Here is a 144179-nt window from a genome sequence, read left to right as displayed (position 1 = left end):
CAACCATAACTCACGCCGCCACCGTGCACTGCTAACAATAACACCCAGGACATCAAAGATGACATCACAAATGTCATTGATGACATCACTGATGACATCACATGTCTGACTCCCCCTTTTTTCCTTTCCTGACATATCTAGGCCACATGATTTTCTTCAGTAACAGTCAGGAACTAAAAATTGTAAATTACTATATTCGTAGACTTATCCTTCAAGTATGTTCTTAGAATAATTCCCTTATGGTCCAGCCATATCATATGAAACATATACATAGGAGAAGTCACAACCTTGAAAGACAGCAATCCTTTTTGTGCATTAAAATTGTCAGTAGATTTATCATCACTTTCTGATACTTTTGATGTTTTTTTATTACTGTACTTTCCCTGTATATGCTCATATTTTTATATGTTGTACTCACACTATTTTCCTTAGGGTCCAGACACATCATGTGATATATATAGATAGGGTAAGTAACAGCTTTGAAACAGAGCAATCATTTCTCTGCATAAAGGTAATCAGTTAGGTTATGAACACTTTCTGCTACTATTGCTGTTTCTTTTTCCTACATCAATTCCCTTGTATATATTCATATTTGTATGTGGTGTTGTCTCTTTGTGATTTGTGTATAATAATGCAATTATGTAGTGAGTGGGTTTTATTACCTACTTATCACAAGTTTCACTGTACGCAAAACGCTAATATGAAAACAGTTATCATTTCAATATTCAACATGGCAAGCTTATGAATATTGCACCTCCATCATGTATGCTGCAGACAATGCCTATGTTTCTACATGAGTACCTTAGTATACTGGATTGAAGTTAATAATAGAATGCTATTTATATCAATGCATAGCTTAATGCACTGATTAGCACTTGATATTTATTCCAATAATCTTTGACACATTTTTTATTAACATTACACTAAGAATCCCGTGTACAGACTTTTCATGAAAGGTAAATGCACATGTGATGTCATCAGTGATGTCATCAATGACATTTGTGATGTCATCTTTGATGTCCTGGGTGTTAGTGTTAGCAGTGCACGGTGGCGGCGCGAGTTATGGTTGCTTATCTTACCATAACGGCCGAATTTCAGGGGTTTTTCGGTTTTACTTTGAACCATAACTTCCCTTTAACAACGTTTTTTCACTGAATTTCATAGGTTTTTAGTAGTGCAACTTAACCATAACGTCCCTTTAACACATTTCTTTTACTGATATATATATATATACATATATATGTAGAAAAAAAGGACTGGGAACCAATCCGGATTACATCGGCACTCCGGCTGTGATCGAAGTGAAAGGCTGAATGTCTTCAATAAATCCACACGCAGATTTGTATTCCGTGCAGTCAAAGTGTCCTTTATTGTTTAAGATACATGGACAAAGGAGGCAGCAACGGTCCTAGGTGCAAGAAGGAACGACGTGTTTCGCCCTACTCGGGCTTCGTCAGGTAAGTGACATAGAGAGAGGACTCTGGTATTATATAGACAAGTATATGAGTCCTTTTTCAATGTTTTGCACTAAGATAAGGTAACAAGTAGTAGGCAAAAATGCAGCCATGTTGGAACCTACATAGCAACACAATTCAGTGCATTTAAAAGAGACACGGCATTTTCATAGAAAGTGTAGCGGTTTGAAACATGTTTGTTTAATCACACCGAATGTCCCAAGTGGGTAAGGGATGGACAGAAAGCCTGAGATTGCTGATATTGAATCACTGATATTAAATCATGTGGTTTCATCTAGGTATATGCCAATGTCAATAAAATTGTGTAAGACAATCGTACACCGTTTTCTATTGTGCTGGGTATGTTGAATTCGGCCCAAGTGGGCTGACACATTGTCTCAACATGAATTGAAGTGTGCTCTCAAAAGATTATATTCCAACATATATGTTGCAGATATCAAAATTGAGATATGCAGGTGTTGTATAGCTAATAAAGTGCTGCATGCTTTGTAAACATTGAAAAACGGTTGTTTGATAAAGTGCTGAGTGCTATCAATAAAGTGCATAGTATAAAGTGCATATTGCAAAATCGCAAGTGATAGGGAATTCAATCTAGAGGCGGTACTTAACCCTTGTGGGTGCCTCTAATATGTATTCTATCCTACTCTGATCTCTGTATATCATAAGTTTCAAAAAATGTTGGTATTAATGGGCAGTGTGTTACCCTCTCGGGCGCCCAGATGCTGTAACATGTGGCTGTATATAACCCTTGCGGGTGCCTCACATATTGGTCGAATCACTATGCATAACTATACATTGGAAGAGACATACAATCCATGGTATATATTATGAATGTTCTTAATGAAACATATAGGTGGTCTAATATGTACATATAGGCAGTGTGTTACCCTTGCGGGCGCCTATATGTTGTGACTATACCAACCTGTCTATTTAGCATGGTAGTAAAAAGTAATGTATGCAAATGCAAGAATAAATATTGCCTTCTAAAATTGTTGTACGAACATATTATGAAAAGAGTTTTGAAACATTTTTTTTTAAAAAAAGAGTTAAGTTGCTTGATGTTATATGTTAAAATTACTCCTTATAATTCAAGTGCAAACAATTTAAGGTGCATAGTGTAGGATGTCACATTCATGTGTTGGTGTTTTATGCTAGAAAGTTATTTTTAGTGGATGTGGGGCATGAGGCATAATATTTTTAACATTTAAATTATTGCCTTCTCCCATACTTGAAATCCATCGATTACATTTAAAACAATTCTATGATTAATGCACATTGTTTTGAGGGAACTCGCAATACATTTCACAACTAAATGATAAATGCACTTTACATATTGATAAAAACAGCACTAGATAGAACTAAAGATAAAACATCCTCTCCCTGAACTAAGTTGCTAATTTAAAATGATTGGTGATATGAAACAACACACAATCAAAGTGAAAAACTGCTTGCATAAAAGACCGTATAGGGATGCATAGGCGTCCAAATTAATCTCAATTTTCTAAGAACCTTTTTTTTCCCATTGTACATATCCACCAAATAGACAAGATATACAAAAAATGCAAATAATATATATCGAATTTTCAGAAATGCGAAAACGTGAGAAAAATTGGAAAAATTAGAAAAATTAGAAAAATTGCAAAAAATTTGGAAAAATTGAAAAAATGAAAAAATGAAAAAATGAAAAAATTTCGAAAAAATTCGGAAGGGCTTAGGTCTATAAGTGATCGAGATTTGAAGTCTTTAAATGTTTAGGATCCCAAAAATACATATAATTCCTCGTCACGATTGTGACCTCCCGGATACTTGGTGTTGAAATCTACTATATATCTGGATTCCATTTGTCTAAGTGTTCGTAGTCTGTCCCCTCCTCTTGGGTGGCTTGTGGCTGAGTCAATAACAAAATACTTGAAAGAACTGATGTCATTTTGATGTACTTCTTTAAAATGTTTAGCAAGTGGATAAGACATATCATGATTTTTGATTGCCAGTAAATGTTGCAATATTCTTAGCCTGGCTTCTAGTTTGGTGCTACCTACATACCATAAATTGCAGGAACAAATAATCACATAGATGGCAAATTGTGTAAAACATCTCAGATCTTGTTTGATTTTAACTTCTTTTTTGGTCCGAGGATGTAGGAATATTTTCATATTTATCCCATGACGACATGCTTTACATTTAGCACAAGTAAAAAAACCAGAAATTTCGGTGGGTAGCCAGGTGTTGGTACTTTGTTTGGGCGATCGGAACATACTCGGTGATAGTTTACTTTGTATCGAATGTGGTTTTCTGTATGTCATGGTGGCATGTGTTGGCAAATATGGAGTAATGTCCTGGTCTCTTTTCAAGAGATGCCAATGTTTCTTTAAAATTTGTTTGATTTCTTTTGCTCCAGAATTGAAAGTGGTAATGAATCTGAGTGCGCAATCTTCATGTGATTGATCCTTTATTGAATTTTTGATTGTATTTCTTTTGGCTAGAATCATCTCTCGGGTTTTCTTGCAGGTTTGATCGTAGGCTTTGTTGATAACTGTTTTCTTATAGCCTCGATTTAAGAATCTAGCCGCAGTTTTTTTGGCATTTTTTCCCATGTTTCATTCTCACTACAGTTTCTTTTTACCCGCAAGAACTCTCTTTATGGAATACTGTTTTTGAGACTTTGTGGATGCGCACTGGTTGCATGTAATAGTGTATTAGTACTTGTTTCTTTTCTGTGCAGTTCTGTACTTATGCTGTTTCCAAGAATTTTCACTTTAATATCTAAATACACTATTTCTTTTTTACTATGATGTTCTGTAAATTGTAGATTCTGCTGATTTTGATTCAGAGTATGAAAGAAAGTTATCCATTCAGTGTTCGTCCCGCTCCAAATAATAAAAAGATCATCAATGTATCTTTGCCACATGATTACTTTGTCTGTATGTTCTTTATAGTTGTCATTATGAAAAAGGTCTTCTTCCCATGCACCCATGTATAGATTAGCAAAGGTAGGAGCCACTGTTGTACCCATTGCCGTACCACAGATTTGTTTGTAATATTTGGAATCAAACATAAAGGTGTTGTGTGTTAAAATGAAAGAAAGCATATCCAAGAGCCTAATCGAGTGTTCTCGATAACTTAACGATCTGGTTGACAGGAATCTTTTAACTGCTTGCAAACCTTTTGAATGAGTGATGCATGTATAAAGGGAAACAACATCTAATGTGACCAAAAGGAATATGTGCAATTTGGTTCAGAAAAAATGTGGTATCCTTTGTATATGAAGGTAACGTTTCCACAAAGGGAAACAAGAAGTTGTCGACAAATTTGGAGGTATTTTCAAATAAGGAGTCTATTGATGCCACAATTGGTCTTCCAGGTGGTCTAATCAGAGATTTGTGAATTTTCGGTATAAAGTGTATGATTGGTGTTTTGGGATGGTCTTTGGTTAGATATTGTTTCTCTTTAGTAGTGATAAGTTCCAAACCATGCCATTGGTCCAACATATACATATATATATATATATTACATGGCCACGGTAGTGGCCATGTAGTTATGGTTAAGTTGGTGTTTCCATTGGAAGAGCACTTTTTGGGTGGCTTATAACTTCGCTCTCCCTCAACGAATACTCACCAAACTTTGCAAAAAAAGTATTTGGATCACTCTGAAAAGTTTGGTGAGGATTCGTCCAGAGGGGGCAAAGTTATAGGGGGGGTCACAAAACTTTTTTTTTCCCATAGACTGAATGGGAACATTTTTTTGCTTGCGTCTTCAGCCCAAACACCCACGGTGTCCTGAAATGTTCGCAAATACACAAAATGGGGGTGTTCTGAAGACGTTGTCGAACACTCGCTGTGTCCTGAAATGTTCGCAAATATGAATGGGGGTTGTGGCTGTCAAGTTGAATGTCTTCTAAGAACACTCACGTGTCCTGAAATGTTTGCAAATAAACAAAATGGGGGTGTTCTGAAGACGTTGTCCTGTGTCCTGAAATGTTCGCAAATATGAATGGGGGTTGTGGCTGGCAAGTTGAATGTGTTCTAAGAACACTCGCGGTGTCTGAAATGTTCGCAAATAAACAAAATGGGGGTGTTCTGAAGACGTTTCTAAGAACACTCGCGGAGTCCTGGAATGTTCGTAGGGGGTGTCCTGAAGGCATAGTCCGTATTGTTCATTGGCAAGTTGAATGTGTTCTAAGAACACTCGCGGTGTCCTGAAATGTTCGCAAATAAACAAAATGGGGGTGTCCTGAGGACGCTGTCCGTATTGTTCTCTGTCAAGTTGAATGTGTTCTAAGAACACTTGCGGTGTCCTGAAATGTTCGCAAATAAACAAGATGGTGGGGTTCTGAAGACGCTTCTAAGAACACTCGCGGTGTCCTGAAATGTTCGTAAATACACAAAATGGGGGTGTTCTGAAGACGTTGTTGAACACTCGCTGTGTCCTGAAATGTTCGCAAATATGAATGGGGGGTTGTGGCTGGCAAGTTGAATGTGTTCTAAGAACACTTGCGGTGTCTTGAAATGTTCGCAAATAAACAAAATGGGGTTGAACTGAAGTCGTTTCTAAGAACACTTGCGGTGTCCGGGGAATGTTCGTAGGGGGTCTCCTGAGGACGCTGTCCGTATTGTTCTCTGTCAAGTTGAATGTCTTCTAAGAACACTCGTGGTGTCCTGAAATGTTCGCAAATAAACAAAATGGGGGTGTTCTGAAGACGTTGTCGAACACTCGCTGTGTCCTGAAATGTTCGCAAATATGAATGGGGGTTGTGGCTAGCAAGTTGAATGTGTTCTAAGAACTCTCGCGGTGTCCTGAAATGTTCGCGAATAAACAAAATGGGGGTGTCCTGAGGACGCTGTCCGTGTTGTTCTCTGTCAAGTTGAATGTGTTCTAAGAACACTCGCGGTGTCCTGGAATGTTCGTAGGGGGTGTCCTGAAGGCGTAGTCCGTATTGTTCACTGGCAAGTTGAATGTGTTCTAAGAACACTCGCGGTGTCCTGAAATGTTCGCAAATAAACAAAATGGGGTTGTCCTGAAGACGTTTCTAAGAACACTCGCGGTGTCCTGAAATGTTTGTAGGGGGTGTCCTGAAGATGCTGTTCGTATTGTTCGATTGCAAGTTGAATGTGTTCTTAGAACACTCGCTGTGTTCTGAAATGTTCGCAAATAAACGAAATGGGGGTGTTCTGAGGACACTGTCCGTATTGTTCGTTGTCAAGTTGAAAGTGTTCTAAGAACTATCGCGTTGTTCTGAAATATTCGTAAGGGGTGTCCTGAAAACGCTGTCCGTATTGTTCGCTGGCAAGTTGAAAGTGTTCTAAGAACACTCATAATGTCCGCGGACATTAAAAGTTTCCATAGACCATAGTTGAAATGTTTGACTCTATGTATATGATATGCTGTGGTGGTTGTGGCCAGGGCATAGAGTCTTGGGTGCATGGCCATTTGGCCATGCACCCAAGACTCTATGCCCTGGCCACAACCACCGCAGCATATCACATTCATATTTGCTTATAACTTTTGGTGAAAAACAAATGTATAAGGAACAAAGGTATTAGATACTATGGATGTGATATGCTGCGATGGTTCTCCTTATTTTTGTATACTTACTGTTTGGTCTAGTAACCGGAGTACATGTATTTCTTGTTAATTTCTGTGATAAAAGAAAATAGCACCTCATATTTAGTAGATTACAAATCAGAGTACTGTGCAATTTGCTCAGTTTCTGTATTTGTTGCTAAAATCATTGGGTCTGTGGGAGAAAAAAAAATCCATGTTGGATTAAAAAAAAAAAAATGTTCTGTTATGCTACAGTTTATTTGTTTGTTTGTTTTCAGTGTTCACTTGTTGTTTCTGGCTAATGCTTTATACTTTGGCTTGTTGCATTTTTTTGGAACAGTAACAAATTACTTATTTGTTTGGATATTATAACATTTTGGAGCAGTTAGATACGAATTGGCATATTCTTACTGTACATTTCTTTGATATATTTTAGTGGTATTGATTTATCTATTTGGATATTGTTAAATTTTGGGACAGTTAGATACCAATTGTCGTATTCTAACTGTGTATTTTTTGGTCTACTTTAGTGGTATTCATTTATCTGATTAGTTGTTGTAGAATCTTTGAGCAGTTAGATAGCTTTTGGAGTATTCTAACAGTTTATCTTTTTTTTAACACAAGTTTACTTAGGGTTTAAATACAGTTTAGTTATCAAATGTTGGTTTCAAGAACATCAAATAAGCGTTTGTAAGATTTGCTGGTAATCTCTGCTTTAGAGTAATGGTACTATGATTACATTCAAACCATCCACATTTCTTTTTTATATATGCAGTGTAGTGCCCTGAATTGGTTGTGGCTCCTGCGTGGTAGATTATACCTATTGTTGTGAAGGTTTTCTTACCAAGTGATATTTGACCATGTGTGAATCCAGTCAGCTTGCAGTTGTTTTTGGTACCATCTGCATTGTAACGTAGAAGCATTAGTATTATGTATTTATTATGTGTTTGTATTACTAACGTGGAGCGATTATCTGAATTGCAGGTAGAGCATAATCTACCATGGTTTGTATTTTGTACAAGTCGCTGAAATGGAATAGATTCACAATTTGGTATTGATATACATAGGAAGCGTTCATTGGGGATTTCTTCTTGTGTCACATTGTTGCAGAGAGTGCATGTATGTTCCCACATGTATGAAATCTGAAAGATTTCAATTATAGGTATGTTTTTGTTTTCCAGTACTTGTAGTAAGTACATTAGAAATTCTTGTGGATCTTCCTGTGAGTTTATAGTGAACTTCACCATTCCAGCACAGTAGTCCAATTGTTGTCTTATTCCATAAACACTATACGTGTTGTCAGGATTGTTTGCTGCATTTTTGTGAAGTACTAACATTTGCAAACACAATGGGTCTGTACTGTGTAAGTAAATGTTGTCAACAATTGGTGGTAATTGAAACAGAATATTCATTGCTACATTTGCGTAGCAACTTACACCAACTATATTTGAGAATTTAAATGGTCCAGGTAGTTCTGTATCTAACTGCTTTTTTGGAGTTTGTCTTCCTTCTTTAAAGAAGTACCTGGTTTACTTTCCCTAATTGATTCTTTTTTGCTTGTGGTACTTGATGAAGTATTAGTTTCTTTTACTCTCTTTGGAGGATTTGCAGTGACATCCTGTTGCATTTCTGTTTGATTTATTTTTCTTTTATAACGTTTTACTTTTTGTGGAACAGAATATGTGTGGGGGGTGTATAGTGAGCCAAGTCTATTGTATTCTAAAATGCAAGGAATATCAGCGTTTATTTTACTTGCATCAAAGTTGATTAGAAATAGACCGTCAAGTGTATGTAAGCGTGATAGTGCTACGTAGCTCATGGCTTCTTTAAAGACTGTGTTACCAATATCTATCATTGCTTTGTCTAGGGTAAGACCTTGTGATTTATGAATCGTGACTGCGTATGCAAGAGTTAGAGAAAATTGTTCTCTGCGTACATACATGTCTTTGAAGAGAAGGAATCTAGCTGTTGAGCGTCCTATCCTTTTTACTTCTGAAAGTTTGTCAAAGAGTATATTGACAAACTGAATTTTGTTGTCGCGTGGGTATGTTTGAAAGCCAACAACTGTACCCAGTGCTCCATTAACTAGTCCTTGGTCCATGTCAAGGTTACGTTTAAGCATTACTCTGCAATTTAAGGATAATTTTAATATCTTTTCTAAGCCTGCTGTGTTTGAGATTGATTTTTCTGAACTATTTAGTCTTGTTGTGGCTTGGTCACACATGGGTAGTGTCATATCATGTACATCTAGTTTGTCTGTGGCGCTAATTTCCATGATTGGTTGCATTTCTTTACTTAGCATGATTTCATTGAATTTGAAACAGCTTGCAAGAGTTGGCATTAAGGCCATACAATTGACATTTTTGTGGGCTAATTGTTCCATAACATCTGTAGCACATGCATTATCGCCATGAAGTGCATTCATGTGCCGGGTTTTCAATATTGCTTCTGCTTCTTTAGAAAGTATACCAACTCTGATACTTTTGAAAATGTTGGCATAAGTGAGATCTGCAGATTGCTGCATGTTTTCTGTTAATTCTCTGTATTGGAAATGCTGCCAAAGGTTGACATTTCCAATGCTGCCAACAGTTTTACGGCAGAGTTTGTGTCCTAATGTTTTAAAAATAGGCTCACCTTTTACTGGTGTTAATTGAAGCAGATCTCCAAAAACAATAATGTGTTTTCATGCACAGAGCTCTTCATACTCTGTTTTAAGTACTTCTTGTAATCTGATGTGAATCAAAGCTAACATCAGGTTGGAGACCATGCTCACTTCATCTATTAGTAGCATTTTCATTTGTTTCTATACTCTGCATAGTTCGATTGCAGATTCTGCAGAAAGTTTGTAATAGTCAAATTTGTTCTGGTGTTCTACTGGTAATAGTAGTAATCTGTGTAATGTAACACCACCTAGCTTGTAGGCAGCTAAACCTGTGGGGGCAGTGACAACAGCTGAGAGTTTGTTGTTTGTCAATTGTTGAAGGAACTTACTAATGATTTTGATTAGGAATGTTTTGGCAGAACCAGCTTCACCACTGACATACAGTAGTATAGGTTTATAATTAAGGCAGGAACATTCTTTATTTTCATGTTTTACACCATGTGCAATTTGTTTTGTTACTTCTTGAAAAATGCTATGTTGCTCATTGTTTAGTTTTTATTGTAGTATAGTTAAGTCTTCTTTATCTTCATACTGATACATGGTGTTTTCTACTTCTATCATAGCTAATTCTGCCTCATTTATTATCAGTGGTTCTCCCAGTGGTTCTTGGCTTCCTGTTACAGAAGGTTGACTACTGTCAGGAGTGTCCTTATCTAGTTGGACTTGGAGTTCTTCTTCGTGTTGCTGTTCATTGTGCAACATTGTTTTGTACTGTTTAAAGTTTACATCAGTTATAGTGCTTTCATTTGCTTTGAAAGCATCCTCATATGAGTCATGGTTATCTAGTATGTGTTCTTCTTTTCTCCATGGTTTGAAGAGTTGTAGCAGGGACATGTAATATACTTCTTTATGTTGAGGAGTCTTTAATGACAATTTTATATGATTAATTAAATTTGGTTTAGTGAGTTTAACTAAGCTGCCTTCACAGTTTGTCACTCTATATTTACCTTTTTTTTCATCAGGTTTCATATTATTTTTGTATGTGTAGTTTTGGGCTATGTGGTATAGAAACATGTTTTCCAAAGTAACACTTCTGTTTGGGCAGTATGTGTCCAATACATTGTTTTTAAAATGTCTTGGCTGTTGGGATCATGTTTGGCTATTGTTTCTATATCTTCATATGATTTTAGAACTCTTTTTCTAGATTTAGCTGGACCAAGACTTAGCCATACTATATTTTCAGATTTACCATACAATGCAGTACCAGTTAAACGATCAGCTGCTTCATATGATCCACATTCTCTATGGGTGAGCATTTTTATGCATAAGCTGTATAATTTCTGAGACACTGTTTTATCTCATGACAGGTCATTCCAGAAGTCTTGGAGCTCTGTCTTTTCTGCTTCAGTTCAGTATGCTGTGACATATCGTGCAACTGCAGTAGAATTGTCTGCAATGTACTGCACATCTATGTTTGCATTCCATAAGTGGGCAATGATTGCATTATGCTCATTAATATATTTTTCTTCTTCTTTTCTTTTTATGTAATATGTATTTTTAGGTGACTTACCTTTAACACTATGTCTAACTGAAGACATGAGGTTGTTCACTTGACCGGTATTTGTAACTGGTCTAGGGAAACCAAATCGGCATTTGGTGTAGTATTTCCCTTTGTTTTTGTATTTGCGACGACAATATTTTCCACATTTGTGTCTTTGAAATTGTAAAATTTGTGCATGAAGATCACTATTTGTGGCTTTTGATGGAATTTCACAAGTGACATATTTTTCAATAAACTGTAAAACAGTGGCATCACTGTCTTGACCAAATTTAGGAGCATCTTTAATCCATAAAAACATGTGGATATGTGGTGCTCCTCTGGCTTGGTATTCTTTTCTCCAAAAGAAGTGTTGCACTTCTCCAAGGGGAGGAACAGTTTTATTACAAATAAAATGTAGCATAGCAATGAAGCGATGGTGAAAATATCTTGAAACATTAACAGGATCCAAAGAACAAAGTTCTCCAGGTGTTAGTATATCTATGTTTGTTTTGATTTTATTTGATATGCGTAGGAAATCATGTAAATCTTCCCATGCATATTCTGCACAACTTAATGTAACAAACCAAGTGGGTGGGCCAAGGTTTCTGATCATACAACATACATCTCCATGACGTCGAAACCAGTACTCTTTTGTACAACGCATATTTGCTAATAGATTTGTAATATTTGATTGAAAAACCTCATCTTTTTGTTGCACTTTTTCTAATAATTGTGTAGCTGTCATATTTTGAAAGTGTGATCCTGATTTTAATATGTGTGCAACTCCGTAACATAAAGTTGCTAGTTCACTTTCAAAGAGTAGGTGGAATATGTATTCCACATTTTGTCTAAATCTGGGATCTTCAGAATACATCCGTAATGAGCGGTATTCTGAAGCTGATATTTGAAAAGGTCTATCATCATACCTTCCTCCTTTGCCAGTAGGAAAGAGTAGAGGAAAAGCACATGCTTCTATACTTTTTTCCCATATGCTGATTGGCGATCCTTTTGTTTGACACATTTGGTACGTTTCCAGTACATCTTCTATGGTGTCATTAGAGTGCAAAGGATGCATTGTATAATGGTCTAAAGTATTTGATATTGTAGCAGGATCTAGTAGCTCAAATTGACCAACTTCTTGTGTTTCTTGAATTATTTCAGTTGTATCTTTCAAATTGTCTTCAATATTAATTTCTTTGTAATATTCATTATTCTCTTTAAGATATTGGAAGGCTTGTCTAACTTTATGTAAATCTACCAGCTATTGCCATATATTTTTGTCTTTTGTAGGTACTCCATTTACTAAGATAATTAAAGATTGCTGCATTGGACGTTGCACTCCTAGAGTATGCACATTTTCTTTTAGATCTAATGGTAAATAAACTACTTTTCCACGAATGCATTTTACCAATTCAGAGGGAGGTAATTTTGCTGTTTTTGGTTGAAGGCGTATTATTGCTTGAAATGGGTGTACTGTTTGAATTATGATGCTCTCATATAAATTAAGTTGTTGTAGGGGTTTTGGTACTGGGTATAATTCCAAATTATTTGTGATAGCACGTGAAGGAGTTTGGTTGTTGTCAAGTTTTGTAGTGCAGTAACTGCAAAGTATTAAGGGCTCAGTTATTTCGTATTTGTTTTCTGCTACAAGGTAGAGAGCTAATTCAAACCATTTAGAATCTTCATTGTCTTCTTTTGTATGATAGGTCTACAGTTTTTGTGCTCCTTTTATAAAAAGTTCTATGGCAACATACACATACATGGTTTGGTACTTCAGCCGATGTACTTTTAAATTTTAGTATTTCTTTTTTGTATGTGTTTAGCAAAAGGTTGCCATGTGTAGAATTGTTGCTTAATTGGTTTGAAGCTATTTCATTCTGTAAATGGCTTTCACTTCCAAAATATTTTTTCTGGATATAGTCAATTTCTTCAAGTAGGTCTTTTGCTGTACCATGTAGATGGATGTTATTTAAATTTGCTAGTGCTAAAGCAGGACTTTTAGCATAGTACAGTTTATAGACTAGATTTCTTATAGTTGAATGATGTGTTGATATTCTTTTGATATCATGGAATGTGGTTTTACAAGTTGGTCCTGTAATGCAGGCCAATGAATGTCCTTGTAGTCCTGTGTACTTGTGCACTGGACAGGTATCCATATTTTGCAGTAATTTAATTTTGATTTTGTCTTTGCTTTTTACATATTTATTGAGGAATTGGCGTAAAGATTTTAAACATTGTTTGGGAATGTTACACATTGACGTGCATGGCCATTTGTACACTAGATGTTCTGATTCAGTTGAATGGAGGGGTAATTCTAAGTTTTCAGGGCATATTTTTGTAAGGAGTACTTCTTGTTCCATTATGGTATAATTCACTTTTTCATAACCTCGACCACTGCTATGTATGGCAATTGTATTTGTTTGCTTTTGTTTGTACGCTTCTTCATTAAAATATGCTTCTGTGCTTGTAGTGTGATTCCATTCACCTCCGCAGATACTTAAGAAGTTCTTTCTGTTGACATTTCGCTTATAGAGAAGTCTTTTTTGTAATTTAGTTATTAGTTTTGTTAGTGGTTTCATTTTGTTTAACAGTAAAATAAATAACTTTCTTTTGAGAAGAATTGCACTGTCCATCAACGCTTCTAAGATTAATTTCCTACGATAGGTTTTAAGCATTGAACCTGATTTCTCTCCTGTTTTTATAAGATTTTGAAGGACGTTGTGACGGTACATTTTGGCTAAAATACTTTTCTTGGTCTGCTTACTTTGCATTATATTAAAGTTTAAAGAAGTAGTTTTATCTGTAGTGATAGCTGATTTTCTGTTAATTGTTTTTTGGTTTGTTTTACATTTTGATAGAGGAGGCAAAGTTTTTGTACTTGAAACTTCTTGTGTTTCACTAAATGACTGTATTAGCTGTTTTGTTTCAACTTTTTTTTACACATTCTGCTAGAGATGGATGCTTATGTTGGACACTTTTATTTTCATTTGCTTTACTTCTGCGTTGCTTTCTATGGACTTGACTTTTGGTAGGCATTCTTTAGGGTCTGTTGAAAAAAATAAAGAAGGTATGGGTTGGGGTGTTCTGCAATGTATGTGTGCTGTGTGCATGAGTGTTTGAGTAAGATGATAAAGATGTATGTAATGGTGTGTGATTGTGCATTGAGAACTACAACTAGTAGGGATAGGTATTCTTGAATTTATGTGTTACTAAACTGGGGTTCAGATGACAAAAAAAAAGTAAGCTAGTGGTGTGGAAAAGTACAAATAGTAAATCTAATGTATACAATTAAAACAGTTGTTTGTTTTATAATATGAAAATTGTAGCGGTTCAGTTGGGTAATTTGTGTGTCCAAAAATAGGAATTTGTGGGCCATTCTGGCTGTAAATCGTTGTTTAAGACATGGAGATTTTTGGACAAAATGGTATACAATCTCTATTTTTAGGCACAGAAATAGTTTGTATTAACTTTACAGTATGTTTGAGTAATAATACAAATATTATGGTGATATTCTACTTACTTTTTTTCTTAAATTAACAGGTAACTTCTTAGTTCTTCTTTGTTCTTCGAATTCGGCTGCTTCTTTTCAGGAGACTGGTCTTCACTGCAATTGTAAAAGATTCAAATTAGTAACTTTGTTTGTATATAGCGCTGTTTTTAATTTAGATATTGATTTTTTGAATTAAAATCCTCAGCGCCTTCTTCAAAACCATTAAACTAATTTATTTACATAAGATACATTGCATCAGTTCAGTACATATGATATGTTCTTAATGAACAAATTGTATTGAATGACTAACTGTAGCAAAAAAAATATCTTTACTATGTCTTGTGAAATTTATAATATACCAGTGAATACCACTATTTCTGTAACTAAGCTATTCTAGGTAATAGCGCCTCAATGTCATGTCTAAATTAAAGTAATTAAGTAAATAAATTAAAAAAAACAAAAAAATATGAAATTGCATAAATATTTTTTTTAAAGATTTAAACATAGATTGTGCTTGCATGCAGTTTTGTTTGAATATATGTAGTCTATATATTTCATTTAAAAATGTTAGTTTAACATGATTTGAGTGTGTGTGTATAAAGAAAGTAAATAGTATAAAGGTTTATAAGTGATAGTTGATATTAGGAAATTGAAAAAAATACAGTAAATTCATTTTACAGATTACACAATCTAAAAGTCTGTTTGAAAAGGTGTTCATCTACTGTACAGAAAAATATGCATACCTGAGGTTTGTGTTCATGCATATGGATATGCATGGAGCTGCAAGTAGAAATCTTGGAGACTTGTACAGTATTTCTGGTAGATGGTGCTCGCCAATGATATGACACTCAGAGAGATTCACAGTACATTTGCAGTGCTGATCTATGATGATGCATTTAGATGTAGAGGTCTTGAATGTGATTGGTGCATGGTCATGTGACTTCTTAGCTACATCCAATGAGGCAATGTCAGAGAGAGTGAAGTGGAAATGGTAGAAGGGCTGTTCATGTTACGATATGTCCACGCACATGGCGGTAGTTCGCGGGCATCGGGAGTTACATCCGGGGATTTTTGGGTTCAGAAGTCATGCAAATGAGAATGAGTATTGAAAGGGATTGGTCAGAAAAGTTTAGTGGGTGTGTTGTGCCAGAAGAGAGTTTCTCATATACTGTTTTTGCTGAGAGAACAACAGATAGCTATGTCTGTGTGTTTTAGGAAAATGATTGTATGGATTTTGGGAGATTCATGGATATATTGGTTGAAGGTGCATGCAGAAAGCTGTGGAGTAGCTGTAGATCTTGGATTCCCACATGTGGAAGTACACTAGCATGGAGTACATGGAATGAAGTGGTTGGACTTGCTACCTCTCTGTGCTACTTTGGAGACAGAGCAACATCCAGACATAATTGTAATTCATTGTGGAGGGAACAGTTTAGGACATGTGACTGGCATTTTTTTGCAATTTGCTATGAAAGAAGGACTTGGGAAGGTTATTGACATGTTTCCTAATTCTCAAGTGATATTTTCACGGATTGCGCAGAGACAAATGTGGCTTCGTTCTTCTTCATTTGGTCCACAAATGGAAAAAGCAAGGCGCAATGTTAATAAAACTTTTTGTGCCTTTCTAAACGATTTTGGCATGTCTTCTTTTCACAATGAAAATATTCTGTTTTGTAGTACAAACATTTTTCGCAGAGATGGAGTCCATCTTACTTATGGTGGCAATCAGATTTTTCTGAGAAATGTACAAAATGCATTGCGACCTTTTTTGGAATTACAACATCCATTTTGAAGTAGGTGTTAAGCATTTATAATTTTTGACTTACAAACACCTCCCAAAGGCTCTTTTCAGAGCCAACACTTCCTCCCAGAGAAAATTGCAATGTTTGTGATAGGGTAGCAACCCAATTGTTTAAATGTTCGCGAACTGTCCGCGGACTTCTAAAAAATACAAAGGGCCCTGCTTCATTTATTTTCACTTCTATTTTTTAACTGTGAAAGGCGGCTCTGAAAAGAGCCTTATTTCTTTTTTGATTTTTGATATTTTGTATTTTTTTTGTTTTTTATACACAACACACTAGGAGAGGAGAGGAAAGGAAGGTAAAGGGGGGGACACCAACCAAAGGGATAAGAAAGGGCGAGCTGAGAGAGGAAGATGTAGAGTGGGTTTTATTTGGGTAGTGAGCAGATCTTCTCGTGCTCTAAGACGATAATCTCAAAAGCACTATGAAGTCGCTCCCCCCTACAGAGTACTGTGTCACTGTACATACAACTGTGACTCTCGAAAGGTAAGGGTCATCAGCATTCTGTATGGCCTGTGAGGCAGCTTGAGGAAGACGCTGTCCCACAGAGGTGGTCCTTGTGGTGACAGGATCAGAAACAGAGGATGAAGTAGAGGAAATCAACCTGCTTCGTTCTTCGCAAGGTACAACCCTGCGAATAGCCCCAGAGTGAAATGACCTCAGCTGTCGCTTCATAGGTCCCAAAGCTGTACTTACCGTGCTTCCAGTGACTGAGTATCATTTTGCACTCATTGTAGGTAACACGGTTCACATGAGTATTAGGACCATTCCCATGAATGGTAAAAAACCGCCACACCCAAGACTCACGCCTAGTGCGGGTAGTAGGGATTTCCTCTACCTCATTCTCATCATCCTCTTCTTCCTCCTCTGCATCCTCACTCCTGTTCCCCTCTTCAGGCCCTTGGGCAGGTGGTGGTGGTGGAGGGCGTGGGGGTGGTGCTGAAGCAGGTGCAGCACCAGGTGGCAGTAGTTCAGCCATGGATGCCATCTCGATGATGGTGTAATCTGCAGGTGGCAGCAAAAATCGCTGTGTTCTGAAGAATAGCCAGAAACACAATGAGAATAAGCTCTAGGGTGTGGTCTTTTACAAGGGTGCTTGTGCGCGGTTCGCGGACATGCTCGCTGTCCGCGGACAGATAGAACACAAAAAAAAGTTCAAAAAGTTTCAAAAGGTATGTAGAAACTCAGGATTACTATGTGGGACTTGTGCAATGGTGAGATTTTATTGAAAAATATTATGGATTAATTGAAAATGTACTTTTAAATTGTTCGGGGACACGAACAGTGTCTGCATTCAGAACACGCGATCAGCGTGGGCGCGGTCATATGATCCGTTCGCGAACAAGTCCGCAAAGGAAGCGCATGTCCGCAGGACACCAAAGGCACGGAGATTGGTTAGCGCATGCGCGTTGATGTTCTACGGACACTGTTCGGGTCCTGAAGTAATTAAAAATGCGTCACACGTGAAACGAACATTTCAGGACACTGCGTGTGTTCTTAGAACAGTTTAAACTTGCTAGCGAACAGTAAGGACAGATATAGTGTTCTTCAGGACACGTCCAATTTCGTTTATGTACGAACATTTCAGGACACCAATTGTGTTGTTAGAAGAGTTTCAACTTGCTAGCGAACAGTACGGACAGGTATAGTGTTCTTTAAGACACCTACATTTTCGTTTAATTACCAACAATTCAGGACACCGCGTGTGTTCTTAGAACAGTTTGAACTTGCTAGCGAACACTACGAACAGGTATAGTGTTCTTCAGGACAACTCCATTTTCATTTACGTATGAACATTTCAGGACACCAATTGTGTTCTTAGAACAGTTTAAACTTGATAGCGAACACTACGGACAGATATAGTGTTCTTTAGGACACTTTAATTTTTTTTTTTACGAACATTTCAGGACACCGGGTGTGTTCTTAGAACAGTTTGAACTTGCTAGCGAACAGTACGAACAGGTATAGTGTTCTTCAGGACACTTCCATTTTCGTTTATTTACGAACATTTAAGAACACCTGCACTGTCCGCGGACACCTACATTGTTTTAAAAAAAAAAAAAAAGAAACTATTTACAACACAATATAAAAATTAAACTTTATTTAACATATATTAATAGGGGGAAAGTGGCAGAGAAGGGGCCGGCAGGGTACAGCGCATGGACGGCAACTTCTGTGGCTGTGGAAGGGCTGCGGCTGAGAGCTAGAGTGGGAACCTGCCAATTACCCACTGGAAAAAGGAATTAAGAGAAGAATGGGTTTGCTCTCAAACTGCGCACACACATAAAATAGCAAGCATATTGCAGATTAATTAAGTGGTTTTAATCAGTGCCGTTGCAGCCTGACACGTGTTTCGAGCTTCCAGCTCTTCTACTGAGGCTGCTTTTACAAAATTATAAGGCGTATTTGTAAACTAAAAACATATATCGAGCGTAATTCAATAATAAAACAGACAAGAACCCAGACCCAGGGCAAGTAAGGCAGTTAGGGTGTACCAAACAGAAGTATAAGTTAAGAATAGACAAATACACAGAATGCACATTTCAATTCAACCCAGTTCAGAGAAGAGAAATAAAATTAACATAAGATGCGCAATTCGGTGGGAGAGAACACAACACATTAGAGAAACAGGGGGGGGGAGAAAAGAAACAAAATTATTAAGTAAAAGAAGGGGGGATGCTCATGGTGATCAGCCAGAGATACATGTGTGAAGACTAGTATAATTTTACCTTAATCTTGGATTGTATAAAGTTTAGGTACTAGAGAAAAGGCAAAAATAAAATGGTTGTACTAGGAGATAAGTTGGAAATAATTCACACAAACCCTTTTTCACAAAGTTTTTTCACTGAATTTGAAAGGTTTTTAGTAGCGCAACTTAACCATAACGTCCCTTTAAAAAAGTTTTTTCACTGAAATTGAAAGGTTTTTAGCAGCGCAACTTAACCATAACGTCCCTTTAACAAAGTTGTTTCACTGAATATATATATATTACATGGCCATGGTAGTGGCCATGTAGTTATGGTTAAGTTGGTGTTTCCATAGGAAGAGCACTTTTTGGACGGCTTATAGCTTCACTCTCCCTGGACGAATCCTCACCAAACTTTGCAAAAAAAGTATTTGGGTCACTCTGAATTTTTTTGCAAAGTTTGGTGAGGATTCGTCCAGGGGGGGCAAAGTTATAGGGGGGTCCCAAAACTTTTTTTTTTTCCCATAGACATAATGGGAAAAAACTTTGCTCACGCCTACAGCCCAAACCGCTGGACGGATTTACACCGAATTTGCCGCAGGAGCGGCGGCTTGGTCCCAAAAGCGTGCGTTGCTTTATTTGGTGTAAATCCGTCCAGTAATTTTTTAAAAAATGACAAAAATGAAAGTGAAAAAAATGTGTGATATCTGTGTTTGCTTCGCGGACACACTTCCCTGTTCGCTCCGCGGACAGGACGGTGATTGGGCAAGCAGCTTGCGTGATGTCCGCGGACATCTGACGTGCTCTCTCATTGGATGCGGTGAAAGCGTGCAGTGCGTCTGGCTTCAGAGACGCCCGCCATCTTTGTTCCTCGCCGCCTGCACAGTAAGTCTTGTGTCTGTCTCCTGTTCCTCCCACCCCCGCTCATGCCCCATGTGTCCTTCTTGTCCCCCCCACCCCCACTCATGCTCCGTGTCTCCCCTGTTCCTCCAGCCCCCCGCTCACGCCATCGGCACACGGTGGCCAGCGGAGGGCCGAGGAGCGGGATCTGCCACCTGCACACGAACGCTGTGTGTCTCTCTCCCTCCCCCCACACCCCGCTCATGCCCCATGTGTCTCTCTCCCCTTCCCCCACCCCTGTCATGCCCGTGTGTCTCTCTCCCTCCCTCCCCACCACCCCCGCTCATGCCCTGTGTGTCTCTCTCCCTCCCCCCACCCCCAATCATGCCCCCTGTGTCTCTCTCCCTCCCCCCACCTCCCGCTCATGCCCCGTGTGTCTCTATCCACTTCCCCCCACCCCCCGCTCATGCCCCGTGTGTCTCTCTCCCTCCCCCCCACCCCCGCTCATGCCCCGTGTGTCTCTCTCCCTCCCCCCCATGCCCCGCTTATGCCTCATGTGTCTCTCTCCCTTCCCTCCACCCTGCTCATGCCCTGTGTGTCTCTCTCCCTCCCCCCCACCCCCGCTCATGCCCCGTGTGTCTCTCCCCCTCCCGTCCAACCCCCGCTCATGCCCTGTGTCTCTCTCCCCTTCCCCCCACCCCCGCTCATGCCCCGTGTGTCTCCCACCCTCCCCCCCACCCCCACTTATGCCCCGTATGTCTCTCTCCCCCCACCCCTCGCTCATGCCCCGTGTGTCGCTCTCCCCCCCACCCCCGCTCATGCCCCATGTGTCTCTCTCCCTCCCCTCCATCCCCGCTCATGCCCCGTGTCTCTCTCCCCTTCCCCCCACCCCCCGCTCATGCCCCGTGTGTCTCTCTCCCTCCCCCCCACCCCCGCTCATGCCCAGTGTCTCTCTCCCCTTCGCCCCACCCCCCGCTCATGCCCTGTGTGTCTCTCTCTCTCCCCTCCACCCCCGCTCATGCCCCGTGTGTTTCTCCCCCTCCCGCCCACCCCCCGCTCATGCCCCGTGTGTCTCTCTCCCTCCGGCCCACCCCCCGCTCATGCCCCGTGTGTCTCTCTCCCTCCCCCCACCCCCGCTCATGCCCCGTGTGTCTCTCCCCCTCCCGCCCACACCCACTCTTGCCCCGTGTGTCTCTCCCCCTCCCGCCAACCCCCGCTCATGCCACGTGTGTCTCTCTCCCTCCCCCCCTTCCCCGCTCATGCCCCTTGTGTCTCTCTCCCTCCCCCCACCCCCGCTCATGCCCCGTGTGTCTCTCCCCCTCCTGCCCACCCCCTGCTCATGCCCTGTGTGTCTCTCACCCTCCCGCCCATCCCCCGCTCATGCCCCGTGTGTCCCTCTCCCCTTCCCCCACCCCCGCTCATGCCCTGTGTGTCTCTCTCCCTCCCCCTCACCCCCGCTCATGCCCCGTGTGTCTCTTTCCCTCCCCCTGACCCCCGCTCATGCCCATGTGTCTCTCCCCCTCCCGCCCACCCCCCGCTCATGCCCCGTGTGTCTCTCCCCCTCCCGCCCACCCCCCGCTCATGCCCCTTGTGTCTCTCTCCCTCCCCTCCATCCCTGCTCATGCCCCGTGTCTCTCTCCCCTTCCCCCCACCCCCCGCTCATGCCTCGTGTGTCTCTCTCCCTTCCCCCCACCCCCGCTCATGCCCCGTGTGTCTCTCTCCCTCCCCCCCACCCCTGCTAATGCCCCGTGTGTCTCTCCCCCTCCCGCCTACACCCACTCTTGCCCCATGTGTCTCTCCCCCTCCCGCCAACCCCCGCTCATGCCCCTTGTGTCTCTCTCCCTCCCCCCACCCCCGCTCATGCCCCGTTTGTCTCTCTCCCTCCCCTCTACCCCCGCTCATGCCCTGTGTCTCTCTCCCCTTCCCCCCACCCCCCGCTCATGCCCCGTGTGTCTCTCCCCCTCCCGCCCACCCCACGCTCATGCCCCGTGTGTCTCTCTCCCCTTCCCCCCACCCCCCGCTCATGCCCCGTGTGTCTCTCTCCCTCCACCCACCCCCGCTCATGCCCTGTGTGTCTCTCTCCCTCCCCCCACTCCCGCGCATGCCCCGTGTGTCTCTCCCCCTCCCGCCCACCCCCCGCTCATGCCCTGTGTGTCTCTCCCCCTCCCACCCACCCCCCGCTCATGCCCCGTGTGTCTCTCTCCCCTTCCTCCCACCCCCCGCTCATGCCCCGTGTGTCTCTCTCCCTCCCCCACCCCTGCTCATGCCCCGTGAGTCTCTCTCCCTCCCCCCCACCCCCACTCATGCCCCGTGTGTCTCTCCTCCTCCCGCCCACCCCCTGCTCATGCCCGGTGTGTCTCTCCCCCTCCCGCCCCACGCTCATGCCCCGTGTGTCTCTCTCCCTCCCCCCACCCCCACTCATGCCCTGTGTGTCTCTCTCCCTCCCCCCACCCCCACTCATGCCCCGTGTGTCTCTCTCCCTCCGCCCACCTCCCGCTCATGCCCCGTGTGTCTCTCCCCCTCCCGCCCACCCCGCGCTCACGCCCCGTGTATCTCTCTCCCCTTCCTCCCACTCCCACCCCCTGCTCATGCCCTGTGTGTCTCTCTCCCTCCCCCCAACCCCGCTCATGCCCCGTGTGTCTCTCTCCCTCCCCCCCACCCTCGCTCATGCCCCGTGTGTATCTCCCCCTCCCGCCCACCACCCGCTCATGCCCCGTGTGTCTCTCCCCCTCCCGCCCACCCCCGCTCATGCCCCGTGTGTCTCTTTCTCTCCCCTCAACCCCCGCTCATGCCCCGTATCTCTCTCCCCTTCCCCCACCCCCCGCTCATGCCTCGTGTGTCTCTCTCCCCTTCCCCCACCCCCTGATCATGCCCCTTGTGTCTCTCTCCCTCCACCCAAACCCCGCTCATGCCCCGTGTGTCTCTCTCCCTCCCCCCCCACCCCCACTCATGCCCCGTGTGTCTCTCTCCCTCCACCCCACCCCCGCTCATGCCCCGTGTGTCTATCCCCCTCCCGCCCACCCCCGCTCATGCCCCGTGTGTCTCTCACCCTCCCGCCGACCCCCCGCTCATGCCCCGTGTGTCTCTCTCCCCTTCCCCCCACTCTCCGCTCATGCCCGGTGTGTCTCTCTACCTCCCCCCCAAGCCCGCTCATTCCCCGTGTGTCTCTCTCCCTCCCCCCCACCCCCGCTCATGCCCCGTGTGCCTCTCCCCCAAACCGCCAACCCCCCGCTCATGCCCCGTATGTCTCTCCTCCTCCCGCCCACCCCCTGTGTGTCTCTCTCCCTCCCCTACATCCCCGCTCATGCCCCGTGTCTCTCTCCCCTTCCCGCCACCCCCGCTCATGCCTCATGTGTCTCTCTCCCTTCCCCCCACCCCCGCTCATGCCTCGTGTCTTTCTCCCTCCTCCCCACCCCCGCTCATGCCCCGTGTGTCTCTCCCCCTCCCGCCCACCCCCACTCTTGCCCCGTGTGTCTCTCCCCCTCCCGCGCACCCCCGCTCATGCCCCGTGTGTCTCTCTCCCTCCCCCCACCCCCGCTCATGCCCCGTGTGTCTCTCTCCCTCCCCTCCACCCCTGCTCATGGCCTGTGTCTCTCTCCCCTTCCCCCACCCCCCGCTTATGCCCCGTGTGTCTCTCTCCCTCCCCCCACCCCTGCTCATGCCCCGTGTGTCTCTCCCCCTCCCGTCCACCCCACGCTCATGCCCCGTGTGTCTCTCTCCCCTTCCCTCCACCCCCGCTCATGCCCCGTGTGTCTCTCTCCCTCCCTCCCACCCCTGCTCATGCCCCATGTGTCTCTCCCCCCCACCCCCGCTCATGCTCCGTGTGTCTCTCACCCTCCCACCCACCCCCCGCTCATGCCCCGTGTGCCTCTCCCCCTCCCGCCCACCCGCCGCTCATGCCCCGTGTGTCTCTCTCCCCTTCCTCCCACCCCCCGTTCATGCCCCGTGTATCTTTCTCCCTCCCCCCACCCCAGCTCATGCCCTGTGTGTCTCTCTCCCCCCCACCCCCGCTCACGCCCCGTGTGTCTCTACCCCTCCTGCCCACCCCCCGCTCATGCCCCGTGTGTCTCTCCCGCTCCCGCCCACCCCCCGCTCATGCCCCGTGTGTCTCTCTCCTGGCCCTCCACCCCCGCTCATGCCCCGTGTCTCTCTCCCCTTCCCCCCACCCCCCGCTCATGCCTCGTGTGTCTCTATCCTTCCCCCCCACCCCTGCTCATGCCCCGTGTGGTTCTCCCCCTCCCGCCCACCCCCGCTCTTGCCCCGTGTGTCTTTCCCCCTCCCGCCCATCCCCGCTCATGCCTCGTGTGTCTCTCCCCCTCCCGCCCACCCCCCGCTCATGCCCCGTGTGTCTCTCCCCTTCCCCCCACCCCCGCTCATGCCCGTGTGTCTCTCTTCCTCCCCCCCACCCCTGCTCATGCCCCGTGTGTCTCTCCCCTTCCCCCCACCCCCCGCTCATGCCCCGTGTGTCTCTCTCCCTCCCCCCTCCCCCGCTCATGCCCCCTGTGTCTCTCTCCCTCCCCCCGACCCCCGCTCATGCCCGTGTGTCTCTCCCCTTCCCGCCCACCCCCTGCTCATGCCCCGTGTGTCTCTCCCTCTCCCGCCCACCCCCCGCTCATGCCCCGTGTGTCTCTCTCCGTCCCCTCCATCCCCGCTCATGCCCCGTGTCTCTCTACCCTTCCCCCCACCCCCCGCTCATGCCTCGTGTATATCTCTCCCTTCCCCCCACCCCCGCTCATGCCCAGTGTGTCTCTCTCCCTCCCCCCACCCCCGCTCATGCGCCGTGTGTCTCTCCCCCTCCCGCCCACACCCACTCTTGCCCCGTGTGTCTCTCCCCCTCCCGCCCACCCCCGCTCATGCCCGTGTGTCTCTCTCCCTCCCCTCCACCCCCGCTCATGCCCCGTGTCTCTCTCCCCTTCCCCCCACCCCCCGCTCATGCCCCGTGTGTATCTCTCCCTCCCCCCACCCCCGCTCATGCCCAATGTCTCTCCCCCTCCCGCCCACCCCATGCTCATGCCCCGTGTGTCTCTCTCCCCTTCCCCCCACCCCCCGCTCATGCCCCGAGTGTCTCTCTCCCTCCCCCCACCCCCGCTCATGCCCCGTGTGTCTCTCTCCCTCCCCCCCACCCCCGCTCATGCCCAGTGTGTCTCTCCCCCTCCCGCCCAACCCCCGCTCATGCCCCGTGTCTCTCTCCCTCCCGCCCACCCCCAGCTCATGCCCCGTGTGTCTCTCTCCCCTTCCTCCCACCCCCCGCTCATGCCCCGTGTGTCTCTCTCCCTCCCCCCACCCCCGCTCATGCCCCGTGTGTCTCTCTCCCTCCCCCCCACCCCCACTCATGCCCCGTGTGTCTCTCCCCCTCCTGCCCACCCCCCGCTCATGCCCGGTGTGTCTCTCCCATTCCCGCCCACCCCACGCTCATGCCCCGTGTGTCTCTCTCCCCTTCCCCCCACCCCCCGCTCATGCCCCGTGTGTCTCTATCTCCCCCCATCCTCGCTCATGCCCCATGTGTCTCTCTCACTCCCCCCACCCCGCTCATGCCCCGTGTGTCTCTCCCCCTCCCGCCCACCCCCCGCTCATGCCCCGTGTGTCTCTCCCCCTCCCGCCCACCCCGCGCTCATGCCCCGTGTGTCTCTCTCCCCTTCCTCCAACTCCTACCCCCTGCTCATGCCCCGTGTCTCTCTCCCTCCCCCCACCCCTGCTCATACCCCATGTGTCTCTCTCCCTCCCGCCCACCCTCGCTCATGCCCCGTGTGTCTCTCTCCCCTTCCCCCCACCCCCGCTCATGCCCCGTGTGTCTCTCTCCCTCCCCCCCTCCCCCACTCATGCCCCATGTGTCTCTCTCACTCCCCCGCACCCCCGCTCATGCCCCGTGTGTCTCTCTCCCTCCCCCCACCACCGCTCATGCCCCATGTGTCGCTCTCCCTCCCCTCCACCCCCGCTCATGCCCTGTGTCTCTCTCCCCTTCCCCCCACCCCCGCTCATGCCCGTGTGTCTCTCTCCCTCCCCCACACCCCTGCTCATGCCCCGTGTCTCTCTCCCCTTCCCCCCACCCCCCACTCTTGCCCCGTGTGTCTCTCTCTCCCCTCCACCCCCGCTCATGCCCTGTGTGTCTCTCCCCCTCCCGCCCACCCTCCGCTCATGCCCCGTCATTCTCTCTCCCTCCCGCCCACCCCCTCTCATGCCCCGTGTGTCTCTCTCCCCTTCCCCCACCCCCGCTCATGCGCCGTGTGTCTTTCTCCCTCCCCCCCAACCCCGCTCATGCCCCGTGTGTCTCTCTCCCTCCCCCCTCCCCCGCTCATGTCCCTTGTGTCTCTCTCCCTCCCCCCACCCCCGCTCATGCCCCTTGTGTCTATCCCCCTCCCGCCCACACCCCGCTCATGCCCTATGTGTCTCTCCCCCTCCCGCCCACCCCCCGCTCATGCCCCGTGTGTTCCTCTCCCCTTCCCCCCACCCCCCGCTCATGCCCTGTGTGTCTCTCTACCTCCCCACAGCCACGCTCATGCCCCGTGTGTCTCTCTCCCTCCCCCCGACCCCCGCTCATGCCCGTGTGTCTCTCCCCCTCCCGCCCACCCCCTGCTCATGCCCCGTGTGTCTCTCCCTCTCCCGCCCACCCCCGCTCATGCCCCGTGTGTCTCTCTCTGTCCCCTCCATCCCCGCTCATGCCCCGTGTCTCTCTCCCCTTCCCCCCACCCCCGCTCATACCCCGTGTGTCTCTCTACCTCCCCCCCACCCCCGCTCTTGCCCCATGTGTCTTTCCCCCTCCCGCCCATCCCCGCTCATGCCCCGTGTGTCTCTCCCCCTCCCGCCCACACCCACTCTTGCCCCGTGTGTCTCTCCCCCTCCCGCCCACCCCTGCTCATGCCCTGTGTGTCTCTTTCCCTCCCCCCCACCCCTGCTCATGCCCCGTGTGTCTCTCTCCCTCCCCTCCACCCCCGCTCATGCCCCGTGTCTCTCTCCCCTTCCCCCCACCCCCCGCTCATGCCCCGTGTGTCTCTCTCCCTCCCCCCCGCACCCGCTCATGCCCCATGTGTCTCTCTCCCTCCCCCCACCCCCGCTCCTGCCCCGTGTGTCTCTCCCCCTCCTGCCCACCCCCCGCTCATGCCCCGTGTGTCTCTCCCCCTCCCGCCCACCCCCCGCTCATGCCCCGTGTGTCTCTCCCCCTCCTTCCCACCCCTCGCTCATGCTCCATGTGTCTCTCCCCCTCCCTCCCACCCCCCGCTCATGCCCCGTGTGTCTCTCCCCCTCCCGCCCACCCCCGCTCATGCCCCGTGTGTCTCTCTCCCCTTCCCCACACCCCTCGCTCATGCCCCGTGTCTGTCTCCTGTTCTCCTCACCCCCCGCTCATGCCCCATATCTGTCTCCTGTTTCCCTCATGTGCCGTGTATGTCTCCTATTGCCCCCCACACCCCCGCTCATGCCCCGTGTCTGTCTCCTGATCTCCCCACATCCCGCTCATGCCCCGTGTCTCTGTCCTGTTCCCCCCACCCCCCTACTCATGCCCCGTGTCTGTCTTCTGTTCCCTCCACCCCCCGCTTATGCCCCGTGTCTGTCTCCTGTTCCCCCCACTCCCCGCTCATGCCCCGTAACTGTCTCCTGTTGCCCCCACCCATGCCCCGTGTCTCTCTCCCCTTCCCCCCACCCCCCGCTCATGCCTCGTGTGTCTCTCTCCCTTCCCCCCACCCCCGCTCATGCCCAGTGTGTCTCTCTCCCTCCCCCCACCCCCGCTCATGCGCCGTGTGTCTCTCCCCCTCCCGCCCACACCCACTCTTGCCCCGTGTGTCTCTCCCCCTCCCGCCCACCCCCGCTCATGCCCGTGTGTCTCTCTCCCTCCCCCCACCCCCGCTCATGCCCCGTGTGTCTCTTTCCCTCCCCTCCACCCCCGCTCATGCCCCGTGTCTCTCTCCCCTTCCCCCCACCCCCCGCTCATGCCCCGTGTGTATCTCTCCCTCCCCCCACCCCCGCTCATGCCCAATGTCTCTCCCCCTCCCGCCCACCCCATGCTCATGCCCCGTGTGTCTCTCTCCCCTTCCCCCCACCCCCCGCTCATGCCCCGAGTGTCTCTCTCCCTCCCCCCACCCCCGCTCATGCCCCGTGTGTCTCTCTCCCTCCCCCCCACCCCCGCTCATGCCCAGTGTGTCTCTCCCCCTCCCGCCCAACCCCCGCTCATGCCCCATGTGTCTCTCCCCCTCCCGCCCACCCCCAGCTCATGCCCCGTGTGTCTCTCTCCCCTTCCTCCCACCCCCCGCTCATGCCCCGTGTGTCTCTCTCCCTCCCCCCACCCCCGCTCATGCCCCGTGTGTCTCTCTCCCTCCGCCCCACCCCCACTCATGCCCCGTGTGTCTCTCCCCCTCCTGCCCACCCCCCGCTCATGCCCGGTGTGTCTCTCCCATTCCCGCCCACCCCACGCTCATGCCCCGTGTGTCTCTCTCCCCTTCCCCCCACCCCCCGCTCATGCCCCGTGTGTCTCTATCTCCCCCCATCCTCGCTCATGCCCCATGTGTCTTTCTCACTCCCCCCACCCCGCTCATGCCCCGTGTGTCTCTCCCCCTCCCGCCCACCCCCCGCTCATGCCCCGTGTGTCTCTCCCCCTCCCGCCCACCCCGCGCTCATGCCCCGTGTGTCTCTCTCCCCTTCTTCCAACTCCTACCCCCCGCTCATGCCCCGTGTCTCTCTCCCTCCCCCCACCCCTGCTCATACCCCGTGTGTCTCTCTCCCTCCCGCCCACCCTCGCTCATGCCCCGTGTGTCTCTCTCCCCTTCCCCCCACCCCCGCTCATGCCCCGTGTGTCTCTCTCCCTCCCCCCCTCCCCCGCTCATGCCCCATGTGTCTCTCTCACTCCCCCGCACCCCCGCTCATGCCCCGTGTGTCTCTCTCCCTCCCCCCACCACCGCTCATGCCCCATGTGTCGCTCTCCCTCCCCTCCACCCCCGCTCATGCCCTGTGTCTCTCTCCCCTTCCCCACACCCCCGCTCATGCCCCATGTGTCTCTCTCCCTCCCCCACACCCCTGCTCATGCCCCATGTCTCTCTCCCCTTCCCCCCACCCCCCACTCTTGCCCCGTGTGTCTCTCTCTCCCCTCCACCCCCGCTCATGCCCTGTGTGTCTCTCCCCCTCCCGCCCACCCTCCGCTCATGCCCCGTCATTCTCTCTCCCTCCCGCCCACCCCCTCTCATGCCCCGTGTGTCTCTCTCCCCTTCCCCCACCCCCCGCTCATGCGCCGTGTGTCTTTCTCCCTCCCCCCCAACCCCGCTAATGCCCCGTGTGTCTCTCTCCCTCCCCCCCTCCCCCGCTCATGTCCCTTGTGTCTCTCTCCCTCCCCCCACCCCCGCTCATGCCCCTTGTGTCTCTCCCCCTCCCGCCCACACCCCGCTCATGCCCTATGTGTCTCTCCCCCTCCCGCCCACCCCCCGCTCATGCCCCGTGTGTTCCTCTCCCCTTCCCCCCACCCCCCGCTCATGCCCTGTGTGTCTCTCTACCTCCCCACAGCCACGCTCATGCCCCGTGTGTCTCTCTCCCTCCCCCCGACCCCCGCTCATGCCCGTGTGTCTCTCCCCCTCCCGCCTACCCCCTGCTCATGCCCCGTGTGTCTCTCCCTCTCCCGCCCACCCCCGCTCATGCCCCGTGTGTCTCTCTCTGTCCCCTCCATCCCCGCTCATGCCCCGTGTCTCTCTCCCCTTCCCCCCACCCCCGCTCATACCCCGTGTGTCTCTCTACCTCCCCCCCACCCCCGCTCTTGCCCCGTGTGTCTTTCCCCCTCCCGCCCATCCCCGCTCATGCCCCGTGTGTCTCTCCCCCTCCCGCCCACACCCACTCTTGCCCCGTGTGTCTCTCCCCCTCCCGCCCACCCCCGCTCATGCCCTGTGTGTCTCTCTCCCTCCCCCCACCCCTGCTCATGCCCCGTGTGTCTCTCTTCCTCCCCTCCACCCCCGCTCATGCCCTGTGTCTCTCTCCCCTTCCCCCCACCCCCCGCTCATGCCCCGTGTGTCTCTCTCCCTCCCCCCCGCACCCGCTCATGCCCCATGTGTCTCTCTCCCTCCCCCCACCCCCGCTCCTGCCCCGTGTGTCTCTCCCCCTCCTGCCCACCCCCCGCTCATGCCCCGTGTGTCTCTCCCCCTCCCGCCCACCCCCCGCTCATGCCCCGTGTGTCTCTCCCCCTCCTGCCCACCCCTCGCTCATGCTCCATGTGTCTCTCCCCCTCCCTCCCACCCCCCGCTCATGCCCCGTGTGTCTCTCCCCCTCCCGCCCACCCCCGCTCATGCCCCGTGTGTCTCTCTCCCCTTCCCCCCACCCCTCGCTCATGCCCCGTGTCTGTCTCCTGTTCTCCTCACCCCCGCTCATGCCCCATATCTGTCTCCTGTTTCCCTCATGTGCCGTGTATGTCTCCTATTGCCCCCCACACCCCCGCTCATGCCCCGTGTCTGTCTCCTGATCTCCCCACATCCCGCTCATGCCCCGTGTCTGTGTCCTGTTCCCCCCACCCCCCTACTCATGCCCCGTGTCTGTCTTCTGTTCCCTCCACCCCCCGCTTATGCCCCCTGTCTGTCTCCTGTACCCCCCCACTCTGCGCTCATGCCCCGTGTCTCTCTCCTGTTGCCCCCCACCCCCTGCTCATGCCCCATGTCTGTCTCCTGTTGCCCCCCACACCTCCGCTCATGCCCCGTGTCTGTCTCCTGTTCTCCCCACCCTGGCTCATGCCCCGTATCTGTCTCCTGTTCCCCCATCCCCCGCTCATGACCCGTGTCTGTCTCCTGTTCTCCCCACCCCCCGCTGATGCCCTGTGTCTCGCTCCTGTTGGCCCCACCCCCCCCTCATGCCCCGTGTCTGTCTCCTGTTGCCCCCCACCCCCCGCTCATGCCCCGTGTCTCCCTCGTGTTCCCCCCACCCTCCGCTCATGCCCCGTGTTTCCCTCGCGTTACCCCCCACACCTCCCGCTCATGCCCCGTGTCTCCCTCGTGTTACCCCAACCCCCGCTCCTGCCCCTTGTCTCTCTCCTTCCCCCCACCCCCGCTCATGCCCCGTGTCTCCCTCGTGTTCCTCTCCACCCCCCGCTCATACCCCGTGTCTCCCTCGTGTTCCTCTCCACCCCCCGCTCATGCCCATGTGTCTCCCCTGTTCTCCCACACCCCCCGCTCATGCCCTGTTGTGTTCTTTATACACCCCGCCTTCCCTTTCCATGGTGGCCATCTTGGTAAAAGATTTTCCTTCCTACACCGGGACGCCGCAGGCGTCCCGGTGTAGGAAGGAAAATGTTTTTGTTTTTTTTACCACCCGGCGTTCCCACTTTGAGTTCATAAAATGTTAGTGGTCTTCATCTATTGAAAAGGATGTTATGGTGACGTTGCACTAATAAAAACCTTTAAAATTTAGTTAAAAATAAATGTTACAGGGACGTTATGGTTAAGTTGCACTAATAAAAACCTATGAAATTCAATGAAAAAACTTTGTTAAAGGGACGTTATGGTTAAGTTGCGCTACTAAAAACCTATGAAATTCAGTGAAAAAAGTTTGTCAAAGGGACGTTATGGTTCCAAGTAAAACCGAAAAACACTTGAAATTTGCCAGTTATGGTAAGCTAAGCAAGCATAACTCGCGCCACCACCGTGCACTGCTAAGACTAACACCCAGGACATCAAAGATGACATGGGTAAATCATTAAAATCATTAAAAAAAAATAGAAAATCCAACAGTCAACTATATACAGATAAACAATCCAGGGTCCATGATCCCAACTGAAGAAATGAAACCTATCTAATAACACTACCTAATAAAAAAAACTATATACAAAAATGTGGCCCATTGTCCAAAAGGTACAAAAAAAATGCAAAACCAAAGGAAACCTAACACTAACTACAGAACTATTTACAAGGGCAGCGGGCCAGTCCGACGGCTCACTTCGGGATGTTCCGGTCCAGGGCATCATCGAACTCCTGCTCAATGTCCTGGAGGCGGTCCTCCTCCATGGCCCTGAGGGTCCGCAGGGCTGTCGACGTGTTCACCTCCAACTCCCTGCGGATTGCCTCGAGGCACTCGGCCCGCCTCAGGGCCCTCCGCATGGAGTTCTCCGCCCCGACCATCGTGAGCCGTGCATCTTCCGCCCGCTGCCGCTCCGCATCTATGGCATGGCCCAACCGCTGCCACACGGAAGACACTTCCCATCCTGGGTCCTCCTGCCCTCCGGCCGATGCCTGCCCCTCCGATGTCGAAGGCCCCGAGCCATCATGGCTCCCACCTTGTTGCTGCTGCTGCTGTGCCTGTGCCCGTGCCCTGGCTCCTGCTGCCTGCACATCCTCCACCATCTGGGGTGCAGTTGTTGATGTGGCCACCCCTGCTTGGACGTCCGACTCCCGACTGTGGCAGGGATGCCTCCTCCACCAGCCTGGCCGCACAGTCAGAGGCAGCTCCACAGGGCACCCAGGTGACTAATGGGTGGGGAGATGGCACGGAGGACGACTGGCGCATAGGGGGTTCAGTTGAGGAGGGGGTCGGAGCAAGCCCCATCAAACAGAGAAATCCGGCCTGGGTGACCTGTCCCAGTAGGCCGACGCGGTCAACGAGCCATTCGAGATGATATGCAGTCTCCTCATGAAAAGACTGCAGGTCACCTCGCATGGCCCGTTGACGCAACGCCACACCAGTCAGGACAGGCTCAACCGGGACCCGGATAGCCACGTCCGCAGGCAGAGGAAGGCAAGTTGTTGTGAGCTCATCCCCTGCCTGAAAACGGGTCTGGACGTAGGCATCCCTGCTGGTGCAAGATGATGCAGTGACAGGATCAGGGACAGGATTGCACACAGGCACCTCCGCGGCGGCCTGTGCTGCCTCCTGTCCCTGGTCCTGCACTGCACCACTAGCACCAGTGGAATCCCCACCTCCAGACCCCGTCTCTGTTGCTTGCACGGCCTCCTCCTCCACCAAACCCCCCACCAACTTGGATGACTCCGTGCCATCTTCCCCCGTTGGACCCTGTGGGGTCCCAGCTGCCCCTTCTGCTGCCGAGGAGTCCAACTCCGACCTCCGCCTCTTGACCACCCCCCGGCAGCTGCGGCCTGGGACGCGGCACCGGACTCCTCACTCCCCGACGAGATCACAACCTGGGAGGGGAGCCGGGCCTTGCGTTTCCGGCTGGCGGTGCGATCCCCGCCACTGTGCTCCACAGCACCTTCTCCGCCCTCTTCATCAGTTGACGCTGCAGACAGGGAGAAATAAAACACAGGCATCAGGGCACTTTACAATGGACACATACACACATGACAGTTGTACATGAGTGGCATTGGCAAACCTCAGACATGGCATCACAATCGCCAACACACATGTCATTTCAACTTGCACACATGAGCCATTCCACAGCCATATCGCAACTGCCAGCACCATCCATACACATACAACAGCATGAGCAGGCAAAGGTGAGCCAGACATCACATGCAACACAGGGAGTGCACTACACATGTACACACACCACCACACTTGCATGCATGTGTACACCTCTGCCAACTGTCGCAGTGTTCAGATCGACATCCATGTCACATCTGCCAATCAGGCTTCCACATCCCGCTGTCACATGGATCCATGTTGCATCATTGTTGCACCCTTGTCAAACACACACACATGCACATGTACACAGTGCTGATACATGCAGCTGAAAACAACATACATGTGTGACATCACGAACATGCCTACTTACATATACATTCATCCAAACATGTGTGCCCACACAACTGCATTTGGCATGCAAGCCTACACACACAAGCACCATCCATGTCTCACACATGACAGCCCTCGCATGTGTTAGCCTCACGGCCCTGTACACCCCCACCCATACTTGGCCCCATACAAACACATGTGCAACCTGCACACTACTGGCACATCACCACATGCACAGCTTACAATCATGATGCATGTACACTTACCGCTCGACTCCAGACGGGTCTGCCTCTCAAGCACCTGTACGTGTAGCGCTGGGGATATGCGTTCCAGGACCCTCATCTGATCATCCAACAAGTGGCCCCGGCGCCCCTTAGCATCCGCTACCTTCAAGAGGCGCCGGGCCTTGTTGAGGGTCCTGGACCTGAAGTCCTCCCAGTGCTTCCTGACATGTTGGAAGTCGCGGACTGCCACCCCCTCTGCGTTGATGGCAGTCACGATGTCCGTCCAGATCCCAGTCCGTCCTTCCTTGTCGGCGCGCAAACTTCCGAAGAGGGCATCATACTGCCCCCGGACTTGCTCCACCAGGACACCAACTTCGGTGGCAGTGAAGCTGGTGCCCCTCTGCCTCTCTGGCCGGGGGTTGTCAGTGGTGCTAGATGTTGCAGTGCCCAACATGACAACCCCAGAGGCAGGAGTGGGTGGGCAACTGGGTCCTGGGGCTGGGCTGTGGAGCGATGGAATCCCAGTCGGGAGTCTTCGGTTCCAGCAGGGGTGGTCACAGCAACAGCACCCCTGGCTGATGTGCAGGCAGCAAATGGCAGGGCACGTGGGCAGCAGTCAATCAGGCAGCAGCCGATGGCAGGTGGGAGCGTGCTCGGGGCTCTGGGGGGCAGTAATTCGGCCTTCTGGGTAGGAGCGTGGTCTTCCGTGTGCTTACGTGTGGCCAGCTTGATACGGAGTGATTTGGCACGTGAAAATCCAGCACGTCTGCGTGTAATTCGAGGAAAGGGCCTTAGCACATAAGCGCGTCAGCACACGTACGCAAATTCATTGGCCCAAAGGCCTCCAGCATGTATGCGCATCTGTGACGTGCGTGCGTGGGCGTTTCCCTGTACATGGGTGCATGTTACACGTCCAATGACTGCACCTCAGTGTCAGCTTGTGTACTTGGAGGATGGGGCCTTAGCGTGTACACGCGGAAGTGACGCTGGACGTGTGGGCATGTTTAAAAGTTACGTGTAGAACGCCATTTCCTTGTACGTGCTTTTCGAGGAGTGCGAGTGGGTGAAATCTGTACTTCTTGTTGGTTCACACGCGATTTACTTCACGGCGTTCCAAGTTCGTACTCCCTGTTACCTCTGACAGCTTTTTGTCTTCTTGTCTTTTTCCTGGGCCTGTTTCCTCAAACAGCGTTCACTTCTCCTGTTGTCCTGTCTCCTCAGACAGCGTACAATTCTTCTTTTGGCGGGGGTGTTGCCAACGCGCACACGCGCGTATTTTTCACGTGATTTTTCCTGGCAGACGGTGAGTCGCGCACGTATTTGACATATGTGCTTGCCCCGTGTGTTGCCTACCCCTTCAGAGGTCAGTCTAGGCTGCGTGTGACACGCATACGTTCATTTTTGTGTTTCTGGGTGCCACAGCGTAGTGCAGGTTTTTTTTTCCACGCACGTGGTCTAGGAGGGGTTGCGTGCACATTATCTCCCTTTTTCGGGGTGCCTGTGCGTTGCGTGACCTGTCATCTTCCCCCAGGGGTCACATACAGCCTTGCTAGAGCACTAGGGTACAAATTCCATCTAGTACCCTACCCCTTTGACCCCCAATTGCCCAGGACAATAGTTTACTGCAACTCCCATACGCCCAACAACATCAGTGCCATGGTTGGGAGGCGAGCACGCGGTAAGGGTGGCAAAGGTGGGTGAGCCACAAGAGGTGGCCGTGGTGGATACGGTAGGGGACGTGGCCAGGACTTGCAGGGTGCCCCTAGCCCCCCATGTGTGGGTGACCAGTCAGGGACACCCATGCCCCCCCCTGGTTGAGGGTAACGTGGCTGACACCATCCCTGCTCAGCCCTTGTTGGACCAGCCCATTGTGGCACCAGACCTGGCACTGGGTGACTCCATGGCTGACTTCCAGGTCAGCAGGTCTAGGCCAAGTGTGGCGGTGCGCGTTGGTGTCACCAGCCCACGTGGATCAGGGGCAGCTATGTCATCTGCTGCCCCGAGTAGGCAGGGTGGGGAGGCTGCAGGGGCAGCTGCGGCTCCATCCACCCCAGCTCTGAGTGTCCCAGCCAGGACAGTGTTGGTCCTAGTCCATCCTGCTGATGTTCCCCCTGACTACATCACACTTCAGCTAATGCCTGCACCAAGTCCCATGGTGAGTGTTCATTCCCACACTCCTAGTCCACAGTCCACCGGGGCTCCTGCCCCTAGTGTCCAGAGCGGCGTAGGACACTCAGTATCACCACCACATTCCAAGCGGAAGAGGAAGAGTGCTCGTCCAGTACAGGCTGATGCCCCAGACACGGCTACACAGTCCGGCCCACCAAGGAAGCCCAGCTTCAATCAGGTCGAACTTGATGCACTTGTGGAGTATGTGTCCGCACATGACAGGGAAATGGTGATTACTGCAGGATGCAAGACCACACCTGCACAACGTCAGGCACACTGGCAGACCATTGCGGAACTCATAAGTGCCCTTGGAATCGTGAGGCGCACAGCTAATGATTGCTACAAGCGCTGGAATGACCTTAAGCGCAGGGCAAAGAAAAAGCTGGCCTCAAGTCATGCCGCAACTCTAGTGACTGGAGGTGGGTCTCCGGCAGAGGACATAGAACTCACTCCACATGAGTATGTTGCTGGGACCTACGTCACGGAGGAACAGATCCAAGGCGTGGGAGACCTGCCAGATTACGAGGCATTGTCCGGTGAGTGCACATGCATGTGTGTGTCATCCATGTGCATGGTGTGTGTGTGAGTGCTTCTGATTGAGTGCCAGGTGAGGGGGTGTGTGCCTGAGTGGCTTGGGTCACCCATGTGCTTCATCCAATACATTCTGCGCACCAGGATTTGGGTGTTGAAGTATCCCTTCTGGCAACAGTAGACATTCAGCCCAACCTCACGCCAGTTGCCCTTGAATTGTCATCTTGCCACAACATAGTTGCATGTTATTCTGTGTTCATTCAGGCTGATTGTCTGCATTCCACCACTTTCACTAGGCATTTCTCAGTCCTATTGTCACATGTGTGACATGGCTAGGGTACATGCCATCTGTGTGATGTCATGTATGTGTATTGGACATGCCAATCACAGGCCAATGTGTGATGGCACTGCTAGGCAGCATGCAGCAAATGTGTTGGTCTTCCATCTTGGTGTCATCAATGTGTGCCATTTGCCTCCCCTTCATACGCAGTGACAGTGCATGCATGGGAGGGTTATAATCATGTGGTACATGTGTCAATGAAGTACTGTTTCTGTTGCTTCTCAGCCCTAATTGTGTTACATGTTGCTAATGCCTGTTCCCATTTCTTTTCTTTCATGTCTTTGCAGGGGATGACGCACTTGATACTGTTGGGGTTGTGGAGATGGTGCAGTCCCAGGAGGGGTCTCAGGCCCGAGCGGGCAACAGTGAGGGACGTGGTGTGGTGGTGGGTGAGAACCCACACTTGCTGCAGGCCGTCATCTCAAGGGGTGTCTCTGGGTGCACCTCCCCCGAGCTCTATTCAGGTGTCGATTCGGATGATGAGACCTATGTGCCGTCGCAGGTAAGTGTTTCTGGGAGGGATTCTGTACCGTCCAACCCACCTGCACCAGGGGTAGAACCCTCAATGGGGATGTCAGTGTTGGTAGGTCCGCCTTTGGTGGTTACGGATGCAGGGTCACACTCTGCTACATCTGATCCTGTTCCTGGGCCAGCAGATCAGAGGGGGAATGCAGTCCTGCAGCCTCAGGCAGTGCCGGCACAGCAAGGCGCAGTTCGCCTTGCCCCAGACAGGTGTGGTGCCCGCCGACGCCACCTGGCAATACCGCATGGGAGCAATCCATATACGGTATGGCAAACCAACAGGCAGCATCAACTGAGATGATAGCTCAGGCCATGGATGGGGTGGCCACTTTCATTGTCCCCCAAGAAAGGCTAATTGAACAACTACAGCAGGCAGCAGACTCCATTAGCCAGTCACACAGGGAGGACATGTTGGCGTCCAACAGGGACAGGCGGGCAGCACTGGAGACTCTGCGGGAAGCCATTTCTATTGAGTCCCAGGGCCACAGGGAAGCCGTGAGGGTGGAACTCCGTCAGCTCAGGGCAACTCTGGTTGAGCTTGAGGCTTCAGCTAACACGAGGACAGAACAGCACCTGGAGCGGCTCACACGTACGCTCTCAGCTGAGATGCAGGCAACTAGGGCGGAGGTCCGGGCATCCCGTGAGTTATTGCATGGGATGGGGACCTACGCACAATTATCCTCCAGAACCTGGCCTTCCACACCCGCATGCTTGCTGCCATGGAGGACCAAACTAGGGCTTTGTGTGGGCTGCCTCCCATAGTGCCACCACCTCCTGATGCAGCTGCAGAGGGTGAGGAGAGCGACAGCAGCGATTCTCCCACAATAGGGTAGCCGTGCAGGCCATGAGCCCATGGAGGTGTTATTTTTTCCGCAAGATCCACACAGGTGGGTTTTGGTGTGCACCCTGTCCTCGGACCTCCTGGGTGGCCTCCCCCACTCTCCCAGGCCCATTCAAGGCCATTTTTGATTTTTGTTTTTTTTTTTGATTTTTTTTTTTTTGATTTTTGAATCTTGTTTTTTTGACAGTGTGTTGCCTTGTGTGGCTCCCGTGGGCATACGCTGTATTGTGGCTGGGCACATGCAGGCTTGTCCTGTATTTGGGTCAGATGCTTGGGTTTGTGTGACACACACCCCTCCTGCTTCCCGTTTCCATGGGCTTGCAAAGGGTGTGCCCAAGTGACATTGACTTACACGGTGACGTTGGACTCCCATATGATGTGTGGGGAGTCTGTAGTCAATACTGTGTATACATTCCTAGTGCATATTGTGGTTGTATTGTACACTGCATGGTGTATTGATATGTGCCTCTGCATCCGTCTCATCCTCCTAATTTGCAGGTCCATTTTTCATTTCTTCACAAGGCGGTCTACTTTGGAACTGGAGTCCATGTTGTAAGCAGTGCACCTACACTCTTGCGTGGCGCTAACACTGTATAGTTGGAAGTGTTCGAAGTGCTGCCATTATCAGGTAGTGAGTCTACCAATGTTTTAAGTCTGTACTGTCATGTTTATGGTAGGTTGGAGGTTGTGTAGGTGATTGGTATTATTGGTAAGTATTTGGTAATGTGTGTTGTTGGTCCAGCATTACTGTGAGCATTTCATGTGTGGCCAGTTTCCATTGGGGACACTGTAGTTGGTGACACTTGGGGCATGTTGTGGGGATTAATTTGTTTGCTCTCACATTGCATGACATGCCATGGTGTGTTGTGTGGCTGTGCCGGGGAGGGGTTGGGTGACATGGCACTGTTCTCATGTTGTATTTTGCAAGTGGGTATTCATTTTTGCTGCATGGAAGTGTGTCTTTTGATGACACTGCATTGGTGGTGTTTGTGTAGGTAGGGATGCACACATTGTGACACTCCCAGATGAACAATCTCAGGCTGCTATGGTTCTGACAGTTGACTGTCCCTTCATTCATCAGAATTGTCAGATTGAGTCATCATTGATTGTCAGATGGTATGTGCCAGGGCTGTGTGCACTCCACAGGGGTGTGCTTTCTATGTGGAGTAATTAGCCACCAGCTGCGTACGGGCTGCCTCACCCCGTGCACTTTCCCCTCCCATGCACAGCGGGCGTGCATGTGGTTGGGGATGTGGGGGCACCACCATGTCCACAGCCAGGCCCCGGCGTGTTGCAACATTGTGCAGGACACATGCTGCCACTATGATCCTGCACACTACTGGGGGAGCGTATAACAGCTGCCCACCAGAACGGTCAAGGGAGCGAAACCGTGACTTGAGCACTCCGAATGTGCGCTCCACTATGCCCCGTGTTGCAATATGGGCTGTGTTGTATCTTACCTCGGGAGGCGTGATGGGGTTCCGAATTGGCGTCATCATGTGTGTGCTCAGAGGGTAGGCACTGTCCCCTGGGGAGGTGGTGATGGGGATAATAAGTGGGGTATTGGCATTACTCTGTATCTGTCATGCATGCGTGTGCTGTGGCATTTCTACTCACCAAGCAGCCATGCATCGCCATGCTGCCCAGCTTCCATGTCCCAGTTTAGGGTTGACATCCTGTAAATGAAGCTGTCGTGGGTGGACCCTGGATAGTTGGCATATACTGTGGTGATGATTCCCTTGGCATCACATACTACCTGGACGTTGATGGAATGCCAGTGCTTGCGGTTTCTATAGATGTGCTCAGATGCCCTGGGGGGACGTAGAGCCACATGGGTGCAATCAATGGCACCTAGCACTTTGGGGAATTGTGCCACCCTGTAGAAATCCTGGCTAACAGCCTGCTTCTCTGCAGGTGTTCTGGGCAGGTATATGTGCCTGCGGACTGATGGGCATGCAGTGATGATGACCAACACCTGGTGTAGGCACCGTGACTGCGTGGCCTGTGACACCCCCCCCCACTATGGCACTATTCCGCTGAAATTATCCGGTAGCCAAGAAGTGCAGTACATTGAGGACCTTCTCCAGGGGGCTGAGTGCTTGGGAGCACAGGGTGGGTGATATGAGGTCATCCTCCCACTCACTGACCAGGTCGAGTATTATGTGTGGTGGAAACCTGTACCTCCCATACACCTGGTCATCAGGCATACCAAATAGGCTTGTTCTGGGTGTGAAGATTCTGGCCCTGACTATCCTTCTCCTCCTCTTGCTGTATCCCACGGCCACTGCTGCTAGGAACGGTATATTCATCCTGGCGTCTGAGCTTGTTTGTTGTTTGCGCACTCTTTTATGCTGCGCGGGACGTGCGCCTGCTTCATGCTGGCGTACGTGTTTCAGGATTGGACCTTTTATTTTTTGGCGCTTTGTAGGTGACAGTGTAAATCTTCCCGCCCACCCCAGGAATACACGTAACACGCTCTCCCAGGCCCAGTCGCGTGTGGAACTTCACGCGCACACCGAAATACATGTACCCTGAAAATCTGCGTGTGGAACTTCCCGCGCACCCCGAAATACACGTACCCTGCTGGTATCGCGTGTGGAAGATCACGCGGACCCATAATACACGTACCCTGATGGAATTGCGTGTGAGACTACCCGCGCACCACTGGAATACACGTACCCAGGCAAATCGCACGGCTGGGGGGTGAGGGTGCAGGGGGACAGGAGTGGGGGCCTGGTGGAGGGTGCCCCTGGATGCAGGGGGGTGGGGGTGCAGGGGGACAGGAGTGGGGCCCTGGTGGAGGGTGCCCCACAGTGCTGGGGGGTGGGGGTGCAGGGGGACAGGAGTGGGGGCCTGGTGGAGGGTGCCCCTGGATGCAGGGGGGTGGGGGTGCAGGGAAACAGGAATGGGGGCCTGGTGGAGGGTGCCCCACAGTGCTGGGGGGTGGGGGTGCAGGGGGACAGGAGTGGGGGCCTAGTGGAGGGTGCCCCTGGATGCAGGGGGGTGGGGGTGTGGGGGACAGGAGTGGTGGCCTGGTGGAGGGTGCCCTACAGTGCTGAGGGGTGGGGGTGCTGGGAGACAGGAGTGGGGGCCTGGTGGAGGGTGCCCTACAGTGCTGGGGGGTGGGGGTCGAGGGGGACAGGAGTGGGGGCCTGGTGGAGGGTGCCCCACAGTGCTGGGGGGTGGGGGTGCAGGGGGACAGGAGTGGGGGCCTGGCGGAGGGTGCCCCTGGATGCAGGGGGGTGGGGGTGCAGGGGGACAGGAGTGGGAGCCTGGTGGAGGGTGCCCCTGGATGCTGGGGGGTGAGGGTGCAGGGAGACATGCGTTAGTGGGCAGTAGTGCAAGGTGACATGTGGGTTGGCTGGGGGGCATGGCCATGGTGGATGGGCTGCCTGCAGGACATGTGCAAGGGTGCAGGGTAGTCGCCTGTGGTGTGGGCCGCCTGCAGGGGCCGCGGAGGGTGTAGAGGGAACATCTGGGAGGACCCACACAGACAATTCACGTGTGGGACTCCCTGGCACCCCCGAAATACACGTATGCTGCTGGATTTGCGTGTGGAATTTGCCGCGCACCAGGAGTACACGTACTCTGCTGAAATTGCGTGTGGAACTTCACGCGCACACCGAAATACATGTACCCTGCTAATTCGCGTGGGAAACTTCACGCGCACCCCGGAATACACGTGCCCAGGCCAATCGCGTGTGGAACTTCCCGCGAACCCTGTAATACACGCACACGCTATTTTTCACACAGGGGGTGTCCGTGTTTGTCGGTACCCCTTTGCACCTCATTTGTCCTAGAGGGCCACTGTATGGACCATTCATCATAGCTGTACATGGGTGTTTTTTGTTAGCGCACATTTTGGCGCACATTTATTTCAGACGCAGGGATGCTACCGCCTGCTTTCTTGTGGCGTACTTGTTTGGCCCTGTGCGCGTCTTTCACCGTGCGCTGGTTTGCCCTATTCGATTCCATGAATACAAGTTGTAGGCGAGCATGTGGGCGTTCCGCGCACTTGCCTCCTGTACTTCCCCAGTGACGCCCATATTTTCACGCGTTGTTCCCCATTCCGAGTGTTACGCCCCGTGTTACGCCTACTTTTGTAATGTGCGCCGCGCTATGTGCGATTTCGCAGCGGCCGTGGCGCACGCCGTTGGATGACCCGTGCGCTGGCGTGCGCCGTGCACTTTTCCAGCACACATCCAACATTTTTCTTGCGTACGGACTTCCATGAATCGATGTGCGCTGGTTTCCCTGCGATTTTCACAGTTGCACTGCGAATTTCGCACTTTTACTGCCATTAGCACGTTTTGGCACCTCTGCGCCGGAATTTTCGGCGCACATTAATTCCATGAATCGGCCTGTTTAAGTACAATATGAAGAGTTAACATACTCAAACAAAATTGAATGCACACAGTATGTTAAAAAATCAAACAACAATACTTGTACAAAAATGTAAACATTTATTTACTTATATTTATATACTGCGCAAGCAGCCCATGGCATTGAGGAGCTGTTACTTACAAGAGCTTAGTTACAGAAATAGTGGTATTCAGTGGTACATTATGAATTCCACAAGGCATACAAATGATATTTTGGTTGGTGCAGTTAGTCATTACAATACAGTTTATGCATTAAGAACATATTATATGTATTCAACTGGTGCGACACATCTTATGTGAATATGATAGTTTTCATGATTTGGAGGAAGGCGCTGAGGGTCAATGTCAATTAAAAAAATCAATGTCTAAATTAAAAACAATGCAATATACAAGCAAAATTTCTTATTTGTTTCCTTTACAATTGCAGTGAAGACCATTCTCCTAAAAAGAAGCAGCCGAATTTGAAGTACAAAGAACAACTAAGAAGAAACCTGCTCATTTCAGAAAAAAAGTAAGTTGAATACCACCATATTATTTGTACTATTATTCAAACATACTGTAAGGTTAATTCATGCTATTTGTGTGTCTAAAAATAGAGATTGTGCACCATTCTGTTTATAAATCTCCATTTCTTAAACAGAGATTTACAGGCAGAATGACACACAATTTCTTAGTTTTCGACACACAAATAACCCAACTCAACCCCTAGAATTTTGATATTATAGAACAAACAACTGTTTTAATTGTATACCATTAGATTTACTATTTCTATTTCTCCACACCACCAGCTTACTTTCTACTATCATGTGAACCCCAGTTTAGTAGCACATACATTCAAGAATAGCCATCCCAACTAGTTGTAGTTGCCCAATGCACAATCACACACCATTACATACATCTTTATTATCTTACTCACACACTCATGCAAACAGCATACATAAATTAAGAACACCCCAACCCATACCTTCTTTATTTTTTTCAACAGACCCTAAAGAATGCCTACCAAAAATCAAGTCCGTAGAAAGCAACGCAGAAACAGAGCAAATTAAAATAGAAGTGTCCAAAACAAGCATCCATTTGTAGCAGAATTTGTAAAAAAAGTTAAAACAAAACAGCTAATACAATCATTTAGCGAAACAAAACAAGCTTCAAGAACAGAAATTTTGCCTCCTCTATTAAAATGTAAAACAAACCACAAAACAATTAACAAAAAATCAGCTACCACTACAGATAAAACTGCTCCTATAAATCTTGATATAGTGCAAACTAAGCATACCAAAAAAAGTATTTTACCAAAAATGTTCCGTCACAGAGTCCTGCAAAATCTTATAAAAACAGGAGAGAAATCAAACTCAACCCTTAAAACCTATCGTAGGAAATGAATCTTAGAAGCGTTGAGAGACAGTGCAATCCTTCTCAAAAGAAAGTTATTTATTTTAGTGTTAAACAAAATGAAACCACTAACAAAACTAATGACTAAATTACAAAAAAGACTTCTCAATAAACTAAATGTCAACAGAAATAACTTCTTAAGTATCTGTGGAGGTGAATGGAGTCACACTACGAGCACAGAACCGTTCTTTAATGAAGAAGCATACAAACAAAAGCAAACAAATACAATTGCCATACATAGCAGTGGACGAGGTTATGAAAAAGTTAATAATAACATAATGGAACAAGAAATACTGCTTACAAAAATATCCCCAGAAAACATAGAATTACCTCACCATTCAACTGAATCAGAACGTGTAGTATACGAATGGCCATGCACGTCAATGTGTAACATTCCCAAAGAATCTTTCAAGTCTTTACGCCAATTCCTCCATCAATATGTGAAAGGCAAAGACAAAATCAAAATTAAACTACTGCAAAATATGGATACCTGTCCAGTGCGCAAGTACACAGGACTACAAGGACATTCATTGGCCTGCATTTCAGGACCTAATTGCAAAACCACCTTCCATTATATCAAAATGATATCAACACATCATTCAACTATAAGAAAACTAGTCTATAAACTGCACTATGCTAAAAGTCCTTCTTTAGCACTAGCCAATTTAAATAGCATTCTTCTACATGGTACAGCAAAAGACCTACTTGAAGAAATCGACTATATCCAGAAAAAATATTTTGCAAGTGAAAGCCACTTACAGAATGAAATAGCTTTAAAGCAAATTAGCAACAATTCTATGCATGGCAACCCTCTACTACACACATACAAAAAAGAAATAATGAAATTTAAAAGTACATCTGCTGAAATACCAAACCATGTGTGTGTATGTTGCCGTAGAACTTTCTATAAAAGTAACACACAAACTGTAGACCTAACATATAAAATAGAAAACAATGAAGATTCTAAATGGTTTGAATTAGCTCTATACCTTATAACAGAAAACAAATACGAAATAACTGACCCCTTAATACGTTGCAGTTACTGCACTACAAGACTTGACAACAACCAAACTCCTTCACGTGCTATCACAAATAATTTGGAATTATTTCCAATACCAAAACCCCTACAACAACTCAATTTATATGAGAGCATCATAATTCAAACAGAGCACCTCTTTCAAGCAATAATACGCCTTCAACCAAAAACAGCAAAATTACCTCCCTCTGAATTAGTGAAAGGTATTCGTGGAAAAGTTGTGTATTTACCATTAGATCTAAAAGAAAATGTGCACACTCTAGGAGTGCAACTTCCAATGGAGCAATCTTTAATTATCTTAGTAAATGGTGTACCTTCAAAAGACAAAAGAAATTGGCAACAACTGGTAGATTTACATAAAGTTAGACAAGCTTTGCAATATCTAAAAGACAATAATGAATACTACAAAGAAATTAATATTGAAGAAAACTTGAAGGATACCACTGAAATAATTCAAGAGACACAGAAGCTGGTCAATTTGAGCTCCTAGATCCTGCTACAATATCCAATACTTTAGACCATTATACAATGCACCCATTGCATTCTAATGACACCGTAGAAGATGCACTAGAAATGTACCAAATGCGTCAAACAAAAGGATCACCAATCAGCATATGGGAAAAAAGTATAGAAGCACGTGCTTTTCCTCTACTTTTTCCTACTGGCAAAGGAGGAAGGTACGATGATAGACCTATTCAAATAACAGCATCATAATATCGCTCATTACAGATGTATTCTGAAGATCCCAGATTTAGACAAAATGTGGAATACATATTCCACCTACTCTTTGAAAGTGAACAAGCAACTTTATGTTACGGAGTTGCACACACATTAAAATCAGGATCCCACTTTCATAATATGACAGCTAAACAATTATTACAAAAAGTTCAACAAAAAGATGAGGTTTTACAATCAAATATTACAAATCTATTAGCAAATATGCGTGGTACTAAAGAATACTGGTTTCGACGTCACAGAGATGTACGTTGTATGATAAGAAACCTTGGCCCACCCACTTGGTTTGTTACATTAAGTTGTGCAGAATATGCATGGGAATATTTACATGATGTCCTACACATATCAAACAAAAACAAAACAAACATAGATGTATTAACACCTGGAGAACTTTGTTCTCTAGATCCTGTTAATGTTTCAAGATATTTTCACCATCGCTTCATTGCTATGCTACACTTTATTTGTAATAAAACTGCTCCTCCCCTTGGAGAAGTGCAACACTTCTTTTGGAGAAAAGAATACCAAGCCAGAGGAGCACCACATATCCACATGTTTTTATGGATTAAAGATTCTCCTAAATTTGGTCAAGACAGTGACACCACTGTTTTACAGTTTATTGACAAATATGTCACTTGTCAAATTCCATCAGAAGCAACAAATAGTGATCTTCAAGCACACATTTTACAATTTCAAAGACACAAATGTGGCAAATATTGTCGTCGCAAATACAAAAACAAAGGGAAATACTACACCAAATGCCGCTTTTATTTTCCCTAGACCAGTTAAAAAAACAGGTCAAGTGAACAACTTCATGTCTTCAGTTAGACATAGTGTTAAAGGCAAATCACCTAAAAATACATATTACATAAAAAGAACAGAAGAAGAAAAATATATCAATGATTACAATGCAATCATTGCCCACTTATGGAATGCAAACATAGATTTGCAGTACATTGCAGACAATTCCACTGCAGTTGCACGATATGTTACAGCATACTTAACCAAAGAAGAAAAAACAGAGCTACAAAACCTATGGAATGACCTGTCATCAGACAAAACACTGTCTCAAAAATTATACAGCTTTGGCATAAAAATGCTCTCCCATGGAGAATGTGGCTCCTATGAAGCAGCAGATCGTTTAACTGGTACTGCTTTGTATGGAAAATCTGAAATTATAATATGGCTAAGTCTTGGTCCTGCTAAATCTAGAAAAAGAGTTCTAAAATCATATGAATATATAGAAACAATAGCCAAACATGATCCCAACAGCCAAGACATTTTAAAAAAAACAATTTGCTGGACACATACTACCCAAACAGAAGTACCACTTTGGAAACCATGTGTCTATACCACATAGCCCAAAACTTCACATACTAAAATAATATAAAACCTGATGAAAAAAAAAGGTAGATACAGAGTGACAAATTGTGAAGGCAGCTTAGTAAAACTCAACAAACCAAATTTAATTAATCATATCAAATTGTCATTAAAGACTCCTCAACACAAAGAACTATATTACATGTCCCTGCTACAACTTTTTAAACCATGGAGAAAAGAAGAAGAAATACTAGATAACTATGACTCCTATGAAGACACTTTCAAAGCAAATCAAAGCACTATAACTGATGTAAACTTTACACAGTACAAAACAATGTTGCCCAATGACCAGCAACACGAAGAAGAACTGCAGGCCCAACTAGATAAGCAAACTCCTGACAGTAGTCAACCTTCTGTAACAGGAAGCCAAGAACCACTGAGAGAGGCACTAATAACAAATGAGGCAGAATTAGCTATGACAGAAGTAGAAAACACCATGTGTCAGTATGAAGATAAAGAAGACTTAACTATACTACAATCAAAATTAAACAATGAACAACGTAGCATTTTTGATGAATTAACAAAAGAAATTGAACATGGTGTACAACATGAAAACAAAGAATGCACCTGCCAAAATTACAAACCTATACTACTGTACGTCAGTGGTGAAGCTGGTTCTGGCAAAACATTCTTAATCAAAATCATCACTGAATTCCTTCAACAATTGACAAACAACAAACTGTCAGCTGTTGTCACTGCCCCCACAGGTTTAGCTGCCTACAACATAGGCGGTGTCACTTTACACTGATTAATACTCCTGCCAGTAGAACACCAAAACAAATTAGACTATTTCAAACTTTCTACAGATGCTGCAATGGAACTACGCAGAGTATTAAAACAAATGAAAATGCTACTAATAGATGAAGTGAGCATGGTCTCCAACCTAATGTTGGCCTTTATTCACCTCAGATTGCAAGAAGTACTCAAAACAAACTTCAAAGAGCTCCTTGGAGGAAAACACATTATTGTTTTCAGAGATCTACTTCAATTGATACCAGTGAAAGATGAGCCTATTTTTAAAACCTTAGGACACAAACTCTGGCGTAAAACTGTTGGCAGCATTGGAAATGTCAACCTTTGGCAACATTTCCAATATGGAGAATTAACAGAAAACATGCGGCAATCTGCAGATCTCATTTATGCCAACATTTTAAAAAGTATTAGAGTTGGTATATTATCTCAAGAAGCAAAAGCAATATTGAAAACCCGGCACATTCATGCACTTTAGGGCCATAATGCATGTGCTACGGATGTTATGGAACAATTAGCCCACAAAAATGTCATTGTTATGGCCTTAATGCCAACTCTTGCAAGCTGTTTCAAATTCAATGAAACAATGTTAAAAAAAGAAATGCAACCAATAATTGAAATTAGCGCCACAGACAAACTAGACATACATGGTATGACACTACCCATGTGTGAACAAGCCACAACGAGACTAAATAGTTTAGAAAATTCAATCTCCAACACAGCTGGATTGGAAAAAAATATTAAAATAATCCTTAAATTGTAGAGTAATTGTTAAAACGTAACCTTTACGTGGATCAAGGACTAGTTAATGGAACACTGGGTACAGTTGTTGGCTTTCAAACATAGCCACGTGACAACAACATTCAGTTTGACAATATTCTCTTTGACAAACTTTCTGAAGTGAAAAGGATATGACACTCAACAGCTCTATTCCTTCTCTTCAAAGACATGTATATACGAAGAGAACAATTTTCTCTAAATCTTGCATACGCAGTCATCATTCATAAATCACAAGGTCTTACCCTAGACAAAGCATTGATAGACATTGGTAACACAGTCTTTAAAGTAGGCATGAGCTACATAGCACTATCACGCTTACGTACACTTGACGGTCTATTTCTAATCAACTTTGATGCAAGTAAAGTAAACGCTGATATTCCTGCATTTCAGAATATAATAGACCTTGTTCACTATACAACCCCCATCTAAAAACATATCCTATTCCACAAAAAGTAAAATGTTCTAAAAGAAAACTAAATCAAACAGAAATGCAACAGAATGTCACTGCAAATCCTCCAAAGAGATTAAAAGAAACTAATACTTCATCAAGTATCAAAATCAAAAAAGAACCTATTAGGGAAAGTAAATCAGGTACTTCTTCAAAGAAGGAAGACAAACTCCAAAAAAGCACTCAGATACAGAACTACCTGGTCCATTTAAACTTCCAAATGTAAATGGTGTAAGTTGCTAGGCAAATGTAGCAATGAATATTCTATTTCAATTACCACCAATAGTTGACAACATTTACTTACACAGTACAGACCAATTGTGCTTGCAAATGTTAGTACTTCATAGAAACGCAACAAACAATCCTGACAACACGTATAGTGTTTATGGAATAAGACAACAATTGGACTACTGTGCTGGAATGGTGAAATTCACTATAAACTCACAGGAAGATCCACACGAATTTCTAATGTACTTACTACAAGTACTGGAAAACAAAAACATACGTATAAATGAAATCTTCCAGATTTCATACATGCGGAAACATACATGCACTCTGTGCAACAATGTAACACAAGAACAAATCCCCAATGAGCGCTTTGTGTAGGTATCAATACCTAATTGTGAATCTGTTCCATTTCAGCAACTTGTACAAAATGCAAACCATGGTAGATTATGTAATTCCTGCAATTCGGATAATCGCTCCACCTTACTAATACAAACACATAGTTCATACGTAATACTAATGCTTCTACGTTACAGTGCAGATGGTACCAAAAACAACTGCAAGCTGACTGGATTCACACATGGTCAAGTATCACTTGGTAAAAAAACCTTCACAACAATAGGTATAATCTACCACACAGGAGCCACAACTAATGCAGGTCACTATACTGCATATATAAAAAAAGAATTGTGGATGGTTCGAATGTAATGATAGTACCATTACTCTAAAGCAGAGATTACCAGCAAATCTTACAAACGCTTATTTAATATTCTTAAAACCAACATTTATTAACTAAACTGTACTTAAACATTAACTAAACATTTATTAGAAAACTATAAACTGTTACAATATGCTAACAGCAATATAAATGCCCCAAGATTCTACAACAACTAAACAGATAAATGAATACCACTAAATTATATCAAAGAATGAACAGTTACAATACACCAACTGGTATCTAACTACCCCAAGATTTTCAATAACCAAACAGATAAATCAATACCACTACATTATAACAAAAAATAGACAGTAAGAATACGCCAAATGGTATCTAACTACCCCAAAACTTTACAATATCCGAACAGATAAATCAATCCCACTTCATTACAATTTCTTAAAACCAAAATGTATTAACTAAACTGTACTTACACATTAACTAAACTTCTATTAGAAAACTATAAACTATTACAATATGCCAACAGCTATATAACTGCCCCTAGATTCTACAACAACTAAACAGATAAATGAATACCACTAAATTATATAAAAAAATAAACAGTTAGAATAGGCTAAATGGTATCTAACTAACCCAAAATTTTACAATATTCAAATAGATAAATCAATACCACTTCATTATAACAAAACATAGACTGTTAGAATATGTCAACAGGTATCTAACTGCTTCAAAAATCTGCAACAAGCCAATATATAGAGCATTAGACAGAAACAACAAGTGAACACTGAAAACAAACATACAAATAGACTGTAGCATAAAAAAAAAGTTTTTTTTTAATCCAACATGGATTTTTTTTTCTCCCACGATACCCAATGGATTTAGCAATAAACACAGAAACTGAGCAAATTGCACAGTACACTGGTTTGTAATCTACTAAATATGAGGGTAAAAAAAAATGTTGATTATTCAATGTTATAAATTGTTACAAAATACCAATACTAACATGATCTTTTCTTTTATTACAGAAATAAACAAGAAATACATGTACTCCAGTTACTAAACCAAACAGTAAGTATATTAAATTAAGTGCAACCATCACAGAAAATCATACCCATAGTGACTTATAACTTTGCTGCCTATAAATTTGATCTTGTCCATGCACCCAAGACTATAGACCCTGCCCACAACCACCACAGCATATCACACCCATAGTGGCTTATAACTTTGTTGCTTATAAATTTGTTCTTGGATCCAAAAGTTATAAGCCACTATGGGTATGATATGCTGCAGTGGTTGTGGCCAGGGCATAGAGTCTTGGGCGCATGGCCATATGGCCATGCGCCCAAGACTCTATGCCCTGGCCACAACCACTGCAGCATATCACACCCATAGAGTCAAACATTTTAACTATGCCATATGGACACTTTTAATGTCTGCGGACATGATGAGTGTTCTTAGAACAGTTTCAACTTTGCTGCCTATAAATTTGATCTTGTCCATGCACCCAAGACTATAGGCCCTGCCCACAACCACCACAGCATATCACACCCATAGTGGCTTATAACGTTGTTGCTTATAAATTTGTTCTTGGATCCCAAAGTTATAAACCACTATGGGTGTGATATGCTGCGGTAGTTGTGGCCAGGGCATAAAGTCTTGGGTGCATGGCCATATGCCCATGCTCCCAAGACTCTATTCCCTAGCCACAACCATCGCAGCATATCACACCCATAGAGTCAAACATTTCAACTATACCATTTGGACACTTTTAATGTCCGCGGACATCATGAGTGTCCTTAGAACAGTTTCAACTTGCCTACGAACAGTACAGACAGACATAGCGTCCTCAGGACACCCCCATTTTATTTATTGACGAACATCCCGGGACACATGATGTGTTCTTAGAACAGATTCAACTTGCCTGCGAACAAAACAAACAGGCTTACCGTCCTCAGAACACACCCATTTCGTTTATTTACGAACATCCCAGGACACATAATATGTTCTAAAACACGTTGAACGTGCTTACGAGCATGTGTTCTTAGAACAATTTGAAATTGCTTGCGAACAGAATGGACAGGCATACCGTCCTCAGGACACCCCCATTTTATTTATTGACGAACATCCCAGGACACATGATGTGTTCTTAGAACAGATTCAACTTGCCTGCGAACAAAACAAACAGGCTTACCGTCCTCAGAACACACCCATTTCATTTATTTTCGAACATTTCAGGACACCGCCAGTGTTCTTAGAACACTTTCAGCTTGCTTGCGAACAATACGGACAGGCGTAGTGTCCTCAGGACACCCCCCATTTTGTTTATTTAGAACATTTTAGAACATCCATGTTGTCCGCGGACAAAGCGAACACAACAGGGGGGTCTACCACCTAAATAAATAAAACATTTAACCCATCTCTTACTCCTCCACCCTCCCCAAACACTATCACACAACAGCACACTCTACTAAATAGTATTTTTCAACAAAGTTTCACCATGCTGTCCGTGGACATCCGCGAATCAAAGATGGCGGGCAGTCCCAAAAATCTGATGCGATTCACGCTCTTCACCGTCCAGTCAACGAACACATTGCATGTCCGCAGACATGACGCAAGCCGATTGGCCAATCAGGACACTGTCCACGGAGCGAACAGGGAAGTGTGTCCGCGGACCGAACATAGATATCACTAATTTTTTTTTACCTATTTTTTGCTCATTTTATAAAAAACTACTGGACGGATTTTCACCAAATTTGCAAAAGCACGCTTTCGGGACCAAGCCGCTGCTCCTGGTCCAAATTTGGTGAAAATCCGTCCAGTGGTTTGGGCTGTAGACGTGAGCAAAGTTTTTTCCCCATTCAGTCTATGGGAAAAAAATAAGTTGTGGGACCCCCCTTATAACTTCCCCCCCTGAACCAAACCTCACCAAACTTTGCAAAGTTTGGTGAGGATTCGTCCAGGGAGAGAGAAGTTATAAGCCACCCAAAAAGGGCTCTTCCTATGGAAACAGCAACTTAACCATAACTACACAGCCACTACCGTGGCTGTGTAATATATGTTAAGTGTACATAACGTAATGCTTATTAATTTGGTTATATAGAGAAGTGTCTACCATTAGTATCACTATCTTCAGACATTTCATCACGTGGGAAATTCTCTTCAAGCCACACCAAAGTACTGGACATTTCTGTGAAAATAAATATCTTACTTTTATTGTATGCAATACAGAAATTTTAGAAATATATAAGAAAAATGAAGTACACATACTAGTTTCTGGTAAGTTGTGTTCTTACTGGTCTGTAGACCTGCAGTTTCTGTGAGGTAATTATGTTGAAGGCTATCTTTTTTTTATTTTGGTATATTCCATTTAGTACATATGGTATTTAAATTGATGGTTGATGTGTTAGATATATAGGTTCTATTTTTATTTATTACTACATGTAATGTGTTTGTGTGCTGGTTTTTGAACTTGTGCACTGTTCATATGGCACAATATAACAATTTAAGATACCCCCTGAGTTTTTGGGTAGTGTTGCTGTTGGCTGCGTCCATCCGCGGACATACGCACAGTCCGCGGACATCAAAATCACTAGCTGGGGGTTCATTATGTTCTATGCTACATGTATATAAAGTCAGGGATATTATGGTTAAGTTGTGCTACTAAAAACCTATTAAATTCAGTAAAAAAACATTGTTAAAGGGACGCTATGGTTCCAAGTAAAACCGAAAATCCCCTGAAATTCCTAAATTATGGTAAGCTAAGCAACCATAACTCGCGCTACCACTGTGCACTGCTAAGACTAACACCCAGGACATCAAAGATGACATCACAAATGTCATTGATGACATCACTGATGCCATCACATGTTCATTTACTTTTCATGAAAAGGTTCTACAAGGGATTCTTATTATAATGTTGACAAAAAAGTGTCAAGGATCATTGGAATAAATATCATGAGCTTCTTAGTGCATTAAGCAAAGCATTGATAAAAATAACATTCTATTATGAAGTTCTATCCAGTATACTAAGCTACTCATGTAGAAACATAGGCATTGTGTGCAAAATACATGATGGAGGTGCAATATTCATAATCTTGGCATATTGAATAGTGAAATGATAACTGCTTTCTTATTAGAGTTTTGTGTACTGTGAAACATGTAATAAGTAGCTAATAAAACACACTTACTACATACTTGCATTATTACAGACAAAACACAAAGAGACAACAACACATACAAATACGAGTATATACAGGGAAAGTGAAGTAAGCAAAAAAAGCAGCAGTAGTAGCAGAAAGTGTTCATAAACTGATTATCTTTAAGCAGAAATGATTGCTCTGTTTCAAAGCTGCTACTTACCCTATGTATATGTATAACATGATCTGACTGGACCCTAACGAAAGTAGTGTGAGTACAATGTATACAAATATGAGCATATACAAGGAAAGTACAGTAATAAAAAAAACAACAGAACTATCAGAAAGTGCTGATAACTCTACTGATTATCTTCATGCACAGAAATGATTGCTGTCTTTCAAGCCTGTGTCTTCCCCTATGTATATATTTCATATGATGTGACTGGACCCTAAGGGAATTTAAGTAAGAACATATTTGAAGGATAAGTGTACAATTATAGTACCTTTTCAATTTTCAGTTCCTGACTGTTACTGAAGAAAACCATGTGGCCTACATATGTCAGTAAATGAAAAAAGGGTGAGGCAGACATGTGATGTCATCAGTGATGTCATCAATGATATTTGTGATGTCATCTTTGATGTCCTGGGTGTTAGTCTTAGCAGTGCACGGTGGTGGCGCGAGTTATGGTTGCTTAGCTTACCATAACCTATGAATGTCAGGGGTTTTTCGGTTTTACTTTGAACCATAACGTCCCTTTAACCAAGTTTTTTTTACTGAATTTCATAGGTTTTTAGTAGCGCAACTTAACCATAACGTCCCTTTAACAAAGTTCTTTTACTGAATATACAAATAGCAAATAACCAAGGTAAACATGGGTCCCTTCTCACATCTCCAACTGCAGCTCAGTTTGTGATAACAGTTGTGATAATGTCCATCAAACACAATCAAGTACAACCTTCTTGCAGTACACCATTTCCAACCCATACATCACTGAGCAAGGTCAGTTGCTGGATTTTTAACTGCTTTCCTGTGAATATAGGACAGGTACAATTTGAGCTGCAAGATCATTCTTTCATCATCACTTCAGAGTAGAGAGTCAATGATATGCACATTAAAGGAGAGTAAAATATAATCTTAGTTTACATAACCATGCACGACATTGAACTTCTGCTAATACATGTGCAGTTTACAGTACCATTCAACACCCTCACCTCTTACAGTATATTGTACAACATCTCACAGCATCCCCTAAAGCAATTAATTATCATATGTTTAGGATGTGTCCCCTGAAGTTGTAGCAGATGACAACCCAGGTGAGTGACTGCCTGACATTTATGTGCCAATTCTTGTTTTCTTAAAAGGTGCATGCAGGAGCTAATAAACATCCTTCAGATATGTGCTCACCTCAGGGCCCAGGGTTTAGTCACTGATTGGTACCACAAAAATGGAAAGTAAAATAGGTCAACATTTTCAATGCACAAAGAAATAAATAAAGTATTCTTTCTAAGTGGCCAGTTAAAGCTAGGGTGGATTAAGACAAGAGGTTACAAAGTCTATAGTGTAATGTTTTCCTGGTGTACCAGGATAACTGGAGCAAGTAAAGTGTGGCACCAATTGGCATTTGTATATTAAAAGGGCAACAATGGTCCATTTAAAATGTGCAAATCCACATCTGCCACAATGCAGAGGAAAGTAAAACCCAACGCAGTACTGTGCACTTTTCAGGATGTTAAAAGATGAATACAGATCAGCGGGTCAATCCAGTCAGTAATGGAATAATATGTGAGATAGTCATCATATCAGGAACACCCAGCCCTGAGAGAACTCACGACAGAAACCCATTATATACAACATAAGGCTCAGGCATCTGAAAAAGTAAAAGAATAAAGCACCGGACTGGCCGTGTCGGGTACTTTCAAGTCCCTTAGTTGTTCCACTTTGGTTCTTCACTTTAAATAGACCCCTTATTTTATATTTTTCATTCTAATTTAATCTGAAAATAGTTTACTTTAAAACAATAAATCATTAAAAAAAAATAATCCCCAACGCCAGCTGAGTTGTTAAGTTCAAAACCAAATATTTTGGACATCACTTCATATTATCATTTTAGGTCATACCAGTTGACTGAAGCAAACATGCATTCATGCACGGGCTTGTACAACTAATCATATTTATATTATGTTCTTTTCAAGCACAGACATTATAAGAATTTGAAGCCACAGTATAAATAAATATATAAAACCTAGCTCTAATCCCTCCACACTTTTTCAAGTTTAATGTTCAAACCTCTACACTAACAATGTTTTGTTCATGAAGCACACACAGGAATATACAACTATAATCTCAGCACAACATCTCGTTTTGAATCCTGCACCATTGATCAAGCAATGTGGTGGGAAGGGGGAAATAACTGCACATGGACAGTGTGGATTTAGTGGTGTTCCACGCCGTGGAGAGAGTGTTGACGTGAAATTACATGTTCTTCATGTGCTAATACCTTTATGTGTATTATTGACAGGGAAAAATAAGAATGTGTGTCTGTGGCTACTGACTGAGGTTCAGCATATGTAGCATGGCAAATGGTGCATTGGATATATTGCAAATGTTAATGGCAACTGCTGTAGACAGGACCCTGTGATACGTGAAATGTGCTCCAGCCTCTCAAACAAACAAAACTCTGCCGTCACGTCTCTTTTGATAGAACGTACTTCAGCAAGACTGCATTTTTAATAATACCTAGAACCAAAAAGAAGAGTTCTTCAGGAAGGACCTCAACAAAGAAAAAAAGTAAAGAATATTGTCAGAATTGTTATCTTTTACCTTGTGGAAAAAGTTGCTGCACCTTTACGTTTTTTTTTATTTTGATTTTTTATTGTGATATTAGTCAAAATTTTGACTTGTTACACAGACATACATTTTACATATATAGAGAAAAAGCAATAATAAAAACTTTTTATCGATACCAGAATATAGCAAATTAAATATATAATTACAATCAGCATAATTTGATCAATTGCTAAAAGAAAGACAAAAAAAGGAAAGGGAAGATCTTCTAAATCACATTTCCAATTAATTACAGATCTTTTACAAAAACAAGTTAATTTGTGAGTTAAGAAAGTTTAATGGCCTTGCGCTAGTCTTTGCCAGAACAATTTTGATTTCAGAGTTTTCTAATCATGAAAAAATATTTTAAATCTTTTCATTCTGAGAGGCCATGTCCCCATAAATTCTGCTAACAAATGGACCACCGTTTGTTTCACTCCCTCTTCACACTTGTCAGAGATATTATAGGGGAACACTATTGGATCTCTGATATGTTGTAATTCCAAGGAGGGAAACAGGTTTAACCTGAATCTCAGGAAGTCTGATCTGGCACTTGGATTTAATGATGTTTTCAAGTATGCCGGCAGATAACCAATTGGTTCATCGATTAGCGTCCAAGATGCCGATAGTTTGGCAGTTCTCATCTTAGATATAGTTCTAATCGAGTCCATTCACTTAACAGATTCTTTTACTTTTAATGGATTCTGGATTAGAATATCGATTGAGGAATCTGCTGCATCTAGTATGCTGTTACAGTGGAGTCTCAAGGTATTTAGGAAGGCGTTATCATTCACTTTCAACTGCTAAGCAACTTCCTCATATAGAGACGCCTTCTGGGGGTATAGAATCAGTCTATGTAACTCAGCCACTTCCATTCCATTACTGATAATAGTGAGCCAAGAGCTATCTCATAGCGTATACATGAAGTTGTTATAGAGTTTGGTAGACCTAACACAAAACCTGGCCCTCTATCTTATCCCAGTTTACATCACCGTCCTGGGGGTAAGAATACAGACCACAGGTAATGGAAGGAAGAACCTTCCCCACATAATATTGAATAAGTGGGACCAGGGACAATCTACAATGTTTTGAGTATACTCTCTTCATTTGCGCTCCTAGCTTTCTTTGTTTAGGATCAATAGATGTTAGAAGATGAGACAAAGTTATAGTAGATGTGTTCAGATGCCATACATAGTTTTTAGTTATTTTAAGAGGATGTTTAAAGATAACATTTTTTGACTTATTTGGATTAATGGATAGGTCATTCAAAAACGCATATTCTGCTAGGGCTGTGAGTAAACGTTGTAGGCCCACTTGGGTGTGATCCATTACCACAATATCATCGGCGTAGGCCAGACATGAGATTTTGCTTGTTCCAATGTTAGGAGCGACCAGACTCTTTTCCAAAAACCATTGGAATAGGTCCACCATGAACAGAATAAACAAAAAAGGTGCCAATAAACAGCCTTGACGGATCCCCTTTCTGTCTTAATAGCAGTAGATAGGAGACCGGATTTTGTAAGCCTTACTCTGAGTGCAGAATCTTGATGGAGATAGATAAGAATATTCAGAAGGCCGTCAAGCAGAGCCAATTTTTTAAATTTGTACTATAACATATTCCTATTTATGGTATGAAAGGCCTGAGAGAGATCCACCCAGTCCGCAAAGGGAGGGGTACCAGCTTTGGCCAATGGGGATGAAGTAATACAGGTAAGAATCAAAGTATTCAAGGACGTTGATAGACCTCTTCTGAAACCTGTCTGTTCTCTAGGGATAATACCCTTAGACTCTGCCCAGCTCTCCAATTCCATCAAGATTAGCCCACTAAAAATGTTTCCATCTGCATTGACTAAAGAAATAGGGCGATAATTGGTCATCAAGGTACGGTCACCTTTTTTATATATTAGAATGACAATAGCCTCTCTCCATGATTGTGGAGTTGTTTTTGACAGAAGGATATTATCAAACAGAGTCTTCAGTATTGTGGCCCACATAGCAGGATTTTATTTTAGAACTGAATTTGACAGACTATTCAGACCCGGGGCCCTTGAGCTAGAAGATTTCTTTATTAGGTGCTCGATATCATCTATCTCGAATTGAAGGGACAAGTTTGCCTCTTGGTGGGAATAGATGAGCTAGGAAGTAGCAGGGGCATAAACCTTCAAAAAGTGATCCACCCATGTTTTTTCCTTGATCAAAGATGTGTGAGAAGTATCATTAGTACTGTCTATCGAGTTGACAATTGTCCAAAAATTCTTGGAATTTCGCAGGGAAAGAGCTTTCAACATTTCCTCGCCATCTTTATGAGATAGCATAAACCTATGACTTTTAATCCAGTTATTATATTGGTTATTGATTTGTTTAAGTTGATCAAAATAATCTTTATCATCTTTTACTGTTCTTTTGATTATATGTTTATTGGCTCTTAAATGCCTCTTTTTTTCATAGATTTGATTATTGAAAGAGTATTTATGTTTTTTTTAGGCTTGCCATTACCTGTCTTGGGGGGATTCAGAGACCACAAAAAGCGGGTGAAGTTAGTTGGTTTGCATTTCTCTATCAGTTGACTGACAGATGAGTGATTAACAGGTCTTTCCAGATTGTCATTGAGGGTTTCACCCCCTTTTTCAAACTTCACAACTCGCTTTCCTGCAGTATTTACTTCGAGAGGGTAGGAATACTGAAGATTCAAAGAGGTATCCTCTATTTTTATAACAAACACCAACATAGCATGATCGCTATCTTGGGTATGTGTCAGCTTAAAAGTTAAACATTTGTCAAATATATTCTTAGAGACAAACACATAATCAATAGTTGAGAAGGCATTACTTCTTTCCCAAGTTGGTGCACATGGGATATCTCCCTTCACATTCACATTAAGCATAGTTAAATTCCATTCTGCCATGAACTCATCCCAAACATACCCATTACTAGACTTATTTTTTGGAGGAAAAGGTCCTAAATTGGTGGTAATACATTGCATATTCAAATCACCCAAAATTATCAATTCATCACATGGAAATTGATATATAGCTTACACCAGTGTGTTAGATAAGGAGTTTAAAAAAAGTCTGAGAGTGGAAGCTATAGGGTTCCAGTAAACTGTAATTAGCAACCAATAGAAGACGGTCGTATTTTCTTTAATCTGCACTCTAACCACCAAGAGTCCCCTGATTATATTTTATATCAAGGTGCATTTGTTAAAGACCTCTCTTCTGCAAGCCAAGAGTAAGCCTCCACTTGGACATCCAACACCTTTATGTTCAGCAAATTGTTGAAAAACAGAGAAACCTTCAATACCCAGAGCCTCCTTCAACCAGGTTTATTGTAATAAAATCAGGTCAACGTTCTGAAAAATGAGACGTCGCTGATTATCCCTGGAAAAAGAGTTATATCCTCTAGAGTTCCAGGATAGACATTTAAATTCCTGGTTGGCTAGAGTTTCTGTTCAGGAAAACCCATCTTCTGGAAGACTTGACCTATTATTTCTGGTACCATTTCCCAGAAATTCTGAGACCCTCCTGGATTCACCACTTCCCTCCTAGGTAGGATATTTTTAAGAGTACTGGGAAGGGTTTTAGAGATAATATATCCTCTTTTCTACCATTCCTCTCTAGACTTTAGCATTGTCTCAGATGCTAGTCTTGATTTCATTCGAATTTCAGTTGAACGTGTATTTGGATAGTTTGGGAAGCTTATTCGATCTATATCACTCGATGTCAGGTATTTTAGTAAGTTCATAGTCTTCATCTTTTCCAAAATAACTGGACGATTGATAGGGGTTTGTGACCTTTTATCTTGGGATTTGGACAAGAAGATTCTCTCAGTTTAGAAGTTACCAACACCATTTTTAGAGGATGAAGAAACCACTGAGATCCTTGGCATCAATGAGGGTCGCAATGGAAGAGAGGTCTTAAGTGTTCTGGAATCGACCTTCTCCATCTGAGGTTTATCCTTCTGACCATCTTCAGACTGCCTGCTCTCTTTCACAATTTCCTGACCTTTAAGTGAATCCATTTTTGTAGGGTCTCACCATTTATTCACCCGTTTTGACTTTTTTGCCCCATCAATATATTCAGGTTTTTTTGTTTGAGAAAAATTGGGAGCAATTTTCTTGGGAGGCGCCAAAAAGTCTGACTGACTGCTGACTGTCACTTTGGTGATCGCCGGAAAGCCCTCAATCAGATTCTTGTTTGGTTCAGGGTCTACTAAATTACATTTAGGATTTTTAGTCGACCCTGGCCTAGGGCCTTTCAAATTCCCTTTGTTTGTGATCAGTATGGGCAGTTTTTTCAATTTTCTGACAGACTATTTGGAGCTCTCCAGACGATGTTCACTTTTCCTAATCTTCCTGAAGGCTTGTTGCTTTTTTCAGCCATGTTTGACTCTTCAATCTCACTTTTCCTCTTTTTTTGTCTTTCCATTTGGTTTCTTTGACACTTTATCCAAATTCCCCTGGTCTCCGAGGTTCTTACTTGGCTGATTAGCTTCCTCATTTATCTCATCTTTAGGAGTCGGGCGGCATCTTCATCAGCCAGTTGGGCTAGGAGCATGAATTCTTCCATGACAGATGCCGATAGAGGCGTATCATCCCACTCATTGGGTGTTTTGCCTATTTCCAGACTCGTTGGTGTAACTGGGAAATCATGGCTTCTTGAACTTGATTCCCATTTTTTTATCAGTACGGTTAAGTCCTGTTTTAAATCCACTCCTTGCAATAACATAAGATCCATTTTACTTAATTGGATTTCATGGAAGGATTTCAAGAGATTCATAGATGTAGTTCTCTCCACGTTTAGTGCTGATTTTAGTGCAACCATATTTATTTCAACTGACTCCATGTCCTTTGTTAGTTCCAACAAAATCCCTGAATGTTGTTCCACTTCTGATTCAATATTTTCAAACACTTTCACCAGAGAAGTCAATACAAAGTTTAAGGCTACTATAATTGGAGGTTCCAAAACTTCCCCATCCATGGCTACCTGTTTAGAATCTTTTTTCCGATGTTCAGAGGCCAAAGGAGAAGTTTGTTCTTCCATCGCACACTCTCCTTCTGGTACAGGCCATAATTCCAATACTGGATTTTGGTCTGTAGAGAAGTCGATATCTAGGACATAAAAGACTTCAGCATGGGATTGCCTGCTTTGAGGACTTCGATTATGTGATTCTTCCAATGGTTGCTTGCAATCTGAAATTTTGTCTGTTACACAATACAGTCTTTTGTTGCCGGCACAATGGCTAAGGGGAAGTGATCTTCAATAGTATTTTTCATAGTAGCTGCCGTCACCGTCTAGTTCAGTTTTGATAATAATATGGTCTTAGCTGCCATATTCTGTGGGGTACAATAAGTTGTATCCTTAAGTTAGTCTATCTTGCAAGGAGATAAACCAGAGCTTGTAGGGACTTCCAAGTCATCGGGGAAAGTACTCTTTGGTGGCAAAAAACGACCCCTCCCCATTTTATAGTAGTATGTTAAAGGGTTTTCCGACATATTTAGCCGATCCATTGGGGTAGAGTTACTCTGTGGATCAGATAATACAGTTTTATCTCCCAAGAGACCACTTTGCAGATTGTAGATATTCGGCATTGCCTCTTCCCCCTCGGTAACCAATCAGAAAAGGGAGGAGTGGGATTAGATAGGACACTAGATGCTGTACTAAACACTGCACCGCTGAGCAAGCTCAAAATATTTGACCCACAATCTTCAGCAAACTCCCAAATAGAGGTCCAATGAGGCCAGAACCCGAGTTCACACCCGGTAGAGCCAGGCGAGCGAGATCAAAGGAGATATCTCCTGCAATCTCCCGCTAGGCCTCAGCTGATCAAATTCAATAGATGTTGAGATAAGGGTCCTTGACTTGACGGAGTTTACACAGTTCAGAATCAGGAAGGAGATCAGCCGGAGTGGGGCCCCCAACTCCACCCACCTCTAGCACATTAACAGTATAGTGTTGCAAATAACATATGTTGTTTTCTTTCTTTTCAGAATTGTTCAGGTTGCTAGGCGCACACAGTCCAATAAGGTGACCAGTGAGATAAAAGAGGACTTGCCTCTACAGTCTCCCACTTTGTGTCATAAACGGCGCTTTCAGACTCTTACCCGGTATCGCTCTGTGAGCAGGTTGTGCAGATCCCCTTTTCTTCCTACGGCTTTCTAGTTCCGTCTCTTCATTCACAGATGGATCACTGGTAGCACATATATGTACACTTGCTCTCTGCTTAGGGATAGGGGCCTTCGTTCAGCGCACAGCGAGCAGCAAACAGCGAAACAGCATTGAAAAGCGCACCCTTAACTCGCGCTGGGTTCACACCGCAAGGGCGTTGATGCTGTGTTTATATCCTTGTCGCTTCCTGGGAGGACAAATGGGCGGAGCTACGCAGACCGTAGCTTTTAAGGCAACAGTGCCTCATTTCCTTCAAAGTTCAGTTCCAGAATAAAATTGAATTATCACCCACAGTGCAGCCGCGCTGAACACAAAGCACACGTTCCGTTTTGTGCCACCGTGCCGAGAAGAGGGCTCAGGAGTCTTGACAGGGGACAGAGAAGCCTCAGTAGCAGAAGTAGCCGGTAATCACAGCAGCGCAGCACAGCCAAACAGCATTGAAAAGCCGGCCCTTAACTCGCACAGGCTTCACCTTTGTCTTTACCTTTCTGTTATGTTTACTGAAACTTTGCAAATGGAAAAAAAAAAATATGAGTGTACAGTCCAATACCAGCAGCGCATACTGAAGCACACCCCTCGTCAATTTGAATAAGTGAGATTTATATACGTGAACCAATAATTTTCCCGAGCTCTATCAAGTCTACTATGTCAAATATTGCACTAAATTACTTTGGGTCAGATGAGCACCCTTGGGACATGCGAGTTCTTCTGCGAAAAGTATATATCGTTCTTTCATAAGAACTTCATGTAAATAAATCACATATAGAGAGAATCTTGATGAAATCACACATTACTTCTGCTGACCTCATTTGAAACGATTCCAAGTGTAACCAGAAGATGCTTTTTTATGTATGTATTGAAATATGTGTGATCTCTTTTTATGGATGTACTCATTATATCACCCGTGTTTAGTCTTAAATCATGGAGCTGGTGGTAAGCTATCTGTTATGTCTATGCTCCTGCATTTTGATTTAAAGCGTCCATATCTGCCTGCATAACGAGATGCCTGAAAAGCTGAAAAGGAATGGAGCTAATTGCAACCATTCAGTTGGTCCTTGCCTAAATGTGTGTCACTGTTGAGCTAGAAAAAACGTTTTTGCCTGCAGAAGCATTTGCCGGAAAGGTGATGGTCAGTGGCGTCGCCAGGAGTCAAATTTAGGAGGGGCACAGAGGGGGCCAAAGACAAAGGTAGGGGGGGGCACAGACAAATGTAGGGGGAGAACATGGGCACTGCTCGTCTTAGGTAGGGGGGTCACAAAGGGGGGTACAGGGTTTCACATGGGGGGCCCGGCCCCCCTAGCTTCCCCCCAGCGACGCCACTGGTGATGGTCGAATACAGTGATCAATGAGTTCCATGTGTAGTAAAATAATATAACCAAGTGTGCCTTCATGCACTTGACTTCTTAGCAATACATCACAAGAAACTAAGTACTTTTTACCTGAGGCATCGCGAGAATAAATACTGCCCTACACTACACCTGAGATCCTCTTGTGCTAAATGTCTTGCTGCTACTGCATTCAAGTAATATACATGTGGCAGCTGATGCTTAGGAGCTGCCAGGGCTATCCTTTGGAACAAACTGCCCATGGCCAGCGGAGAAGTTGGGAACCACTCAGCCTTCCGTACAAGATTTAAGACTTTTATTTTCAGGAAATCCTACGTTCACAAGAGTTGACCTATACAAGGGCCAGCCTGCTTGCTTGGTGTACCTCCTTGATTTCTTCTCGCTGACCTTTCTTTTTAACGGATTGCCCTTTCATCCTTCTGATTTGATGTCCATGTTTTGCATTTGTAATTTACCTACTATCGTGTACTAAGCTCTTGAAACGTGCATTGTCCTAAGATATTTGAAATGTATGCTGATGGATTATCACTTTGTATAAGCCACTTTGCCTCTAATGTCTTAGGTTGTCATGTTCTCTACCCTTTGTACTTTACCAATCGGAATGTTCTTTGTGACCATGACATCCTGTTTTCATTTACCTTTCCCTTTGCTCATGGGTCATACTAAATCGCTCTGTCCATAATAGGTGCTTCACAAAAGCACAAATAACTAAATAAATTGCAGAACACAGTCCTCAATTGAATTATTCATCATTGACATGTTTAGCTCTCATTCATTATATTATATAACACATTACTATTGGTAAAATGTTATATCGTTTTGAAAGGTAAAGTCCAGTTGTGTTAATATGTATTAGGCTGGTTCATAGAAAATTCCCATATATACATCATGTAACATTAAATATGTGCAAATACGCAGAACATTCTTGAATATAAATAACTCAAAACAGTTGGCTTTGTCATGGCGTGTTATGGACTGCAGTATACGTAGCCTGTGCTTACCCTACTTATCTGTTTGTCAGTAATTATTGCTTTTAATTCTCTTGCTTAATTCCAAGAAATACTTCTCTAGATGTTTGATCCATCATCACAGATATGAAACCTGAATCGAAACATTGTATTGCGAACCAATGTAAAATATGTAGTTGATTAAATGTGCATATATGCCACTTGTGAGCTGCAATGCTTTTGCACAGCAACAATTTAAAAAAGGAGCTTGGACAATGGGTCAGTCTCTGAATACGTTTGGACAAATATGCGAATGGGCGAACATGTGAGTCAAACTGAGTCCGATATCAGATTGTTTGGGGTTATGTCATCAGTGTCCAAGTTTGGGGAGGGAGAGGCAAATTAGATTCAATGTGTCTACCTTTAATCACTAGAGAGATGTGGTGGCTCTTTAGAAGACCACTGGATTCTCTTTCCTGTTGTAGCCTTAGTGTATCTCATAAATGGTTTAAAAATGCATGAACAAAGGTTGTAATATGTCTATTTCCCATGTTTGTTTTCCCTGTTGTTTCTTCATAAGTCCTATACAGATCTGAAAGTTGGTCCACCCTTTTATTTGTTTATCCCCAACAATTGAAAAATACATTTGTATTTTTCCTAATATTTGGCTGTGTAACTTCTTCAATTTGTTTCACTTAATTTGGCCTTTAATACGTTTACAACTTTCAAAACTCTTCCCTTTTGAAATAACACTTGTTTTTGAAAGCTGAAATACCTTCCTGTCTGTGGTGTGTTTATGTGTGAGTGTGTAATTCTCTGTGTGATTACATTAACCTCTTTTGACGTTTAGGTTCCGAGAACCCTTTCCAATTGTTTATGTCAGTCGTATGTGAATTTGTGTATGTGTCCACGTCACTGAGCTTTGTAGTATTTGTATTGTTTGATTCCTTAGAAATCATGAAGTAGGAGTGGGCACTGTAATTGAAGGGAGAGGTAGAGGAAGAAGAGGAGCTCCACTTCTCAGAGTCTTTTGCCAGGACTTGGAGGAGTACTTTATGTCTTTTGTGTATGTTGGGTACCTCATACTGGCAGTTCTTCATGGTAGGTTTTGTCTGAATTGTGGAAGCAATTGGTGGATGACTCGGGAAGGTAAAATGAGCATGGCTGACAAAAGAGAGTTGGTAATGCCAGAGGAGGAGAGGAAGTAGGAGGTAAAGAAGGCAGTACTGTTGAAGGGGGCTGTGCTGGTGCAAGGAGTCCTTAGTCCAGTGATGGTAGAATGGGATGCAAAGGTGTCTTGGGGGGTGCTAGCTATAGAAACAATGAAGGAGAAGGTTGTAATTCTGTGAATACACTCAGGACATCCTGGAAAATATCTCTGAATGGTTTGATCTTCGAGGTATCTGGTGGGAATGCATCAGGAAAGGATGTAGCAGTGGTGTGGGAGGAGAGTGCCATGCAGAAGAAGTGTGCCTTGCTGAAGAAGGTCAAACAGGTTTGGAGGTGGTTGTGCAGAAGGAGACTGTAGAGCTAAACAGGAGGAGGCAGTAATGCTACCCCCAGCAGATGTATCATGCAAAGCAAGAGAGTGAGGCTTGAACACCTATGCCTTCCCTTTCATAGCGTGCAAGACCAGCACAGGTGTCTCATGTCAAGTTGTAATAAGGACAAGTGACATCCCCACCCATGACATCGACCACCTTTCGATGGGGCTAAAAGTATTTTAGCTTGCTTAATGTGATGACTGGTGAGCAGAGAAATGAACTTTGAAGTGCAATGTCTGCCATAGACTAGAAAAGTTCAATGCCATTGTACTATAGAACCCATATTTCAACTGGTCACTCTTCCTCAGTAGCCTCCACCATTAGTGCCACCAGCGAGGCAGAGCCAGTAGGTTTCTGGTGGGAGAAAACACGTGTTCTTTCCTAGACATACATCACAACCATTTCGAGTATCCCACTCTATTAGCCTGCCAGAGCACTTCTTCCATATATGCACAGCAGATCCTAGCCTGCACCAGTGGCATCATACACAAGCAGAGTTGGGTGACTACCAACAACACGACGACAACCGCTTTTTGTTGATAGCAGCACAGTGGGTCTGGTACTATGTCACCAGTCAAGGAGTGGCCAACCGATGATTCATGCAGGCAGGTAATGCTTGTATTGCCAGAGGATCATCATTTGAGGACAGCTGACCCATGTGACCCATGGCAATTGAGAATGGCGTGGGAAGCAACATGATCCAGCATCATCCTTCCCTTTTTAGGTGAATGTGAACGTGGATTGTAAAAGGGGATACACTGAGTCTTTGCCCTGTTTGGGAGAATCCCTCACAACTGTGGTAACTTCAGTCTATCCATAACCTACTTACCCACAGAGGGTGCAACTCTTTGAATCTCGTATGCATCTTCAGCTCTCTCCAGCTCTCTCTCAGCGACTAATACCACTGTCACACCATCCATATCTGAACACTCAATTATTTCCACCACCATATCCTTCCACCCTCTGCTCAATACTAGCTTCACCTATTACTAAAAGCACATTTGTACCTTCTGCCAGTCCCACGTTTCTCTCTGACCTACAGTTCTCTCTCTCCTCCTTCACACCCGATGCCAACACTGCCTTCTCGAGCTTCCAATCCCTACAATATGACTCCTTCTCCTCTCACGTCCTACTGCTTACTTTCACCGCTAAGTCTCAGCTTCCTCAACACTGTTTCGCCCTATTCATACACTCTCTCTGCACAGTCATTCTGGTTACTCCCTACCCCAGGGTAAATGAGAGAAAAATAAACAATCATACATGTCTGATAAGAACATTTAAAGTGTTAATTCAACAGAGATGCCTGGTTTTATTAAATCTGCATGTTCTGCATGGCAAGTTATCAACAAAGTCACCTGAACAGTTTGGGAGCGTTGGGTGGGGATTTAGGCATGGACATCCTGGCCTCCACATATACATACTAGTTGGATGTACCTCTATAAATAAATATTCGTTGTCTCATCTAGTCCATCTAGAAGATGAAGAACAATCCTGTCATGCTAAATGGACGCATTTAGGAAAAATATATTTCTATCCCTGACAATGGCATATACACACAATTTGAAGAAAAAAAACTGCCCATGCTGCTGCTGCTTTATTGTACAACATGGATAAAATTGATTGAAATAAGCCTGAAAAGCAAGGTGGTCAATAGTATCACGCAAGGAAAGGGGTAGAATATTCCAGGCTTGAGTAGCGGCCCTGGAAAAGGCGCAACCTCCCTTGCAAACAAACTTGAAGCAGGGTAAGGCCACCCGCCGGGTAGTTTGGGAGCGTAGAGTGGGAGCAGGTTGATAAGGGGGGAACTTAACTTGCAGATATTCAGCTCCAACACCCTAGAAGGCCCGATGGACAATGCACATGGATTTAAACAGATCCCATATAAGGGAATGTAGGGCATTTCCTTACACTTTAGTCCACGTCCCATTGTTGAGGGCAACATAAATACTTGGGGGCACACTTCCAGTCCAGAATTGTGCACTGAAAAGTGAATGAAAACTTGGCATATGAATGGGCACATCTTGAATTTGCACATTCAGAACACCAAGGTGATAACCCCGCATTTTCCCCTTGCACCCACAAAACATGTTTTGTGAATCCTGATATGTGCACTTTCGTGTGCTATCGAATTTTAAAAAAGGTTTCCAGTTTAGCAGCGTTTTAAAGACCTTAATTATTTTTCAAGTAACACCTTATGTATGATCAATATAGTTTTCCTTAGTTCTCTACTCCTGAACTACATATTAGGAATACAGAATAGCTTACGTCTAGAGCGATGACCCGCAGCAGGACGCAAAGGGACTGCAGATTGGCAGAAATGGAGGTATGCATTCATGTCACAACACTACTTCGGCACTGTCGAGTCTTGCATACACGATGAGATCCTGTCCTCATGCCAGTTATGATTTCGAAAGTTTCCATGCATAAGATCATCCTTATTCTAGGCATCATGCATCATCAAAAAATCAGTGCAAATAAAGACAATTTTCCTGATGACCATTCATTTTATTTTTAATGAGATGCAATATGATACACTATATCCGTCTTCTAATTATATATTGTTTTAAAATTGTTTTTTTTCCTTCCTCCTATTTTCACGGATGCATGTTGTCACTACTTTTCTATTAATTGTACTAAAGAGTATCCCCTGGTGCATTATGTTTTAGTTTATATTAAGCAACTTATAAACATGAAGAAAGTTTAAATAATGTTTGACACCAGAATTTTTTATTATCACACATGCACACAAGTGGCTGCCTGTCAGACTATTGTTATAAATCGTAAAAGAGAGAGGCAGGCGGAGATGATACTATATTTAAGTACCAGAATATCTGCCTTCTATCGCACGACCCTCGTATCCCTTAGAAATGCAGGGGGTCATTCCGAGGTTGGAGGTAAGTATTATTTCTTACCGGCATGGCGGAAAGAACGAGTCCGATCGGGTACCATGCCGCTATTTACAGGCTATTCCGACCTCGCGGGCACAAGCTTTCCGCCATGGCGGTAAATCCCCTAGCGGCATACCGCTAAAGGGCCCGTTAAACCCCTTACCGGCATGAAGCGAGACGTACTTAACAACACCGCCGTAGAAGCTTTGCCGACCGTAATTAGCGGTGACCGTAATTTACGGTATCCGTAAATTACGGTCACCGCTAAATAACGGATACGGAAATTACGTCATCGCACAGGAACGGGAAGGAGCGCGGTGGCCATCTTTAAAAACACAATCCATTGCCATCCTCTCCAGGTAGCACCCTTGGGACGAACCTGAACCTCGGAAAAGGCCTACACAACCGCCAGCTATGCCCAAAGCACCCAAGAAGTCAGCGGACCGCCTCTGCACGCAGCGCTTTAGCCCCGAGGAGCTGCAGGCCCTGGTGGGCCACCTGGAGGATCACGCAGATGTCGTGTTCAGCAGCGACATGCGCAGAGAGGCAGTGGCCCGCAAAAAAACATATGGGTAGAACTTGCCCAAAGGGTGAGCGCGGTAGGCACCACCCCTCGCACCCCCAGGGACTGCCGCAAGAGGTGGGACGACTTCAGTTCAGGGTGCGGAGCATCCTCTCAGCCAATCGCAGCCAGGCACTGCAAACTGGAGGTGGACCAAGTTCACCAGTGAAACTAGAGCCATGGGAGGAGACATGCGCTGCATTGATTGGCACAGAAGCAATCGAGGGCGTCGGCGAAATGGAGTGTGGGGCTCCGTCGTCTGCTGATGGAGGTGAGTGTCCAAAGTCAACACCGCCAATGGCAAATACATGCAGAATACACCTTCATGACACGTCCAATGCACCTTGTCATACTGCCCTCCACCCATCCTGATAATGGCAAGACAACTGCCACTAAGGGACAAGTGCCACCACAGAATGCCCACCAACCACAGTGCAGTAAGTAGCACATCCCAATAAGCACACTGTGCAGCAGGCTTGGCAGTGTGCGAGTCAGACTGCACATGACCTGGCCAGGATAAGTGACTCCAACACCTGCGTACATATCCAACACATGCGTAGAATCCAGTGATGTAGTAACGGCCAAAATGCCACCAACCCAAAATGACTGAAATGTGAATGCTGCCATTAATTACATTAGCGTCTCACACAACCACTCATGTTGTACCTTCGTTCTACACCCACAGGCAGTGAGCATGAGGGCGATGAGCCTGAGAAAAGCCGTCCCACCACATCGAGTGCCAAAGGCAGGGACCACCGCGTACCGGCCAGGAAGGACCGAACCACCACAGCTCATCCAAGGCCCATTGAGGTTGCACAACCCCCATCCCTTACTGCATCTGCGCCTGCTAATATCGCCACACCAAGGTCAGAGGTTTCCAGCATCTCTGGGGAGGTGGCAGCCACGGCCCCTCTGCAAATTGTGGACAGCCCCTTGTCAATTTGTGGTGCATCTGAGGAGGAGTACTACCCCACTGTACACAAACCCGAGCCCTACAATGTCCCCCAGGTGACATGCAGTGACTCAGGGGAGGGTGACACACCAGTCCGAAGTGCACGTGGCGATGCACCGGGAGACGCAGATCCTGTGCCCAGTACCCCATTTGAGGCCCTGTCAGGGCATGTTGCTCCAATCCCCTGCAGGGATGATACGCCATTCCAGGATGCACTACGTGCAGGACAGCTCACTGCCCTCATTACTGACTTCAATGAGGAGAACCGCCAGGGCAGGTTGGAGTTACTGGAGGAGCTCAGGCAAATGCGTCAGGTGTTCACGGAATGCACCAACTGTGTGTGTGAGGTACTTGGACGCATTGCAGACGCCCTTGTGGCAGCACATCCCACCCATGTGACTCAGCAGGAGGACACCCCCTCTACCAGTCGCCCCACCCCGGCAAGCCTGGTGCGCCGCTCGTTGCGTTCTCAGCAGAGCAGGAACATGCCCCCCCCGGGCCCTGGGAGCATGGATGAATAGGCAATGCTGGAACATGTGGACTCAATGTGCTACACGGGACTAGTGTTGCGGAGTTGGGGGGAGGGTGTGAGGGTGTGTATGGGAGTTGGGGGGAGGGGGGTGAGGGTGTGTATGGGAGTTGGGGGTAGGGGGTGAGGGTGGAGGTTTTGTTGTTCATGTTGGAACCTACAAATACAATACACCAGTTGTGCATCAAAATATCAGAGTGGACGTTGTTCAATGTGCATGCGTCTTCTAATGACTCACAGTGCATGGTGTACATGTATCCCCACAACCAGTGCCCAATGCCCTGTCATCCTGACACCCTCAGCTGACTTGAGTGTCAGAAATATTGTCCAATCAATGATTGCCACACGGCACATCCCTCCTGTGCACCTGCACCGTGATGCTGTCCTGCCATTTCTTCCTCCACCCCCTCATCATCATCTGGTGTTAGCAGTTCCAGGTCAGGGGGCAGTGGCACGTTCCGACAGATGCACGCATTGTGCAGCTTTACACATGCCATGGTGATCCTGGCCACCTTCTCGTGGCTGTTGATGAGTGCTCCACCCGAACGGCTGTGGCTTCAACAGGCCAAATGTCTGCTCTATAGCCACCCGTGTACGGATATGGGCTCGATTGTAGTCCTCCTCATGCCTGTTCTGTGGGTTGCGGATAGGGGTCATGAGCCATGGCTTCCAAGGGTAGCCACCATCACCTGCATGGAAGGGGAATGAAGGTAAGTGTTTGTACATTGATGGTGGGGCACTGTAGCAGTCTTGCATGGCAGCTGGTGATTCCTGGCCATACACACATGTCCCTGGTTGCATCAACCCCATTACTGGCCCGGCTATATGTCCTGTGCCATGGAATGATGGAGGGGGTAGCTTCTTCAAGGTGGCTTATGGTGTGCACTCACATCTTGTTGCACGTGCACCGTATATGCGTGCAGCAGTGTTGGCCTGAATTCATTGATGTGTTGGGTTCTGTGTGATTTGGTGGCAGGGGGTGTTGACTGTAGTCAGTAGCATACTCGTCTTGCTGCACTGATCTGTACCATGGTGACTTGCACTACTATTATGGGTGTGCGGAACCAGGGACACGCTGCGGTATCCCTGTTGGGCTCACTTCTATGCACTCCCAGGGACGTCTGTCTTGTGTGGTGGGATGCAGGAGACTGCGAGATGCATATGCAGTGCATGGTGCAGGATGCCCTTACGGTGTGTGTGGTGCACTGATGAGTGGTGCTTGTGTTGTGTTATTGGGCCAGGTTACCTGTCGGACGAGTAGTGTTGTGTTTTGTACATTCTGGCATTGCTGTGAGGTTAGGCAGTCATGTGCCATGTCGATTGCCTTGGGGCACTGTGTTCTGTGGGGTGCACATCGTGCACTGGCGTCAACATTCCCACACAGTTGTGGTATGCACCCTCACCCTTTCCCACCAAGTTGGGGTATTCATCCACCCCAATCATGGCACCAATGCGCTGCCATGGCCCAATCAGATGACTCACCAAGCAGCCAGGCACGTTGTCCAGCATGTAGCTCCATCTAGCGTGGTAGCGTGGGCTTTCGCAGGACCAGGGGGTCATGTCTTGTTCGGGGGTATTGGGCACCGCAATGTGTGATGTCTTTATTGGCATTTCATACCATCTGGGCGTCAATGGAGCGGTATTGCTTGCAGTTGCGATACACCACCTCCATTGCATGTGGACAGTTCAATTCCATGTGGGTGCAGTCGAGGGCACCCATGCAATTTGGCATGCCTGCCAGTGCATGGTAGGCAACTCATGTATCCAATATCTCCTGGGGTGTCCGGGGTAGGGATATGTAGTCCCTTGTGTGTTTCAGGAGGGCATCCAGCACTTGTTTGAGTATCTGTGAAGATATGGCCTGTGGTATGCCATGCATGTGCCCCACTGTATGCTGCTACGTGCATGTGGCAAGGAAGTTGAGTACAGACACTACCTTGAGTCGAGGGGGGATTGCGGGGTGGATTTCTATGTGGCTCACTATGTCGTCATGTGTCAGGTCCACTATGGTGGTGATGGTGTCCCGGTCAAGCCGGTACAGGGTGTGGATCTGCTCTGGCGTGAGGTTGAAGGGGGAGGCCCTGATGCGAGTTATTGGGGGCTGCCGGCGTGGTAATGGTGGCTGCACCGGTAGGGCATGCCGGGCCTGTCGCACCCTCCTTCTCCTCCTGTGTATCCTCTGTGGTGGTGGCTGTGGTGGTTGTTGTTGTTGCTGTTGTTGTGGTAGCTGCCTTGCATGCAGGGCCTCCGGCTCCAGTAATGCTGCTACTATTGGTGTCATCTTGGTGTGGGAGGGGGTGTGGTGGGTGGGTGGGCTCCTTTTATGCTGTGTCAGACTGCATTGAGTCCACCTGTGCTGATTGTGTGCACCTGTGGCTCTAGGAACCACTGCTCAGAGTTCTTCACTCCTTCTCTGAGATGCCTGTATGTACTCCATGCCGGTAAGGTACTTTACGGCCTTGGGGATGCTGTAATTTATGTGTGCTGGAATCAGCTCCGGTTTACGCCATGCCGTTAATTACGGCATGGTGTTTCGCGCGCGCGACCCAAGACCGTAAATTACGGCATAGTAGTTTACGGTGCCATAATTTACGGTCTGAGGGGTCGGAATAGCGTGGAGCGGAAAACCATGCCGGTAAAGCATTACCGGCATGGTTTGGACCTTACCTCCAACCTCGGAATGACCCCCAGTATCTGTTGTCAAAATACATCCGAAAACTCCTCGACATCATCATTGCAGTCGTTGGAAATTCGCTTAGTTTCAGTAAGTGTTGTTTTTGAGAAGATAACACAAACATGTGCATGGGTAAAGGCTAGTGATACCACTGCTAGCATGTTGGTTCCAATATATTAATGAAAGTAGCCAATAACATTCCGCAAGACAAAATTTCTGCATACTCTATGGGTTAATTTCAAATGGAACAAAATGAGGATGATTACAAAAAAAAAAGTGGCCATGTAACTGTTTGTGACGCAGTTTAAGCATTCAATTTTCAGCAAGTTCCGAGCAAGGGTGCTCATGGCCTTGAAACGTCTTTATGGGATGTTGAATAGGTGCCCCTCCTCGCTACCATTGTACAGATTTTCACCTTTCATTTGGGAATACATTGATCACATAAAATAGCCAACGTTGAGATAGGTATTAATATGTTTTAATGCCACAATGGTTAAGAAGATAGGCCAGTGTGTTAATCACCTGTTGCAGCGATCTGCGTTCATATGTCAGATCGCAGTTCCAAATCGTGACAAGGCAGATTTAGCCTTTCCTTTTTTGAGGTTGTATATAAACGTGTGTACGAGTAACACCTACTGTGCTACAAAACAACCTAGTGTCACCTAAAAAACAAGTCTAGGGCTGGGTATATCCAAATGTGGGGTGTAAGTACCGGGGAGAAAACTCAAAATGAAAAGTGTGAGGCACTGAGATGCTATAGGCAGCCACTTTGAAGCTTATGCACCAATGTGATGAGGTTACTAGGCCACGTTTGCCACCTGACCATACTGTGTTCCTGGGCAAATCATCGTCTTTCCCTATGTATGTTGTCTTTAGTGAAAAGGTCTGCTTCATCATATTCTGGTGACATTGCTTAGCCTCTTACCTGCTCTTTGTTTTCATGAAGGCCGTTTGAGTGGAAGGGGTTCTAGATAGGAATGATCATACTAAATGACACACAGTCGGCAGGAAAGCTTACTTCCAGGACTCCTTACTGGGCACAGGACACACTTTGCTTTTATGTACAACTATCAAAAAGTATCCATACTCAGCACAGGTTCTGTAGACAGACGTGAAAACACTATCATCAATTGTTGAAAATCATTGATCCTGTAGGTAGCTGTACAAGTTGCTTATCGCTGGATGTACTTTGCACTGTGAAGTGAGCTGTCCTGAAAATGGGCATGTGTGGCTGCCTTGCATACCCTGGAGCATACATGGAGGGGAGGCATGTTGCAGTTCTGTTGGACGTTATGTATGCTCTCCCCACCTGTCCCCTCACTCTAGCACGGTGCAGTGTGTTGTGGTGCATTGAGGTGCAAATATCTCAGAAACGGTGCGTCCTATGGAGCCATGGGTGATCCAATAGGTGCATTCCTATGAAGCCATGGTTTCAAGGCCTTTCAGTGTTGTCCCCGTGTCAAGATCCTTAAAATGAGGTTTGTCTGGTGTTTCCATGACCACATTAATGTTTCGCTGATTTGAGGCAACCATCTCATGCGTGAATGAACTGAAATCAGGGGAAATGGCCGGGGTGTCCAAATGTCATGTGGCTGGTAATGTCCAGAGAGTCCTAGCAGGAAGCTATGCACAATTTGGTGCAGATAAGTGGAACAGTGTGGAATTGTATAAAAACAAGCTAAGAGGTCTTCTGCTTTTTATAAACAGAGACAAAGATAGAGATTTCAAACGTTCTTCTTCACATCATGAATAAGAATCTGCAACTATGTGTTAAACATTGAGAATGCAGACATGGTCACTATTTTTTCGAAGGGTGCATGTAAACTTTGCAATACAACATTAAACGCCAGAAGAGATTTAACTTCATATCAATTAGTGTCCTGTTACGTGTATACCCCAGTTGATGAATGAGAAAATAAAACTAAGGTTTGATCATTCTCCTTTTGCATAACATGTTTCTATTAAGAATCTTTTTAAAAAGATATATTCCCATTTTGATCTTGTAATGTTTGTACTTTCCAAATGAGATCTAAAAAGCAGAGTATGATTTTAGCTCATCAAAGTCCAACGTTCACAGATAATTCCACTTTGCTTTAAGAATAACTCTGGGAAGCCATGCGCTTAATTGCAAAAATTGCAAACCCAAATCATAACCCAGCTGCACAATTTAACCAAGATATATCGTTTAGAGTGATTTCCTTTTCAGGGTACAATCTTCAAAAAGCCTCAGTTACGTTTAACTGGCCATAGTTTTGCTTCATAAGTACTGATAAGTGTCATTAACACATTGCACACCACTGACATGTATTTCTCTGCTCACTCATGGAAACACTACTTGTAAAACCAGGTCAGGTTTCTAGTGCAACGATACCTACTTCAAGGTTCAGAATTGAGCTTGCAGATAATCTGCATGTGGATTCATTCAGACATTGTCTATCAGGCAGGTAATCCATGGCGGGAAATGCCTGGATGAATTGATGCAGTTCAAAGGAATCCTGGCACTATGAAGACAAACTATGCTAGATCTAGCTTTTCTCAAAAGGCAGGAATTAATACATGGCACAGTTCATGCTGATATATTTTCAATTTCTTTAACAAAGGATGGCATAAGAGGCAAACTCTGCTGACCTTCTGTAAGATATATAACTACAGATCCAGTTAAAGTCAAATGCATTGATGGAGGTCATTGCAGATGCATCACTGACAAGAAGAGCAGAAGGAGTGGCCAGATACAATGTTTACATAGGAAACTAGAAGATTGATACAAAACAGAAGAGCATGCATATGCCATTCCCCAGTATCGAACTGTTTGCTCCAAAGCGGTAAGCCATATTAAAAAGAAGACGAAAAGAACAGCATTCGAGAATTGACAATATGCTTATTCCTTGTAGGGTAAACCATTTGCCGTGTTTAAAATGCATACTGTATGTCACGGATAATTAGGTATGTTAGGAATCCCTGTGAGGATCCCAACCTCAGGGTGAAAGGGGAGCGTAAATGAACAGAGCCGATCAAAATTCCACTCAGGAATTACAATGCAGTAGCCCTGAATATGAAGACACACACATAATACAAAGTGGTCAACTGTGGTTTTATTGAAGATATTCATCTACAAGTGGAAAAAGGGATAACGACAGTGATGACGACAGGGTTCATTTTAAAAAGGAAGTGGAGCGTAAAAGGGAAGCATGGAAGCAGTGTATGCTTTCCATCTATGCTACACTTCTACACGTCATTGTACAGCTGTCCTGAGGCTTAAGAGGCCAGCATCTCTGCTTTGCTTTCCTTGCCGTCTCAGGAGAGCACTTGGTTTTAGGCCTGCACGAGATTATCCTGCAGGTGGAAAACCAACAGATTCCAATGGAATATGCCTCTCATTAAAACTTTGGAATGAGCAGGCAGATTCTGTTGGAGTCCATTATAAAACACTGTCTGCAACGAATATTTGCAGACTCTGCCTTATTTCCCCCAAAGCAGAGAGAAAAGGTAAGCATTAAAGGCGATTTCTCCTTCATTTACTCTTTGCAATTACACTCCACTTCGGAATGTTTAAAATTGCATGAAAGGGACCACCAACACATAAGTGTGAGTGTTGGTGGTCTTATGTATGAAATGAAACTGTTATTTAATATGACCCAAACTGTGTTTCAGATTCCGGAGCATGTATACTATATCAAATTATTGTATTTTCCTGCAGCATCTGTGCTGCAAACTATACCAAAGAATCTAATTTGTGCACGATTATTGATCCCAAATGTGGATCCTCTGATGCTGAAAAATGTAATTGATCCAGTAGTTCAGAAGGAAATAGAGAAAGATTTAGATCAGTTGTGTTCAAGTGATCAGAGGATTCAGGGGGATCCATTTGGCACTAGATGTACATAAACTCAACAAATCAATTCTGACAATCTGATTCAAGGAAGTGACATTGCAACTCATTATACCATTGCAGCATTCTTGTCACCACATTCACATATCTCACGTGTGTCAGAAATGTACCTTGTTTGTTCTCTAACGAAATTGTTAACTGTTTTGAGTTGTAGTATTTGGTCTTAAGATGCACCCACAACGTTCATGAAAGTGGCAGCCCCATTGATTATCCTATTTTACATGGAGGCAATAAAGGGTCAAAATTATCTTGATGACTAGTTGGTTGCATCAAAATATGGCGGCTTGACAAACAGCGATGGACATCCAGTCGTGTAGGTAATGCATCATGCTCTATTAGACAGGGTTTTGCACGCAACTCTAAAAGTTTCCTTTGTGTTCATGTCAAGGATTGGTTTGCATATCAGGGACGACTTGCACAGAGTGTCCCGCCTATAAAGAAAGTGAGGCAGAAGATTGCCTCCTATCTCTGCAACAGGCATTTGCCAGAAAATTGTGAACAGTTTACAGGGACGAGACTGCTATTATTTGGATCATGGATTGAAGTCAATTCTAATTGAAGTGCCCACTTCCTCATTTCCCTTATTATTGACAAACAGCATCATCAAACTTCAGGGAAGAATTCCAGTAACATCATAGGTCAGGAAACATCGGGAATGGAGGAATCACCCAGAAAATTTGGACATGGAATGATGTTAGATCCTTTGGCACCAGACCTGATAAACACTGCCAACATAGGATGTTAGTAGTCCGGGTTGATGTGCAACATAGTAAGTTTAGTACAAGGAACAGGGTTGCCAATTCATCATCAAAGGTCATCAACTAAAAGGAATGGTGAGCTACCTTTAACAAATTGAAGGTCTTCTTCAGATAGAGAGGGAATGCTTTCTGTATTGAAATGGAATACATAATTTCAAAACATTATGCAAACCGTCGAGGAGGCAATCGTGGATCCCTCTTTGCAATTTGATGAAATAGTTGCCTCGACAAAGAGAAAATGGGAGCATCGACAGTGTTGATAGGAATTCAGGAGGGTCTTCCCATCATTACTCTAGTTCATTCTGAGGTGAGAAATGGTCAATGATGTTCGAATGATAGACCTAATTGTTAGAAGAAACCAGCATATTCTTTTTTTTTATATTTCTAAGAGTGAGATCAATTGATTTGGGGCACATATGCTCTTTGTCAAAGGGCCATCCCATATGTGTTTGCTCTGGATTCTTTGATCATCAAAGTGTTATTTTAATTCAGGAGAATGGGATAGTTTCTATTATTTTCTTTTATTTTTTAATGTATTTATTTATTTAATGTGATACGGTTTTATAAACAAATAAAACTTTACACATTCAATCTAACAATAATATCAATCAAACTTAAGATACAGAAAAAATACATATAGACTTACAAAATAAATTAAAAAGAACATATATGACTTAATCATCGGAAAAAGCCTAACTTCAATTCATGCATCGCATCAATCATATTACAATCCATATCAAAAGGAGAAAGGAATCCATATCCCCAAAATCAATAGCAACCAACAATATACCATCATCAAGACCTAATACATCATTAAGAGCTGATCTAATCAAATCCATGATACACAGCCTCTCCCAACCAAATAACCGGATAGAGAGCTTATTTGTTTGATGGATATCCGGTTTTGGCACTCTCAGGCAATGTGGTGGGTAACCTAACTGACCCTTTGATGGTAATTACTTTTTCCGATTCAGACCAAATTCTGAAAAGGGCTAAGTTCAATCTAGGGTTAAGGGTATTAACACATTGATACCAGAACTCAATATCCCTTATATGTTCAAGACAATTTACAAATTCAGCAAGGTTTTTGCTGTGACTAATACTCATCATCTGCATAAAGTTAATGTATTTTTTTAATTTATTTGTGTATTATATACAGGAGGAACAGTGTTATGTTCATCACAAAAGAATGTACAATAGACTGAGCAGTGTTGAGTAATATGTGGGATTCAAGATGGAGTTTGGTGCTCATGTTGATGTGAGGTTGGAACTGTATGTTCCTATTTCTTTGTACTCATCCCATTTATTTTTTACCATAAGGTGTCTTTTCTGGGGGTATCATTATAGCCTCACCTATGTTTGGTGGATAGAAAGCAGAGGTCCTAATTTCTGTATTCCTTCTGGTCTGAAGTGAGGAAAACAGGGTTCTGCTTTTCAGAGTCTGCTTTTTCATTATGGACTTCCAAACAAGGGACACTGTGAGAGCATTGTAGAAGCAGAGATTGATCCAGGATCATATGACCTGCAAGAAACCAATCAAGCTATGGAGAGGGATATTGAAAGAAATTCTCTGAGTTGAAAGCAGCAGTATGTTGTACATTTTTCGGTTGTTCAGCAGGAATGGTGATTCCTCTTTCAAGCTCCAGAAAGTAAGTGGGATTAGGAAATCAGTGGGGATTGGCCAGGCAATAAACTCCTAACTACTAAAATGCAAACAAGAAAAAACAGGCTGAGCAGGAGGAAATACAAGATTTCTCTCAACAGACATTACAGTAGAACAAAGTGGTCCGCATAAGGACGAAGATCCATGATTATCAATGGGCAGTCAGACCATCAGACACATTGGTCAGCACCTTGCCTTCCTATTCTGCAGTTTCATCAATCACAGGATCATGCCCCAATTTATGTTTGTCCTTGAAGTCGGTACTAGAGGAGAATGGGCAAATACCTCAGAACAAAGCACAGAAATTGACACTCTTTGCATGGATCCCCACTCTGGCATCCACCATGTCTTCCGATATGAAACAAGTGGAATATATGCCTGGTTCACAGCAAACAACATAAGAATTAATGATTTCCCGAACGATATTATTGTGTTGGTTTATGAGGATCAGGAGCCCGAATTGCAGAGGGTGTTTGACCTTGCTTATAGACACCTGTCCAAACACAAGGCCACATACATAAACACAAAGAGCAGGACAATTCCCTTTTAAGGGAAAAAACAGATTTGGATGATAACTTCGAAATGTGTGACTTAATGATCACATGTTTGAGCTGGACCCACGAATGCAGGATCAGCTTTAATGACCCCTGTGGCGACAATGCGAGGCAAGGTGAAGTAGATAACTGCATATGGTTAACAGCATCTTACAAGGAATCGCTGTGGCTGGACAATGAAAAAAGATTGTGTGTTTGCAAACGCTCTCCACCAGACTATTCATTCGAAACATATATTAAAATCTAATAACTCTTCAAATTTGAAATAGTAATATTGCAAGAGGTTTGGCACCTCATTCCTCCCATTAAAAACAGGCTTTATGTTTGCCTTAAAGGAGACAATGAAGTGAAAAAAGTGGTTGGCAATCTGAGAACCTATTAATTGCATCCAAAAGCAATCTCTGAACCAATCTGTTAGAGGATATTTCACCTTTGTACAATCCTCAATGGGTGTAACAACTCCTAGGAGCTACTTTGTACTGTGAGGACATTCTACTGGTAAACATGTATTGTACTCCTAAAATGGGGCGTGATGATCAATTAACGGCAAAGCTGACGGATATACTTAACTGGAGGGTTGACTTGAGGGGAAGGCCAGACAACAATAGATGTGCAGGTCATTTTAACTGCACATGCACATACTTGATAACAATTTGTAGAAAGAAAAATGTCTGTTGAAACACCTTTTAACACAAATAGGAAAGCCGCTAGAGTCAGTTTTAAGTCAAAGGGTCAAGATTGTTTTGCAAACAGGAATCATTTTGTAAAAAATACCTGGAATTTAAATGCAGGTAAACCTTGACATCCATCTTGGTTCCATCTGAACCTTCACTCTATTATTTATTTATTTATTTATTTATGTATTTACTTACTTACTTACTTACTTATTTATTTATATTGCTCCATAGCCCGCAGGCATCAGGGCGCGTGACATGAACACAAAGACCCAAGAGACATACAGCTACGATAAAACACTTAACAAGAATATTCAGGTCATGGCAAACTAGTCTAGGTCGGGTTAGTCTTTATTGAAAGAGTAGTGTTTTGACCTTCTTTCGAAATAAGCTATAGGAAGTTTCTCAAGTCTGACGGTCTGTGGAAGATTGTTCCAAATTCTGGCTGCTAACGTATGGAAGGCAGAGCCAAGACCGTTTGCTATTTTGTGTTTGGTAATATTTAGCTGGCCCTGTGATAGGGATCTTAGGGACCATTTTGGTGTACACAGGGTCAGTTTGGATTTGAGGTATGCCGTTGCTGAGCCGTAAATACAGCGGTTGGACAGAGTCAGTGCTTTGAATTTTATTCTGTCCTCGATTGTTAACCAATGTAGTTTTTTCTATCCTTGCTGATGTGTTCTGATTTCTTGTTGCCTTTTATGATTCTGACTGCATCGCTCTGTATTTTGTGAGATTTTGCTATATGATCCTTGTTAGCTCCCAGTAGGAATGCATTCCCATAGTCTAACCTGGCCATAATGGTTGCTCTCGCAATAGTGGCACTGGTAGCTTCATTCACGTAGGGTCGAATTTTGTGCATTAGTCTTAGATAGTAGAAACCGTTTTTTTTTTTAGCTGTAGGACGTGTGTCTCTGCGCTTAGGTAGGCCTCTGGAAAGATACCTAACGTCTTAACTTTGTTTGCTACTCTTATCTGTACATCATTTATCTGTAGGAGCACATATTGTTGGCTTAGTTTGGCTCTAGCATGGGATGATCCGAAGATCATCAGTTCATTTTATTTGCGTTCAGACGCACCCAAATTGTCGTATTCGGTTCATGAGTGTGGTTCCAGGTGTGATGTCACCAGTAGTATGGAGCGTGGGCACGGGGTGTGGAATGTTTAGGTATGGTGTGGTGCAGGGTTCGTGAGATGGCAGTTGAACCAACTAGCTGGACTGGGCAAACGTCCCAATGTTATTCTTTTACGTTGTAACGTGAGAATAAACCTACATGTTAACTTACCTCTAGTTCTTGGTGTTATGTGAGAAGGTTTCCTCTGTTACATCACTGGCGATGAGGATGGGATCCTGCTAGGAAGGAGCAGCATGGGTTAGCGCTGCCTTCCTGAGGTGACATTCGTTATGGTTTCGAGATCGGAGTTGGCTGGAGGTGGACCCAGAGTCCTGCAGGCAGGGCGGTGCAGGAAAAGGCCCCTGCGATCCGTGTCATTTCAAGGACCTTTCACAGATTATCTGTCAGTTGGTCCGTTGGTGTCCAGTGAACTCTCATGGGTGTCCAGAAAGTCGAGCGCACTGAGGACTGAGCGTTTGGACATTGGGCAGCTCCAATGTGTCCCCACTCGACGTGTTTCTTGAGATGGCTTCTGGTCAGTAAGACGGCTGCCACATATGTTGTGGGCGAAAAAGGACTGATCCATGAGGGCTGATCCAAGTGTTCCCATTGGCATGAATAAGGGGTCGGATTTTGGAGCTGAGGGTGCGTCGTCGTCTAGCGACTCCAGTGAGGTGTTTGGGAGCCTTCGCAGTGAACCTCGTGGTGCCGGGGCTGATGTGGGGTGGTGCATCCAGTTTTCAGCCAACATGGACGTTTTTGGTGGCAGTTCTATGTGGTCAGAGACCTGCAGAGACGTTTCGGGTGACGTGGAGCTGTGTGGTTTTTCTGTTCCGGCTGAGTGTCCTTTGGAGTCACATGGTGCAGACACAGAAGATGGATCTGTTCCGTGTTCCGGGTTCTTCTCTTCCTGTCAGGAGATCGGGGACATCTTTGGAGATGGTGTCTCTGGGCAGGCGCTTCTGTGGCAAGAAGGACTGTGGAGGCAGGATCTACGAGTTGTTGGTTTGGGACGCTCCATGACTTCAGGAGGGGTGAAATATGAGTGCAGGGCTATCAAGAGGAGCCCGTTGGTCTTCCAGGACCATGCAGATATGACTCCAGTTGTCCGGAGCAAGTGGGCCTGTTCATCGGTATGTTCCTTTTGTGACTCAGATGATGGCGGAGTTCGGAACTGTTGCCAGGGGTGTTGGAGGATTTTACAGCAGGCGAAGGAGTTTGATCCGAATTTGGTTGACTTTTTGGCTAGTCTGGAGGGTCTTGCTTTATCTGAATTGTGGTCTCATTTTTTGGGTGTTGTCATGGGACTTTGGTGGGTGGTATTGTGGATGGTTTTTGTGTACTGCGGGTGCAAGTGGTGGTTTTACGTTTCTTGTTGTGGGCCAGTTAGTTGTATCGTTGTGTGTTGTCATTGAATGTGATGTGCCTACTTTATTGGGTGAGATGGCAGGTAATAACTGTATTTTCCTTTGAAGGATCATTATAGACTTGCTGGTGGTCTTGAGTATATTTGGGGTTAGATAGCCATTTTAATGTTATTTGACATTTTTTTCGCGGGGTGTGCCATTTACTCATTACATATTTTCATTTTCAGGTGAGTTAATGACTTGCGGGGGGTCAAGCGTATCTTTGGGATTGGATAGTGATTCATGTTTTATGACATTTCCAATCGCTATGTGTCATTTGTGCATTTTCACTTTCAGGCAGGTGATGGATATCTGGGTGGTTAAGCCTACCTCGTGGGGAAGTTTTTACTTAGGTAAATTGGGTGATGTTTCTGGCATTCCTTTGCTGTATGTTTGTGTAGTGTGGCGTGGTTTATGGTGCGTGTTACTGGGGTGTTTTGGATCTTTGTTTGCATTTAGGTAGATCTTGATATGCTCTGTGGTACATTTGGGGTGTGGGCAGTGAGTTGCTGTCTGATATACTTTGGGGGCATGAGAGCTGTCTGGTATATTTCAGGGGCAGTGAGGTGCTGTCTGGTACATTTGGGGGCAATGAGGTGCTGCCTGGTAAATTTTGGGGGCGGTGAGATGCCGTCTGTGGTTCCTTTTGGGGCCTGTTGCTAAGGTTATGTTTTGTCTCTGTTTTCCCGGTTTGGGTTGTTTGTTTCCTTGCTTTTCTCTGAGTTGGATTCTATGGGAGGTTTTTGCTTTTCTCAGCTTGGTTCCACAGGTTGTTTCAGTTTTCTCAGTGTTGGGGTGTTTGGTTTCTTGGATTTCTCTGGGTTATAGTCTATGGGAGGTTTGTGTTTCTCTGGTTGGTTCCATGGGTGGTCTCGGTTTTCACGGTTTGGGTTGTTTGGTTTCCTTGGTACTCTGGGTTGGATTTCATGGTAGGTTTTTGCCTTTCTCTGGTTGGTTCCATTGCTATTCTTGGTTTTCCTGGTTTGGGTTGCTTGGGTTCCTTGCTTTTCTCTGGGTTAGATTCCATGGGAGGTTTTTCTTTTCTCTGGTTAGGTTCTCTTTTGATTGCAGTGCAGATTGTTTGTTCACAAAGTTTCTGCTTGTTTTCAAGTGTCAAGGGAGGGAGGTGTGTTGTATTCGGTTTGTGCAGGTTGTTTGTGCACAAGGTTCTTTTTGTTTTAGAGTGTCAAGGAAGGGAGGTGTGTCGTATTCGGTTTGTGCATGTGGTTCCATGTGGTTCCAGGTGTGATGACACCAGTAGTATGGAGAGTGGGCACGGGCTGTGGAAAGTTTAGGTATGGTGTGGAGCAGAGTTTGAGAGATGGCAGTTGGACCTGACTAGCTGGACTGGGCGAAGGTCCCAGTGTTATTCTTTTACGTTGTAACATGAGAATAAACCTACATGTTAACTTACCTCTAATTCCTGGCGTTATGTGAGAAGGTTTCCTCTGTTACATCACAAATGTTTGTCATCCATGTTTTGATTGTTTTGTATAGATCTTTGAACTTTGCATTGTCTTGAGTGTAGTTGCCACTCAGCTTGATGATCAGCTGTGTATCATCACTGTTATTTGTTAAAAAGACGCCAATTTTTTCAAGAATCAGACTGAGATATCTGATAAATAAGTTGAAAAGGAGTGGTGATAGGCTTGCCCCTGGTGGTACGCCACATCTTATTATTTATTCAAATGAGAAGCTTTCCCCCCAGTGTACCTTAGATTTTCTGTTCGAAAGGAAGTATGTTAGCCAATCTATTGCTTCTCAGGAGCAATTTGCTCCCTTCCTAAGTGCTTGCTTCAGTTGATCGTGATCCATCAAGTCAAAGGCCGCGCTGAGGTCGAGCAGTATGAGTAGAACAGCTTTTCCCATCTTCTACAATGCTCAGCATGTGGGACTGAAGGTCAATCATAGCTATTTCTCTGCTCATTGTTTCTCGTGAAGTATCTCATTGGCTTCTATGTATTGCTGAAGCTGTTTGGTGGCAACTTTGTCCAGTACTTTCAGTAGAAAGTTGCAATTAGTGATGGGTTTAATTGTTTGGGTCTCTTTGGTCCAATTCACGTTTTTTTAGTAGGGGTGTGATTTTGACTGTTTTAATTTCTGTTGGTACATAGCCTTCCCTAAAGGAGGTGTTCACAGTTTTAATTAAAAATGGTGCGAAGGTGGCAGTGTTTTCTAAGATAAATTTAGATGGAATAGCGTTTTCAGCACAGGTCGTGGGTTTCACTGAATGTAATATCTTTGTAATTTCTTCGATGGTAATTTGGTGGAATTTGAAAGGTTCTTCACTTTGAGTTGGCACTGTTTCAAGATCTGCTTCTGCCTGATTAGTGCTTGATTTTTGGGATTCACTTATGATATCCCAGGCCTTTCTAATTTTCTCAGAAAAAGGCTTTTTGGACTGTGTCGCAGCCCTCTTTGGTTGGAGAGTAGTGGGGGACTAGAACCTTAGCCTTTTCTATATTCTTGAGGATTTCAAAGAGTTTTCTGGTTGAATTTTCCACTGTTTTGATTTCTTCATTGAAAAAGTTTTTCTTGGCAGTGCTAATGACCTCTCTGTATACTTTTTCACTTTCTTTCCACTTGGTTTTATTGTCCTATATCGGATGTTTCAGCCAGTTATTCTCATTGCTCCTTTTTTGTTTTTTTATTCCGTAAGGGTAACATTGAACCACTTCTGATGGTTGGTATTGGGTCGTACGAGTTTGTTTCTTAACGGAGCGTGTAGATCTACTAGTTCTTTTACTTTAGATGTAAAGTTGGAAATTAATTCTTTACATGAGTCCTCTTCCTTGGACTCACTTAGAATTTTATTTAAGCACTGATCTAAATGTGTAGATTTAATTTTTTTGTAGTTCCTGATTTTGGCCTTTTTTCGGGTCATTGCCTCCCTATTTTTTTTCTGGGGTGTTTATTATTAGTGTGCAGGTGATCAAGTAGTGGTCAGACCATACGCAGAGTTTGGTTTCGTAGTCCTTAGTTTCAATGTTATTGGTAATTATCCAATCCAGTGGGTTCCATTACCCATGGTAGGTGCTGAATTCATAACCGAGAAGTATATATTTGTTAGGGTTATTTCCAGAAGTATGGTTTCTTTATCTCTTAGGTCCCCACACAATCTGTTAAAGTCTCCCAGGATTATTGTGGCAGTGTTTTTGCCCTTCAAAGTATTAATCTGCTGTGTGATGTCTTCATTGAAGTCGAAGGTTAGGGATGGGGGCCTGTAGAGAAGGACAAAATTAATGCAACTGTTAGCAGTTGGCGTATGTTTCAGGTGCAGTATTTCGCATCTAGCATTTGTATTAGTGGCTGGAAACATTTTGATATTTTCCTTTACTATCAATGCCACTCCTCCCCCTGTTCCAGATTCTCTGTCCTTATGGTGGATTACGTAGCCTTGAGGCACTGAATTTAGGCATTTTGGACTTATAGGTTCCTGTAACCAAGTCTCGGTAATAGGGGCAATGTCTTTGTCGTTGTCTTGTATAAGGTCATGAACGTCTTGTGTGTGCTTGTTTAGTGATCTCGTGTTTAGAAGGCATAGTTTCAGTTGTCTAGTTTCTTCCTTAATACTGGTCTTTGTGTTAGTATTAGAGTTGGTGGTTGTATGATTTGGAATCTTTGGATTTGATTTACATTTTTTGTAAGGTTGTGTTCTTGTGGTGTGGGCTAGTATGGGTATGTGACAAAAACGTGACCGCTTTGGGATTGTCGTCTAATGTCCGATGCCCAGCCGTGCGCACGATTTCCATGCGCACCTGTTGTATAAAATCAAACTTTTGGTGTTTCATATCTGATTTGCTCAATCTTACCTGTGGCTGTTAAGTTTTGGTAGCTGGTGGTGGAATCTGGTAGCAGAGATTGTCAGGCCGATTCATGTAATTAATGTGCGCCGAAAAAATGGCGCACGCGTGAGAAAACGTGCGATTCGCAGTGAAATAGCGAAAATCGCAGTGCAAGTGCGATTATCGCACAGAAAACATCGCACATCAATTCATGGAAGTCCGTGCACGCGCAAAATGTGGGATGTGCGCTGAAAAAGTGCGTGGCGCACGCTGGCGCATGCTGGCGCACGCTGGCGCACAGGTCGTCGAACGCCGTGCGATAAGGCCACAGCGAATTCGCACATAGCGCGGCGCACATAACAAAAGTAGGCGTAACACGGGGCGTCACACGCAGAATGGGGAACAACTCGTGAAAATGTGGGCGTCACGGGGGAAGTACAGGAGGCAAGTGCGCAGAACGCCCACACGCTCACCTGCAACACGTATTCATGGAATCGAATAGGGAAAAACAGCGCACGGCCAAAGACGCGCACAGGCCCATTCATGTCCGCCACACGAAAGCAGGCGGTAGCGTCCCTGCGCAGGAAAAAAATGTGTGCCAGAGAAGGCCCACACGCGATCGGGCCTGGGGGAGCGTGTGCGTGTATTTCAGAGGTGCGCAAGAAGTTTCACACGCGGTCGGGCCTGGGGGAGCGTGTGCGTGTATTCCAGAGGTGCGTGAGAAGTTTCTCACACGCGATTGGCCTGGGCGCGTGTATTTCAGGGGTGCGCGAGACGTTCCACACGCGATTGGCCTGGGCGCGTGTATTTAAGGGGTGCGCGAGAAGTTTCACACGCGATTGGCCTGGGCGAGTGTATTCCAGGGGTGCGCGAGAAGTTTCACACACGATTGGCCTGGGCGCGTGTCTTACAGGGGTGCGCGAGAAGTTTTCCACGCGATTGGCCTGGGCGCGCGTATTTCAGAGGTGCGCGAGAAGTTCCACATGCGATTTGCCTGGGCGCGTGTATTTCAGGGGTGCGCGAGAAGTTTCACATGCGATTGGCCTGGGCGCGTGTATTTCAGAGGTGCGTGAGAAGTTCCACACGCGATTGGCCTGGGCGCGTGTATTTCAGGGGTGCGCGAGAAGTTTCACACGCGATTGGCCTGGTTGCGTGTATTCCAGGGGTGCGCGAGAAGTTCCACACGCGATTGGCCTGGGCGCGTGTATTTCAGAGGTGCACGAGAAGTTCCACACGCAATTTGCCTGGGCGCGTGTATTTCAGGGGTGCGCGAGAAGTTTCACACGCGATTGACCTGGGCGCGTGTATTTCAGAGGTTCGCGAGAAGTTCCACACGCGATTGGCCTGGGCGCGTGTATTTCAGGGGTGCGCGAGAAGTTTCACACGCGATTGGCCTGGGCGCGTGTATTCCAGGGGTGCGCGAGAAGTTCCACACGCGATTGGCCTGGGCGCTTGTATTTCAGAGGTGCGCGAGAAGTTCCACACGCGATTTGCCTGGGCGCGTGTATTTCAGGGGTGCGCAAGAAGTTTCACACGCGATTGGCCTGTGTACGCGATTCCATTGGACCAAAGGCCCTGACAGCGCAGGCGCGTCTGTGACGTGACACGCGCGGGCGTGTCCCTGTACCCGGGGGAATGTTACAAGACCAAAAACTGCACGTCCGAGTGTCAGCCCGCGTAATTGGAGGATAGTGCCTCAGTGCGTATACGCGGAAGTGACGTTGGATGTGTGGTGCGGTTTAAAAGGTGCGTGTAGTACGTCATTTCCTTGTACGTGCTTCCCGTGGAGAGCGAGTGGGTGAAATCTGTACTTCTTGTCGGTTCACACGCGATTTACTTCACAGCGTTTCTAGTTCGTACTCCCTGTTACCTCTGTCAGTATTTTTCTGATTTTCTCTTCGACCTGTTTCCTCAAACAGCGTTGACTTCTCCTTTTGTCCTGTCTCCTCAGACAGTGTACAATTCTTCTTTTGGCGGGGGTGTTGCCAACGCGCACATGCGCGTATTTTTCATGCTCTTTTCCCAGGTAGACGGTGAGTCGTGCACGTATTTACCAACTGTGCTAGCCCCGTGTGTAGCGTACCCCTTCAGAGGTCATTGTAGGCTGCGTGTGACACGCATACGTTCATTTTTGTGTTTCTGGGTGCCACAGCGTAGTGCAGGTTCCTTTTCCCACGCACGTGGTCTACGAGAGGTTGCGTGCACGTCATTTTCTGTTTTAGGGGTGCCTGTGCGTTGCGTGACCCGTCATCTTTCCCCAGGGGTTCCATAGAGCCTTGCTAGAGCACTTGGGTACGAATTCCATCTAGTACCCTACCCCTTTGACCCCCAATTGCCCAGGACAATTGTCCACTGCAACTCCCATACGCACAACTCCATCAGTGCCATGGCTGGGAGGCGAGCAAGTGGTAAGGGTGGCAAAGGTGGCCGAGCCTAAAGAGATGGGCATGGTGGGTGCGGTAGGGGACGTGGCCAGGATTTGCAGACTCCCCCTAGCCCCCCACATGTGGAGGACCAGTCAGGGACACACATCCATCCCCCCCCCCATGGTTGAGGGAAACGTGGCTGACACCATCCCTGCTCAGCCCTTGTTGGATCGGCCTATTGTGGCACCTGACCTAGCACAGGGTGACTCCCAGGCTGACTTCCAGGTCGCCAAGTCTAGGCCACGGGTGGCGGCGCAAGCCAGTGTCACCAGGCCACGTGGTACAGGGGCAGCCATGTCATCTGCTGCCCCGAGTAGGCGGGGTGGGAGGCTGCAGGGGCAGCTGCAGCTCCGTCCACCCCAGCTCTGACTCTCCCAGCAAGAACAGTGTTGGTCCCGGTACATCAGAATGAGGTTCCCCCTGCCATCATCACACTTCAGCTAATGCCTGCAGAAAGTCATGTGGTCAGTGTGCCATCGCACACTACTACTACACAGTCCACCGGTGCTCCTGCCTCTAGTGTCCAGAGTGGCGTAGGGCACTCCGGATCCCCACCATCCACAAAAAGAAAGAGGAAGAGTGCTCGTCCAGTACAGACTGATGACCCCGACACGGCTACACGGTCCGGCACGCCAAGGAAGCCTAGCTTCAATGATGCCGAACTGGATGCACTTGTGCAGTATGTGTCCGAACATGACGCCGAAATATTGGTCACTTCAGGGTGTAGGATTACACCTGCTCGACGTCAGGCACACTGGCAGTCCATCGCGGACAGCATAAGTGCCCTTGGGTTTATGAGGTGCACAGCTGTTGAGTGCTACAAGCGCTGGAACGACCTTAAGCGTAGGGCAAAGAAAAAGCTGGCATCAAGTCATGCCGCAACTCTGGTGACTGGAGGTGGGTCTCCACAAGAGGACATAGAACTCACTCTACATGAGCATGTTGCTGGGACCTACGTCACAGAGGAGCAGATCCAAGGTGTGGGAGAACTGCCAGATTACGAGGCATTGTCCGGTGAGTGCACATGCATGTGTGTGTGATCCATGTGTATGTTGTTTGTGGGAGGGGTTCTGGTTGAGTGCCAGGTCAGGGTGTGTGTGCCTGAGTGTTTTGGCCCACACATGTGCTTCATCCAATGCATTCGGCGCCCCAGTATTTGGGTATTACAGTATCCCTTCTGGCCACAGTAGGCGTTTTGCACTACATCGCGCCAGTTGCCCTTGAAGTGGCATCTTGCTACAACATTGTTCCGTATTTAGCTGTGTTCATTCAGGCTGATTGTAGGAATTTACCTGGTTCTACTGCGCATCACTCTGCCCTATAGTCACAAATATGACATGCCTATGGTACATGCCATCTGTGTGATAGCATGTGTCATGTATGTGTATTGGACATGCCACTCACAGGCCAATGTGTGATGGCACTGCTAGCCAGCATGCAGCTGATGTGTTGCTCTCCCATCTTGGTGTCATCAGTGTCTGACATTTTCCTCCCCTTCCAACTCATACACAGTGCATGCATGGGAGGGTTATAGTCATGTGGGATATGTGTAAATCAAGTACTGGTACTGTAGCTTGTCTGGCCTAATAGCGTGCCATGGTGCTAATGCCTGTTTCCATTTTTTGTCTTTCATGTTTTTGCAGAGGATGACGCACCTGATGCTGTTGAGGGAAAGGAGATGGTGCAGGCCCAGGAGGGATCTGAAGCACGACCAGGCACCAGTGGGGCACGTGGTTTGGTGGTGGGGGAGAACCCTCTCTTGCTGCAGCCATACTGTCCAGTGGTGTCCCTGGCTGCACCTCCCCAGAACTCTTTTCAGGTGTTGATTCGGATGAGGCCTATGTGGATTTGCAGGTATGTGTTCATGGAAGGGATACTGTTCTGTCCGACCCACCTGCCCCAGGGGTAGAGCCCACTATGGGGATGTCAGTGTTGGTAGGTGCGCCTGTGGTGGTTACGGATGCAGGGCCACACTCCGCAACATCTGATCCTGTTCCTGGGCCAGCAGTTCAGAGGGGAAATGCAGTCCTGCAGCCTCAGGCAGTGCCGACACAGCAAGGCGCAGTTCGCCCTGCCCCAGACATGTGTGGTGCCCGCCAACGCAGTGGCCGTCCGCCACCAGGCAATACCGCATGGGAGCAATCCATTTACGGTATGGCCAACCAACAGGCAGCATCATCAGAAATGATTGCTCAAGCCATGGAGAGGGTGGCCACTTCCATTGTCCCCCCAGAAAGGCAGGTGGAGCTACTACAGCAGGCAACAGACTCCATTTGCCAATCAGTCAGGGAGGACATGTTGGCGTCCAACAGGGACAGACAGGCGGCCCTGGACAATCTGAGGGAATCAATTTCTATGGATGCCCAGGGACAGAGGGAAGCCCTGAGGGGAGAGGTCTGGCACCTCAGGCAGACCTTGAGGCTTCCACTGTCACCAGGACGGAACAGCTGCTGGAGCGCGTCACCCGTACGCTCTCAGCAGAGATGCAGGCAACTCGGGCGGAGGTCCGGGCAACACGTCGGGTGTTGCATGGGGATCTCTGCACCATATCCCTCCAGAACGAGGCCTTCCAGACCCGCATGCTTGCTGCCATGGAGGACCAAACTAGGGCTTTGCGTGGGCTGCCTCCCATAGCACCACCACCTCCTGTGGCAGCAGCAGCAGAGGTTGAGGAGAGCGAATCCAGCAGTGAATCTCCCACTATTTAGTAGCCGTGCAGGCCATGAGCCCATGGAGGTGTTTTTTTTTCTTCTCGCAACATTCACGCAGGTGGCAGTTGGTGGGCACCCTGTCCTCGGACCTCCTGGGTGGCCTCCCCCAACCCCCCTGGCCCACACACGGCCATTTTTGATTTTTGATTTTTTGTTGCAGTGTGTTGCCTTGTGTGGCTCCCGTGAGCATCCACTGTATTCCGGCTGGGCACATGCAGGCTTGTCCTGAGTTTGGGTTAGATGCTTGGGTTCGTGAGACACACACCCCTCCTGCTTCCCGTTTCCATGGGCTTGCAAAGGGTGTGCCCAAGTGACAGTGAATTACACAGTGACGTTGGACTCCCATGAGCTGTGTGGGCAGTCTGTAGTCAATACTGTGTATACATTCCTAGTGCATATTGTTGTTGTATTGTGCACTGCATGGTGTATTGATGTGTGCTTGTGTATCCATGTCTCCCTCCTAATTTGCAGGTTCATTCCTCATGTCTTCACAAGGCGGTCCACTTTGGAGATGGAGCTCATGTTGTGAGCAGTGGACTTCCAGATGTGCGTGGCAACAACACTGTACAGTTGGAGGTGGTGGATGTGCTGGCATTCTCATGTTGTAAGACTACGTATCCTTTGCCTTAGTACTGTCATGTTTATGCTATGTCGATTGTATTGTGGTAAGTATTTGGTCATGTGTGTTGTTGTTTCTACATTTATGGGGGCATATTGTGTGTGGCCAGTTTCCATTAGGGACACTGTACTTTGTGACACGTGTCATGTTTGGGGGATGACTTTGTTTGCTCTCACATGGCATGTCATGCCATGGTGTGTTGGGTGGCGGTGCTGGGGAGGGGTTGGGTGACATGGCACTGTTGTCATGTTGTGTCTTGCAAGGGGGTAATGATTTTAGCAGCATAGAAGTGTGTCTTTTGAACACAGCATTGGTGGTGTTTGTGTAGGTAGGGAAGCACACAATGGAACACTTCCACATGTACAATCTCAGGCTGGTATGGTTGTGACAGTTGACTGTCCATTGACACATCATAATTGTCAGTTACAATCATCATTGATTGTCAGCTGGTATGTGCCAGGGCTGTGTGCACTCCACAGGGGTGTGATTTTATGTGAAGTAATTAGCCACGAGCTGCGTACGGGCTGCCTCACCCCGTGCCCTTTCCCCTCCCATGCGCAGTGGGCATGCATGTGGTTGGGGATGTGGGGGCACCACCATGTCCACAGCCAGGCCCCGGCGTGTTGCAACGTTGTGCAGGACACATGCTGCCACTATGATCCTGCACACTACTGGGGGAGCGTATAACAGCTGCCCGACAGAACGATCAAGGGAGCGGAAGCGTGACTTGAGCACTCCGAATGTGCGCTCCACGATGCCCCGGGTTGCAATGTGGGCTGTGTTGTATCTTACCTGGGGTGGCGTGGTGGGGTTCCGAATTGGCGTCATCATGTGGGTGCTGAGAGGGTAGGCACTCTCCCCTGGGGAGGTGGTGATGGGTATCATCAGTGGGGTTGTGACATTACTCAGTATCTGACATGCATGCATGCGCAGTGGCATTTATACTCACCGAGCAGCCATGTATCACCATGCCGCCCAGCTTCTATGTCCCGGTTTAGGGTAGACATTCTGTAGATGAAACTGTCGTGGGTGAAGCCTGGATAGTTGGCGTATACTGAGGTGATGATTCCCTTGGCATCACATACTACCTGGGCGTTGATGGAATGCCAGTGCTTGCAGTTTCTATAGATGTGCTCAGTTGCCCTGGGGGGACGTAGAGCCACATGGGTGCAATCAATGGCACCTAGCACTTTGGGGAATTGTGCCACCCTGTAGAAATCCTGGGCAACAGCCTGCCTTTCTGCTGGTGTTCTGGGCAGGTATATGTGCCTGCGGACTGATGGGCGTGCAGTGATGATGGCCAAGACCTGGTGTAGGCAGCGTCACTGCGTGGCCTGTGACACCCCCCTCCACTATGGCAATTGTCCGCTGAAATTATCCAGTGGCCAGGAAGTGCAGTACATTGAGGACCTTCTCCAGGGGGCTGAGTGCTTGGGAGCACAGGGTGGTTGATGTGAGGTCATCCTCCCACTCACTGACCAGGTCGAGTATTATGTGAGGTGGAGACCTGTACCTCCCATACACATGGTCATCAGGCATCCCAAAAAGGCTGGTTCTGGGTGTAAAAATTGTGGCTCGGACTATCCTCCTCCTCCTCCTGCGGTATCCCACGGCCACTGCTGCTAGGAACGGTATGTTCATCCTGGCGTCTGAGCATGTTTGTTGTTTGCGTGCACTTTTATGCTGTGCGGGTGGACGTACGCCTACATCCTGCTGGCGTACGTGTTTCCGGATTGGCCACGTTCGTTTCCATGAATACGTGTTGTAGGCGAGCGTGTAAAACTTCCCGCGCAGCCTTGGAATACCCGCACCCAGCCCAATCGCGTGTGGAACTTCTCACGCACCCCTGAAATACACGTAACCCGCTCCCCCAGGCCCGATTGCGTGTAAAACCACCCGCGAGCCCCTGAAATATACGTACCCCGCTCCCCCAGGCCCAATCGCGTGTGGAACTTCTCGCGCACCTCTGAAATACATGCACACGCTCCCCCAGGCCCGATCGCGTGTGGAACTTCTCGCGCACCTCTGGACTACACGCACCCAGGCCAATCGCATGTGGAACTTCTCGCGCACCCCTGAAATACACGCACACGCTCCCCCAGGCCCGATCGCATGTGGAACTTCTCGCGCACCTCTGAACTACACGCGCCCAGGCCAATTGCGTGTGGAACTTCTCGCGCACCCCTGAAATACACGCACACGCTCCCCCAGGCCCGATCGCATGTGGAACTTCTCACGCACCCCTGAAATACACCTACCCTGCTCCCCCAGGCCCGATCGCGTGTAAAACCACCCACGAACTCCTGAAATACACGTACCCCGCACCCCCAGGCCCGATCGCATGTGGAACTTCTCGCGCACCTCTGAAATACACGTACACGCTCCCCCAGGCCCGATCGCGTGTGGAACTTCTCGCGCACCTCTGGACTACACGCACCCAGGCCAATCACATGTGGAACTTCTCGCGCACCCCTGAAATACACGCACACGCTCCCCCAGGCCCGATCGCGTGTGGAACTTCTCGCGCACCTCTGGACTACACGCACCCAGGCCAATCGCGTGTGGAACTTCTCACGCACCCCTGAAATACACGCACACGCTCCCCCAGGCCTGATCGCGTGTGGAACTTCTCGTGCACCTCTGAACTACACGCACCCAGGCCAATCGCGTGTGGAACTTCTCGCGCACCTCTGAAATACACGCACACGCTCCCCCAGGCCCGATCGCGTGTGGAACTTCTCGCGCACCCCTGAAATACACGCACACGCTCCCCAGGCCAGATCGCGTGTGAAACTTCTAGCGCACGCGTGTTCCCGAAACCCGTAATACGCGTTCCCTGCTTTGCGTTTGCTGTTTGCCAGTCTGGTAAACTGGTACAGGGTTGGCACAGCCCTTTGCAATGGTTTTGCGATCTTGATGGCTTTTCCTTGCGCAAGGGTGTTTTTGGGGGCGTAACTGACGCTGCTGCAGGGTCGCTGCGCCACTCTGCGCCACATCTTCTTTTGGAGGCGAGAATCCATGAATACGCTGTGCGCGGAAATTGATTTTATCGCACGCGGCTGGCGCAGACATTCACACGGGCACGCTGTGCGCCAGCCGCGTGCGACACTTTTGTGAGGAATTCCATGAATCGGCCTGTTAGGGTTTCTGGCCTAACGGCGTGGACCGCGAGGTCCAGCACAAGACTGGCTAGGCTTCTGAAGTGCTGGCACTGAAGCGCCTGACGCTTCTATTTGAAGCTGTCAGGGCTTTTGGGACACGTAGTCCACAAAGGTATCTGTCGGCACACAAGTGATTAAGGATTCAAACTCAGCTACTCAAGCGCACTCAGCTACTCAAGCGAAGTGGATTCATGAATGAGCAGGTCAGTCACTATTTAGCCCGTTACACTGTTCAAAGCAAAAAACCCACATGCTGCTTTATAAAATCACAATGCGTTCATGCAGCATATTAGCAGGAATGCAGATCAGAGATTACAATTCAGTTCGCATAAAATGGCACTTTCAAATTTAGCAGATTGCAATATTCAGTTTCATTCCTCATGCACACGTGTTCAAAGAATCAGAAGGCTTCCCCCTGCAAGTGAATGATCGCGCTGAGGCATACACCAGGCACTCACAGTTTAGCAGGTTCTTATGCTCACACAAACATGCACACGTATTCAATATTGACTATATCATTGTCTCACCCGCAATGTTTGAGTGTTGTGTTTTCTTAAACATAGATAAATTGTTGTTTAGTGTTCATGCACAACTGTTATTAAAAATGTTATATTTATTTTAGAGCACTGAGTACAAACAGTGGGCCTCATTACGTCTTTGGAGGCAGCCATGGCGCTATTAGCGCCATGGCTGCCTCCAAAATCATGTCTGGGTCTGGTCTGGTCTGGTCTGGTGGAGTGGGGACTTACTGGGACATTCCTCCCTAGGCGGACCCGGTAAGTCACCATTCCAAATGCCATTCCCCATTCCCATTTTAGCCCCCATAGGGGTCAATGGGAATGGGGAAGGTGATAATTAAGGGCCTGCTAATAGCAGGCCCCTAATTAACGCCCTGGTCCCCGAACGGGACCCGTAAAGGACATGTGGTCCAACCACACGTCCCTTGCGGTTCCCACTAAGGGACCTCAGGATTGGGCAGTAAGGGATCACCGGCACCGGTCTCCTTACCGGTGCCCGGTATCCCTTACTGCCCAACTTGTAATGACCCCCAGTATCTCTTAGAGTAAACGAGTGGAGAACAATCAGGGTAACTGACTAAAATGGAATCATAAGAATTTGAGTTTACTGAATTATTTATGTGATGGAAAGTTGGAGAAGATTGCATGTAAGGGATGTACCCAAATGCTATACAGTTGGCAACTTTAACACAGAGGTAACTGAAGGTAGTGAAGCCATTTGTTGAAAACCAAAGACATGTACAACATAAACGTTAGGAAATAAAAGGGATCTGAGATTTGCTTGACAAAAAGTAACCTTACATTTGGGGTTGGAGAGTGAAGAAAATAGAAGAGGCAGACAACTCCTAAAGGAAAGGTTAAAACATATGTTAAACCAGCATAAAATATTGATGAACATCCGAGATGGCCAATCTATGATAATGTTAGCCTTAAACAAGAATAGTAAAGGTTTATGGTCAGTGTTGAATAATGATGGGATACATCAATCTTCTAAGTAATCAAACTGCATAGATTACGCACTTTGAATAGTTGTAAATCCCTAAGAGTTTTGTGACACAGGAGAATAATAGTTAGCATCTACGGTTCCTACATTTTGATAGAGACAATTTGTAAGTATTGCTCCGTAATGTAAAAAGCAATAGAGCAAGTGGGTCAGATGGTTTATCAAATGCACTCTTTAAAACTGATGTCACACTGTGTGCAGATATCCTGAAGTCCTTGGTGGTCTGCTCTCTAACCTAGACTCCAGCTCTCCCTCTTTCCTCATCCTCGTTGACCTTCCCTCTGCATTCAACATGGTCAATAACGCCACTCTGATCAACAGACTCTGTGTAAACATGTACATCACAGTTCAGACCCTGGCATGGCTGACCTCCTTCCTCCTAGAACATCCATCCCAGGTCCAACTTGGGTCCTTTCTCTCCACCACCTCTCTATCCACTTGTGGTGTCCCCCAGGACGTTGTACTCTCACCCTGGCACTTCAATGTCTACCTGGCCCCTTTGGCCCATCTGATCTACACCTTCTCTTCTAACTGCCAATGTTATGCGGATGACCCTCTCAGCCTTCCCCCAGCCTCCTTTCTTACCTCACTCATTCCTAACTGTCTGTCCTTGCTTCAGGAATGGTGCACCTTCAACGATATTTGCCTTAATTCTAGTAAGATGAAGATCCTTCTCATTGGTACACCTGCTCCTGCTTTCCCTCTCTCACTCTGGCCACCCTCCTTGGGTCCTATATCCTTGTCTTCCTGTGAAGAAAAACACCTTGGCATCATCTTCGACTCCACCTTCTCCTTCTGTCCACATATAACGGACCTTGACAAAAAGACCCACTTCCAGCTGAACCTCCTCATAGGTATTCTACCTTTTCTCATTTTCCTCCAGAAGCTCCCTGTATCCAGAGCTCACCAGGCTGAACTACTGCAACAGCCTCTTTATCAATCTGCCTACCTCTACTCTTCACCACATGCACCTAATCTAGAACAGGACTGCAATACTTATCCTTGGCCTCAAGCCTCAAGCCCAGGGACCCTAGCTCTCCAGCCTTGAAATCTCTCCACTGGCTTCTGGTGGCTGCAAGGATCAAGTTTAAGACCCTCTGCATTGTCCACAAGTCTTTCTTGGGCTGGGGCCCACACTACATCCAATTCTCTCTTCCAAAATACCTTCCTTCTAGAGCCCTTTGCCCAGCTACCTCTAACTCTCTGAGTGTCAAACGCTTCTCCAGACAGAGAATGGGGGCCAGATCTCTCTCCTTTGCATGTGCCTCACTCTGGAACGGCCTCCCTGCCCCACTCAGACTTGAGCTGGTCCACCTGATATTCCGGAATCAGCTGAAGACCCTCCTTTTCCCCTTTGCCTTCTCTCTCTCACTCCCTTGCTAACTTACCTCAAATGGTTGCTTGGTTTCCTCAATGTCTCTGTGGGTAACCTGGATCCTCCACAACCAGTCTTCCTTGCACCACCTTCTACCCTACCACACACTTAGGGGCTGCAGCTGTATTGCTACAAGCCCCCCTGCCTACTACAGTTGCCTAGAGCAGTGCTGCCCTGACTGCAATTACTCTGAAGCATGCTGCCCTGATCGCACTTCCCTTTTTCCTCTCCCTTGCACTTCCCCCCTCTCCTTACCCTTGCACCTCTACTGTCACACTTGCATGATCTGAAATGTAGCTGCTTTGATGGTACATAGACAATGTGAGGGTAGAGGAAGTGAACAAATGTATGTATTTAGGCTACCTAATTGCAAATAAGCAACATGTCTCCCTTCTTAGAAATAAGTTAAATACAAAGTGGATGTATTTATTGTCCAAATGAAAATCATTTTGAGGATATACTGCAGACCTATGGACTCTACATATGGTCCCTGTGCTCTCTCCTTTTTCTTCTTCTCCCATCAATGGTGGCACCCGGTGGGAGGCCCTCCTGGCCTCCTTCCACTCCTCTAAGGTCATCATTAATGTTCACTTGAATGATACCGTCTTGGTCCAAGGCCCTCAGGCCAGTCTTCTCCTCTTTGAAAGACACTTCCCGCGCCTCTTCAATTTCCTTTCTTCTCCTGCTGTACCCTATCTCCCCTCCATGGCTTCCTCGCCTCCCCCCCGCTGTCTCCTCCTTGGCTACCTTGCCCTCTCCTCCTTCCTCTTCTGCCCCCCCTTGGCTGCTTTTACACCTCCGCAGGGCATACCTCTTAATTGTACCACTCCCCGGAAGTCTTTCAAGAATGGCAACATTCTCCATATTGCCACTCTCAAGTCTCTCTCTGCTATCAAACTCTCCTCTGACATCTGCCGTTTTATGGAGGAACTTGACCTCAATGTCTTCGGGCTCACTGAGACTTGGTTCACGGCCAACTCTGTCACAAGCTTTGACACTCTCCTCCCTGATGGCTACAAGATCCTCTCTGCACCCAGGTCCAACCGTTCTGGAGGGGGTGTAGCCCTGATCTTCCCCGAGTGGATTCCTGCCTCTGTCATTCCTATGCAGGCCTACTCTTCTTTCAAATGCCTCATCTGTAGGCTATCTCTCTCTCCTGGCCATTCTCTTACTGTGGATACCATCTATCGGCCACCTGGTCAGATCTCCGCCTTCCTCTCTGAGTTGGCAGACCACTCCACTTCCCTCCTGGTCTCAACCACTCAACTTCTCCTTCTTGTAGACTTCAACATCCACCTGGATGCTTCCTGTTCTTCCACTGGTCTCTTTCATGACATTTGCGACTCTTTCTCACTCTCTATTCTCCCCTCTGGCCCGACTCACTCTGCAGGGCACACTCTGGATGTTCTGATATCTTTAGACCTTCCCCTATCATCCCCTCTGACCACTCCTCTCTCCTGGAGTGATCACTTTCTCCTTTCTTCCCAGCTAACCCTCTATACCCTCTATACCCCCCAGGCCAAGCCAACTCCAGCACTGCCACCTACTTTCTCGGTTATCTGACCCATGAAGCTTGTGTCAGTAGAGGCTTTTGCCGCCACTTTCTCACCCCCTCCTGCCCCCTTAGCGGACTCACACCCTGACACAGCCCTTTCCATGCTCCACTCTGCTATATTTGATACTCTTGATGTTCGTGCCCCTGTCATGAGAATCCGCTTGAAGCCCAAAGCTAAGTGCTATCTCCATGATAACCTCGGTATATCCGATCAGGCCCTGGCCTGGCTGACCTCCTTCCTCTCCGATCAACCCTCCCAGGTCCAACTTGGGTCCTTCCTCTCCTCTATCTCTTTCTCTAACTGTGGTGGTCTCCAGGGGTCTAACCTCTCTCCCTGGCTGTTCAACCAATACCTGGCACTTTTTGGCCACTGCATAGCCACTCTCTGCCACACCTTTCAGTTCTATGTGGATAACTCTTAGCTCATTTTCAGGCTCCCTTCGGCCACCTCTTCTCCCTTTCTCATCTCTGACTGTCTGCCCACCATTTAGGAGTGGTGTGCCACCAATGATCTATGCCTTAATGCCAGTAAGACTGGGATTCTCCTCATTGGCTCACCTGCTCCCTCCTTCCCTGTCTCTCTCTGGCCGGACGCTCTTGGCCCTCTTTCTGCTCCCACCATTGAGTCCAAAAACCTCTGGGTTATCTTCGACTTCACACTTTCCTTCTTTCCTCACATCTCTGATGTCTCTAAGAAGTCACACTACCAGCTGCACCTCCTCAGAGGTATTCTTCCTTTCCTCTCCTTCGCCCAGAAGCTCGCTGTCTCCAGAGCTCTGTTTCTCTCTAGGCTGGACTACTGCAACAGCCTCTTTCTAAATATGCCTGCCTCTACTCTCCCCCCTCTGCAATTCATCCAAAACAGAGCTGTGAGACTTGTCCTTGGCCTCAAGCCCAGGGATTGCGTCTCTCCAGGACTGAAATCTCTGCACTGGCTCCCAGTGGTGGCGAGGATTAAGTTCAAAACCCTATGCATTGTCCACAAGACCTTCTGGGACCTGAGACCGCAATACCTTCAACTCTCATCTCCTAAATATCTTCCTTCTCGAGCACTTCACTCATCCGCCTCCAACTCCCTCAAGGTTAGTTGCTTTTCCAAGAAGTGAGTTGGTGGTAGATCTCTTTCTTCTGCTGGGGCCTCCCTCTGTAATAGCCTCCCTGCCTCTTTGAAACGCATCTCAAGACCTTCCTCTTTGCTTCTGCTTTCTCTCCCCCTATCCCTTGCTGATCTCCTGGCTGAATCTGAAACTGCACTGGTTTATCTGGTTACCTACTGATTTTGGGCCCAACCCCCCCCCTGCCAGTTGCACACCTGCACTGCCCCCTGGCAACTCTTGCACTTGGGGACTGTTTCTGTATCCCTACAGCCCCTTCTAGCACTTGCCATCTGATGTCTGTAATTACACTTGCACTTGTCACCAGCTGGCTGTACTTCTTTTTATTCTATTTCTTTATTTAATTCACTGTCATCCTATGTACTGCACTGCCCCCTCCCCTTTGCACTTTTCTCCATTCCCCCCCTCCATTGCACTTGCGCGATCTCAATGTCACCTGGCCTAGAAGGATCGCTGTCTCCCCTCTGTTTCCCCTCCCTTGCCCCGTCGCGCCTTGAAACACTTGTGTATAGGCACGTTATAAATGGCATTTCATATCATATCAGATTTTCCTTACAACCATTCATAGAATTGTATAATGTTAAGTTCAATCCAGTAGTATTGTTTGGACTAGAACTGATTAAGATAAAAAAAATAAAATGGACTTGACCAATGATATTAGAAGCAAGAATATGGCGATCAGTCCCCGAACTAACACCTTCAATGCTAATAACTGTGAATAGGTTTGAGTCAGAGTTGCGCTCATGTTTTCCATCATTAGAAGTAACAAATTGACGCTATATTTCAAGATACGTTCTTCTGAGAGGAAACTATTTGTAGAATTAAGGTTGATAACACAACAAATAAAGTTAGAGGTTATTGAATCCTTTATGTCCCCTCCTGAGGACTGCCTTAGAGATCTGAACGTAGAACTGAATTTGTTTTTTGTAAACTACTGTGGGATGTATTGAGCCACTTTTGCTCTGCTATGCTGCATCACTGTGTTATGATGGGGCCAGAAACAGAAAAATGGCTGCAAAAACCTTGTGCGCGCCAAAACCTCTGAAAATCGCACTTTGCAACGCCCAAAAAGATGGCTGCCAATCTGCCACGCATGGCGTCAGTGGTGGAACAGAGCTCTCACTCCTGAAATTTGTCACTGGGTTCCACAACAATTGAAAATGGAGTACAGAAGGAAAAAGCAACGCTTTGCTAAATGAAACCACAAAATCTTGCTTTAAATCCCTTTTTCTTTGTTGCTTAAACTTCAGAATACCGGTACAAAACTCCCTCAAACATCCAAAATTATTGCTGGCTGCTACAATTCCCTTAGTTTTAGAAATCATTGTGAACTTACAAAGTCCTGAAAAGCTGAGAGCATAAAGAAATTTCCACAGCAAAAGTGGCCTGTCTGTGGATCTGTCAAAAATATCTGGGTGCAGTACCCTGGGCCGCCTGAATGACAGCTGTCAGGAGCCTGCCTGATTAAACTTTAACATGCATAAACTAAAATCAAATATTTGCGAACTAAAAGGCCTGTTACTGATAGTAACCCATATTGTAATTGTTTTGATCCCATGGTTTGAAATCTTGAATGAGAATTTAGCTGTGATTTGATACAAGTTTGTTTTAAGCTAAGGACAAATTCAACAGAGTTAACAATTAAAATTAAACCTGGCTGAGGCTACCAAACTGGAATAACAGGTTTTCTTACAGAAGGAAGGTCTTTCCCCCCAGCAGGAAATCACACAAAAGCTCTAATTATCGGGTTGGGAAAGAACCTGGTCTACAGAGGCATGAGGAACAATGACCAGCTGCAACTAAGGAAATGCAAGGTGTGAAGACAGTCATAAATGGCCTCTGCCAGGAGCAAACAGGGAGGAGACTGCCACTGGACTGCAGGGAGACAAAAAGAGGCAGACCCAAACAACCATCTGTGGCTGAACAATAACAAAGAACACATTTTAAAAAGACAGATAACTTACTGTTTAAAATTGTGAAAAATATAAAAGTAACAGATTTGTGAATCTAAATTTTGGCTGCACGTTTCAAGAGGTGGCAAAATCGTGTGCCATGTTCTGGAAAGAAACAGCAAGAAATGTAATTTTACACAAAATGTATTTCCGCTAGAAGTGTGAAACGTATACACTTATGCCCATGTTAAACATGCAAACTTATAGAAATTTGCTTCAAAATTAGACATTGTGTTCCTGATGAAAAGGGCAAAATTCTGTGAAAAGGTGAGATAAGATCCCACAGCTACAGGGTTTTGAGAAGTAGCTGCTATGGAAAATATGTAATCTGTATATGTGAGTGTTATAGAGATTGCACATGTGTAAATATGGATTGTGCCAACAGTGGATTTTGTGTTCGAGGGGCTAGGGGCGGATTCTCAGCCTCATAAAATCACACCATGAAGGTGACACTCTGTTTCTCTCCTCCTATCAAGGCAGAGAGTAGACTCTGACCCAATCACCTGTCAAAAGGGGCAAGCTTAGGCTAAACTGACCCACGCACCCCCTTTATCATAGCATAAATAGAGCCAGCTCACCACACAGAAAGACAGACGGATTCACTCACGATCCTGATGCTGGCAGAGCACCCTGCTGCTGAAGTCTACATCTTCATTGCTCCAGACTCCAGAAACTTGTAAAAGCAGAAACCCATTGCATGGCTGAACCATTTTCAGCTAGGCCTAAAAATTCCAGAACCAGAACCCCACAAACCTAAGGGGAAACATCATAATACAGCCGGGCTGCGCTGTACTGCTTGCCTGCTGAAAATAAATATCCTCAGAACCAAGAAGGGCAAATGCAGTCCAGTCCTGTGCCCTGCTGTGACCAGAGCGCCTTGCTGACGCTGCCCAATCCGATGAGCCCAGCCGTCTGTCTTAAACCAGATCCAATCCTCTCACCAGATTCCTGACGGTTCCATTTAAAACATATCGAATGAGTATCTAAAGGAAGAATTGTGTCACTGGCATATGTATTTTGCATAGTCAATCCCTATCTTAAACTCATCCTATCTTGTATTCAGAACCTGTATTGTTAGGAATATTTTTGAATTATCTGAACTCTCTATCCAAACCATCCTATCTTCCTCCTGTACTAGTATTGCTAAAACTATCTTTGTGCTGATCTTTTCTCATCTGAAGAAGGCGAGTTTCCTCTGCAGGCAGTCATTCTGATCAAGTGACTGTGTTCCTGTGTGGTATTCATTTTGTTCATAGTCATCCTCTAGTGTAAGAAACCCTTTTGTCATTTTAAAAGCTTGTAGCTATCATACAAAGCTTTAAATCACACCTAAAACCGCATTTCAAATCAATACGGTTCTCCCGTTATCGCGAATACTGCGCAGTGAAAAGTTTGCCGCAAATTTTCGTTTTGGGAAATTCTTCCACATATAAAACAGCTTTTGATTGCTTCCGACTTGAATTTTAAGATTCCAAATGTTTTCTTAGCATTAAATCATTGCTTGTGTTTGTGTGCAACTATCCAATGCGGCTGCCATAATAATGTAAAACGATTTCTGCAATTTGGACCATATTTGGTGTTTTTGCCCAGTCCATTCTTAGATAACTTTAAAAGCCATTCTGACAGCTTGACAGTCAATTCCGTTTTCCCTTGTGTTTGAAAGGGGGAAAGTGGGATTGATATTGTGTTCGAATTCTGCATTCCTGAATACCTGTTCTCTCCTCCTAACTCGTTACATTGCCTATTGGGGGATGAGGGGTGTGCAGGGGGAACCTTTAACCACAGTGCTATCCTATCTGAAACCACACACAAGTATTATTTTCTGTGCTGAATTGTTTGCTCACTGTTACTCCTCGTGTATCAAAGAGATCATTCAGTGTTACATCACTCCATAGGTGATTGTTGTGTACCTAATAAGACATATTGTGAGGAAACTTTAAATACATAAATAAATCTTTACCTTTGCAAACCAGCCTGATTCCTGTTTCAGTGTGACGGGGGAGGGGGGGGGTTGCAGGAGAAGGGCATGATATGAGTGGTATATCGTTCAGAATAAAGAACTTTTAGACAAAAATAAATAAGGATTTCAGTTGTGGCGTTGACTTGGGTGTGTGCCGGATTGAAATCACTTAGAGCTTGGGGGCTCGTCACGAGATCCTTAATTAGACATACCACTTGTGACAGTCTAACTCAGCGTGCTAACTGACGGGGTACATACACCTTGTTGGGGGGCTACCATACTGTGCTACACTGTAAAAACACCCTTCAATAGAAATACCCAAAGGAGTTAGGCCTGTTTTGCAAAAGTAAAGTAACCCTGAGATAAGTCAGAAGGAAATTAATATTTCTGGAATGGCGACCCTAGTGGAAATCAATATTGCAAGGGAACACTTACTGCACAAATTGTTTGGCAGGGGTGAATGCATAAAGCAGGATGAGAAAGTCTGGCTGCAGGAAATCAAACAACAAGTCACTGCCATAGAATTAGATACATGGCAGGACCAGGGTCCATTACACAAGGCATTTAGTGAATTGTACATGGCCCCAAAAGTAAAAGAAGAGCAATGTAAAATTGCCAAAATAGCGTCTTACCTATACCTCCACATTGGAGTAATACAGGAAGAATATGCCAAACACCTAGATCTGGCAAAGAGGCAAGTACAATCCCCACAGAAAACCCAAACTGATTTGGCCTCTGCAGAGCAAAGGCTACAAAAGAGCCAAGAATCAGAGAAAGAAACCAGACAGTACCTGACAAAAGTAAAGGAAGATCTGGATCTACTGCAGCAAGAGAAGGTAGAGCAGGATACCAAATTACTAACACTGCAAACAGAGTGCCAAGAAAGGTTGGATTCTCTACAACAGAGCCAACAAAGGCTAGAGCAGCAATTAAATTATAATAGAGCCTGTGCAGGGAGATAATCGCCCTGGATAGGCAGATTGATGAAGTAAAGGAGGAAAATAATAAATTAATAGTGAAGGATCGCCACACTCAAACAGATCTTGATGTGAAGAGCCAGAAATGATGTGCATTAGAAAACAAAGGGATGACCTCGCTGTGCAGAGGGGCACTCTAACTCAGGAAAGGGACGCTTTAGGCCAGGAGGACCGCCATTTAAAAAATGAGCTAGAAGAAAATCACCTGGCCCTTCAGGGAGTGGCTGAACTCAAAATGGACTATGAAAAGCTGTTAGAGCATACCAGGAGGGTGGAAGATGCTTTGGCAAAGAACAATCAGGCCAGTAAGGTCCGAACTCAGGAGGTGTGTCTCCTGCAACAAAAGTTGGCCCAAAACTCCCAATGCAGACAGGAAGCACAGAGGGACAATGAGGCTCTCTGTGAAAAAAATAACAGGCTCCATAGACAGATAGCCATGCAGGAACAACTAACAGAGACCAGTAAGGCCTTAATAGAAGAACAAAAGGGTCAGATTCTTGCATGCCATCAGGGAGTAGGGGCTGAGAGAGATGAGGCCAGATGGGAGAGGGAAACCCCTGAGCATAACCTCAGGAACTCTGTTCTCAACAGATACGTTAATCCCTTCAATTCCATGGACTCTGCCACCCCCATGTCCACTGGCTCACATGACCCAAGGGCCATGGGGATGGCAGATTTCAACCCAATGGGAAATATGGGGCTAATAGGTCAGCACCTCCCAGAAATGGGTGTGCGGGCATCTATGTACAGGTTCCCAAGTGCTAGGGCCATCTTCTCTGATCAGGAAGACTCCAGTGAAGGGAGAATCAGAGAACTGGATCCTCAGAAATATAACCTACCAAGAGATCAGGTGGTAAAATTTGGTGGGGAATTTCATGAGACTAGGCCCACCAAGAGCATACTAAAAACCTCTTCCCAGCTAGGACAGTGGGGAGGTACTCAACCAATCCTGGGAGTAAGGAAGAGTCAGAAGACTAGGCCCCCACATTCTGCCAGCCATTCCTAAGCACGCAGAGTCCGGGAGAGCCTAGAAGATCAGACAGCCACCTCTGGTAGCAGTGCCTCTGAGTCAGAGGATGAGTGGACCAGGGTGACCAGATTAAAAAGGCTAGCAAAGTTAAGAGGGCTTTTCAAGGATCCCCTAAAGCAAATAAAAGCTTTTAGGAGCATCATCACGCCCTACCACAAAAATGCCAAATATTCGGTTTGGGAGCACCTTGAATTATTTGAGAAGATGATGGAGACTTTCCACCTGAAGGACAGCCAAAGCTGTATTCAGTATGTAAAGTGGACATTTTCCCCTGAGTACTCCAGCTTCTTTGCGGGGCTGGAGGATCAGAACCGTTCCAGATGGTCCACCTATAGGGCGGCCATCCTGAAACATTTTTCTATTCATGGGAACCCTCAAGAGGCCCACAAGGCCACCTACAACCTACAATGTGGGGAAGACCAGGCCCACAAGAATTTGTCCAGGAATTGAAACGCGCCTTTGCGCAAACCACTAGAAGGGTGCGCACTGACAGTAAGGAATTTGTGAACACCTCCTTTCATGCTCTCCCTAAATACATTTTGACCAAGCTAGTGAGGGATTATCATGAGAAAAGATCACTAGACTGGGTCATTGAACAAGAAACACGCATCTATGAAGTACAGAAGCCGCTGGAAAGCAAAAATATTAGCAAAGGCCCCAAACCAACCAACACCCCTGCTGCTGCCAATTGCCCCATTTTGATCTTGAGATGGGGGGGCCTAAAAACCTCCCCGCGCAGAATACAACCAACCCCAAACCCAGAAGGCCCTCGGGCCAATCCCAAACAGGGAGCCAGGGAGGTAACCCCACAAATGGGACCCCTAACTCCCCTGACTACATCAGCCCATGCTACAAGGGCAACAGACCAATCCTGGGCTATGTTTGGACTCCCCAGTCCAAGGGGGGGGATCCAACCAGACAGCTGAAAACCCTGGAAACTTCCCTCCTCACTTTCCCCAGGAGGGCAGTAATCACCCAAATGTCGGACCAAATTTCTTTCCCAGGTACCCGCAAAACTTCAACCCCCAAAACAACCCTTCTTTCTTTTGCCACTTTCCTGAGCCCAGACAGCCCAATCCGGGAGAGGGGAGGCCAAGGGTGGAGGGGTACCCAAACTATCCTAACCAGGGGTATTATGCGAGAAGGGATAGTTACTCTACCAGGGATCAACCCAGGATAGACCAGAGGACCCCGTACCAGTCAGAGCGGGTGTCCAAACTAGAGCGACAGGTCCAGAACATGGCACAGGATCTGGGTCGCATACTGAGGGCTCAACAGAACCCTCAGATGAGCATGGCGGGTCAGAACTCCTCAAATCCAGGGTCTGGTGCTTAAGAACAATGACGGGGGAAGAACCCCGACAACCTGCCGGTTCCCAGGAAGGAGGCACAGGATGAAGGGGGGTGTAAAACCTTAGAGGAAGCTTCCTTCCCCACTTGTGAAAAGCCCTTGGAAACCCAGGGACTGGATCCAAAATCTCCTGCCCCCGAAAGTCTGCAACCCAAGGAGCAGAGGGTGGGGAGGAGAAATAAAGAGCCTAAAAAGGCCCATTTTGTGGAGGAGGTGAAAATCTTCCCGTTTGAAGGAGAGGGGTCCTCAGGGGATCCTGGGAAAAAGATCTTCTCCTTCAGGGTTGGGGGAATACCTGCCAAAGAAAAATGGGTCCGAAAGATCTAAATCCAGACTGGGTAGATGTGGGGACTGAGTTAAAACCATCCATCATCAAACGCCAGAATGACCAGCACAAAAGTCCCTTTGTTCAAACCCTTTCTGGTGACTGCCTCCAAAAAGAGGGGGGGACCCAGAATCAGAACCAGGGGAGCCAAAAACTTCCCCCATATCTAGCTGTCACCTTTTTCTTACAGGTTCCCAAGATCCCAAACAAAATCCTGCCCAAATCATCTCTCTGTCAGTATTCAAAGCAAGGAAATTCCATGGTTCCAGGAGAAGGGAGTGATATGAGTAGTATATCATTCAGAATAAATAACTTTTAGACAAAAATAAATAAGGATTTCAGTTGTGCACTACATACTAGGCGTTGACTTCGGTGTGTGCCGTATTTAAATCACTTGCACTACTACCTGACACAAAAATAAATAAGCCTCTGGAATTCGACAGACAACTGGGCGATGTAACATAGGTACAAACTATTGAGGAAATACGTAAAATACACTACATTGATGATTTAAAAAATGGTGTCTCTAAAATGAATTCCTTGACCTTTTCTTCAAAAGTGGTACATAAGATTTTGACTAAACGAATTGGACATGTTGCAGATAGTGGGTTTCACGCAGTAACAGATCTGAGACTATTGCATTTTCTCCTATTTGTGCACACAGGAGACTCACTAGGACGATTGTTTTTGAATCTTGCTCCGGTTACCTTTCTGAAAGAGATGGTCTGTTGATTAGACAATGGTGTGTCCACCTTTTAATAGGGTGGGCTTATTTCATGTTTTATCTTTTGTTTTCCCTGTATTAACACAATGTGCTGAAGGTTTTAAGACTTGATGTTTCTTATGTCTATAGGCTTAGATGGGCCCATTAGCCTATGATTAATAATTCGCACATATGTACTGAGAGTTAGTGGCTATATAATTCAAATGGGGTAATCTTATTAAGGTCACTTTAAAGACGGTACTATTTTCACACCTTCAGATCGTATTGACTGGATATTTTAATCGACTGCTACGAATATTAGACCTAGGTATTACGATGTCAGTGGCCTTACAATTTTTAAGTGTAACCTATTAATGAAGATGCACAGCCCCATTAGCATATGGTATCACTGTTTGATTGGGTAGAATTACACATGTATGTGTTATGCTGTTACTCTGCACTTGCAATGTGTTTATTATATTGTATTGACTGTTTTTTTTTAAATAGAGTTGTCTGATTTTCTTTCGTTTTTCTTTCTTTTGTCAATTGTTGTAAGGTATGTGTGATTTTTTGTGAAAGGTTTTTGTTTTCGAAACCAAAACGCAACACAATAAATACAAACAAAAAAAAATCTCTACTTTTTGTAGTGATGACATCATTGAGGAGACATGGTCATCTATCAGCATTGGTCCGTTTACCATCTTAGCAAACAAAGGTTCGAGAGTGAGTAATTCTGCAAACAGGTCCACAAATAATGGTTCTTCTTTTTGTACTGACACTTCCTCTCTTGAAAAAGTGCCAATGCATTGCCAAGATGTGAAAGGGGTGGTACTGGTTTTGGATATGTGACAATCAAATTTGTGCCCTTTCAAGTTAGTATGGAGCGTTTGAGATCTATGATTGCAACAACAATTGAATGTTGATCTGCTAGAAGTGTTTCTCTTGCCAGGATTAATCGCTGGAGTACATCTGCTTGATATCCACTAGGTAGTGACATGACCTTCCCACTGCACATTCATAGCCACTCTCAATAGCAAATATGTGCTCCCTGTGAGACTTTGGATGAATCTACTTCATTAACAGCATGATAGTGGTAGAAAGCACACATTGTATATCCTTTATAGGTATTGGACGTATTCTGTAGTTGCATGATGTCACGATGGAATAATATGCCCACATTAGTTAGGGAGGTGGAAAGGCAGGGTATCCAAGCGTAAGGCATAGTTTACTTTGGGTAACCCCCATCATGCTAAATTCCCTATCTCGTTACTTTATCCAGTACCTTCCCTTCTTGCCTTTTGGACCGTCACTCATCAGCCAAAACCTGATTATGACGGTGTGATCCCAAGTACCTAGGCTTTTTTATAAGCCCCACTACACTGGGTAGAATGGGGAAGGCCCTGGGCGCAGTTGAGTAATTTAAAAGAAATCTTATCTCCATGCAAAACAAGTAAATGGCTCGCTCTCGTTTTGTTATTTATTCAAACTCCGTGAGGTCTTGGCTTTGTTTCCCTCACATTGATACACTGTTCTTGGATGCTCATTTCACTGCTGGAACGTTTCATGTGTAATGGCGTCTTATCAGAATTGTTTCCAATTGCCTCCCACTTCTATCCAGCCATTTGCTGGTGTTTACTTGAGCCAATTTGCTTGAGTAGGGTAATGTGCACGCATTTGTGCATTCAAATATACTTATGTTTATTTTGACTGTATTCTATATTGTCAATTTGTAATGTTGTTCGAGATTTGGCTGCATACATTTCCTTTTGAACTGTGCCACTGTCTTCTCAGACACACGCTGTGCCAGTCCAATTACTTAAAACTTGAATTTCTATAAACTTCATAATGCTGTGTTCCTCCTTTTTTGAAAGTCCAGAAGTAGTGTGTGGTGATCTGCTGCTGCTACTGCACATAAGACACATACAAGGATTTTAGATGAGCCCAGCTTTATTTCACAAAGGCACCTGCTCAACCGCTTTTGCACTGTGCTGGCATCCCCTTCAAACCGTCCTCTAACCCACCACCCTACCAGAACCGAACCCAGGCTCTGTCCTTAATGGTCTACACTTTACACACATCCCCCTCCCAACAAAGGAAAGAACAAATAGAGAACTGAAAAATGTAAACATGACAACAACTAAATGCATGTCTACAGATACAGGGTCTGATACATAGTATAATCTGCATGGCAATTCTTGACTGTGCTTTCCAATCTGTGTGCAAATAACTTCTAGTCGATTCATGGAACCAACTGCGTGGGACTTATCGAGGACTTGCGTGGAATTTGCGCTGGCCTGGCACGTCTCTGCGAGTGGACGAGCGCCTTGCACGAGACTCCAAACAGAGTGTGGGCCGGGCCTACGCAGTGACCCAAATAGGGGGCAGAACATGCACAATGCCCATTCTAATGTAAATCCAACCATATTCATGGATTTCATCACGGAACATCGCATAATGAAAAAACACACGCAAACACTGTGATCCATCTGGCACTTGATAGCAGGCGTGGACTACAATGTGCATAGGAATCAATGTGTATAAAGCATGCAACTCACAACAAGACAACCTCTACAGCCACGATGAACGCAGCAATAGTAGGAGCTATCATGCACAGACACGGCAGGAGGAGGAGGATGTCGAGGGCATGGATCTTCACAACACGCACCATACTGTTTGGCATGCCGGTGCACACCCCCTCCATATAATCCTAGACTGCATCAGTGAGTGGGAAGAGAGATGGCTTTGCATCACCCATCATCTGCTCCCAGCCCCTTACCCCCCTAGAAAAAGTGCTGACTGCACTTCATCTAATTGCGATTGGGTCCTTCTGAGGAGAACCATCTCCGGTTCCAGAAGCACCTCAAGACCTTCCTCTTTGCATCTGCCTTTGCTCCCCCTCTCCCTTGCTGATCTGCTCTCTCTTGGCACTGTGCATCTGGCCACCCTGCGTCCCCTTGGCCCAGGTACCTGCTCACCCTGCCACTCTTCTGCACTTCCTTCCGGCCACACCTTGCACTGGGGACGGTAGCTGTACCCATACAGTCCCCCACCCGCCCCTTTTCTTCTTTTTATGCACTTATCTGACTTACCCAGCTCTGCTGCCGTAACACAGCACTTGCCACTTGCTGGCTGCACTACCCCTGTTTATTGCTCCATTATCTATTTTATTGTATTTATTATTATTGATCTGTTTATCCTCTGCTCTGCACTTTCCACTCTACCCCTTCCATGGACTTTTCCCCTTTCCCTTTCCAATGCACTTGCTCGATCTCAATGTCACTGGGCCTAGTAAGATTGTTGTTTAGTTCTCCCCTGTTCCTCTCCGTTGCCACGCTCTGAAACACTTGTGTATGAGCACGATACAAATAAAATATAATATCATATCATAACCACTGCAATAGTTAGTGGTATAGCGCAGGCCTCCAATTCCACTGTCTACATCCGGTGTTGTCATGCATAACAGAACATGCATTTGTGTGCAGGCACAAGTATATGCCCCAAGCACTGCGGGAAAGGCAGAACAGGATCCAAGAATTGTATGCAGGAGCACACATCCCCTGTGTTCTAGGTGCAATTGACTGCACCCATGTTGCGCTATGGCCATCCCGAATGACAGAGCACATCTTTCGGAATTGTAAGCATTGGCATTCCATCAATGTGGAGGTAGTGTGTGATGCCAAAGGAATCATAATGTAAGTGTATGCCAATTTCCCGGGCATCACACTTGATAGCCACATCTTCAGCCAGTCAGTACTCCACCGGGCCCTGGCATCTGGTAAACATGGAAAGACATGGCTCGTTGGTGAGTATGAATGGTCACACACATGCATGCATGTGACACATTGAATAATAGATCCTGACAATAAATGACAATGACAACCATGTACACATTTACAGGGGACAGTGCCTACCGATGTCAATATTCATGATGACACCAATCTGGAATCCCACAACACCAGCTGAGGTCAGATATAATACAGCACATGACGCCAGTAGAGCCATAGCGGGGCACACATTTGAAGTACTGAAGTCACGGTTCCACTCCCTTGACCACCCTTGTGGGGTGTTGTTATATGCACCGCAGGTTGTATGTAGACTCATAGTGGCTGCATGTGTATTACACAATGTCGCCACACAGTGTGGTGTACCAGTGGTAATGTAGGTGGGACACTGCCCACACCCACAGGCACCACCCTTGCCGATTTTGGGCCAGGAGGCACATGGAGAGGCTGCATGCACTCAGCTGGTTCGATCATACTTCAAATAAAAACCTGCCCCTGTAGAGCACACAGACCGAAGCCACATCTCAGGTGCCAATCATTGATGAATTTGGGCCTATCCTCCAGGCCCACAACAACACCCAGACAATATTCCTGTGGGAGGGCCAAATTGTGTGTGTCCACTAGACATAAAACGCCATACACAAACTGAGCCTCAGATAAGATTAGTAACTGGGAATATACCACATGCACTTTGCAAAGTTTTGAGTAAAATCATTCTGGAGGAAGAACAAATGTACAAATGTGAAAAAAAAACATAAACAAGTAAAACATGTTTGAACAGAACAATGCATCAACTTGGCATCATTCAGTTCTTAGCACCTAGTCATTCATGGACATCAAAAGCATCAAGTTCAATCATTCCAATCTGCCACTCCAAATACTATTGTACACCTGTGGGACTACGTGCAGTACATGCTCAATCCTATCCATGTTGATGTGAGCATGAATGTGGCGATGGCGCAAGATTCCACATGTTTCATACATACTGTGAAAAGGGAGACTATGCACCCCATGTCAAAAATACCACTGAGTATGAGCCAATTTGTAAGTGAGAAAAACTGTGTAACACACTCCAATGGCTGATTCACATAAGCATCAAATAATGCCACAATCACACAGGGAAACTCGCTGTGAACCATGCCACTAATCCATGTGGCTGTGCAAAAATCCCCAATACAGTCATGTGAACTTTAACCAACAGTATACATGTAATACACCCAAAAGCACACAGCACAAGCAACAAAGCCCTTGGCCACTGTCACATGGACAACTACTCCTCTTGCGCATGAAGACATAAAAAACACACATGAGACCACAAGTATGAAGGTATAGTACAAAATGGATGCAAAAAAAAAGGAAAGACCTGCAAGGATAGATCTGGCCCCACTGTGTGTCCCACAACAAAAATCCAGTTCAGTGGCCAATTCATTCCTTGACCAAAACTATGCTCACAATACACAGTCACATCAAAGCTGTCATGTTGATCCTGAAAAATGCAAGTGCATTGCAAGAAAAATGCACATCTCATTGTATCCCTTGTTTGGCTGCACCGGCTGGACTCTGCAATCAATTGATGCCCCCCTCTGTTGGCATTGAAACCACCAAACCATTATGCTGTGCCCTGCACACACACACAGCAGCAACTTCATCTACAATCTCAGAAACCATATTCACATGTAGAATTCCTCTGTAGAGAAAGACAAAACAATGTGAGGGCAGGCAACACATCCATGTACACAAACATACAGTAACATGTGGCCCCCTGAGTGACATGTAACAAATGCAAACAATAACTCAGCAGCCACCCATCACTATCTGTCCCGGCACCCATGCAGACAGATCCACCTACATCCCGCCAATGTAACATGAACATCTCACACAGTGGCACCTTACCCTTACACAACACCAACACTGCCTTACCCCCCTGAGTGCCATGCAGTGAAGGACCATGTAACACCCATTTACATGCAGATGGGACATTCTGAACACTCGCATCTGGCCACAGTCAGTATGACACTAAGAGGACCCCCAAAAAGAGACCACTGAGAAGATGGAAACCCAGGGTCACCTTGTTACTCCCAATCGCATAATATGGCATCCCCTCATTAACATGACAGTGGGAACGTGCAGTAAACACTGGAAGGGGAGCCGATAATGCAAAGTCCAAGAAGATGTGAATGTAAAATATCACCAATTCCACAGAAGACAGGATCATGCAGAAGGCAGCACTTCACAGTGGCAGCTGTCATAATGGAAGGTAGGGAACTGAGGGAACTGGCATGAAGCACACAAGCATACATGAGAAAGCAATGAGGAACAGAGGCCAGGCACAAAAACACACAAAAACACACAAAATAGAGCAGGCAACAGGGAAGTGGAAGGGAAGGCATACCTCACCAGGATTGAATTGAATTGGGTCAAATGTGCCTTAAACTAAAGGGAGCAATGAGATCTACTCAGCAGCTGTAAACAAGCATCTAGAAATGTGACTGTGTACTGTGCATGGTACATGTTCACCATAGCAACTGTAAGGAAGGCATGGCATCAAAGCAAGACAGACACAATTGATCATAGTTCCAGGGTGTTTATTTAACTGTGAAGTGGGTGAGATAAATGCTGTATCTTACCCTAAATCTATGATGTGAGCAATCTACGACCATCAAATAATAATACAGTCCTAGTGGAGCAAATAAAAAGTGCTGATACAAAAAAAAAAAAACTATAGCCAATCCTTACCTCTATGCTACAAAAGAGTGTTGTATAATGATCACAAGAAAAGAAAGAAGTGTTAACACAATAATAATAAATGATGCTATTGCTGGGGTCTCCCTTCCCCATGTTTTTAGCAGGGGACAAGGTGGGACCCTTGAGTACAGCACACCCCTGGGCTTCTCCAGCATAAGCTTATTGCAGTTCCTTTTTCTCCATATCAGGGCCTTCTGTGCCCAAGTCTCTTCTCATGCAAAGTCTCTTGATTCAGAGGGTCTGTTACACCAAAACAACAAAACAAAAGTTCCTACTTTTAACCTTTACGTCGGGTGATTACTGTTCACACTTGGATCCCACTCAGCTGAGCTCTGATCCTTCTCTCAGTCATCAGCCTCCCTCAGTCAGGCTGAGTCCAACCAGAGAGATTGCTGCATTAAACAGAGACTTCTGAAAGGTGATCTTGTCTCACTTGGTCTCTCTAGTGGAGCAAATAAAAAGTGCTGATACAAAAAAAAAACACTATAGCCAATCCTTACCACTATGCTACAAAAGAGTGTTGTATAATGATCACAAGAAAAGAAAGAAGTGTTAACACAATAATAATAAATGATGCTATTGCTGGGGTCTCCCTTCCCCATGTTTTTAGCAGGGGACAAGGTGGGACCCTTGAGTACAGCACACCCCTGGGCTTCTCCAGCATAAGCTTACTGCAGTTCCTTTTTCTCCATATCAGGGCCTTCTGTGCCCAAGTCTCTTCTCATGCAAAGTCTCTTGATTCAGAGGGTCTGTTACACCAAAACAACAAAACAAAAGTTCCTACTTTTAACCTTTACGTCGGGTGATTACCGTTCACACTTGGATCCCACTCAGCTGGGCTCTGATCCTTCTCTCAGTCATCAGCCTCCCTCAGTCAGGCTGAGTCCAACCAGAGAGATTGCTGCATTAAACAGAGACTTCTGAAAGGCGATCTTGTCTCACTTGGTCTCTCTGTTAGCCTACGGCAAGCGTTTGCTTCATATCATCACAGTTTGCACACCGTTCCCCTCAGCCGGGCGCAAATGCCAGTTCCACAACAACAAATCTGCTGTAATGTGTCAAGGACTTTCAATTGTACAAGGGATTTGGCTCGACCCTTATATGACCTCCTTAACACCTTATAGCGGCCTTCCCTATGGCCTCTTCGTACTTGTAGTTTCTTTACTTACAATGTTCAACACTGTGCCTTTATGCAGGAGAGGGGTACCAGCCAGAGACCTTCGACTGAGCGCCCACGTAGCACCTTACCACTCTATCTCTGGTACCAAGTTTGTTCACAAAAGACATTCTGTATATTTATCTTCTACAAGTTGTCACTGCAACCTTGAGCTCAACACAGTCTTGTTGACTATCAGGTCCTACCGACTTACCGACTGTGCTGTACTCGTTGGCAGTTGGAGTCAAGGACGGTACCACAATGACAACCATGACACCCCGCCCTGGCAATCAGTGCAGGAGGGTGCCATGTGCCCTGACATCCATCGCACCACCTGCCAGCTGGGATTCCCGGTCTTGTGTTCCTTTCCTCAGAGGCTTTGTGGGTCTGGGCTGAAAAGGGCAAGGGCAACTCCATCCTTAACATCCTTTCAGGTCTCGCGGCCTTCTCCTTCATTTGAACTGCCGTCCTGGAATGGATGCTTCCTTGTGCTTTCGGCCTTGCTCGGATTGTGCTCTTGTGCTCCACCTTTTATCCCTATGGGGAAGGGAAAGGGTAGTCAGGCAATTGCCTGACTCTGCCTGACCCTTGTTTTGGGACATGTCAGGTAAACGGCTCGGCTATTAGTCTGTTGTCATTCACACTGTGAGAAAGTGTTTTTGATGGAAAAGAGGGGAGTATAGTTTCTATGTATCCTTCATGGCAGGATGGGGAAAGGATGTCACAGTTAAGGGGATATTGCATCTTAACCTTTGGTGTCCCACTTCCACCCCTGGGGTATCACCCATCCAGGTGATCCTCCTGCACTGGTCCACCCCCAGGAACTGAATCCAATAGCGATGGCCATGTCCTGGCCACCTAGATGACAGCTCCCCGGGGACTAGTGGGTGCGACACCTTCAGGTTTCTCACACAGCCAACAACCCATGGACAATGGTGTGTGCCTGGTATCTGCCACTGCAACAACATAGGAAATTGCATTTCAACTGCCATAGTTCGCAATAATGCATACAGCACATATGTGTCAAGATTCCATATATACCCATTGTTACCTGCACATCCCATCCTGTCAACCTCAAGGCAGCCATGGCAGTTGACACCACTGTGTATGGCTGCATGTCCACAACTGCATTTATCATGCCTTTGAGAAGGCAACTGCACATCTCAATGTTCCACCTTGGAAAGGGCAAAACAAAAACGCATACCACTATCCGGGCCAGAGGGATTTAAAAACAACAAAAAAGTCTCCATGCCGAATCAAAGGGCCCAAAAAAAAAAAAAAGACCCCACTGGTCATGTACAAAAAAGTCAAACCTGGACTGGGGGAGGTGGGGGACGGTGCATTTCAATATTCACAAGAGTTAGAAAAAAAACAAAAAAAAAATGGGCTCATGGACCTCATGGCAACGTGAACCAGGAGGCTGCTCGGTGCTGGTACACCCATCCTGTGGCTGATCTGCAGGGGAGTGTGGTGCTGGAGCCCTACCACGCAGTGCCAATGCCTGGTCTTCACTGTCCACAGCCATCCTTGACACAGTTGAATGCACCATCACAGTAAGGGTGGTGAGGTCTCCATGCATGTCCTCACAGATGGCTGCAGAGTCTGTATGCACGCTCACCCGTGATTAATTGAGTTGCTCAGAGAGTGTCTGCCTAAAGGCATCCATCTCATCGTGGATCAGTGTACTTGTAGCTGCAAGTTCGTCATGGATTGCACTACTCATGGCCTGCATCTCAAGCCTCAGGGCCTGTCTGTGTGCCTGAGCATCTGCATGCAGGGAACCCTGCAGACCCCTCAGTTCAGCCCATTGGCCCTTGATGTTGGCCTCCATGTGCACTCTGTGGGAGTGGCATGAGCACTGCATGACCTGCAGCTGTTGCTCTGCTCATGTCCGGAGGGTTCATAGTCTTGGCCATCTTATCCATGCCCTCAGAAATGTTGTCCAACACATTACCATGTTGGATGGCGACACACAACGTCTGCTGCTGCCACTCTATCTCCCCAGCTGGCACACATCTACCACATATGCAGGGCCCACAGATGCCTGATGCAATGGACTAAGCCCTTGCTGTGGTGTGCTGGTCATTGGCTGCAGGTATGCAACCCCCCTTGGACATCAGCCACAGAATATTATGCCAATTCATGGGAGGGTGGCCTTGCAGCCATGACTACCACAGACAGGGCGGGCACCACTGACTGGCCTTCTAAAGCCAGCCGCACTGCCCCAGACTCATGGGCCCCATCTTTGAGGCATAAACATCTGGCTCAGCATCAGAGCCAGCTGAGTCTGAAGATTCTGCAGCACGACCGATGATGGTCTAGAGCACCAGTGGGTTCTTATGGCGTACAACACCACATCCTCCACTGGTGGTCTGACACACCACTCACTATTCTTCCTCCTCCTCCTTTGCAACTGGTGCATCCTCACCTGCACATGGACAAAGAAAGACATATTGAGCCATGTGCAATGAGACACAAATGCACATTTGTAACAAAGGTTACATCTCCTGACCCTGCACGCACGTAACACGCATAACTGCACTTCCCATCTCTCTAGTAGTTCTGCAGCGTATTTAGCCTCTGACCTGAACGCTCCGGTGAGAAAGATCCAAGCCGGTCTGTACTGGTATAAAAAGGGCTCTGGTATCTTTCATCTCATAGATTGTGCTTTGTTTGCTTGCTAGTTTGGTCGTCCGATTTTTATCATTTATTGATTTTACCTCTGATTTGTATCCTTTTTTTTGGTACTTTTTGCATACTAAATTATAGTGTGTGTTTATAGTGTGCCTTCATTGTGGTTGTAGCGTGTGTTTTTAATCCCCTCTGGGACCGTAAGAGTACTCCAACTGCATTCGTAGTCATGCAATTTGAATCAGAGTCATCTCCTGACTCTGCACGCACGTAACACGCAGAACTACACTTCCCATCTCTCTTGTAGTTCTGCTGCGTATTTATCCTCTAACCTGGCGCAAATGGGCAAGCGCTAAAGAGCAAAGCCAGTCTCTGCTTGTCTGTGGCGCTCCGGGGACTCCAGGGCAACTATTCTGCTGTTGGCATCCAAATATAGGTAAGCATTATGAGTTCTCCTGCTATTCTCGCTCTGATTGTAAAAGAAAGAGCGGAGTCTGAACAGAAAACGGCCCGCTTCTTAGAAATGCCATCAGAATCCAGCTCACGTTTGCAGAACTTGTATGAGTTGAATAGTCCTGGGAAAGGATCACAGATAGATAACGCGGGTGCAGGAAACTCATTTAGTGAAAGCCTGCATGTGGATGAGTGATTACTGGGAAATTCCATTGACAATAATTAATTGTTGCTGAATATCATGCGATAAGTATTAAAGAGCAAATCACTGTTAAGAATAATATTGTTAATGCGATACACACAGTGACTATGCCGCCCACTGAGAGTAATGCTAACCCTGCTCATAAACTAAAATGCTTATTACTCAACACACAGTCTCCTCTAAAACATGCGCTAGAAGTCTCCACCCATATTTCTACACATAATATTGATATATGTGTTGTAACAGAAACTTGGAATCATATAGCGGCAGGGCCTACCCCTGACCTGGCCATACCTCAAGGTTATAACATACTCTGTCAGGACAAACACGAAGGTAAAGGGGGAGGAATGGCAATACTTTTTAAAGACTCTCTGGATGTATGGAGAACTGACAGCATGAGTATAGATAATTGTGATATCCTCCATATCAAAAAAAGACTACATCCTGAAAGCACTATGAACATCATCCTTGTATACCGACTGCCTACTGTAATAAAGGATTTTACTAACCAAACATCTGATCTTCTTTTAACCTTTTTAAAACCTTCCTCTAAAGTTTTACTTCTTGGGGATTTTAATTACTGGTTATGTGATAATAATGGTGTGCAATAAATAAAACAAGCTAAGTCACTTCATAGGGCTTTTTCTAACCTTGGCTTTTCTACATTTTTCAAGGTACCCACACATGTGAAAGGGAACTCTCTTGATTGGACAGTAGGACATAATGTCTCTCCTACCAATCAGATTGTAAGCCCTTGTCCTTGGTCTGACCATTCTTTTGTCCATTTTGAAATCATCTTTGAAAAGAAAGTCATAAAGAAGAAACGAAGTACCACCATAATTTGTTGCAGAAATCTAAAATATTTGACACCAGAAGCTTTGGATCCTTGGCTCTGTGCATTGCAGGAGAATGTTAATGATGAGTATTCAGTAGATAAAATTACAGACACTTACCAAGACACTCTGCAGAAAGCAGTGGACACTTTAGCACCTTTGTGAAATAAGAAGGTACTACAAAGAGAGACCAACTCTTGGTTCTCCTCTGGCTTGCAAGAAATTAAAAATAATAAGATTAAAGCCTTCTATAAATGAAAAGCTCTCAAACAGATCTTGACAAAGAAATATACAAAACATATGTAAAAAGTTATGAAAAGGCTGTCATTATGGCTAGGAAAGCCTACTTAGATGATCGTAAAGTTTAGGCACAGTCCCAACCCAAAGAACTATTTAAAGTCTTCAAGGAGTTGGAAACAACAAAAGAAAAATAATGCAAATACAATCATCAGAGATGCCAACTGGTGTAATTTAGTACAAGAGGCCATGGATGCCAAACTTATCAAAATTAGAGATGGAATCATGGTACCGAACAAAACTATAACACATAAAGATTCCAATACTATCACTCCAATATATAAGATATGTAATTCAGAAGAGCTAGTTTCTTTTAAACCCATATGTGAAGCTGAATTTACAGTGATTATAGAGAAACTTAAACCCTCAAATTATAAGTGGGACGTATGTCCTGCGTTAGCTATTAAAGCATGCTCCGCCGCTCTGATATTACTCTCTGTAGGTTTGTGAATGCGTCATTCAGAGACTGCTACCTGCCGGTATGCATTAATAATTCATGGGTTACTCCTCTTTTGAATAAACCTGGCTTAACACCATGTGATCCTCTGAATTATTGACCTCTTTCAAACTCTCCTTTTTTGTAGAAAATCTTTGACAGGGAGGCATATATGCAAGTGCTTGCCCACCTGAGATCCTATTATATACTGAACCAGAGGCAATCAGTATTTAGAGAAAGGCATGGGACAGAGACATCATTGCTGGACTTAAAGTCCAGACTTCCTGGTATGTGGATTAGGGAAATACGAGCATGCTTATGCTTCTGGACCTGTCTGCTGCCTTCGACCTGGTGGACCACAAAGCTCTGGTGGTTGGAGGAGGTAGCGGGTTTTACCACCTCGGCAGCTCAGTGGGTCAAATCATTCCTTGGGGCACGTCACTGGAGAGTGAGTAGTGCCTTGGCTGATGCTAACCCCAAAGAGTTGGGGCAAGGAGTACCTCAGGGAGCTATTTTTTTGCCCTATATTTTAAAATATTTTTACAATGCCATTTTTGGACTTCCTGGATATTAATGGCATTGGGTTTACTAATTACGCTGATGACACTCAATGTGTCATCCCCCTCACTGGTGTCTTTGCGGAAGATGAAGCCAACATTAACAGGATCTACAGCCATATCCAAGAGTGGATGTGTGCTAACGGCCTATCACTCAATATAAGCAAGACAGAGTTGATGCTTGTGGGAGAAGAAACAAAAACAGGGATTCTGGAAGAACGGTACACCCAAATACAGATTTATTGTTGTACTATTGAGATCAAAAAGAAGGTTAAAATGCTGGAGGTTTACCTGGCCTGCAACCTGAACATGAAAGCACAGGTTAGCAGTATGGCTGCCTCTACAGCAAACTATATCAATCTTCTGTCCCATGCTCAACCCTTTCTCTGTAGGACAAGTCGGGAAACCCCAGCGCGTGCATTAATGGGATCGAGAATAGACTATTGCGGTAGTCTATTGATTGGTCTACCTAATTCTGACTGAAATAAAAGGGACCGCATTTCGGATACAAGAAGGACTTACAATGGCTGCCAATTAAGAAGAGAATGATGGTGATCACGCACAATTGCATGAAAAATGCTGGGCCAACATATCTCAATGATGAATTGGTACCAAAGGCCAGTAAATATAATTTAAGATCTAACAACTGCTCACTACTAAAGATCCCTGCATGCAGACTGACACAGGTGAAAACTTGAGCCTTCTACTCGGCAGCATCAGCATCTTGGAATGGAGTAACCATTCACCTAAGAGAAGAGACCTCCATCATCGTCTTCAGAAAGGGACTGAAGATCATCTTGTTCAACTAATATTATCCCTCCTATATCTGATTCCTCTGTGACATATCTCTGTATGGCGTTAGATTGTTTATTTGTCCATGTCATTTGTGTTTAGCGCCCTTAAGCCTCGGGGTCTGTGGATGCGCTATATAACTCATTAAAGTAAAGTAAAGTGCAGTAAAACAACAAATGCAGGACACGTAGGTATTACTCATTGTGCATTCACACACTTTGAGCTGTAAGCAATGGATTCATGACATTTGCTGACCAGTGTTCCTTCACCCGTCACTCTCCCAGTCATGTCCATGCCGTCGGTGGACACATTGACATACCAAAGTGGTGTAAATGCACAATCATGGGCCATGCAACTGTCATGGTCATGTCACCCCACATACAAGGAAAAAGAACCACTGATGTGACATTGCAATGCTGAAGGACATCACATGGCAAAATTCATCAACCCATATCCACATTTAGGTCCTAGTGGAAGGTGAGAAAAGGGAAAATGCCTCTGGGTAGGTGCAGCTGAAATTGGGCCTTCTAGGTAAGGTCCGTGAAGTTAAGAAAGGAGAGAGGATTCTAAGAAGACAAGGTCCATTGAAATACAAGAGGGTGAGGGTAGTGGGCGCATGGAGTGTGGCCAGAGTGTGGGAGGGAAAGAGGGAGCAGGGTTCACAATGAGCAGGCTCTGTGTGTCACTGGCAGTGAGACAGAGACTGGTACCAGTACAACATGCCTGGATAGAAGACAGGCGGTAATGTATGAGAGAGGATGCGGGGGAGGAAGGGAGTGAGGCCTGTTTCAGAGCTGCGTGTCATCTGCATTAAAGTGGCATGTCTCTACCCTGTTGCTCCTGCTGCAATCATGCTGGTGGGGAGGCTGTGTATGTGCAAATGTCGAGTGCATGAAAAATATCCTGACACGATTTTTGGACATGGCGATGAATGTTATGTATGTGCAATAATCATCCCACAGCAATGTCTCCAGCATGGGTGTTCATGTTTGCAATGCAATCCCCAATGCACATCCTACAACAATGATGGGTGAAAAGTTCATGGATGTGCATGCTCAGACTGTGAACTGCCACAGATACCTGTCACACTACACATGCTGCAACAAAGCCATCATGTTACATATGGGTGTGCAATGTAGCTGGCATGTCTCACCTTACTAGTCAGATGACATGCATTGCAATGTCACATCTGCAGGTCCTTTCCCTGGTATGTGTGGTGACATGACAGTTACATGGCCCATCATTGTGCATTTACGCCACTTTGGTATGCATATCCAGTTCACAGACAGGCCAATGACTGGGCAACTGCACAGCACAATGATGGAAGTGACGAGGCATGTGTCTGTCAAGTTTCAAATGACGGACACATTCAGGCCTTTGATGCCAGACAGGTGCCTTAAAATGTAAATAGACTGACATGTTCGAACAACTACCATGCACATGCATAGAATGGAATGCACACTCATTTCCATTCATGATGTACATGATCTACGACATGTGCTGTCTACCACCATGTGATTTTCACGTTGCAAGGATGACAACCTCTGTATGACAACACAGCAACAGCTATGGTTCAGCAGACAGTGGATGACGTAACCCTTTAATACACTAATTAGTACAAGCAACTACATCACGCTTGTTACTCAGGGCTGTGGTTTGTAGGCAGTTATGTACCTTCACTTCAGGCACACCACAATGCGTAGTGACAGACAGCTCAGATATGCGCCATGACAAGGCATCCCATAGCAGTATTTGACAAATGGAACATTCAACTCTGCATGACATGATGTGATAGTTCATCATTGATAGCATGCACCTGTCTAGCATTGCAGAGTGACACACCACAAGAATGTAGCATACACTTGCACATGTAGGTGTCTCATAGTGCCCATGTAGCAGGGGAGTACCCGGCAGGTGATATGTACTGTTACACAATGTGCCACACATGTCTGCCAAATGGGTTACTCCCAGTATGATGGCCATGTGACATGAGTCTGTACATCAGAAAACATGCATTACCCAGGGATGTCATACAACTTCCACCTGATGTGCCACTGCCAAAAACGATGGGTCATACATGACTGGCAAAACATATCATGCACAATGACAGCCACTCACCAGATGTGTATTCCTAATTCTCAAGGACTCCCACATCTTGCACCTGCTCAAGTAGGATAAATTGTGTGACCTTTTCGTGCACTGTCAGTTACTCCTCCTCTGGTGGCCCCCCTCCAATTGCCAGTGCAGAGTCCAGGTTGATTGGTGTTTGGTGCGACGGGTGAGATAATTTCAGCGCTTGTGAACCTGTTCAGCAGTGTGCATCTCCATCCCTGAGCCATTGATCTGGTCTGTGGTAAGTTGCAATGCACCATACGTTGTGTGGGTGTATTGGTGCTCCCTGCATACCGGCTCACGGTACAATGGTGATTGTCATGTAGTCAATGAGGACCTGGAGCTCCTCATCAGTGAAGTTCTTCTTCCTCTGTGGGCCAGTGGCATGTGCCATGTCTTGGTGTTGATCATATTGTGCTATCCCGTCCCCTCCTGCCCAAATAGCACAGGGCGTTGGTGTTACCCTGACTGGGAGGGACCATGTTGGCATCCAGATGAGTGGCCACCTGTGGTCTAGGGCCTGCTGCATCCTCCTGGGGCTGGGGCAGATGTCTCCACACCACGTTCCCAACCCCCTGGGTCTGGGGCAGATGTCTCCACACCACATCCGCAACCCCCTGGGGCTGGGGCATATGTTTCCTCACCATAGCCCCAAGGCCCTCTGCCCACTTTCCCTCTTTGGGCCTTTCCACTCATGTTACAGGTGTAAGGTATGAATGGAAGGCACACAAAGTTATTGTCCTGGGAATTATAAGTAAAGGAACAGTCTAGGTGATGTGAGATGTAGATGGGTGGTCCAACAAAGCTAAAATGTACCGCAAAATGACAACAAATATGGTACGTGATGCGCAGTGGCACCCTGAGAAACAAAAAGAAAATACGCGATTCCTGGAAAATGTGCCAAAAATGTAAATGCGGTACGCAATATGCAGTGACACCCCCAAACACATGTATGCGACACCCAGAAAGCTTTCTGACAAACAAAAAAACAGTATGTGATATGCAGTGGCACCCCAAAAAACAAACATGACACATTGCAGGCCTCAAACTGGGAAAAAATGATATGCTCGTATCCACGTGTCACGTGACTTATGTGCTAAGGGCCTTTACTCTGTTTTCGGCTGCCTTTGTAGCTAGACACAGAAGACCAACTCTCCTGCCTCTATGCCAATGTACCTGCCTCCTCCTGCCCTGTGCTGTCTCACACCTTGCCATCTGCTGCTGCCTGTCCAGTGTGTGTCCTGCTTCCCACCTGCACTGCGTTGGGAGTGCCTGCTGTCCAGCAATTGCTTATGCTCCTGTCTCTGGCTCTGTGACCACCTCAGCTGCTGTGTCAGACTCCTACCATACCACTCCAACACAACTGCTCCACAGCCCATCTCCAGGACTACCTTGCCCACCCACACCTTCCTTGATGGCTGCCATGTCCACACCATCTTCCACCGACCAGAGTGGCAACCCCATGGCAGCGAGGCAGAGGGCTGTCAACTTCAGCTCAAAGGAAGTTGCATCCTGGTGGATAATGTCCTGAAGCGAAGCGAAGCAGCGCAGCAAAGTAGGACTTAAGCAGATCTGGAGTAACATAACGGCTGCCATCAACACAGAAGGGTTGGCAGTCTGTTGATTCAAGACTGTACATTAGCGCTGGAGGACCTCAAATCCTGGACCCACACCAAGGCCCTGCACGCCCTGAAGACTGGTGCAACTGTGTAGGTGGACTGCCCAGGCAGGTGTACGTTTTCCAACAACAACATGCTGGTCCTGGCGAGGTGCTATCTGGAGCTTCATACCCTCGGCTATGATTGGCAACAATGGCTGGAGTCTGCTTGTGAGTAGGCATGTGGTGCAGTGCTCTACAGGCCATGTGTGTTGTGCATGTGCCTGCATGTTAGTAGTGACACACTTATGTTTGCAGCATGTGTGTCTCAGCAATTGACAGACAATGGTCCGCATGTGTGAGGTGTGACATCTGTGGACTGAAAATGTGCTGGTATTTGCAGTGTGTGTTGTTGCCTAGTTGTACAAACCATGCAGATGCAATGTAACTTGTGGCTGAGACAGGCTTGGATGGCAAGGGTGGTAGATGAGGATGTGGTGCCCATGTCAGGTCCATGCATGAGCGACATAATGTGAGGACAATAGCAATGTGTGACTATGCTTCCCACACATCTAGTGGTAACACGTGCATTTGGATATTTGGCATAGTCATGTTGGGGCATTGTAGTTTCTGGCACTCTGATGTGATTTGTCATGGCACAGCTTGTGTACTCAGAGTTTATGAGTGTGCATGCCATGTGTATGTTCTTGTGGATACGGCATCCTCACATGTGCCGTTGCAATTGATGCACGTATTTTGTTTGATGTGATTGTGTGGAGAGATGCCCAGGAAGGCATTGACACGGCCATTCTGTGAGTGGTGCAATCATGGTTGATTACTGGTGGCCAGGATTCCACTGTGTGTCTCACCCATATTGTGTCCATGGCGGTGGCATGGCACATCCGTGCTTACATGCTTTACAAGTATGTCCTACATGTATGCCCATCCTAAAGTTTACTCCCTGCCCACCCCTGTGCCCCTGTGGCATGTCTCCCATGGATGTGCATCAGGTTGCAGTTGGGTCACATTGACTTTCCCATTGTTACATGTGATTTATCTTGCTATGTGTCTGTGCACTACTCACATTTTGCTGTGTTTACATGTGAATGTGTCATGACTGTGGTTGACATTAAGCCTGGGTTGTTGTGTCTATTTGGATGTGAATTGCATGTCTTTGTGTGAGTGTGGATGTTGCTAGTTGTGTCTCGGACAATTCATGTTCCTGTGAATGTTGTTGATGCCACACATGCTTTGACACAGGACACTATATTGCTGGTCTGTGTATCCTTTACCACATGTTCTGCAGTTGATGAAGAGGGCAGAATTGGTGCTGTGGAGCATTGATGCAGGGACCCTTCCACCGGACAAAGGCACAGGCCCCAGCCACTCCCACTTGACATCTCATCTTCGGGGAGCGATGTGGCTGAGGTAGTGCCTGTACCATCAGGCATGGCTGCTAGGGGTAGGTCCAAGGAGGTGAAGGTGGCTGGGTACTCATTAGCAGCAGTGGGACAGGGTGATGCTACACAGGGGCCATGGCGAAAGAAACACTGGAGTAGTCCAAGATGATGGAGGGTGAGGCACAGAGGGTATCCATTGCAGCCGAGCCCTTGGGGTCAGGTGGGGATGTTGAGGTGGGTTGCATGCTGCAACCCTGTCCCAGGGGCATAAGGCTGTGCAGTCCACCATGGAGGTGCCTGTGGATTTGCCTGTGCAATATCATGTCCCTTGGACATCGGGTGCATCCACCCAGACAAGCATCCGCTTGCCAGCTTATGTGCCCATCAGGCATCAGATTCTGCCCAAGCTGGCCGGCCTGATGAGGCAGACTGCAGTAAAACATGATGATCGGCAGGCTACTCATGTTATGCTTGCCCATCATCACAATGAGCTGTACTGCCTCATGGCCTTGCTGGAAGCAGGGAAGTTCCCTGTTGGGCTCCATGGGATGTCCACTGCTTCACCCACCTCCTCAAATTCCTCCTGTGTGTGCCAGTCATACTCCGGGGTGCCTTCCAGGCCACATACCAGCATGGCCACCGGTGCACCGGTCCTGCCCCCAATGCCCCATCTGGTGGAGCTTGCATCCCCACCTGAGATGGCAGTCCCAAGAACGTTGGCAATGGAGGGACAGCAGGCACCTCGGAGCAGTGCAGTTGCCGCACGTCCCTGACAATCATCAACATTTCGGAGGACGTACCAATGGAGCATGTGCTGGGCACAGAGGCAGCAGATCACAACAATAAGGAGGCAGGCTATTGCAGGGTAGATGAGGCAGGTGGCCATTTTGGGGAATGAGGACCATGTGGGTGTGTTGAACACAATTTCTTTTGTGTTCTGTGACTATGAGAAGCAGTGCTGGCAGAGAAGCAACAGGCATGGGAGTCGCTGGTGATGGTGCTTTGGGCTCAGATGGTGCTGCGTCGGGTGAGGAGAAGGGCTTCCATCTTGGAGGCCACTTGTGGGACAGCGCAGGCCACTGAACTACAGATGCTGTCCATCCTGCAAGCCCTCCAGGAAACAAGGGAGGCCCACCTGAGGGAGGAAGATGTGGCATGTGATTCATCCCCGGTCGACAGGTTGAGAGACAAATGTGATGAGAACTAACCTGCTGCCTTTGTATATATTTATTGAGGTATATGTTTAATTTATGTTTTTTTTCTTTTTCCCCAGACTTTCCTGCCCTGTTTTTCATGTATATAGTTCTTTAAGTATAGGGTTAATGACATTTTTTCACATTTGCCACAGACTTCCTGGACCATCCTTCCTGGTTTTTGTTGTATATAGTTTTATTTAATACAGGTTTTATATGGTATTACACGCTTCATGCAGTTCATTTGTGTGTCTGCGCCTTTGATTATTGACATTTCACCCAGTGCATCTCTACATTGCAGGTTATGTGTATTGTGGCGAGCCTGTGTGTGTGTTGCTGCAGTGATGGTTGGGGTGGAGGGATGCACATGGGTCTGACTTCTGGGGTGGGGCCATCAGACTCCTGGAGGCTGCACTGATGTTTTAAATTTCCTTTACATGTGCATCATCACTGTGTGTTTAGCTTCAGTGTGTCAGTGTGATTGAGGATGTGGGTTTTGGTCTGTGTGAGATGATGTGCATTCTGTATGGTTTCAGTGATGTGTGGATATGTTTAGCATGTTGTGTTTGACTCTGATGTTGGATGGCAAGGATTGCATGCCACTTGTTCATGTAAGTTTGCAGACTTTCACATTGTTTTAAGGTCCATTATTGTTTATGTGTCCTGTTTGCACATGCTTGTGATTGTGTATGTGCCCAGACTTTTGGCTGTAGTGTGTATTTGGCAGTGTGGGTGCTGTGGTGGGAGGTGGGCTCACTGTGTATGGGTGGCCTGGTCACATGACTTGCATTTTTTATAATTGCTGTTTCACTCCCATGTAATGCTCACACGCCCACCAGCATGTGCATTCACCCACTGCCTGCTCTCATGTATTGCTCCACCTCTGCCACTGGAATGCTGTCTTGTACCATGTTTGTTCTGTCTGTGTGCCAGCCCACAGTTCCTGTGTCAGTGAGTCATGATATGATATTATTGGTTATTTATTACGCACTTAATACCCAGAGGTTTCGAAGTGCAGACCCGAGGATCGAACCTGTGTTGCTCTGTGTCCTCTTGCTTCCAAGGTGAGCGTGTTTCCCCTGAACTATCCTCCTCCCCCTCATGCACTCGCTGACTGCCCTCCCATCACCCATGCACAGGCCTGTCATGTTGTGGTTCCTGACAGGGAGTTTGCCACCCCTTCCATTCACGTCACTTATGCCCAAGCTGTGATGTGCCTGGTCATTTTTTGTGGGTCAGAATGATGTTTGATTTGGTTTACTTCTGCACTCAGCACACATTCAGCACACATTCAGTTACAGTGCTTTTATGCCTTTGCAACAGCCCACGGCCAATATGCACATGCCACTTTCCATTGAAATCACTTGTCACATGGGGATGGGGTGACCATGGTGTGGTTGAGGCAATATAGTACTGTCTGGTTGTGGTGTTGCCGATTCTGGTCTGCCAGGGAATGGCAGCCAATGCTCAGGTTCAGGATTGATCTTCATTGCTTCCTGTTGATCGTGTTGGCGGCGGACATGTTGGAGGTGTGCTTCGTGCTGGAGGTAGATCATGAGTTGCAGGCATGCATTGCACTGGTTGTGTGGGAGACTCTCAGAGTGATGCCTTGGGTAGTGTCGGATGTGAGGGGGGCATGTGGGTGGTGTCTGGAATTGAGGGGGCTGCATTGGGTAGGTTCAGAGATGAGGGGGGCTGGTGGGTGGTGCCTGGACTTGAGGGGGCTGCCTGGCAGTAGTGTCTGGGGCGAGGGTGGTGTGGGGAGGGTAAGTACTGTCAGGGTGCTGCCTGGGGTAGTGTCAGAGGTAAGCGGGGCTGCTGGGTGGTGTCTGGACTTGAGGGGGCAGCCTGGGGGTAGTGTCTGGGGTGAGGGTGGTGTGGGGGGAGTACTGTCCTGGTGCTGCCTGGGTCAGTGTCATAGATGAGCGGGGCTGGTGGGTGGTGTCTGGACTTGAGGGTGTTGACTGTGGTAATGTTGGAGGTGAGGGGGGTTGGTGGGTTGTGTCTGGACTCGAGGGAACTGCCTGGGGTAGTGTTGGAGGTGATGGGTACTGGTGGGTGGTGTCTGGACTTGAGGGTGCTGCCTGTGGTAATGTTGGAGGTGAGAGAGCTGGTGGGTGGTGTCTGAACTTGCGAGTGCTACCTGGGGAAGTGTTGGAGGTGAGGGGTGCTGGTGGGTGGTGCTTGGACTTGAGGGGGCTACCTGGGGTAGTGTCGGAGGTATTGTTGTATAGACTTGGGCAGGCTGACTGGGGGTGGCATCTGGGGTGAGAGCGGGGAGGGGGGGGTACTGTCAGGTTGCTAAATGGGGTAGTGTCAGAGGTGGGGGGCTGGTGGATGGTGTCTGGAATTGTGGTTGCTGTCTGGGGTAGTGGCAGAGGTAAGGGGGTCGGGTTTGTGGACTCTGGACTTGATGAGTTGATGTCAGTATGTGTATATGGTGGCAGTTTGGGTGCCTTGGGAATAGGGGGGTGTATTCGCCATTTCGCTGGGGTGACGCCTTGACTTACGAGGGAGGTCCCACATTTTCACAGGGGGTGCAGCCTTGACTTAGGAGGGTGCTTGCACTTTTTTGCAGGGGCACAGCCTTGATTTACGAGGGAGCTCACGCATTTTCGCATGGTGTGCAGCCTTGACTTACGTGGCTGCGTCCGCGTTTTCACAGGGGTGCCTTCCTTGACTTACAAGGGTGCACCTGTATTTTTGCATGGGATGCAGTCTTGACTTATGAGGGTGCACCCAAGTTTTCACTGGGGGTGCCGCCTAGAGTTATGAGGTAGCTTGCACGTTTTGACAGGGGTACCACCTTGACTCACGAGGGGGTGCCTGCAATTTTCACAGGGGGTGCAGCCTAAAGTTACGAGTGTTAGGGAGAATTCTCACCCAAGTGCTACATTCCCTCTACCTTAGAGCCCTCCAGCTCTTCTGCTATATTTTGGGACTTTGAACTTTTCATTTTCAATGTGTTTTACTTTTGTGTTCTTTGGTTATGGAGTTTTCAAAAAAACTCCATCATCTTTTTCTTATGTGTCACACAGCACCTTTGGTGCAGTGGCACAGGGGTGTCTTTCAGACTCCCCAAGGTTTAAATACCTTCTCTGGGACTGACTACTGTCTCCCAGAGCATGTAAAGTTCAATTGACTTTACTAGTCTTTTTAAATGTACAGACCCAGCACACACTATCTTCTTATAGAGTGTTGGAGGGGTTGCCTAGCATCCCCTGAGTCTGAAAACTCATGTAACAGTCATATGTTACCCTTTCCTAACCTTGAAATGGCTTGGCAGTGGTTTTAAACAAACTACCATGATTTTTCCCGACCGCGAACACTGGTAGCTAAAAATCGAGTCAGCCATATTGGAAAACATGGCGCCCAAGACCTATCTGTAAAAACAGACTCTGGTCAAATTTTTTCACCATTTCTTTTAGGAAAGATCCTTCTAGTGTCCAACTCTGCGCGCCAAACCAGGTTTGGTCCCTTTGTTTGTCTTTGGCGGGCTTCAGTGCTGAAGCCCTACTCTGGCGCCTGAGTGTCTGGGGTGGACAGGATGTGAGGGAGGTGCCCGAAACTCCCTGCGTTTAGTCTCCTAGGAGACCTGAATGCACTCTGGCGTGATTGGCTGGCTGGCTCTCCGGTAAGGACAGCCACCCTGCTGTGTGAGTGACAGCCAGGCTGGAATGAATGGGGGAAAATGCTTTAAAAGCAGGTTTCTGGGAATTGGAAAGCAGAGTCGACCACTGGAACGAAAGAACCGAATATGAGCTGAAGGAAGATGACTGCTGCAACACCTGGTCCACTGTTGAAGCCCTGCTGCAGGTCCGAATTGCCTGCAAATCCATTGACAGAGAAGCCCTTCAAGGTTAACTTGTTCCCTTGAGTTTGGTGGGAACAACTGACTCGTAAGCCGCCTGGACACCGTCCCCATACTGGTCGAAGTGTTGTGGAAAAAAGGATAGCCAGTGGGAAGGATACCAGTTCATGGTCTTTAAGGTACTCACACCTTAAACCAATGTTTTGCCAAGATTGTGGCCTCTTCCCTAGGCAGTGCAGGAAACTCCTGCCGTCCTCCTTCTTGTCCCCATGACAGAAGTTCAGGAATAACGAGATCTGCAGGAACTTCCAGGAACAACTGCCTCAGCTACAGCTCTTCTTCACTTTAAAGGTACTGTGGAAATATTGTCAGGAAATCTTTTCAGCTGCGGTGAAAGTTTGTGAAACTTTCCTGACTTTGAAGGATTGCCCTTTCCTAAACCAAAATCTAACTTTTCATCTGACCAAATTCTTCTAAGATCCATGGCACAGACTTAACTGTTTACTACCAGAACTGTGCTATCCTATACAAGACTCTGAACAATTGACTTTGGCCCATGCCTATTGAATTTATTTGCTGGTTGTAGTGAACTGAAACCCTTTGCCCTGCCTATGAAAGTATTTGGGCCTTGATTTATTTTAACTTTGTCTTTTTACCCCTTTTAAAATTAACTGAAGTGCCATTTTGCTCCCACTTCAGGGGAGCTGAACTTGTTCAGTAATTTATTGGTTGTGTACGTGTAGTATATTAGTATATGATATTGAGCTGCTCTTGCTAGTGTAATGTTTACCAAATAACTGTGTAAATAAATGTGTATTTGTTTACCAAGAAACCTTGAGTTGTAGGACTTTTTAGCGTGTTTTTGGAGTGCAGCGCCACTACATGGGATCAATATATAGCGTGTTTTTGGAGTGCAGCACCACTGCATGGGATCAATGTATTGCTATAATGCGGTACAGCAAGCCATGTGTTGCCGGTGTAACATATGGATATGTAAATGAAGACAGGCTACTCAGTCAAAAACACATCATTTTTTTTCACATTTAAAAACACACCAATTTTTTTCTCACCTGAAATGCCTCTGGTGCAGGAGACACATTAGAGGATTAATGAACTAATATAATTAACAGTACTAACATGATTATAACGTATTAATATCATAATGTGTTCCCCAAGTGCAAAATGAGGCAGGCTGAAACTCATTTTAAACGGACATTCAGAATTCTTTTTTTTCCTTTCGCTTTCCCTGTGCTTTTCACGGTCCTTGCTAAGGAAACAAAACTCGAATAAGCAGGAAATTAGTGGATACAGTTTCTTACTGAAAAATGAGCTATTGTTTGAAGAAGGAGGGTATGACATGATAGACTTTTATTGGATGCACGTCACGTTAGGGGCTGTAACAGAGGTCTCTTGGTGCATCTCGGGGAGGAAGAAAGGCAGTGGACATTTTGTGCAGCTTCGGTGAGCACTAGGAGGGAGTTGCTGTGGGGTTGCCTGATTGAGGGGCATCGTTCCAGTGCACTGCTGACCTTCACAGGCTGGAGATTCCAGTTAATTAGCGCCGGCTTGAGGACCAAAGAGTGCAGATTGGAACTGCATGTCCTCGCCGGGTGCTCTAAAAGGAAGCCCTGTGCCATTTTTAAGAAAGCGACCAGCCCAGAGAGTTTTCGTGCTGAACAGCTACAATTTGGTGGTAATTATCTTACACAAAGGGAGAGTGCGGTGTGTGAATGAAATCTATTTCAGTCAGGCAGCGTAGCGATGGCTGCATTCTAATGTTGCCATTTAAAAATGCAAGTCAACTGATGCACTGTTCTTTTTATTGTTGCAAAGAATCTAATGAAATGCCATGTATTTTGCAATTGTTTCTCTTATGTTTATTCTAGAAAAGACTGCCTTGCAAAACTGGTAATGTATGATTTTTTTAAATGAAACTGATGTAAATCACAATCTGTGTAAAGGCTTCTATTTGCTTCTGTTTTTCTCTGGTGCAGTTAATCCATATCACCTGATAAAAGGGGAGGTTATTAGGTAATATATGCCAAGCATCCCATGTGAAAAAAGTTATGTTATGACTAATTATAAATAGCTGTGTGCTTGGTTCCACTCAGTGTATCTGTGTGTGTGACTTCTGAGTGTAACACAATCTGATAGTCTGCTGGACGTACATTAATCAGCAGAGAGAGAGGCCTCTGGAAATAGTTTCACTAATGTAGATAAATTAGTGATTATACCACATGTTATTGTGAATACTTTATGGAAGCATAGCTCACTGGTGTAGATAAATCAGTGATAACAGCCATAAGTGGCACTTCATATGAAAATGTGGTGTACTTGAATAATGTAGAAGCCTGAGGCCTCTAGAGATCACAAGAACAGTCTAAACAAAAGAAAGGGATTTTGTATGTTGGGGCCACAAATAAAACAAAGAAATTATACTTGTCACTATACCACAACAAAATGCATACCATCTAAATGTATCTGTGTACTGAAATAATGCATAGCCACAATACCACTATAATACCAAACCCAATCTGAATGCAAGGAGTGATTATTGCTAAATTACTTTCATTTTTGGTGGTAAGAAAATACTGCTAGGCCCCAAATCTACACAAAATACTCTACAAGTAAATGGTTATTTGAATCACTTGGATTGTTGGTCCTTTGTGTAACCCCTTGTACTGCTCACTTTACTCTTGAGATAAGTCTGGCTGCTCAGCCACTGCTACCACAATACCGTGTAGTACAGGCTTGTACCAAAGGTGAAATTGTACTGACACTGTAGTCCTAATTGCATGTAGTGGTCCCAAAGAGTACTGCATGTGATTCTGCCTAAAAACACGTTTTCGCTAGGGTGCTACCTTGGCTTACGAGGGTGCGCCAGCCTTTTCGCAACAGGTGCAGCCTCGCGCTATGAGGGACCTTCTGCATTTTCACAGGGGTGCTGGATGGTGGATCAGGGGTTGACACAGAGGTTTGCCCTTAGGTTGAGATATGGCTTGGCTTTTGGTTTGCATGGGGGCGAGTTGTGGGTTTTCCTCGCGCAGCTCGTTTTGATTTGCGTGTCGGGTTGAAATGTGTGTTTGGATCCATTAATAGGCAGAGCACGTAAAAAAACATGCACGCAGGGTCACGCAGTGTCATTCTTGGCGTGTAGCCTTTGCCTGATAAATGCACACTTTTCCATGAATCAGGCCTACAATTTTTTCTCCTGTTGATCCCACTAGTGTGGCTCCCAGACCCACTCCACTAGCATCCACAGTTATTATTGATTTCTTTTCCTTCTACAAAACACCCACAGTTGGTGCATTTGGTGTTTTGAAAGTACAGGAGTTGTGTGTGGTGACCAGCTTCAGTACGGAGGGCACAGACCCGGATTTCCAGTAAGCCCAGCAATTTTTCACAAAAGCACCCCCTTAACCGCTCTCACACTCCATTTGCATCCCTTCCAATTGTCCTCTAACCCTCCAGCCTTCCAACCTGGACCCTCGCTCTCTCCTCAAGTTTCTACACTTTCTGCAGAGTGCTCTTCAGCCTGGGGAAAATGCCTGGCACGAATATGCATTGAAACAGTACACATTACAACAGGAAATATTGTTCATGGTTCAGATTGCATTCAAAATTGCATTTGCACCAGTGCAACGTTTCTATGATGCATTCCTTTAGATGTAAGCGAGGTAAAAATGTAAGGATCTATTTAAGGATATATAAAGACGTTCCAATTGTGTTAACCAATTATATTCAGAAGCACTTTTAATCATTGTTTCTTTTGCTAGAATGTGTGTTCTAGTAGTTTTACTGCTGCTGGCACCACGACTAAATTGCACATATCTTCATCACAGTCTGGTGAATCTTGTGGTGCTCCAATGATGGCACAACGACTGTAAAATGTTCCTAGGGTTTGTTTTTTGTTGAAAAAACCACACATGAGCCACACTCGAATGAAAGTAACTTGAGCATTTTCAAATAAACAGATGCATGTCAAAACGTAATTGCCCCATAAGTCAGACAATCTGAAATGTTTTGGTTTACAGCAGCAGTGCAGAACAGACCCAGGCCTGAACATTTCCACAAGAGGTGACAGACACTTCGTCCATTTTAGTCCATTCATCCCGTGTGGGTAGCAACAGGCTTTTGAATCATTCGGTCAGTTTTGCCAGATACAGTAGTTTGCTCAAATTAAAGTTGTGTCGACTGTGATGCGCATGACATATTTTCACTTGGAAAAAACGCATTTTTGGTTTGCCAAGCTATTTTAATGGTGCGGCCAGTGAAAACGAGACACGTCCACTGTCATATACTCTAGGCCAAATAAATAACATTGCACTCGCTGCCGCAGTTTAGCAGCTAAGAAGCACTACGAAGTGACAGCAATTACTATTAACCCAACTCATTGGTATCGATGTTTATCAACCTTGAAATGGCTGCTGGGATCTGCCCGGGAATTGTGCTCGCTACAGGTTGCACACGATGTGCAAGCATCTACCTAGCCACCAGCCATTAACGGATGCTCTGAGCAAAACAAAATGAATGCTCCTCTCCTACTCTATGTATTCGTTTAGGTAACCAAACAATAAACCAGTCAAGTCCCCTAATAATTAACTTTGTTGGTCTATTGTGCATTTTTACGGTGTGCTCTTTTCTACGTGTATGAGTGCCCGATCCGATTAATTAAAGGGAGATTACAACAAAACAGATACCATCATATAACATAGAAATAAGTTCTGAATAGTAAAGCAATTCTGCAGTTCCTTGGATACAAAAAATATAACATTACGAGAAAAAAAATAGACAAAAGTTCAGTGTTGGCATTCAGTTCCATCATTTCATCCATTACACATTAGCATACGCGTTTAAACAGATGATAAAACCCTGGCAATCAATTTACTAATACATGTGGACATTAACGAGGCAAAATGCAGATAGGAGGGGAGCTTCACTGTGTACATGTGGGGTACACACATTAGTCAGATATATGAAGATCATTGCTGAAGCCTTTCCCTGGAACCTTTGTGTGGTGTCCCCACAAAGGCTAGGATTTCCTTTGAGGGTAAATTGGAGACCTCCTCGGCCGGTTGACTACTCTCTCTCTCTCTCTCTCTCTCTCCCTCTCTCTTACTGATCTGCAACCCCAATGAACATACGATTGTCACAATGCCAGATAATACATTAATAGCATTGATATTATTTTTTGGAAGACGGAGGAGGAAGATGAGGAGGAGGGAAAGAATATCCCATGCATAAAGAGCATTAGTTGGGATGCCAGATGAGGATGTCTATGGAAGATTCTGCTACTGTGATAAATTCTACCATCAGGGAGGAAGGATAGCTCAGGGGCAATGCATTTGTCTTGAAAACATGACAACTCAGCGCAACACAGGTTTGAATCTCGATCTTGCACTTAGAAACGACTCGGTGGTTTTAAGTGCGTTATAATAGATCTATTATAATTAAAATTATTTTGAAACATTGAATTAAATGGAATGATGGTTGTCCAACCTCAGAAAAATGTGTGTGGCTAATATGCACACATGTTCCTATACTCACACCACAACAAAAGTATAGGCCCTTGTACTCTTGACTTGACAACGCCTAGAGGTGCAGTCCGCCCCTGCAATATTTAGTTGGGATGTGACAGCCAGGAGTGCACAATGTCATCTCCAGAAAGAGGGAAGACCAACATTCCCCCTGCCATGGCCAGCCTGATTAACCACCCTGCTCCTTTGTTAGGCACTGCAGCTGGTGTCAGGGATTAACATACCAAATGGGTCCTGGCTGCAGAGGTTAACAAAGGAGACAGAAAACCCAACAAACTTTCATATGTATCTGTGTCAACCTGAAGCCAGCTACTGCCTCTCCGTATTGATGGCAGTGAACTAGCATGTCACATTCTTTTGTTTACAGTAGGACACCCTGTTAAGAGGCCCCCTTCATAAGGTATGAAAATTTGGTTTACAGGAGCCAGAGAATCTGATCTTGCCACAGCTTCAAGGGAGGCCTGCCGCTTTACCAGGGACCACACAAGGAGGACCATTAACCAGAGAGACTCTTTGATCATAACAGACATGAAGATAGGGTGGACTTAGCACCACAAGGGTTTGTGCCCAGAGCTCTTCTGTTGAGAGAATGTTTCTGCCATTTTGGTTCTGAGACACCCGTCATTCCTGTTCTCACCCATTTACCTTTTGCTATTGCAAAGCACTCAGGTTATGACACACATATCTAAAATTGTTGGTTGGGACCCCAGGATTGGTTCACTAAGATAGGCTTAGCCTACACCAATCACTGTGCCTCAATTGGCTTTAGAAGAGCGCTGGAGCCCCACTTTAGGCAGATCATCTGAATACTACACAAGAAGAAAGAAGAACTCCACTTGGACCCTAGCTGAAGGTACATTCTGCCTTACATCTTCCAACAGTGAATGAAGGCAATGATATCCAAAGAGGGAAGCAATATATCTTCCCTAAACTTTCCCAGGGAACAGAAGGATATAAAGAACTCAGGACCCTGCAGCCACTCCAGAATCAGTACCTAGGAAGTGCCGAAGATCTCTGAACCTACAATCAAGGAGAAATCATCTGCCTACAAAACACTCCTCAGCTTTTGGCCATCCGCCTTAAAGGATGACACAGCACCACTGAAGAAGCTGAGAGAAGTGCCTCGACAAGCATCTACTGCCATCCATCTTAAAGAAGATTTTCAAACCAGACAAGTTCCTCGATCCACAACCGACTGCAATGCTGACCGTTGTCAAGCTGCAGTTGCGTAAGAACATCTCGACCAGTGCTTCAGAACCATTGATCAGCATTGAGACGATTCCTGACTCTGAACCACCATGTAGGCCAGCATTGAGCCATTTGGCCCCCAACGCTTGCCAAACCATCTTGCCGCCTGATACCTGCAGCTTACTCCCATCTTAAACTCTGTCAAGCACCAAGAGCACCTACAGCACAAGGTGCATTGTGGTTCTGTCCCCCTGGTCCTTCCCTGAAAGCCCCTATCGACAGTGTAAGACCCTTTGCTCCCTTTGTGCCGAAGTCAAGAAACCTTAACAAACTGTTGTGGTTAGTAACCATACCCACTACCCTCCTGTAAGTATCAACAGTGCACTAATTTTCCTTCTCTGGAACTGTCCTCTGCATTCATTTACAGGGTGGGTTGTATTTCATAGGGCCTCATTCTGAGTAGGGCGGTAAAGGATACCAGGCACCGGTAAGCAGACCGGTGCCGGTAATCCCTTACCACCCTACTACGAGGTCCCTTAGCGGGTCCCTTCCTTAACGCCTGGTCTGACCAGGTGTTAAGGACGGAACCTGTTAAGGGACCTCAGAGCTAATAACGTTATTAGCTACTTCCTCATTCCCATTGAGCCCTATGGGGGCTCAAATGGGAATGGGGAATGTTTTTTTCAATGGGGACTCACCGGTCCCGCAAAGGTCGGACTGCATCGGTAAATCCCCATTGAACGAGACCGGTGCTGGTACCGTTATTGGAGGCAGTCATGGCGCATCTCGGAATGAGGCCCATAGTGTTGTTAAACTGTCTGTTGTGATTAATAAAGTAGATATTTTTAATACAAACTTGACGGGACACTTCTGTTATCATTGGGTAATAATTGTATTTTTGTTGTGTCACACTAACCAATGATACACAACCCTTCGGAGATAAGCCTGATGTTCTGTTCAGGTTACCAAAATTGGACAAGGAGTTTTATAAGCTGCTTGTTATTCCAATCTTTTTGGATCTCTTCTGGTGTATTAGATGTGTGGGGATGATTGATGGTTTAGAAACCGATATTAATCACTGGACCACTGGTACCCCGGAAGTTGATTTGTCACATTTGTGGAAGCTAGTTGGATCTAGTTGGAGCCGTGTGCACAGCTTAGTAACCCGACAATAAAAGTACTGTTACAGACAAGGTTTAGAACACTGCAAGGTATTTGATAATAATCATTGACCTTGACATAGAGATATGTTATGATATGGCATTTATAAAGCGCCTATACAGAGGTGTTTTAAGGCGCGACGAGGCAAGGGAGGGGGAACAGAGGGAAGATAAAGACAGCAATCTTACTAGGTCAGGTGACATTGAGATTGTGCAAGTGCATGGGAGGGGGAAACAGGTAAGTGTGGGGGGGAGACTGTGAAAGGCATGAGCAAGGATATCCTGCATGCCCTATGTCAAGAGACGGGGCTTCCCCAGAGCATCAGGATTAATAAGCCTGAGTTGCTGACCAGTCTTAAAGCTTGAGTAGAAGTGACGGTGGCCGGGGAAGAGACCTTAGGGGATGGGCTAGGCGTGTGTACTCGAATGAAGAAGGACTTCCAGAGGAAGTAGTGAAAGATGGCAAGGAAGACATGTTTCTCACCAACCATCCATCGGGGGGCAAGTCTGGTTTCTCAACACTCCAGAGTGGCTAGTGTGGCATCCCGCAAGGACCCAGGCCTCAGCACAGCCTCTAAGTGGCCCAGTAATTGTTCCGGTTCAAAACAATGTAGCAGCTAGAAAGCTTATGTTGTAGGAGAGGAGTCTAGCGGTGGAGAAACAATAAGATAGGAACAAGGTTACCATAGAGCTGCGCAAACTGGCACTCGAAGAGAAGAAGGAGGCCAACAGATCCACCAATAGTGAAAGAAGCAGTAGCGGCTCAAACCAAGATGCCCGGGATAAACCCTGGCGCCACATTCCCAAATATTTAGGGCAGGATTATGAAGTAGGGAAGGATATTTTTGATTGGTTTGAATCCCTCAAGCTTGCTTTTCAGGTACAGGAGTTAGAGGAGGTACTGTGGGGTGCAGCCCTGATGAGTCGCTTACCAACCCAGGGGACTGATGGAATTCTTTATTTAACATTTGTGGAAAAGCTTGCTTATGATAGCATGAAGGCGGCCCTTCTCAGGAAGTTCTGTAAAACTGTAGAACAGTATCTCAAGAGCTTCAGGGAGCTTGG

This window comes from Ambystoma mexicanum, chromosome 7q (genome assembly GCF_040938575.1).
Source record: "Ambystoma mexicanum isolate Mex_15411 chromosome 7q, UKY_AmexF1_1, whole genome shotgun sequence".
NCBI lineage: Eukaryota > Metazoa > Chordata > Amphibia > Caudata > Ambystomatidae > Ambystoma > Ambystoma mexicanum.
Note: the sequence above shows the minus strand (reverse complement) of the source record.